This window comes from Corvus cornix, chromosome 6, assembly GCF_000738735.6.
Source record: "Corvus cornix cornix isolate S_Up_H32 chromosome 6, ASM73873v5, whole genome shotgun sequence".
Classification (NCBI taxonomy): Eukaryota; Metazoa; Chordata; class Aves; order Passeriformes; family Corvidae; genus Corvus; species Corvus cornix.
In genome coordinates, this window is record NC_046336.1 from 15845519 (window position 1) to 15989697 (window position 144179).

At 39.8% G+C, this 144179-nt stretch overlaps 3 protein-coding genes and 1 long non-coding RNA gene across 10 annotated transcripts in view; all 4 read left to right on the forward strand.

The window, feature by feature from the left end:
• The first annotated feature begins 6980 nt into the window (after positions 1-6980).
• EXOC6 (exocyst complex component 6) lies at positions 6981-93403 on the forward strand. Of its 7 annotated transcripts, none has more exons than XM_039553662.1 (24): positions 6984-7149; positions 27367-27538; positions 28815-28862; positions 28976-29066; positions 29979-30024; positions 37173-37377; positions 38467-38622; positions 39286-39354; positions 41339-41422; positions 41516-41562; positions 41945-42065; positions 43952-44023; positions 44614-44711; positions 45652-45757; positions 47633-47739; positions 48771-48882; positions 49630-49764; positions 52935-53114; positions 56159-56188; positions 61767-61908; positions 69139-69212; positions 91266-91378; positions 91801-91812; positions 92265-93403. In XM_039553662.1, exons 1-24 carry the CDS (start codon positions 7028-7030, stop codon positions 92395-92397), a joined length of 2475 nt encoding a protein of 824 aa, XP_039409596.1. In that variant the 5' UTR covers positions 6984-7027; the 3' UTR covers positions 92398-93403. The 7 variants fall into 7 exon arrangements, with proteins under 7 accessions (XP_019148790.1, XP_039409596.1, XP_039409595.1 ...); XM_039553661.1 differs by having other exon boundaries at positions 6985-7149; positions 47630-47739; XM_039553664.1 differs by lacking the exon at positions 6984-7149 and adding an exon at positions 9218-9337 and having other exon boundaries at positions 47630-47739.
• A 711-nt stretch (positions 93404-94114) lies between these two features.
• On the forward strand, positions 94115-101610 carry LOC104697915 (cytochrome P450 26C1). The gene is given in 7 exon segments (XM_039554483.1): positions 94115-94306; positions 94382-94606; positions 94736-95011; positions 96645-96800; positions 100380-100886; positions 101164-101245; positions 101248-101610. Coding segments are annotated over 7 exon segments (1716 nt in total). The 3' UTR covers positions 101526-101610.
• A 3516-nt stretch (positions 101611-105126) lies between these two features.
• LOC104697916 (cytochrome P450 26A1) lies at positions 105127-108419 on the forward strand. The gene is given in 8 exon segments (XM_039554490.1): positions 105127-105464; positions 105467-105522; positions 105710-105934; positions 106026-106313; positions 106435-106584; positions 106916-107050; positions 107264-107416; positions 107607-108419. Coding segments are annotated over 8 exon segments (1479 nt in total). The 5' UTR covers positions 105127-105334; the 3' UTR covers positions 107949-108419.
• Positions 108420-136234: 27815 nt separating this feature from the next.
• The window catches only part of LOC104696271, an 18146-nt gene continuing 10201 nt past the window's right edge, over positions 136235-144179 (forward strand). Inside the window, exon 1 of the long non-coding RNA XR_002047803.1 lies at positions 136235-136492. This is a non-coding gene — a long non-coding RNA (uncharacterized LOC104696271). The remainder of the gene's footprint in view (positions 136493-144179) is intronic.

Here is a 144179-nt window from a genome sequence, read left to right on the forward strand (position 1 = left end):
ATGGCCAACATACTTGCCTTCTGGTTTTTTTCCTTCTTAATTTCTTTAAAACTTTTCTTAACCATTCTAATAGATTGCTTCCTAATCTGCCCCTGGTTAGTTACTATGCATTTAAGGACAAGTACTGTAGAAAATCTTACAATAGGAAAGTTTATGTAAAAGATCTACACAACTGGTTGTGAATAACATCTAACCAGTATCCAACCAGAGCAGAACCTACAAGTGTCTATAAGATATGCTGCAGCACCTTTTATTCTCAGAAGCTCCTTGGTACGTGCTTTCTCTCCTATTCTCTTTCCTCCACCATGTGTTCCCAAATTCACTGCATTTGGGCAGTGCCATCACACATCAAGTTATAACTAATTTGATTAGTTGAAGGTATTTGTATTTTTTTCTTTATTTGTACCAGTGGTAGCAATGAAAGGGTTTAAGAAAGCTGAACGATGCCTGCTGGCATTGAGGGCAAAGCATCCTTGGCATGGGCTGGATGGCAGAGGACTCCCAGACTCACCATGTCCCCTTGCTGAGGACTATCCCTGGTGCACTCTACGTAACACAGGCCCCCTGCTCTCCTCACTTTGGTGGGGTGTGGGGACCCCTCCTTGGCTGGCTGTGCTGCTCATGGCTGACTCGCTTGGAGCACCAAGCTGCCCCCGTGCCATGGGCTGCTCTGGAGCATGCTGGTGGGGCTGGCCTAGTGACATTCATGTCCTGGGCTAAGGGTGTGCTGCTGTGTTGGGTCTGCCTGCAGTGATTCAGTTTCAATTTTTAAAGCATGGAGCTCTCCTATCACCTGTAGCAGCCTCCCAGCATGGTGTTAGCCCCCAGGGTGGCTCAGTACCGGTGGCTGTGGAGGTCCTGCTCTCCTGAATGGAAACCAAGCACTGCTTTTTGGATAAAATCCCAGGCATGCCATGGCCAGTGAGCTTCTGAACCAAGAAGAAATATAAAGGTGTGACTTTTTTTGCTCCAAAAAGAATAGCATTTACCATATCTTTAATTCCAAACTGTGCAGCAATTTCACAAGGAGTACTTATCAGTTTCCCAATTTTTTAATTGATCAGACACTGCCCTTACTTTGCCTGTGTGTGTATTTATAGCAGTGTAACACTAAACCAGATTTGCCTTTGTTTTTGTGATTTATGCATTTTTTTTTCTTGAACAGGAAAACATTCATTATCAAATGTTGTGAGAACAATACAGTAACTGGAGGTTATTTTATATGAAAATCTCGTTGATTGTTCCTCCCCTAGAAATCTCTCTTGGCAGCTCACTTCCTGCCAAATGAATCAGCAAAAGTTGCTCATGAAAGTTGTTAATATATAATACAATCACCCAGCACTGCATTTGCTCCTTATCTATAAAGTTCTTTTGTGATCAATGATTCACATCACCTTTTGATTATAGTCTCTGAGCACAAACAGTTTCTTAATATAAATTAATGGCCTTGGAATTTCTAAATAAACATTCCCTTTTGTTTAGCATCATTTCCTATTTTCATACCAAAACAGAGACTTATTGTAATTGTTCAGTTTTCACTGGAAAAAGTGTTTGTGGCCTGGAATGTTCTCAAAAAACAAGCGGTTCCTTTCAAAGCTAACAGTGTTGATTTACAAGGTCTAATGTGCTATGTTAATTGAATATAGCTAGGAAATATTACAAAAAAGCAGCTAGTGTGGTGTGATACTTTAAATAATGATTCTTGTACTCATTTACTGGAAAAGAGATTTTCTCTTGGAGTATAGTACTATTTGGCAGTGTTGTTTGCTTGGATGTTTTTTTTCTTTCACAGTAATGAGACCCAGCTATCTAAGCAGCAGATAGTCAAGGCACTTCCTTTAAATTTCCTGATAGCTGTTAACACTACTAAATTGTTAGGCATGCACTCTTCAGCAAAATGAATACTGAAGATTTCCTCTGGCCACATCTGACTAGTAGGACAATTAAAATACCAACCATCACGTGTTGGTAACCTAATGTTAACTATTCCCTCTTACAAACTGAAGAGAAGCATGAGTGGAGAATGTAGCAGAAGCATAACGCTGACCTGCACAGAACTGGTGCAAAAATCTATCTGATAATATTCCTTTCTAAGGCAGAGTTATTTCACTTAAATCAATTAGGTGGTGTTCTAACTTAAACTGAAATAAGAACCTGAGAGACTGAAAATGCCTGTGGAGATATTTAGTTTAATTAATTGTTAGCTAAAGTGATTCAAGCCTATATTCAAACAAGGTTGTGGGGTTTTTTCCCCCAAAGTATTAAAAGAATATAGGCCATGATAAAAATGATCAAGCTTCTGAGTGGCTTGCTCATAGTAGTTTCAATTAAAGCATTTCAGTTTGCAGTGAGAGTAGACTCAGAGTGGGCACCATGTCTGTCACTCACGGTGGCTCAGCTGACAGAACAACTCATCAAGCTGGGATCACTTGGCCATCACCCATCTGATGTCCATCATGCACTCATCCTAACCTCAAAAGTAATTTTAATTTCTGACTCGTTCATACCCCAAACTAGAACAGGGGCTGTTTTTCTCAAGAAAGTTCTCCTGGCTTACATAAGGAATATAAATTCTGTGGCTATCTAAGACTGGATGCTCTTAAAAGTGCGGAGAAAAAGAAAGCCTTCCCATTCCAGGAAAGTGATGTCCTCTAGAACAGTATCTGTAATAGAGCTCCTCACTGCCTACAAAGAAGCAAAGCCCTCAGGCTCCCAGGGCATGTCCTTGACTCAGGGTTTTGGTCGATGCTTGTTCCTTAAAAGCACTCATAAGCACAGAGAAAATTTTTTTATGCATCAGTGTTTCATTCTGTAGAATGATAAAGATGCTACTTTGTAGGCTATTACCCAATATTATTAAAGTGTCTCCTTCAAATAGGAAATTCAAATGCTGTGCTAAAAAATATGGTTTGTATGTTGCAATGAAAATGAAATAGTACTTGTTCTTCAATGTCACCAAGCATTACATAAACACATATAATGACAGTGACTCTCCTCTCCTTCCCACTGCAGTCAGACAGAAGTGCCTCTGTTCAACCAGTCATTTCGATGCCTTTATTGACTCTTACAAAGATAACATCAGTGCCAGCTGAGGATCTCTCCAGATATTTTTAGGAACTTGTAAGATGTCAGTGAAATGTCAAAAGCAGTTAGTGATGGACTGCCCTCCTAATGGGAAAGATGTGTGCTGTTCTGATAATTTACTATAAAAAAACCCCAGGTGTAAATGTGAAATAGAACATTGTTCATTCAGTATTTGGTGAAGATTGTTATATACACTGTCCAATTCTTAAATACAGTGTAATTAAAACAAAAACCCAATGTATTTATGATTTTGACTACTATTCAGAAAGCACAATTCACTTAAATGCTCTGAATTAAAAAAAGGTAATTTCCCTGCTGATAATGGTAATTCCACCATCTCCTTATGTGCCTGTTTTCCCCAAGTATCATTTGATAGGGTTGTTGCCACCATGCTTCATCTGAGAGGCAGAAGTGGGTCTGGCCATCAGAAAAACAGGCACAAGGGGAATGGAAGCAGCCAGTTCAGTTTCTAGGGAGAATGAGCTAGTTTGCAAGGGTCCAGTTTGGGGATGAGCCCAGGAAAGAAGGCAGTAGCAGAGCAGGAGATGCCAGGGAAATGACTAATGGCATTGTTGTCCTTGTGGAGGGATGTAAAGAGGAGATATCTGGGCAATGACCAATGAAGTAATTTGTTATGGATGGCATTGCATGTGAAAATTATCTATAGTAATTCCATTTGAGGGTGGACATTTTCCCCCTTCTCTCTTTTCCATGAATCATTCAAAATGGATTCCAATCCAACTGGGAAAGAAAATTAAACAGACTCAAGGCTGCTAATCGTGCACTGGCAATTTGAAAAAAAGGAAGTAATCTACACGGGAATTGCATACCCAGTAGGGACTCTATTCTACAGCACATTACACTTTTTGTAATAGTCATGTGGGTAAAATGTATTTTTAAAGTATCAGCACAGGCAGGCAAGATTTAAACCAGCAGTTCTTGGCCCTCTGGTATCCCATTAGGGTTGGGGAAGAATAGGAATTAGGGGAGGAAAGGGAGAAAGGACGTGGTGAAAGTGGGTTTGCTCTAGATAAGCCTCTGCATCCTGTTTCACAATCTTGTTGATAATTTGCCCCAATTTCCCCCCTTGCCCTCTTCTGAGCTGTGAACCGTTTTTACACCTTCAGCAAGAAACAGGTGCTTTGGATCATTTTTTAAAGGAAAAGCTTAGGATGATTGGAAAGATGGCAGCAGCTGTCTTTATAACTTACAGGGCCTGAGGTTTCTGCCTGTCCAAATAATGAAATACTTCCTTCACAGAAATAACGTGAGTTTAACCAGCACAGAAAATATCTTCTCTTTTTCTGCCAGGGACTTCTAGAAGATTAATAACTTCTCAGGCTTCTTGACCTGGTTAAATCTGAACTAGTACAAGTATGATACCTCAGAAATGATAACTTCTACTCTCCTTTTCTGCATGGAGAGTACCATAAATTAAAAAAAAAAACAAAACCAAAACTAACCAAAAAACTTAGCATTGTCTTTGCTGACAATCTATTTAGCTGCAGCCTCCAAGTATGTTATGTATAGTTGTGAAGCAAAGATACACTGTTCTGCCAGAAGCTGATGTCATGTGCCTATACGGAATTTGTGCCTTTGTCTTTTTACAAGAAAAACTTCATTTCCTTGAACAAGGCAGTTCCCTAAAGCCTTTCGAGAGTGGCCCTGAGCCCAGCTGGAAAAAGGAAAAGCTCCTGGGTGACTGAAAGATGTAGATGTTGGGCACATCTAATCAGCACTGGAATTATGGTGGGGAGGAGCAGAATACAGAAGTGGAGAAGGGGAGCCCAGGTTGGACAGACAGCACAGGGTAGAAGCAGGGTCATCTGTGCATAAAGGGCTTTTGGCAGGTGTTAATGTACTGTCCATGGATCAGATACAGATCCATCACTGTACCTTGGATCCTCCTCTGGATGTCATGGTCTTAGACTGGTTCAGTGAGCCTGTAAAACACTGGAGAGCTGAGCAGCCAGGCCTGGTGCATTTGGTCTGATCTTGTACAGAGAACCAAGGTACTTCCTCAATCACTGCCACAACCGAAGAGACTGTAACATCTGCCTATTTCTTGGTAATTCACCTTTGTATTTGTTTGCTTCTTTTTACATTGTTTTGCTTTGTTATTAAACATATTTATTTCCACGCAGCTGTGATACCAACAAGAACATTTGCACAACAGAGTCAGAGTCCTGTTTATTTTGATTGGTTGATTTCCTAAAGCAAGCTACTGTTTAAATTTTTTGGGAAAGGAGGAAGAAGAAAGTTTACCCAAAGCCTCTGTAAGAATTGAACTCACTTAAAATCATATAAATATATTCATAAAAGCATTTTGTATACATAGTCATGCTTCCATCACCGCATTCTATTTTTATTGCCAGCCAGTGTGTGATGGCTGAGTGTAGGTGTCTGTCTGAGGCATCTGTGATTTACCTGCCCAGCCTCTGCTCTGCCACAGTGGCAGTAGATGTACTTTCTTCTATCACACGAATAAGCTTAAGCTTATTGTAATATTTACAGTTTACTTTCCAAGCCTCACCTCATAATTGTTAAATTAATACTGAACCCAGTGACTGTTAAGATTAGAATGAAGAGTTACAATATCCATCCATTCGTCTGCGTTTGTGTGACATCCAGTGGCAGGATAGGTCAATCACAGGCTCCCCTTTCTGGTGAAACGTGTAAAAATTACTCAGAACTCCATGAAGAACATGAAAGCAGGAAATGTATTGCATAGTAATGCTAACAGAGCAATTGCTTAATTTTGGTTCAAAAGTAAACTGGTGATTAAAGCAGCTTGTTCAAGGAAACACATTGCAAATTTGTACGTACCCTTAACTCACTGCAGCCTTTAGTGTTCTTTCCCACTGCTACTGACGTGGACTCATCTCCTCAGTGTTCCCACTGAGCACAGAAAAGTGAATAAACTATATATCACCCTGCTCAAAAATGAGTAATCTCTGTTTCCCTGCATTTGAGTGCACAGCGAGTGTCTGGACTCATCAATTTTGTCAGGAGCAGTACTGAGATTCAGAGCCAAATTTTGATTAAAACTTGTGAAATATTTAAAAACCCAAAATATATTAAGTTTGATTATCCAAATAATATTGAATTAGGCTTCTAAAAAGTTGTTTAAACTGAAAGATCTAAAGTCCAATCTCATGTTTGAATTAACTGTCTGAAATTAAAGTAATTCATGGCAGTTGTGTAAAGTGTTTTCTTTGCCATCGTCATGACAATGATGTGACAGCAGCACTGCTCTCAACATTTGTTTTTCCATTTTCTTCCATGCAGATAATAAATTAGTAACATCTTTTTTATTGCTCACACACATAAAACCCACAGTTATCATAGAGAATTTTTTGCAATTTGTTATAAGTAGCAACTACTAATGCTGAAAACGACAAGAACATGTTTCTGTTTTTCTAATCTGCTTTACAAGATCCATAAACCTTTCATAAATCCAGCTAAGTCCTTGTGTGCAAGCTTTTTATATAGCAAAAGGAAAATAGAATTTTTTTAAAGAATAGTTTTAATCTCATAAAACTTAACAGAGAAATTAAGCATTGATGTCTAGCGTCTGAAATTCCTTTAAAGTTATGTTTTCAAAATTATTAAATTTCAGGTTTACTATTTATTAATGACAAGCTATTTCAAGGATGTAAAAATATTATTTTGGCAGTAAATTTGTTGTTAAGATAAATATATTGGACACACACACAAAAAAGACTGTGCAGGCCTGGGTACTGCATACGAGGCACATGTTACCAGTAGACAGGAAAACAGCAGCTGTGCACCATTCTTGGACACAAAGTCCTCAGGAGTCACGAGGTTAGCACAGGATCTTTTTTTTTTATGCCTGGTTTTGCTGACTACAGAGTCACTTAGTCAACTATAATAATCAGAATAAAAGTCCTCTCCTAACGTTAGATTAGTTTTATGCTACTCTATGGAAAGGAAAAGCAAGTCAAATCTGTCAGAATTGTATCTAGAAGAAAATAAAGATCAAATATACGAAAATGCCCTTGCTGAGATCCAGTCCTTTGAGCTGCCTCTTGGAACCACCCTAAGGTATGCTTCTTTTTGATAATACTATACTCTTCATGATGGATGTGTTCCATTCTATAGCTGTTCTTTCAGCCAGCACAATATATTAGAAACTTTGTTTTCCTGACCCTGAAGCCTACAGGAAAGTTGAGTTTAATTTCAACGTGATTGGCCCTAAGTGAAAAAATACAAACCAAGGTCACCTACTCTGCTCTTTCTTTTCACCAGGAAAAAGCGATCTGTTACTGATGGCTGGCTGTAGATTTATGAAAAAAGAAAGTGCTCTTAAAAGTGAAAACAAAGGGAAATTTTGTCTTTTTTGTAGCAGTGTTTTTAGTTTGAAGTTTACAGCTATAATTTTAAAGAATTAACTGCTTATTATTCTTAAATTTTTAATAAAGGTAACTTTTATTTTAATCACCAAAGACACAACTACTTAAGGTTTTACCGTTGATATTCAAAAATATCTGAACATTTAATTTTTTTTTCATTTGCAGCTTATGGAAACTATCTAATGGTAAAAGTGTAACTGAGAAAGTTCCTCTGCATATTCATCCTTAAAAAAAGGAATACATAAAAGATTATTTTGTAATCTGTCTAGGTATATTGTCAGTATTTGCAGAAGAGTTTTAAAAATAGCCTGCCTGGCACTGTAGGCGTCAGGTTGCAGTAACGATCAGGCTAAAAAAAGAAAATTAAATTTACCCTGAAAAATGTGTCAATCTATAACTTCAGTATTTTGGTGGTGGGAAAAAAAGGAATGTGGGAAGATCGTTACTGCATTTGAGTGATTTCTTGAAGGAAATACAAGTGGTAGGATTTTTACTTTTTTTTTTTTTTGCATCATGCACTTTGTAAGCACTCATCTACATTTAGAGTAGTCCTTGTTGATTTAGTAGGCATCATTAATAAATTTATCTGAATCAGTGCTGAATATAATAAAGGCACAAGCACAGACAAGATGTGCACCGTCTTCGGTGCCATTTATTAACTCGTGTACAGGTGTAGTTGCACCAGAGCAGGAGAGATGATGAGCTTGATAACAGTAACTGGAAGGGTGTCAGATGCAATTGTAGACCTTGATGCATTCACACTTGTCAAATGCTGTCAGTTCCTTATGGGAAAAAGTAGCTACACATCACCCTGAAGTTTTACATATCTAGCCTATTTCTTTACACGAGCTTCCCACTTGTGTGCAGAGAACTTTGCCCAGAAAGCAGGTGCATCCTGTCTCCTGAGCATGCAAAACCCAAGGATTAGTTAATCCCTGGCCACAGGCCACAAAGTGTAAAATTTAAATAGAAAATAGGTTATTCCTCCTTCATTGACACATGAAGCTTTGCTGTACAAAGCACTAGGAAACAGTATGTCAGTTTCTACTGAAACACAGCAAGCCACTGCACGTAAAGGTGCACTTTTTTTTTGTTTTGGCTTGGCTTTGTTCATTTTTTAATCCGATCCCCAAGTTTCTATCACGTAAAGAATGGAAGGACTGAAGTCAGTGACATAACCTGAATTCAGAAACCCCCGCGGCGCCGCCGCCTCAGGGGTCGGTGCCTTCCTGCATGGACGGGCACGGGCCGCGTGTGCGGGAGTGGTCAAATCAAAACAAACCAAATAAATAATAATAATAATAATAAAGCAAAAGCACGCCATGAAACAAACCAGAACTAGCTCAGTGGGAAAGGCCGTGTTGAAGCCTATAAACCTTCAAGGCGTCTGTGTAGCGCCTCTGTGCACTGGGGAGGGCAGCCGGTCCGTCCGGGAGAGGGGCCGCATTTTGCGCGCCCCTCGTTTGTCACAGCGCGCTGAGCGGGTCGCAGCGGCTGGCGCCGGGCAGACGCAGCTGCCCGCGGTCTCTATCAGACACCAGTGCCCGGAGATGCCATGGGGACGGAGGGGCTTTGCTGGGCGCCCCTGGCGTCCCCGGCGCAGCCCTTCCCCTGACAAGGGCCGCGGGGCACTGGCGAACTGGTGCGAACCTGCGCCTCTTCACCTGCCCCGCTCCCTCCTCCCCGCCGCCCCGCGCGCACGGGAAGCCCTCCCCGGCCGCTCCCGCCCAGCTCCGTGGCCGCTCCTCCCTCGGCGCCTCCCGCAGCGCCGCGGCCGCGGGATCCCTCCCATCCAAGATGGCGGAGAGTCTCCCCGAGCATGATCGCATCCTGCAGGAGATCGAGAGCACCGACACGGCCTGCGTGGGACCCACCCTGAGGTGCGGGGCGTGGGGGCCGCTGCGCCGACAGCGGGCGAAGCTCCTGCGCCCTGCCCGCCCGCCGGCCCGGGGAGCCGCGGCCCAGCCCGGCCGCGCTTTCTGACAGCTGCTCCCCAGGGACGGCGCGGGGCCGCCCGCAGCGCCGCCGGCGGGAGCGGCCGCGCCGGGCGCGGAGGGGACGAGCAGCCCCCGGTGCTGCTCCGCGGGGGCCCGACCGCCGCCCCCCGCCCCGGGCGCTGCGGGGCGGAGGGAAGGGGCCGGTGCGGCGCGGGCAGGGAGCGGGGCTGTCACGCCGTGCCGGGGCGCTGACAGGCAATGGGGGCCGAGCGGAGACGGCGGCCGTGCCCCGGCTCCAGGCTGGCCGCTCCCTGGTGTTGTCTACCGGGGAAGCAGCCGGGCACGGCCCGGCTCCGGCGGGCTGGAGTGCGGCCTCGGGACGTGCCCGGCCCTGGGCCCGATGCGGGTGGCCGGGCTTGGGGCACTCGCCGTAACCCAGTGCCGGCCTTTGCTGCCCCGCACTTGGACAAGAGTCAGCTCCCTGGGTGTGCCGGTAGCCCCGGTTCTGTGCTGAGAACGGGGCCGAAACCGTATCGTGGGTGGGTGTTGCAGCGCTCCACTATGCAACCCCTAATGATGAGGTCTGAAATCTACTACCCTGGTCAGTTTCCTTGGAAATGTGGCTGTGTTTAGAGCATTTCTGCTGTGCCATGACTTCAGTGGTTTGGTTTTCTGTCTTCTTCCTCCAATTCCACATACTGCCAAATGGCCTAGCCTGCTTGTTGAAGAAAAGGTTTTGCATAACCTCTCCTGTTAGAGGCGAACGTCGAAGTGCCTTTCACTTAGAGCTGGGGAGATAAGGGCAGGGCCTGTGGTGAGTGAATTGGGTTATAGAGGAAACAGGGGGAAAGGGGGCCTTCATCATGGAGCTTTGCTGATGCTTCCCTGATTAAAGATGCTTCCCTGATTAAAGATGTCTGAAAGGAATAAAAAAGCATAGGCACTAGCCAAACAGGGGAGAGACAACTGTGAATTTGAATGTTATCTCTTTGAGAGGATACAGTGAGCCTGTGTGCAGAAAACTGGGAAAGGCAGTTTGTGTAGCAGCATGCTGCAAAGCAGTGAGCATGGTGCTGCTGGCTTTTCCTGGAGTGGGAATGATGCCTCCTAGAGCGTGTGGACAGGGCTGGGAAAGGGTGAACGTGGGGTACATGGGTGAGGAACCCAGTGCTGAGAACTGGTAGAAGAGAAGTTTCTGTTGCATGCCAAATGGGCCATTCTGCACATCATAGCAATTGATTTTGAGGTTGGCTATGTGTGGATCCTCCAAAGCTGTGTGGGAGGTGGCAGTATGGATATTTGTGTGAGGCTGGGGCTAATCAATCCTCTGAGAACCCCCATGGGGAGTGTGGTGGGGTCGTCCAGACATCACACAGGGACTGCTTGCTGCGTTAGTCTGGTCTTGGAGGTCAGCTTGGAGCAAACTGCACTCTGATCTCCCCTCATGTTCCTTAAACACAGCTGCTGTTGGGAATACAGTGTGGAGATGCTGAAGTTTAGCGTCACAAGGAGCCTCGCATGTGACAAGTCTGTGGGCTTAGGCTGAGAGAAGGTAGCTGGGATGCTTTCAGACTTGAGTTGTCCCTGGAGGCAGTTTAACAGTGTTTCACTTTACAAGCCCAGGCAGGTTGAAGCTGATGCCTGCAAAAAACCACACCAAAATATTAGATATAATTGCAGTTTCGCTGCCATTTCCTGTACAGAGCTTATATCAGAGTATTCTGTGGAAAGGACAGAGAATTAGGCTACACAGCAGAAGGTGGCAGGTTTGGGAACCACAGGCGTGGATGGGGAAGGGACTATATGAATCTCTCATTCATATTAAGCATTTAAAATTTGCTAATGTTTTTATAAATTCTAAAACTTAATTTCTTATTTTTTTGCGTGTTCCTGTCCTATCACTGACTTTCCAGTAAGGGAATTTTGCATTGCTGACTTTCAGGATTTTTAGGAAAAAAGTGCATGTTGGTCTGATTTAACCTCTGGTGTTCAATTACAAATAAAAAAAATTGAGGTTAAAGAGTGGTTACTCTTTAGTGTTTTGAAAGAAGTCCAGCAAACACCGCAGAAATATGCTTCTACTCCCTAAGAACACCAGTGTTTAAAACCAAAACTTGAGCTGTCTGCTCAGCTCTGTCTGTTGCAATTTGTGAATTGCTGTGTGAAACTGAAAAGTCTGAAGTCCCACATCTAATTACAAGATCTATTTCAATGAACAGAAGCATGAATGTAAAATGGAGCATTATTTTCTGCCTGAGATCTAGGTTTTACTTGCTAAACAATATAAATCAAAGAAATGAGTTGAGTAATTCTATGTGCAATTGCATAACGCTACAACATGAAGTGATCCATTGATTTCCAGTCACAGAAGCTATTGAAGCCAGTTGTCTCACGTAATGACTGAAATTATGTTAATTTCATTATGTGAAATGGAATATTTTTGTAATCTCTGGTCTGTAATGCTGGGAGAATATTTATAGCATTGCTACATGAAATAAAGTACCAACATACCTACCTAAATAGCAGAACAAAAGAAGGGACTTGAGGTGAGTAGTTCGGATAAGTAGCGTGAGGTAGTATTAAATGCTGAAGATTGTAGGATATGCAGGATCTGACTTATCCTTAATTGTTAATATCAAGACATAAATGTCTTCCTAGTGCATCCATGCTTCACGAAGGATGTGTACTTTTTTCTTGTGGGCCGTATGTAGATTCCATGGAAACACATTTTTGCTCCTGTTTTTCTTCAGTGTTTTGCTTGCTGGTTTGGTATAGCTGTCCCTGCCAGGTGCTGCTTCTTACCTTGCTACAAGAGTGGCAGCACTTGTTCTTATTATAGAAAAAATAATAGCATTTATTGATATATAATGGTTTTGTGTATAATTTACAGGTAAGGAACAACATACAGACTGATCCTGCCGGTGATTTTCTAGTGCTGAGATCTACCCATAAGGGGGAATGTGAAATGCAGGTCCTTTATAGGAGGAATCAACATACAGCTAGTGCAGTTGGGATTATTTACTGTTCAGGAGAGTTAGCTCCTAAAGATGGCTCTGCATCTCAAGAGATGAAGAGATTGTATTGGATGAAATTAATTTTCTTTTTAGATTTTAACTGGGTGAATTTAGTGATTTAAATTTGCTGCTATTTTACTTTCATCTCTAAATTCAGTAACACATGCTGAATCACTATAAATGAGACTTAAGCCAGCATGCCTTTCATTAAATAGGCACACTGTGTATATAGCAAGGCAGGATTAATTTTTTTTTCATCAGACTCTATGAAACTTCTATCAACATCTTTTTGGCTTTAATGGCTAACAAAATGAGATTAATGACAAAACTTGTTAAAGGCTCATCACTCTCACCTTTTTATATAACATGTTAATATAGTATAATTCATGTTTCATACATACTTCTGCACTTCTCTCAGGGAGAGCTATCTCATTTCTAATCTTTAGAAAGGAAATGGAAGACGACAGAAAGAAAGACAATTCCCATAATCCTCCCAACAACAACAAAAAAACCCGAAAGTTATTAACAAAAAACTTAAGACCCTCACTGAAGCCTGTATCTTAACACTTCTTGAATAGTCAGTTGGACATGCTGTGGTAGCTAGTAAGATAAATTCTCTTCAGAAGAAAGTAATTGACCTTATCTGATGGTTAGTTTATGGTTGGTTGAAATAGGTCAAAGTGGAACTCAACAGAGTAGGAGTTGTTCTGCCAGTGCTCTGTATACTATAGATAAGAGGTTTTTTGAGTCTGTAGTAATGTGTAGTATTTCAAAGCTTTTTTAAAAAATAAATGAATTAACTCTTAAACTCTAGCTTGGCAATATATTTCATAAGCATATGGTAGACTTTCTCTAAACACTTCATCTTGTGAGCTTTGCATAACTAAGTTTGCAGTGTTCTGTGATTCCCATGCACAGCCGTCAGTGGAGTACCTCCATGCCCACAATTCATTGACTGAACAAAAATACAGAAGTAAAATTAAATATAAAAACTGTGGGGGATTTGGTAATGGAAATTTTGTAGCTAAGGTGAAGTTGATAAGGAGGTGCTATGTCTATTGATGTATCTATAAGTGGAATGTACTCTGTAGCTTTAACCCACAGTCACAGCTTGGAAAGTGCTCCTCAAAAGTCAGTGTAAAAATGCTTTTAATCAAACTCCCTCTTCCTGAAATCTGTCATCACCAAGTTGTTGCCTGGTAGATGTTAGAGCATCTTCCAGGTTGCTCTAAGTTGTGCTGGCTGTGAAACTTCTTTGCAGAGTTCTTAGAGAGCCTCCTGTGAAGACATTTCACTGGCCTGTTGTCTCTGGCTGCAGCAATCACACCCACAAGCACTGTTCAGTCGATGCATTTCTGTCTGATGCTGCAGTATGCTGCAGTCACCTCCACTGATCTAGGACTGCATTGCACTGGTAAAAGCAGCGCTGAGCTGAGACTGCAAAGCAAAATCATTTCTGTATAGTGCTGGGTTTTTCTCATTTAGGTTAAACAGAGTTTGGAGGTTGGATGTCATAAATGAGTTTGGCTGAAGTGTTAGAACCAATTGATAGCTGTTCATCCTGTACTTCTGTCCTTGAGTTACAGAGAAGCCAAAGGTAAATGCTACACTTTAGTAAGGCATCATTTGAAAAATAAGCAAGACTATTTTGTCCTTTACTGATCAACGTCTCTAAGAAAATTCAGAGTTAGAAATATGGAATGAGAGTCTAATTCTGCTGCTTTTACTGTATTATGGTACACTTTGCAACTGCAGGTGCTTTGCCCGGACTGGGGTCTGTAATTTGTATTTTGGAGATATTCTTGTATGCATTGAGGGGGGCTGTCCAAAGCAAAATGAGCAAAGTGCCTAAATGTTATGTAGCTTCAGTTTTACTGAAAGTCTACATTACAGTTACTAGCAGGCATGATTTAGCTATGTGATTCTGTGTTTTCAGCACAACACTTAGTGAGCAGTAACATAGGCAGTATGAATGAAATCTCAAAACGTGGGAAGATGGTACAGCATTAACACAATTGTAGGCAGGGAAATACTTTTTCTGAGTACTTGCCTATGGTCTATTGGAATTTGTGATGTGGTTATCCAATAACAAAATGTGGTTGCCCTCATTTTTGCCCTGTGGTCCTACTTGTCTGGTAGGATTGTCTAAAGTAATTTTTCTGTGTCTTCATTATTTTGGAGTATGGCCCAGCAATTCGCATTTTTGTCTATAGCTTAGTCTTGTTTTAAATATAGAGTAAGAGTACTCTGAGATCATCAGCCAGTGCTATAAATCAGAATTTTAGTGGTTTGATCACATATTTTGATTTCAAATTGTATTTTTTTCTTTTACAGAATTGTAAGTTACTGCTTTGAAAATTTGTAGTCTCTATTCATGGTCTGTCTTCAAGCCCTTCTCAATTTTCAAGTTAACATGTTTCATTCCTGGTTCCCTTTCAAGAAAAGTTACAAAGTAGCCCAAAAGAACTGGAAATTCCGTGTGTGATAGCTGTGGTCTCTTTTGGATCAGGTGACAGACTGTACTTTCATGTATATTGTTGTGGTTTAACCCCAGCCAGCAGCCAGACCCACCCAGCTGCTCATTCACTCCCCCACCTGCAGCATGGGGGAGAGAATCAGAAGGGTAAAAGCTGGGAAACTTGTCAGTTGAGATAAAGACAGTTTAATAGGGGAAGCAAAGGCTGCGCACACAAGCAAAGCAAGGAATGAATTCACTGCATCCCATGGGCAGACAGGTGTTCAGCCATGTCCAGGACAGCAGGACCTCATCACAAGTAGTGGTTACTTTGGAAGACAAATGACATCAATCCAAATGTCTCCTCCCTTCCTCCTTGTTCCCCCACTTTATGTACTGAGCATGATGCCATCTGCTCTGGAATATCCCTTTGGTCAGTTGGGATCACCTGTCCTGGCTGTGTCTCCCCCCAGCCTCCTGACCAGTGTGGCAGGACTAAAAGGCCTTGGCTCTGTGTAAGCCCTGCTCAGCAATGACAACACATCTCTGTATTATCAGCCCTGTGTGCAACACAAGTCCAAAACACAGCCCCATACCAGCCACTGTGAAGAAAATTAACTCCAACCCAGCCCAAACCAGCACATATATTTATATATCAGTTTACCTGTATTATAATAGCTAACTTCTGTTTTGTATCTGGGTTGTTACGGAGTAAGGGGAATGGCCTGCTCACTGTGAACCAGTGTAGCCTAAAAAACCAGAGGCTTGCTTGTAGTGTCAGTTGCAGATTTTGTTACTTGGTGCAGGATTTGATGGTATTCCAAGTATTTAAGTTGAAAGACAACAGTCAGATAACGCAACTGTCTATGTGATGTATATTGCTATGAAGGAGCAATTTTTTTTTTATTGCTAGTCCATTATATAGAGACAGAAGGTCATAAAGAAGAGTCTTTGTGCTGTGGACTGATTAATCTGGCATTCAGCAGCAGAACTGCAGTTCTGATTTTTCTGTAGCCTGATCACTCAGATTTGCCATTGGTAGCAAAAGTATTTTAGAAAGATTCACTTGCATTGCTGCAAGTTTCAACATATTCTCAAGTTTTTATAAAGCCTGAAACTGCTTGTGGGTAATCATACCTGTACTGCATTTTTTTGTTGTGAAAAAATCTTTAGGTTACATGCTGATTAAGTTTGTCATGAAATATGTGTCTGGAAATCAGGTTATCTTGATCTTTTAAGTGTTCATGCATCAGCTTCTGACTCAATTCTTGCAGTGATTTCCAAATGGGCAACTGCCAAGTGAATCTTTAACCTACCTAGTAACCTGTGTGAATTGTTCTGAAACAGCTCTCTCCAATTTCCCAAGCATTACCAAAGAGCTTGAAATTGTCCCAGTGTTTAGGAAACAAGTTTCAAAATACATTAAAGCTTTTAAAATAGGGAAATCATCTGCTGCATCATCATCAGAATAGTGTACTTAATAGATGTTTAATGCAGTTTGTGACATTGTTTCTCATTTAAATTTAGCCTTCTCTTCATATGAACAGCTTATCCTTGTGCACTCTTACATCAGTTAAATTCAGAAAAGCCAGTTCTTATTCCTGTCATCTCTTCATTGACTTATTCCTCAAGCTGATTTTATTCAGTGTCTGGTGACCCAGATTTTGGACCTGCCCATGTGCATAGGAAGTGCATAATTTTACATCCTTCGCGGGTCACACGGGTGCTTACTTCCTTGCAGATTTTTTTGGAAAGCCAACAGCATAGCCTGTGCTCCAGCTTGCTTTGTGTCTGGCTGAACTATTGCTCCGAGACTTTGCAATTTCCTCAATACAGATATCTACCTGAGGAGCCTTAGAAAAATTCAGTTAAATATAAGTCTGGTTTTGATCAGTAAGTGCTGGTGTGTTTTTAAGTTTTGTCATGTTGCATTTTATGTATTGTACTACTAATATGAGCTCATTCAAGTTGATGAGGATTAATATGTCTTAAATAATTCTTTTAAGATAATGCCAGAAAAGGATTTGAAAATAAGAAGCTATTTTTATGGGTTGTAGTAAGCTATTAAGTACTAACTCATTCAAAAATATAGCTTTGCATCAGCATCAAGTCATCACATGAGATTTTGTCTTGCTGAAGGGCTTTCTATGGCTAGTTATAAAATCTAGGTGGCTATTTTTAGATATTATATATCTTTCTGGCTATTTTCTGATGATGGTTGAAATGACCAAACCTAATCCCTGTCACCACAGACGTTGGTATAACAATGACAGAATGTTCAATTTGGTGTTCAGCTTGATGAAGTATTTTCAACAGTGCATCTCTTCCTCATCTTGTACATGTCTACTATGGAACTATCTGTACTCCTGACAGACTGGGTCCTGTGCAGGAAGGAGTTAATGATCTCTCCTGGAGCCTGGCTGAAACCCTTCCTTTACCTCAACCTTTGCCAGTAATAGCAAACTAGTAGGGAACTTAATCACTGACGGAGGTATTAAAAAGGAAGGAAACAGATTTTAGAGTGCATCAGCCTTGATGGAAAGACGTGGGATTGGATAGAGAGGACCTAAAAGATGCTGGGGATTTTTTTTTTATATATACAGCATGAGAAAAGTGTTCAGTTCTAATACCGTCAGTGGGATTTTCACTGTTTCTCAGGGAAAGTAATTTGCTTGCAAAATTGCAGTGAGTGTAACTTGCAATTCTCCTGTGAATCAGAGTAATACAAAATTAATAATGCATATACTGTCGTTTATGTACCTGGGGGATACTTTTGAGACATTTCAGCTTCAAAGGGAAGTGTTTAAACTTTCAAGTTTTGTGACTTTCACAGTTTGCACTCTTCCTTAGGCATAGAGTGACTTTGAAGGATTTTTACCCCATTTTGTTCATGGAAAGAATGTTTCCTTATAAGTTTTGTTTTGAGTTAATTTTAGCAGAAAAGTAACGTAGTAGATACTGTTTTATACTGTATATTTGTTCTGGTTTGTTTCATACACGAAGGAAGCTGTAAGCAGTTAGCCAGTGTGTGCTACCTTCTCTTGAAATGTGGAGCTCCTCTGCTGTGCTGGAGTGTCACCTTTCCCTAAGAAATGAACAGATTTTCTTGGTTTGTTTATCGAGCAGGACGAGAACTGGAGTAAGTCAGTTGCTTCAACACTTAATTGCTTCCTAACTGAGAGAAACACTGTGAGTTTCAGTTCAACTTCTAAATTGAAAACAGACTTTTTTTTAGAAGTCATGTTTTATTTTCTTCAGTGATCCTGGGAGATATGCAAAGAACATATAGCACAGACTGTTGTTTTACATGAATTAAATACATTTTGATTTTTTATGTGTAGGCTGTGTGAGCTCATAGAGTTAACAAAAACGAATTATATAAAATCACTGTAAAATGCATGATTTGGTTATAGGTTTGCAGAGGAATGTGATGCACCAAAGAATTAAATGGTTTGATCTGTATTGAATAGAATACATTCTTAATCCAATTGGTTTTGAAACTTTTAAATTACTGGATATTTTATTTAATCTGGAACTTCTTAAATGTGTGAAATAATATATTTACATCTGTGTAGCACTGATATTCAAAGCCTATTGAAGTAACTTAAACATTTCTGACATAAAATATTCTGTTTTATTTCATATGTCTTGTGAAGAGACATATGAGATTGTTGAAATGTGAAATTTATTTTGTCTACCAAAACAGCTGGTCTGTTTTTATCTCAAAGATTATGTCTCAAGTGCTCTAGATAAAGTTGACAGATTAGCTAGAGGTTGTAATAGATGCCTAATTATTTCTGGTACATGTGTAATAGAAATCTGATCAAATTTTTTAAAAGAACTCAGAAGCTCACAATTTGGTTTACGGATGAATCCATTTCTCCTAAAATATAACAATTTATGTAACAAACAGTCTATGGAAATATTAAGGGAAGATAAAAATACTGTTACATGGACTTCAATTTTCTACTTTATATTCTATGAAATAACATAGGTTCCAGCTACATCCACTTGTATCCATGTGGGTATATGAAACAGATGGCCAAACTTGGCACTTCATTCTGTGGCAATAGCCAGTACCAAAGCGAGCGAAGCTGCCATTTCCTTTGCTGCCTTTTTATCTACTATTGCAACACAAAATTGGGAAAAAAAGTGGTAGTGCAGCACTTGTTTTTCAGTTTCTTGCTTCATACATCAGTAAGTCGCACAAAGGCTTAGCAGGAAGAGGCATCTCCTTGGTCAGCAGTGTAAAAACAGGAAGGAGGAAGTCTATTGCAAATCTGGGTATACTGATTATCAGTTCGTGTTTTGCTGCAGAGGATGTCCATTAACAGCCATCAGCGTGATCCATTGCTTATCCAGCATGAACAATGACTGCTCTAGTGCTGCTACTACAGAATAAGGACCCTGCTTATAGGAAGTAATGTTAACTAACAAACTGTACTCGGCCCTTTCCTGCTCATAGAAACAGGATACTATTAGTGAGAACAATTCACAGAAATTGCACATCCAGGAAAACCAGGCAAGCAAAGCATAATAGCTAAACTAAGATTAATAAAATCTTTTCTCTGAATAGGCCATAGCTGAGTTTTATGTTGTTCTGGCATGTAATGTGAGCTTTTAAATAGAGTGGTGAGATGTAATTATGAGTAAGAATGGCAGAACTGGAATGTAGGTAGTGTCTGGCATTGAAAGGCTGCTTAGGTTTTAAGAAATGTGCTTATTACCATAACTGCAATTGAATGACCGGAAACACCTGGACATTATTTTATAAAGCTTTTTAGGGTGTATGCAGCCACCTATATGAAATTACTCTGTGGAAAAATCCCTACAAAGTTTGTAGCTTGTGTAAACAGAAAATATCTTTGTATATTGTAGGACAAAGGAAGTTTCTGCAGTGTTTCCTGTGAAATTGCAGCTCAAATGGAGTGTGTGATACAGTATCGTGGTTAGGGATGCCATGGTTATAGTCACAGTGACAGGTCTGTTTTGAGGGCAGAATCTTAATTTGCATTGTCAGTGTTTTGTGCTTGCACTGTTCCCACTGAACTCATCATGCAAATTTGAATTGTGAATATTACTTAATTTTATAATTTTATTTAGTATATCTCTGTGTTACTGTTTCATTTGGGATGTTTTTTCAATGAAAGGAGAAATAGGAAGAGCATCTAGTGGGCCACTTCTTGCAATGTGTGTGTGGGAGCTAGTTGAGGGCATCTCCAGCATCAGGACAAAATTGGCATTGGTAGCAAGATATTAGTAGTAAAAACATTATTTTCCATAAGCACAGTCTCTTCATTTGGTACTTGGTTTATTTGTGTGTGTGTTTTGTTTTAAATATTACTTTGAAACATTAAATAAAAAGTGTATGGTTGGAAGGGGTTTCTTTTGTGCCTGCATTTAATTGATCAAAGTAATTAGTAGTTTTTCTCCCCTGCACAGTGCTTAATTTGAAGCTCTACAAATGAATCTTTTTCTCTTGCTTCCATTGCAGATCAGAAGTTGCATGGTCAGACTTACATTCCATGTCAAACTTGTACAACTGTTGTACAGACACATGTAATTCCTGTCATTGTCACAGTATTCATGGAGTTGTAACTGATCGGCACTTACTGAGTGGTTATCAGTATCCTGAAAGGAATGTGTACATACAGTTCTTAATTGCTTCATATGTCTTGTGTAATCAGGAGATGAAAGACTCTATGGCAATATAGGCACGGCTGGGGAAACCTGCAATTCATCTTAGAAATGGGACAGAACAGGATGGGTTGGCGGAGGTGTGAAAATGGTGAAAGGTGGCAAGTCATTAATAAGGAGTTTCTTTGTCCTGTAAAAAGATTGCTGTTTTTTTCTCTATTTTCTGACATGGTTTTTTGGCTATTTTAAAATACATGATCTGTTTTAAAAGTTTCTGCTGCTGCTAGAGCCTATTATTATAAATGATTACTAGGAGAATTGTTCTCTCAAAAAATTTACAGTAATGCTTCATGAGCTCGAATTTGTCTTTCCTGAATATGGATTGCAATTAAAAAGAGAATCATTGCCTATTTAAAAGAACACACAAAACAATCCCCAAAACCTTCAAGAAACAATATTTTTTAAAAAACTCCAATGGGATTTGTTAAATATTTTTTTTTCTTTATTTAATAGACTGTTCTAGTAATGATTTTTAAGTGACAGAGTTATCACCAACCAGGAATTCATATTATCTTCTGAATCATTATTGTTGTATGAAAGTATGGAGATTTTATTTTTAATAAAATAAACTCTTCAAGTTCATTTTTTTTGCCTGAAGTGTGAGTTCCTGAGCAGTTCTGCTTTTCTCCTTTGAAAAGTTACAACTATTGCTATATATATGAGATCAAATTACTTTAGTTCCCATTCTGATTATTCTTGCAATTATTTTTCCATGCTAAACCAAGAAGATTACAGTAAAAGTTGTATTTAGGTGTCTGGTTATTGTCATTTTCTAGTCTAGAGGCCATAGATGCAGAGATAAACTGGAGATGAGGAGGGGAAAAAGCAAATTTGGGATATTTGTTGAACTTACAAAAAATAATTTTGGGCTCCTCTCCTTTTACACTTAATAGTCTGTATGCATGTCAATTGTCTGCCCTTCCAGTAGTCCAGTCAATGTATTAAATTAATTTTTGGGCTTATACAATTTTTTTTTTTTTTTTTTTTTTTTTTTTGGCTTCTAACTTTTTATTTCCCTCCTCCTTAGTGAAATGCTCATCCTCTTTCAATCCCGCCTACACTCAGGCATTTAAGGACATCTATCCTTAATTGCATGCACAGAAATATTTGTATGAAATGATAGCAGAAATGTATTTTTGAAGTGAGACTGTAACCATTTGTGAAGACATTTATGATGCTCGCTTGGAGTGATAATGTATACGTATGGACTTACCATTATGGAATAGATCAGATGATTTCAGGATAATTGATTTTTAGTATTATTTTTGAAGGGTCGTGTGGAATTCTTGGCATGTTAAGTTTTACAATTTTTGCCTGAATTTTAGTTCTCTGGAGATGAGCCTTTTTGCTTACTTAGCAGTTGGTGGTTTTGTGCATAGGATGGTGCCCTCTGGTGCTTCAATATATTTTTACATTTAAGCACAAAAAGTCATCAATAAGAGCTATTAAATACACGTTTTTCATATTGTGGTTTAGTTTTGAAAGTAAAAGTTTTAGGGAAGTTTTTTTACGGTATAAAGTAAACTTATTTTATTGTTTTAAATTGGAAAATGGTTGCGTATCTGAAAATTCTACTTCATTTTTTCTTGAGACCTGAATTCAAATCTGTTTATGCTTGTCTTTCTCCCTTCAGCTTACCTGGTTAAAAAGATCAAGGTAAAAATATCCCTATTGCAATAAAATGTATCCAGTGAACTGAGACATCTTTTTCCTTTAGGTTAGTCTCTGACTACTCCTAGTTTATTTTTTTTTCCTTTTTCAATTACTTTCTACACTATCTTCTTTTTACCTAGACTGACTTTAATATGACTCATCCAATTGTTGGGATGAGTAAAAAAAAAATGTGTCTCAGTTTATATACAGAGTTCTGGGAATATAGACAAAGAACCTGCTACACATTACCAGGAAAGTTGTTCAGCTCTGCTTGTGCTCTTCATGGGTTCCCTGCTTGCCCTGTCGATTAGGGAGGAACATTCAAGTTAATGTTCTCTCATTCCAGATTGAAAATTAAGGTGATAACGTTGTGCAGTTTTGGGGTTTTTTGGAAGCCAAAATCAAATATAAGCTTCAGTCTCCAACAGCAGTGATTTTCTCCTGTTTTGATCCAGTTTGAAGACTCCTATCAAGGAAAAAACTTTGTCAAAGTTTCATGGTATGAATCAAGCACTAGTAGTCTATAGGTTCCTATAGCTGTGCAGATCAGAGGTTGAAAGCAGTTGTAATAAAAACTGATCATGTCTTTCAGTTTGACACAGTTCAAATTTGTGCTATGTTTCAGACCGTCAGCATCTACTTCAGGGGTCCATAAAGCTGAGGAAGATCCTTGGGGCTCTTCATTCAGAGGTGTATAAATGTAAACAGAACCTGAAAGAACTATATTACACATGTAAAACTTCTTTTGGTATCCTAGGCACATTTTCCCCTTTTTATGACACTTCCTCCTGCTGGATGTGAAGCAATTTACAGTGAGAGAGAGATTTTTAGGGTAGACATAATTGCATGTAATTGTCATCTCCTGAAGGAATGGAGCTAGAAGGGTTACTACTTCCTCACTCGCTTTCCAACAGAAAACACTCTGTGTTGTAAATTCAGTTAATTTTGTATTGTAATTAAAAAAATTATCTCAAGGATGCTTTTAGGATTCCATGTCTCTTCAAGGTACTGCAATATTGGTCACTTGTCTGCCTGATAATTTAGTTCTCAAAAGTGGAGAATTGTTATCCGCATCTCTTGCAGTGTCATTATCTGTTGAAATGTACACTTTCAGATAATTATTCAGAGGTAGCAATTACTTTATTTAGATAGGTGTAGATAATCTTTGAAATAAATATATGTATGGAAAATAAGCTTCAGTATCAGAAATAAACTATGATGTGTGATGTTCCGTAATGGGTAAATCAGATGTGTATTGTCTCAGTTGTGTTTGCAGATTTGAGAAAAAGCCTGATTTCTGTCCATGGCCAGAGATGGCCTGCCTCTCCAGTGTACACTTACTTTTTCACAAAGGCCAGTGCTTTAGGCCAGACTTTGTTCTGAAACCCCTGAAACAGCATGTGTAAAGTGTCTTCAGAGGACAGTGTCCTAAGGGAGTCAGTAAACCCGTTTAATTCATCTTCTTCTCACCTAGACTTAGGGAAAGTTGTGATACAAAGTGTGAATTTCTTCTAAATACTCTGATTTATTTCTGTAAAGGCAAGCAGTTCTTTCTCGGGGTTTTATTCACTTGTGTGCTGGCGAGCGTTGATTTGTTGTTCCCACAAGATGGAGCTGTCTACATATGTAATTAACATGGAATTTATACTACTGGTGCATCTTGGGGAGCTCTGTCAAAATACTGGTTTAAATCATAGGTCACAATTTTATTAGTATCTTTGCAGAAAAGGGTACAATGGCACAAAGGGGCACAAAACAGTAACTATTATTTTAAGGAGGTAGGGTAATCTTGTGATTAAGGCATTGGGAGGTACACAGTATTTCTTTCTTCCCCCCCCCATTTCGAACACTTATTCCGTGTATTATTTTCAATTAAATATTGTGATAATACCCCTGAGATTAAAAACCAGTACTTTCTTATCATTAAATTTAAGCATAAGCAGCCTTGATATTGAGGAAAACCTAATCAATGCTGATTTTTATAACAGTGAAAACTGTATTACCTATGCTATGTTGTATGTACTTGCAGAACTTCTGGCTGTGTTTTCTGGAATTTTTTGATATCATTTTAAGGAGCAATCTTCTGATTGCAAAGGATTGCCTTTTTTCAGTATTTTAACAGCATGTGTGAAAGCGTTGGCACGGATGTGAAATGGATAAAAAGTTATCAAGGCAGCTATTGGATACCTTCAAATCATCAGGCAATAACTAAGTCCAAAAAGACAGTGCATTGCTACCGTCAAAGAAAGTTTAGTGTTACAAACTCAAGTATGCAGTTCCTCTTGCACCATCTTTTTGCAGTCTCATTCTCCTTTTAGATGTATTTTCTTTACTGAGTTTTACTGCTGTTTTCATTTATACTTACATTACACAATTTACAGTTTGAGCACACGGTGATAGATAGAAGTCTCCTGTCTTTGTGATAATGCCTCCTTTCTCACTTCTCTTTGAGAACACTGGAAGGAGACCTAAACTTGAAGGCTTCTTCCACCCTTAAACAGAAAGGCTAAAGAAAGCAGTAATAAAATGAACTTTTGTTTTTGTGTATGGTGTTTTTGTTGGTTTGTTTTTGTTGGTTTTTTTTGGGGGGGTTTTTTTTTGTTTGTTTGTTTGGGTTGGGATTTTTGGGTTGGTTGGTTGGTTGGTTTGTTTTTGGGGTTTTGTTGTTGTTTTGGTTTGGTTTTTGGTTTTTTTTCTGTCTTTTTGCTTTAGCATGCAGTGCAGTATAGGTGGTGAGTCCAGCGCGTTTAGAGGAGGCTCATGCTTTCCAGTTATCTGTGAAGGCACTTTGATACATCTGGTCCTCCTAATCTTTTTTTTCTTCTCCAAGGACTCTGAAGACAGTTGGATGTCCCTCTGTGTCCGCCCTCTAGCTTCCAGCCTCTCTGACCCTTTTCTTAATGGCGCAATATTCATGTAACCAACCTTTGTATTTTGGAGTGCTGCAACATCAGTCATTGAACCTTTTTCTCATCCTTTCCCCATTTCTTTACAGGTGGCAGTGCTAGGCTCCACATGCTTGCCCCTGTGTCTTCTCACACAGAACATTAGGTTGCCTAATGAGGCCTCACTCAGTGCCCACTGTGTCTTGTGCCTTTCCTTCCTCCCAGGCCAGGATGCTGCTTCTCCCGCCAGCCAGCACTGGGTTCTGGGTGTGAGTATTTCCCCCTGGCAGATGCAGGTCACTTGTGACCATTCACCACAGCCCTTTAAAGCTCAGTCATCCTGGGCAGCCTTGAGGGAGCCCTTTCAGGAAGTCTGACAGGAACCTCAAGAGGAGAGACTTACGGGCACACTTTTGCATCTTCCAGCTGTCATTTCAAACTGTGGCAGTGGAAATGGTGAGGGGTGAACCACTTTATGGGTAAACAACCTTGTTTTTCCCCTGGTGCACTTTGGAGGAAAGAACCTGCTTTCAGTACCATAGCCTTATTTTTCTGTCCCCAACAACAAAAGGGGTTGTTCTTGGAATATTTTGTTCAATAGTTTTGCCCTGAGAAAATACCTATAACAAGCAGAACGTAAGGAATTGGCTTTCTTCCTTCAGAATGTAGGAGAGCATATTGCCTTTCTTATGTCTCTTAAGTTCAGTTGCTTCTCTGAATATATTGTATGAGGTTAAAAGAAACTCAAAAAGCATAAGGAATCTTGTTACAAGTCTTTTCAATCTCTTCTGCATCCTTGTCTTCACTGAAAGGTCACGTTCCTGTCAGACACTCAGCTATAGGTTTGTTGTGCTGATGATGAGCCCAGATCTCATCAAAGCCCAGGGGTCTGGTTAGAAAAGGGAATCTTGAAGAATACAGGAAATCACACTTCTCCAAGAAGATTGGGAGGGAAGTACTTTCTGTCTACTCAAGAGTTTTAGAGGCTTTGACTCATGGTTACCTGGTTCTTGAACTTAAGACTGTACTTCTGCAAGCAACACTGAAACCCTTGGAACTTCAGCCTTTTCTTTTCCTCATCTTAACTTTTTAAAATTTCTATTTTTTTACAAACCAGCTTCTCCTTATAAATGTCCGGAGAAAACTTTGTAATTATGAAAGGAAATTAGAGGCTAAAAAAGCAATTTAAAGATTTTTGATCACTTCTATTTTCTAACACTCGTAGTTTGCAGTGCAAACATGTTTGTATGTGTATGACTAAATCATCCTCGTATTGCTGCTCTCATTCTGTGTGAGAAGCTACTTTAAAACTGCCTGTCTTTGCTGTTGTTGATGTATGAAATTATTAAATCAACTTTTTGAACTGTCTGTGCCTTGTCTTTGTTGGGGGACTCCATACCTTTGGTTTTGGTACTGTTCTATGTAAAACCTCCTGCTTCCTCTGACAAAGTCTAAAGCTTTAAATTGCCCTCTGCCTGTTTCACTCATTCTTATGCTGGAGCCTTTTTGCACGCAGATTTCTGTTTCTGATGTTGCTTAGCAAACGGCGTCAGTAATTTCTCCCAAGTCATGTTTCCTCCTGGAGGTTTCAAAGTGAGCTATTAAAGAATTAGTAAAATAAGCCAAAAGACCTGATTCTAGCCCTTCCTGACAGTTAGATCCCATGGAGGAAGCAGCCTTAGGCGTGTGCATGCCACGGTTTTGCCCTGGGAGCCAGTGGGCGTGGGCAGGTGGGGACGGAGCTTTGGGGATTGCCAGGGGTCCGGCTGCTGCCGCACAATGCTCCGGTCATTCCGGCTGGAGTCATCCGACTCTGATTTAGTTGGATAACTCTGCTGGTAGGAATACCGGGAAAGCAAATTTGTATGTTTGCACTTCTTTATATTTAGCAAGGAGTGGAATTTGATGGAAAAGCGATCCATGCTATTTGAGGTGGTTGGAGAAACTGATTCTTTTGTACCCATATTTGAGCATTAGGGCATAAATAACAGACCAGTGAGGCTCAGGTCAACCATGATGTAACTGGTTAAGCACCTGGATTAATGCCATAAGGGCTGGGTTTTGTGCCATCAGTTCTCGGTTTTGTGCCATCTTTTTTTTAATGCTGATTTTGGTGGAGTGGGTCCACCAAAGGATACCACTGACATCAAGTTTGCTCACTTTTATTTTCTTTTTAAGAGAGATAGGTTTCAATAAAGATCATTGCATACATACTATTTTCAACTGGGGATAAAAGTGAACTCTGATTTTCTTATTTGTATTTAATAGGTCTGTATATGATGACCAACCAAATGCACATCAGAAGTTTATGGAAAAACTTGATGCCTGCATACGTAACCATGACAGGGAGATAGAAAAAATGTGCAATTTTCACCATCAGGGCTTTGTGGATGCTATTACAGAACTTCTTAAAGTTAGGGCTGATGCAGAAAAACTGAAGGTAAGGAACAAGTTTTTCAGAGTTTCATATATCATCTTTGAATCTAAAAGAAGGAACTGGACTCTTCTACTGAAGATTAATTTAGTATTTATCACATGCATTCTGATGTTTGCAGCAATTTTTAGAAGTGAATTGGATTTATGATTAAAGCTGTGTTACCTGATACAGTAATTTACATTTACAAAGCTGAATATTTGATTAGATCTCATTCTGATTTTTTTTAATGTATGTTTTCAGAAAATGCTACCAAATTATTTTGCCTTTTTTAAAGACTTTCTCGGAAGGTAAAGGACAACAAATGATAAACACAGTATTTCTGAAATAGGTCTTTTCCTAATCATGCATTTATATGTCAGACCTTAGAAGAATTTAAAGTCCTTATTAGAAAACTAAAAATACCACAATTATACATGAAAAAAATTGTTCTTTACTTTGTAATGAGCAGAAGAGTAGGTGATGTTAGTAGTTTTCATGAGATATGAGAACCAAGATTTACTCACAGATCAGAATGCAGAATAGTGAATTATGAGATCCGTCCCTTTTAGCTCTCCTTACACTTTTGAGAGCAAAATATGCACACCAGACAGAATGAGCATAGTTCATCAGAGGTTATGATTAGAGGACCATTATATAAAGGATATTCAGATAACAAGAGACCAAATACAGCATCAATGAGGTCATTGAGCATCTTTGTTCAGAAATTAATGAGATTTTTAATAAACTAGAATGTGCTTCCTTATTATGATGACCTAATGAGTCACTTACTATGTGGGAAAATCTGAGGTTGAGCTTTGCCTGCACCTGCAGCATTAAAATGTTGCTGTGGTTTGGAGATTTCCACGTTTGATGTTAATCAACCACCCAGTGTTTGCATTCAGCAAAGTATGAATGTTTAATTACCATAAAATGCAATCACCATTTCTTACAGACAATGAATGGCCCATAGAGCTCATTGAGGTTATCAAAAAGGGACCAGTGGTCAATTGGGTCAATGATTTGAATTGTTTGACAGACCTACAGAAACAAGGAAAGTTCAAAAATCCCAAGTAAATTTGAGAAGTTTGCCACAGAATCTGTTAGAAAGAACTGTCATAAGTAATTGAAGTTAACAAAAGCCCTTTGCGATCAAAAGTTCAAGTTCAAGCTGTAGAGTTAATTTGAATTTGCATTTCTTTGTTCTAAGCTTCTCAGGAAGCATGATCTGATTACAAGGGTGAGCAGTCACATCAGGGCAATATATGCATATTTGTCTAACAAAGGTGAAATTATTTTTAAGGTCCAAGTTACTGATACCAACCGAAGGCTTCAGGATGCTGGGAAAGAGGTGAGAGAATGGTGCTTCCTATATGGGCATTATGAATTTTTGTAGCAAAATAAATTTATTTGCATAATTTAAGTGTGATTTTCTTTCCTTTTTTAAAAAAATAAACCTTTAAGGTGATAGCTCAAACAGAGGAAATCATCCGATGTAGAGTTCAACAGCGGAATATTACAACAGTTGTGGAAAAACTACAGTTGTGTCTTCCAGGTGAGTGACCTATAGCTAAATAAGATGGCAAATTAAATAAAGTAAGTCACAATAGCCAAAAGGAAAAGACTTTTATTTTTTCTAAGTTGTGGTCTTGTAACATCCAGTTTAACGAAAAAATTAATAGGTTTTTAAAAAATGTCAAAACGTAGGTTCCATGTCTTTTGTAATATTTGACATAGAGCAATTGCGACACTGTCAGAAGACAGTGAGACATTTAAATGATCCAAACAATGTGGCCACATACAGCTTTGAATGAACTAATATTTTTAATATGTTAAACAATTCATTTTTTTGCTTGAGAGGGTGGGTTTTAGTGTTTGAATACTGGGGAAAATACTAATGATACTCTTTCAACGTTGTACTTTTAGCTCTGTGTCACTACAGGTGTTTTAAAATAAAACGTAAGGACTCTAAATGTTGTTTCAGGAAGGTAATATTGCAGGATTGCACATAAGCTCCCTAAGGGTTTTATCCTGTTTGTCGTATTGGTGTAAAGTAGATTTGAGAGTTTTTCTTTGTGAAGTCTTCTTGTTGACATGTTCTAAGTACAGTAGGTGGTACTGTTGCCTTTTTATGGAGACAGACCATGGACTGGTAATGCAGATAAGGTTGTGGCATGTAGTAAGTGAATGAATATGCTTGATATGTATAGTGCTGACTGTTTTGTTAATATTAATTATTTTTAATTTAAAAGCTGTTAAGAGTTCAGTTATTTTTTTCTTTTTTAGCTGCATTCTAGAATCTTTTTTTGCTAGGTTTATCACATTTATGCTATAGTAGTAATTAAATAAGGTAAATATAGCACATCCTTTTCTGTTTCTAATTTTGTCCTTTACAGTACATATTTTCCTTTTTTATTAACTAAAGCCATAATAAGACTAACAAATTAATCTGCTTGTTTTTATGCAGCGCTGGAAATGTACAGCAAACTAAAAGAACAGATGAGTGTAAAAAGGTGAGTAAACTTATTTCTATCAGAAAAAATGTAACATTTGTAAGTAAGTCGATAGAATAGCACTTACATAGACAAGTAAGTGTTCTAAGTCTGTAGCTTGGCATATGTGTAGTCTTTGTTTCCTACTGGCCTGTATTTCAAGAATATTTGAAAATGTTGTATTAAAGAGCTTCTAGGACCTTAGTGATTGCCATGAAAAATAATGCTTACTTAAATGGGCATGACATGTAATGACGTTATGATTATAAAATATGAAATAAAATTTGCTCTTCTTTATTACTTAAAGCAGTTTAAGAAGCAAAAAAAGTAAGATCCTTAGGGACTAAAGATCTTTCAGAGTACATTAATAGCTGATTAATATATCATCATATATTTAAATCAAACTCATAATGCATTTTACTCCTTATACCTTTCTTTAGACCTATCTGGTTTCTCTATACTTTTGTGTAAATGCAAATATGAGAACGAAGTGCAGATAATGTATTGTGGTTTGGGGTTTTTCCCTCTGTGACAAGTTGACTTGTTAAAAAGAATAAAAAATATAATTAAAAACTAATTTCTAGAATAACAGTTTATAACTAGTACATGACTAGCTGGTCCTTCCTATTGTGTCTCCACTTTTCATCCTCTCAGGGAGCCACTCACTGCTGCTGTAGTCCCAGTATCCCCAGTTCTACCTCCCTTCATGGCAGCTTGGCTGCCCCTGCCCCATGCTTTAGCTGCATCCTGCCCCACTGGGGCTGCTGCCTGCACCTTGCACACCCACCCCAGCAATACCACTGCAGCTATTTTCTTCTTCATGATTTCCATATCATCACTGCCACCGTGATCCCTGCCTGGTTTGCTCAGTCTCTGGTGCTCTGTGCCTGCCCTTTCGGGATTCCTGGCTGCTGACGGTGCCTCTTTGTGCACTTGGCACCACCGCAGGGAGCTCCTGCTGACAAGTCTGTCTGGACAGGACTGGTTCCATTTGGAACTAGCTGTGCATGGTCAGTTGTCTGCAGGGCTGCTATGTAATCCAGATTTTGTCTGGATTTCAGTTTCTGAGTAGCCAGCACCTCCTACCATACTGTTGGACATCTGAAAAACCTCAACAGCAGCCACTGTGTATGAACAATCAGCTCTGAAGCCTGTGTGTAGACATGTCCAAAATGCTTCAGATTAACTGTACACATCAGCTCTATGAACATTGCAGCAAATCTGATGCATCTTTGACAGTGATATACGTGCTACACGATACCTAGGTATGTTTGCTCTCTGGGAGGTCTTTGCAGAAATACAAAAGCTTTAAGAATGACCTTACAGCTATGGTACTGGGGTGTTTCTTATTACAATTAAAACATGCTGTATGTGAAGCAGTGTGGTAGATCTCATCAGCTTGGCTACTATGCAATATTAGCTTTGAACAGGGCACTAGTTGGGCATCTGCTTAGAGCAGCTGGCATGTAGTAGTGGTAGTAGCATGTTATTGCAGCGTTCTTGGAGCGGCTCTGCATAAAGATGTAAATAGTCCCCTTGCTACTTCAGTCAGAGATCAGACTGAAGAGTGTGCTGTCTGAATCACACCACTTCCCTCTGCAAGGTCTTTTGTGGACTATGCTATGTTTAGTGTGCTGAAAATACTGGAAACACTGGGTTCAAGTGTGTATTCTGCCATACTTTTGCTCTGTCAGGCAAGGCAAGCAGTGTTCTAGTTTTTGAATTGCAGGGGAAGTTATAGTTCCTAATGTCATCGTGTAAAGAGCATTTAGGCGAGATAAAATTGCTGATGGTTTTTAGCATTTTGACTCCATATTTGCTAGTGGTTTTGTAGAGTCCACTGATGGTTGATGCGCTTTCTGAGAAACCATCAGCACTCTTCAAATCTTAAACTTATATCTGATAATTTTCCTGTGGAAGTTGTTGCCAGACAGGAAGTCTTGAAAGTCAAAGGACTCCTGAATTGAGGGGTTTGGACATGTTATTGTCATACCATAAAAAGATCTAAAGGAAAGGGGAGATGCTTTGATGTACCATGCCTTGAAATCACATGGAGTGCAGAAGGCTTAGACTCTGCTGCAGGCTACTGCTTCAGCTCAGATAACTCTTTCATTAGCTACGCTACAGTTACTATTTTGCCTGTGACTTACAATTCCCTATAATACAGCCTACAGGTGGCTATCCTATGGAACTTGCAGGTAATTCAAGTGGTAATTTCCTTGTGGCTCAGCAGAGTGCATTTATTCTGGCCTTTATCACTACTAAAAGATTGAGCAACAGCAAGGACATCCATAGTGTCAGTGCAAAGACTTGACAGCTGATGTGTACACATACAAGGGATTTCAAAATTGATCTTCCTAAGTTTTGCTGTGAAGCCTTTTCCTGGAAGAGTCAGAGAGAGTAGCAGTCACAATCCCAGACATAACAAAGCAATGAGGAATGTTTGATTTAGGCAAAGATAATTTCTCATAAACCTTCATTGAGGTTTGTTAATGCAGCAAAGCTTTCACTGCTCTTTTTTAATAAAAAGACACCTTGACTTTCCCTGCTAGTGGCCTTTTAGAATTTATTTTTGTTATTCCATTGTCTTACAGTCTTGCACCATGAATAAAACTCTCAATTCTAATGTTTAAAGGAAGGGAAAACAAAAATATGAATACTCTATATGTTTGGGGGATAGTTGTTACAGAGAAAGATTGGAATTTCATTTCCTTTTTTCCCTGGTAGATCTCTTTTGAGATAATGCAGGATTTTGGGTCCAGAATACATACTGGTTTGTGCAGATGGAATAGAGGTTTATGGAGAAGTCCAAAAAGCCATCTGTTGATAGCAACTTTTGGTCCTTACCAACATGGGTAACATTTGAACTGATGACCTAGAGGTGAAAGGCTCTGTATCCTATTTATCTGTCTCCTGAGCCATGGATAACACAAGTTGACAAGAACTGTAGTAGTGAGAGGAAGTAACTGCAGAATCTGCTCTAAACAGACACAGTTGGCTGGAAAGAGTTACAGAGGGTTTAAAGTCTTAACTGGGGAAGCACAAAGGAGAAGTGTGGTTTTCTTGCTGCTCTCCCAACTGCCTAGTGGGGGCTATGCACTTAGACAATTCGAGCTTCAATTTTAAGTCTGAGATAAGGTCATCACACATTTCATACAGCTCTGTTACCATGGCCTTAGTGTTTGGATTTTGATATGTGTCTTGGGAGAAAGGTCCCAGCTGCTTCAAGTGATTGTGGTCTAACTGGAAACAGAACTGGTGTTCTTGCAAGTCTTTTTCCACAATAAATATTACAAAAAACCCAAACCCATCATAAAATGAAAATAATTAAATAAGTCAATCTGCTAAGGTTGTTGCTGAATCTTCTCAAATCTTCTGTGAGATGGACTGAAGAATGAGTATAGTGTTTCAGAGTGAGTTTTTTGCCCTGAAAGACTTGGATTTGTTTTTTGACCTTGGTATAAGCTTTTTTCCAAACTGTGGGAAGGACAGAGTTGGTTAGATATTTAGGTTACTAAAACTCACTGAGACAGCCATGCAGCCTTTCTCTGCATAAACCTTCCAACCATCCAAATAAACCGTAAGACATAAGGGATGCAAATATGAAAAGTTCATAATTTGTATAATTTGGTTTTACCCACGTGTGTATGGAAATAGAACAGATTGAAACCATGGTGATTTGATTTTGTTTTTCTGCATTGTTTTGGAACCACGTCAGAATGCAGCACTGGCTTTTACCAGCTGCAAATCAATGCTTCCCAGAGGTACCATGGATATGGCAAAAAAACCCATCAAAATTTATATTTGATACTGAACTGTCAGCTGCTTTCTTTATCACCATTCTCAAGTCTTACTATTTCAATGATTTCACTTTTAAAAAAAATTTCCTACCACATCATTATTGACAAAAAAGGTATTCCACAGATCTTGTTTTTTTCCACACAGCAGCTCTTTAATCTGAATTTTGGAAATACTGAGCTTTTGATTGAGTTTATACAAGTTATAGAGTTATTAGTGCCTCTGTCTCAGTTCATGGTCCTTTGGGCAACTGAAAAAATTGGTATACTGGGGAAGTTTAAAAATTAGGTTTAAAGTTGGTAAGGCAACTAGATTAGAAAACAAAAACTTGTGGTAAAAGGATTTCAGTTGCAATTTCAACATGTCACCTTCAGGATCTCTCTGAATATGACTTTTCTGGAGCATTATTGAAAAATTCCAAGGAACTCCCTTTAATGTGTTTGGTAGCAAAGTTTTATGTATTTAGTCAGTGGAAATGTAGTAAGCAGGAATATACAGTATTTCCTTTAAGGGAAGCACTAAAATTGGGGAATACTACTATTTTTTCTTTGTAAACTAAGTTTATTTCCTTAATTAAAATAAAATGAGGATTCTGTCTCTCTTTTTTTTCAGCAGGAAATTTTGGGCTATAACTACATGGTTTTTTACTTAATAAGCTTGTGTGCAAATAACTTATTCTCAGTAAAATTCAGTCTTTGTGTTCATCTTGCTCCTGATCTGTGTAATTTCTTTACTGCTGTAGTTTAACTTGGTGCGGCTTTTTTTAGTAAGTTATGGTATTTCTCTTTACTGACTCCAAACAACACTCTGCTGATGAAAATCTTAAAACCTCTCTTTGACATTTAAAGCATAAATGCATACTTCATGTACACTAAATTAATGGTCATTTTCTTTTAGTTTTGGGTTTTTTGTGTGTTGATGTTTCATATTCTCTACAGACCTGACTCTTCTGTGCCCGGGGCATTTGGCAAAGAATAAGATGATGCAAAACACTAATATTAATCTTTGGAAGCGGGGGGGGGGGGTTGGCTGTTTGTTGTGAGGGGGTTTTTTGTTTACTTTTGTGTTGTATTTTGGTTTCTTCTGTCCTGGTTCTTGATAGTATTAGAAGGTTCCATTTTTATAGTTTGGGTATGTTGGTAAAATCCATCATGCAATTTTCTTGTTCTGGTGTTGAAGTGGATCATTTCTGCACAGTTACATCATATGACCCATGTTGGTGTTTCAAACTTGTGTCTTTAGTTTCAAAAAATTACGAATTTTGCGTTGAGGAGCATATTCTCACAAGATTAGCTCAGAAGAATAGACAGAAGAATACTGTATGTATATGAAAAAATAACTTTGAAGATACTTCTTTAACTCATTTGTAGTCACATGGGCAATCTTCACCTTATGTGATTGATGATATATGATGGGAACGAATAATATTGTCAAAATCTTCAGCATTGAGTTAAATCTATGGAAAGTTTTAAAATCTGAATACGTAAATACATCATTCTAACTAATGATATGCAAAACTTTTCGTTTAAATCCTGACCTGCAGATGACCTTCAAATTAATAAGACTTCAGTGCTTTATCAGAACAGATGTTAAAAGGGCAAGGTCCTGAGCTCCATATATGTATAATTAGTAAGGGACTCTAGAATGGATTTAAAATGGATTATGTTAATTCTGATCTTAGAGCCAGCAGTCAAAAACCTTCCAGATGAACTAACAGTGTTCTGATAAGCTGATCTGTATAATTTAAATAAAAACCTTTTATACCATTTTGATGCTATTATGGTTTTATTCCCCAGAAGTCTCACCATGTGGCGCACTCTTGGCCATTTTCTGTTTAGAAAAACAAAACCCACACACATAAACCCCCCAGACCTTTTCTTATGTGCAACATTCCCGTCACCTTATGTATATTTTATATAAACCAAGTGTATAATAAACAAAAGCTCCTAATTTACACTTGAAACCTCTTTATTTGCAGTCTTCTGAAAGCAGCTCTGTTCTGGAATAAAAGAGAAGATTTTTCCCATCCTCCAGCTATGCTGAGTTGTTAACTTAGAAATGTCTTGATTAAGAAGATTCAAAACACTGTCTTAATTTCAGAATTGAACAAGAAGTCATGACTGTAGCTGTTAGTAATTTGTTATTGCTTGTGTACTGAAGGAAGCCAGAAACTTGAATTACATTTTTTGAAAGTGTTTACTCACTATATTTACAAAGTAATGTCTGGAAACTAAAGAACCATTAAGGACAATTTTCCAGGTTTTCTCATTTGAAGGGATTTTCCTCATATTCAGCTTTTTCCTTCAAAATAATTTCGTAATTTTCCAAAACAGATTATTTGGGACTTTCAGGAGGAAAAAGGAACTAAGATTATGGAAGAAAAGCTGAAAATGGGTTAAGGATATTACTCCATATTTGTGGAAAGAAAGGGTTGGAACTAGCAGCAAATTAACTCCATCTGATCTGAGTGTTTTTGCTTTTCCCATTTAAGACCAAGCCAGAAGGCTTCGGTTTACCTTACTCTGTTCTAACAATCAGACAAACTAAATTCATTTTCCCAAATGCCTCCAGGGCTGAGTAGCTGGTAAGAGTACTACATAAAGGAAAATTATTGTCACATCTACAATTGACTGCTGTCCTGCTCATGTTTAACCTGGTTCCTATACCTCTCTTTAAAATGTGGTTGAGATCACAGGTTTGTTGATTATAGTACTTTGTTGATTCAATGTAGTTGTTTTCTGGGTGGGATAGACTGTATTTTATCAGAAGAGTTAATAGGTTTGTGGTTTACAGCAAAATATGATATACTGCTGGAAAAAAACATTGTTCAGGATAGGTGTATACATGTCTTTTCTGACTAAGGATGGTGGAAAGAAGGTGGGCGTAGATGTGTGTCTGTGTTCACATATACCTGAAGAAGGCAGATACCTGCAGGCATGCTTTTTCAAGATTTTTTTCACTGTTTGGTGCATATACTGCAGTGTTGGGTGATTGGCAGTTTGTGTTTCAGAAAAAAACTCCCAACTTGTAAAAAGCCTAATCAGTTCAATATAGAAGGGAAGATAATGGTTATGACTTTAGTGTCTCCATTCTGCACAGTGCACCATGTGGTCCTGGGACTGTTGATCAGAACAGTTAATACTCTAGGAGCCTACTTAAAATTTTGACTTGGCTGAGCTACTCTGGCACTTCACAGGGGTTTTTTTTTCAAACTTTATATGGATGACCTTTTGATTGTTAATTTTTCTAAAAACAGAGCAAGCTAATTAGATGTGTATTGGTTGCATGTGTGATATTGATGTCTATATTTGATAAATAAATTATTAAGTTTTTATGAGAAGATACATAATTTTATTTTAATATCTTTGTAGATACTATTCTGCTTTGAAAACAATGGAGCAGCTAGAAAATCTATATCTTCCTAGAGTTAGCCAATACCGCTTCTGCCAGATAATGATAGAAAATCTTCCAAAACTGCGTGAAGAAATAAAAGAAATATCCATGTCAGATCTGAAGGATTTCTTAGAGAGTATTCGAAAGCATTCTGACAGAATTGGGGAAACTGCCATGAAGCAGGTAAGCCAGCCTAACAGGATGACTTTGGTCCTGTTGTTTACTGAAAATTTGTTTCATTAGTCTCAAATTATCCCAGAAGGTTTATTCAAAGATTACAGTCATCCCACAGACCTCTGAGTAAAGAAGGAGAGCTGTGAAATGCTAACATGTTGTGTAGTTTTTATCAGTGTCCTAGACAAGAAGTAGTTTCCTCCCTGAGAAAGGAAGGAGAGATGCTGTGTATCTCAGGTTTCAAGAAATGACGAAATACTAGGAGTAGTCAACTCCTGAATAGTCTGTTTCTCAGCAGCTACTGCACCAAAACAAAGAGCAGCCTATCTGGCCAGCTGGCCAGGATGAATTAGACAAAAGAAGTGTTGAGATTAACTGCCTAGTTCTCTCTAAAGTGCTACTCGTACAGAAGACAGAGGTAAGAGCCAGGAGGACACTGAGACAGCTGGGGGCCTTGCCTGCTCCATCACAAAATAATCTGCCACTTCAGAGCACAGGTACTGGGCAAGGTTTAAAGCAGTTAATGCTTTTAGAATTTATTCAGAGAGCAAATGAAGTTTTCTTTTGACTTCTTGTTGACAGAATTCAGGTTGGGTTGCCATTTTGTCATCTAAGGTTCTTGTAAAATGCAGCATCGATTATTATAAATAAAACTGAATTGCAAAGTTGTGGTGTGCTGCCCTCAATAGTAAGGACAATATAGTGCCCTTGACTTCTGCAGCTGACTGCTCACTTAGACATAACTGAAGACAGCAAAAAAATAGCTGGGAACTCAGATACCTGTACTTCATTTAAATATTGATTCTCTGTTTGTGATTTATGGACAGGAAAATTACGGATTGTTTTTTTTCTTTTTTTCTGCCTTTAAAATTGTATTCTGGTAATTAGGGAAAAATTATGCAGGATTCACTATTGGATTCATTTATCATCCCAAATTGATGAAAGGCAAAATCACTGGTGTAGACTGAGGGTGCACACATCTTGCAGTTATACTGATGCATATTCAATTGTACCACCTGTTTTTCATGTCATAGCATATACTCATCAGTGATGAAATTTGAATTACATGCTTCTTAATTGGTTCTACTCTTAAAACAGGCACAGCAGCAGAAAACCTTTAGTACTGCTCTTCAGAAGCAGAATAATGTAAACTATGGTCGGAATATGCATTTAGGTAGAAACAGAATTTTGGAATCCAAGAATGAAATCACATTGAAGCGAACATTTGAAGATGAGGATGAACATGAAGAAGAGGTAACTTTGTACTAAATCAGTTCAACTTATTTAAAGTGAACTTTGTAGGTTTATTGAACAAAGCTCGCAGTACACGGTCTTTAGATGGTTAACGTTAATTAGTAAAACATACAGAACACCTCCAAGGGGTACCAGTCCAGATCAGCATTTTAGGGTGAAAAATTAATGCTAATATTTTAGTTGTATTAATGCTAGCTTTAGCATTATATTTGAGGACATTCATTCAGACAGGACCTGCAGTTACTCTGGAATTCAGTTGCAACTTACATCATCCATTACCTGTCCACTGTTACATGGCCCGCTGGAATATTCTGGTGTTGCTAAATCCAGCACTTTGGTGTTGAGGACCTCAGCTTGGGTTAGAACTCTTTCATCTGTCAAATACTCGGTATTCCTAAATTGAATAAAACAGTGAGTATTTAGACCTTTAAATCTGATGCTCAAAACACAGAGAAAGGAGTGTGGTATTGTAACACAAATAAAATATATTACTGTAATACAAAGGGAGGAGAGATTGGAGCAGTTGTTTTATTGTTTTTGGATAGAAGCCATCCATTTTTGAGTCCTTGTTATGTAGACAAGTTCTGTTGGTAATATATCCCATTTTGCAGATTATATGTTTATTATATTTTATCTACTCTTCTTTTTCCTTTACTTCTTCAGGTTTTAACTGCCCAAGATCTTGTAGACTTTTCTCCAGTCTACAGGTGTTTGCACATCTACTCAGTTTTGGTATGTATTAAGGTGACCTCAAGAAGAGATTTAAATTTTTGAAATTGCATGCTCATTTTCACATTGTTCATACTCTTAATAGTTCCCAAACAGGCAAGTGTGTTGCTTCTAGTGCTAGTAGTTCTGGATGAACCAGCTGAGATGGGTAGACTGTGGATACTCAGGGCATGAGCCCACCTGTTCTTTTGTATGCATAATAAAGGACACTCCACAAGGCATTAACTACCTAGGTGTTTTTAAGTATATATGTAAAATATGCATGTTTGCCTTAATACTGGTATTAGCACTTCTGTAGTTCCCACAAGTATTCCATGTTACCCAAATATTTGGATGAATATTACAAAACATAGGAATATTCAGACTGAATCTTGTGGAAGTCAGAGTAGTAGTGAAAAATAGGAAGCAAAACCTGGAGATTCTGACAGGGTGTGCCCAGGCAGATTAGGCTGGATTCAATGGCAGAGACACAGTAGCCCATTTTAGCTTCTGTGAAAGAGATTCAGTGCACAATCTTAAAAGGATGAACACTTTTTTTGGGAAACACGGTATCAAATTATTTGTTGTTTTCTGATTTTTCTTATGTCTCAGTTACTTTTGAAGTCAGGTTACTTATAGAATATAAGTATTAGTGACACATTGATGATGTAGATGTAAGTATTGCTAATCCTACAGTCTCAGCTGGACCTGGCTTCAAGCATTCAGGCTGGGTTATCATCTTTTTATGGAATCCTTGCAGCAGTGTTACATGAAAGTTTGCGTATTGAAATACTGTTTAAAATGTTATTTCACTGTCAGGACTGGGTAGAGATTTGATGCTGGGCGCTGAAGTCAACAATCTGAAAACTGCACTGAATATTTGGGCTGGAGGTGAATGGTTGATATCTGATCAGTATGTGTTTGTATGAATTGGAGCATACTGTGTATATAGTTCTTCTGCAACTTGGTTTCAAGGGGATTTTTTTTGTTTTTAAGCAAAGTCTCTTTTAGGCTTTCTTAGGTTAGCAGTATTTCTAAATATGACTAAATATTCATTATGAACTAAATATTCATTGTGAACTAAGTACTCATTATGAGCTAAATTTATATCTTATAAAGGAATTAGGTAAGTAGTGCTGTCTTAGTAGTATAAAATGTCTGTAATAATTTGATTTGGAGATTTTTTGGAAGACCAAGTAATGGAATTCTAAATAGCACTGGCCTAATCATGGGCTCATAAAGTGAAAACAAACCTTAAAAATGCTAGGATGCTTTATTATTCTTGCGTACAAGTTACATGTGGTTTAGCAGATAGATGAGTCAATGCAGCACTGATTTCAAATGGACAGAAGGTTTCTACTGAATGGTCATTTTAATGAGATGAGTAGGATGTCACTTGAATTCCTCGTAATATAACCTTTAAGCACAGAAGGTATTGTGTTTTTGAGGATCATGATAGGAAAAAAATCCAAATCCAGACTCATTATAAATCTGAAGAGTATAAGCAAATATTCAATAAATCTCATGTGTGTCTTTCCTGAGGCAAAGGTAATGCAGGAAGTGTTCAGATGTGTCATATATTCACAGAAGCTTTTTTGTAACAACTTTATAATGCAGTTACTTTCTTGGTTAACCTAGACAAATGTTTTAGGAGACAGTGAGTTTCAATTATACAGTAATAGGCAATATGCCTTGTCTATGAATATTAATACACTCTGAAAGTTGTAGTTTAAAAATGGACATACTGTTTAAAATGAATAATATTACTTGACAAAATGTACGCACATGAGCAAAATTTTTGTTTACAGTACAGGCTGCAAGCTTCTCTACAGAAAGAGGTAATTTCTGCGTATTTCACGCAAAACTTTGCGGGTGTCAGTTGGAGGTTTACATGTGGAATAAATGCAAAATATGTGCTTAGTTTAAGAGAATTCTACCGTTAAATTAAGAAGAGCCTTTTTCATACGGAGACAATATTCTTTTTTTGACTACTTACATCTTTTTTTAGGGTGACGGAGAAATATTTGAAAATTACTACAGAAAACAAAGGAGGAAACAAGCAAGATTAGTTTTGCAACCACAGTCAAGCATGGTAATCAGTACTTTTGGTTTTGCCTTGATTTGAGTTGAAGCTAATGCTTAGTGGTATTTTTGTTCCTAAACTTGTTTTCTTTTTCACTGAAAGCATGAAACAGTAGAAGGCTACAGAAGATACTTCAGTCAAATTGTAGGGTAAGTTTTCTTAATGAAAATTTATTTCAGTTTTACTGTGTTGATTCTTAATTCAACCTATCTCCCATTGTCCAAAAACTTTCTTCTGCAAGATTCAGTTTCTGCACAAATCGTGTGGGTGGTTATTGCTGGATCTGAGCAGGAAAGAGCATCCAGATCCTACCAGCACAGTGCCCTACAAGGACCCTCCAACATCCTGGGCTCCAGATGGCATGAAACAAACTTTTCACATTTTTACTTCATTCTGGGTGAAGCACAACAGCAAACCTACTGAAGTGTCACTGCTCCCATGGGGAAGGTTTTGGCTATACTTGGGTGTGAAGGGTAGTATTTGCTCTAATATTAGAAACAACTTAATAATTTAAGTATTATTTTATTTTAGTTTCTTTGTAGTAGAAGACCACATTTTACATGTAACGCAAGGATTGGTAACTAGAACATACACTGATGAACTCTGGAACATGGCCCTTTCCAAGATCATTGCTGTTCTTAGAACACATTCAGTAAGTGAGAAGTCTTACCAGTATTGCAGTTTAAATCCTTTTACTTCAGAGCTCTGTGTATTTAAAGCTGGGATAGCAACAAAGTGAAAAATTACACCTCTCTCATGTTTTCTTTTTCTCGTGATTAAAAATTGCTCAGATTTGGGAGGGAGCCTGCCAAGCTTTTGTTTTGCCCAACAGTATCAGGCTGTGATCCACAGCCATGGGCTATTTGCATAATCCTTCACTGATTTACAACTCACAGGGTCTTCCAAACCTTCTCTTAGTCCAGCAGTTTAGAATATGCAGAGTTAATCTGCTGTTATTATTGCAATCCTTCCTCATTAGTCTCAACTGACCTCTTCATTAGATCAGATTGAATAGTTCAGTGCTGAAAGCACCACCAGGAAATAGTTCCTAATTATCATTCCAAATGCTGTGTTTCCAAAATAAACTCCACCAGCAAAACCCTTGGAGCTCTCTCTTCAATGCTATAGCAGTGTTATGTTTATGTTGAAATAAAGGTATTAGAAAAATTCTGTATCACTCAGGTATTTCGGTGTGTTCAAGTGTGTCTCCTAAAGTTATATTCCTCCCTTAGCTGCAGTGATGCTGCATGCTATTTCTTATTCCTCTATGAAAAACCAATGGAATACACATTGTTCACTCAGACTGACTGATAATAAATTGCTCCAGAGTTTACTATTGGTGTAACTTTTACTATCAGAAAAAATAGAAGAATTTTATCTTTCCCTTTTTAATGTTTGCTAGCAGCATTTCCTTTATGCAGTGTTAATTTTTATTTTTACTAAAATTGATCTTTAATTCAAGGAATATTTTCTATTGCATATATACTCAGCAAAAATGGGGAAAAAGTTGAGATTGCAACCATAGTTAGCATAGGACCTTTATTATCAGTGGTACATGAGATGTTCTCATACGTTTGTACTTCTTTTGAGAGGATTGTGATTAATTAAGAAATATCCATCCAGAATTCTTTAAAGCTAAATACTTTGCTAGTTAATTGTCTCCGTGTAGATATATACACCTATATAAGAATATGATAATTTAAGGGTTGAAGGTAATGTAATCTCTAAAGAACTTTTCCAAGTCTTGTTGTCTACTTGGTCACTATTTCTTCCCAATCTGCATAACTCACATCAAACCCAGTTCTTTCAGAATCTCTCTAACATCATCCTACTGTAGACTAATGTTTAGATAAATAAACCAAACCCTTACTTTTAATAAAATACGCTAAAACCAAAACTTCAAGAAAGGTGAAACAGGTGTATATGGTCTTCAATCAATACTGTATTCTTGTGAAGCTCTAAATTATTTTAATTTTTTTTTTTTTACTTTATCTGGTATTGCAAATAGTGAAGCTGAGTTGTATGACTCTACACCTCTGAAAACCAAATTTCAGTCATCTAGTAAATAACTTAATGTCTTGACCTTTTTATCATCCAATTTAAATTTGAACTTGTTTAGAAAATATTTTATTAAGTTTTACCCATACAGCTGGGAAAAACTGTCTGAGGTGGTACAGCATTAGTTAGACCCATGCTTGGTGGTCAAAAGAATGTCCTGTGGAACCTCTCTGATACTGATTTAGCCAAGTGTGCTTATGTTCCACTAAAATAAATGTAATTTGCTGATTTTCAGTCTCAGTACACCATGCTGGTATTTATTGAATCTCATATTTTAGTTTACTTTTTCTGAACTTCTACACCATTGATAGTTGTATAAAAATTTAACAAATACTTTTGTGTAGCTGGACTAAGTAAAGACAATTGAGTCTAAGTTGTTTTTCACTAGGGCTGGAGAGTTTAACCTGTGATAGTATTCTTTGAAAATATATGTTCCATATTTTAAATCCTTTTAACAAAACCAGAATTTCTCACTTTCAGTCATATTGCAGTGATCCTGACCTTGTTCTGGAACTGAAGAATCTCATTGTAGTATTTGCTGATACTTTGCAGGTACATTCTGTATTATTAATTTAACTGAAATTCCTGTAGTCAGATTTTAACTTTAGATGAGTGCGATGTTTGTGTTTTCGTGAATCATATATACAAATCAAACCCAAATTACACAGTAATATTTTAAAAATGTATTTCTTGCCTTGGGTCTTCATTTTCATTATTATGAACTGAACATATGTGTTCTGGGCTATCCAGCAAGCATTAGTTATTCATATCTGTGCCAAATTAGTTTTGTAATCTGTGTATGCTCTTGTTTTTTAAAAATGCTTCACTTCTCATCTTAAAAAAGAATAGCATTCCAGTTATCCTTAACTCTTTAGCTGAAAGACCAAGTGAACATCATTGGGAAGTATTCTTGCAATTTTTAACAAACAAGGACAAATGGGGTAAATTTCTGAGTGCATAGGATAAATACTTTGGTAAAAATTTAATAAATCAACATGTAGTGGTGGGCTGAAAGTACTATGATCTGTGTTATAGAGGTGACAAGATTGAATAATAAATCTCACCTCAGATTTCTGAAGTGTTGTGATAGGAATTGAGTGTATTGGTTCTTGAACTATCCCCTTTTCATTTTTATCCTTTAGGGCTATGGTTTTCCTGTGAACCGACTCTTTGATCTTTTATTTGAGATAAGAGACCAATACAATGAAACACTTCTTAAAAAGTGGTCTGTATTGTTCAGGTACAGTACATCAAAATAGTTGTGCCTTTTATATTGCATCTATTGTTTTTGTCTGAGTTCAAGTTTTTATGATGTAATTCTGAAAGAATTTGTTAACTCAAGTGTTGTGTATGAATTTCAGGTTGGTTAGGACTAAGATATTCATCACATGTTAACTACAATTAGAAGAGAAGACATCAAGTACTGCTTCTATAGTTAATGGAAAGAAGGAAGGTGTCCAAAGGAACATTATCAGAGAAACATGTAGGAAAGAGACATCTGTTTCTCTTCTTTAGGAACCTAATAATTCTAGGTTATTGCAATAGGGCTTTAGGTTCCTAATTTAGGTTGTCTTAATGTTTACTGTTAGTTGATACACATATCTCATGACAAACTACTGACATTGCCAGTATGTCTTCATGGTTTTTTTAATGAAGGTTGGTTTCCACCAATTCCTTGGGATCATTTAATTGAATAAAATTTAAACCCAGGAATATGTCAGCCTGAGACTGTACTCCAAAGCCTATTTACAGATGGGGTGTGATGTCTCAATGTGCAGAAATCGTTTGCCATAAAATGTTTCATTACAGAAAAACTTAATATTAAATTGACCACTTAAGGTTGTCCAGCTCTCTGGAAAAGTGTAGGTGTCCATAATCAGTAGGTATATTATGGTTTACTCTGGAGTGGATTAGTTGCTCTGAGGTTCCTTTGCTGTATTATGTACGTATTAAAACACTTCTGGGTTCTTGCTCTGTGATTCAACACACTGTAAAAAGTTAATATATATGAAGTATTTCCAAAGTAATTAAAAATACTTGGGATGTGTAAAATTCTTAAAACTTTTTGAAAGTGCACACCTAAGTGTGATAGTAAAATTTATATTTATTTACACATGTTAACACCAGAAAATACTGTAAGTTACGTGTCTAAATTTTTTTTCACTTCACTTATTCACCAGGGATATTTTTGAAGCAGACAACTACAGCCCTATCCCTGTAGCAAATGAAGAGGAATACAGAATTGTTATAAGCAAATTTCCTTTTCAAGATGCAGAACTTGATAAGGTAAGGGAATCTTTTATGTTATTAAAGTTTGTGGAAATCCAGTTGAAGACACTAGGGACAGTAATGATTTTTATAATTAAAAAACAATTAAAATTTGAAAAGCTAGGTCGATTAAGAGGCTAAATCACCTTCTTTGTGTGTAATTATCTAGTCATAAGTAAATATGAAAATGAAAGGTTGACTCATTTGTTCAGATGTTGGAGTGAATAATGAAACCCATTGTTTTGTAAACAAATTAATAATAGAGTTTAATTGAAAAAGTCTTTATGTAATTATAATGCAATCTGTCTTCAGTTAATTTTTGCTGCAACTCACTGGGTTTAATTACTCAGTATATGCTGTTATATTGCAAAAATACATGTAAAATAGAGATTGGTTAGAGACGATGACTTTTGTATTTCACTTTTAAATTTTAATATTTGTGTTTGCATATGTGGGGCAAAATAAACATGAAGGGACTGTGAATAATTCTGCTATACTAGCACAGCAGTAGGATGTCATTTTGTAGCCTCAGCCATTCTTTCACTACAGACTCTTTTCGCAGAAAGGTGATTAACCTGTTCTGCTATTCAAGTATGGTTTTAGAAATACCATGAAGAAGTAAGAGGCTCATGATGGAGTCTGTAGAGGGGCACTAAGTCTAAGAACCTCATGACAGTGGGAGTAACTGCTGTAGGGGGAAGCTGTTCTATACACAATCCACCACTACAGATACCTGCCAAAGTGAAAAGCTATTTTAATTCTATGGTTCAGCAGGGATTTGCCAGGCAAATGTAACAGCTCTATGTCATTAATACAGTGTTGCAATGAAGATGAAAAATTAAAGTTTTTATGCTGATTTTTGAATGAGATTCCAGAGTGCTTTCTGGATGCTTTCTGCCATCAAATTAATTTACTTAGCCTTTGTAATACTAAAATAAGTTGAACAGAATGGAAATCCCGTATAGTGTTGGAAGTATACCATACCCTGGATACTATTTAGCATGGCATATTTTGCTAATAAATAGCAAAAGTTTTCATTTTGTACTGAGTAGTTTTATCTGCTATACATATATGTATGGTTACTACAAAGATTTGGCTGTTGTTGATGGATGCTTTTTTTTTTAAAGACAAAATGAATTATTCATGGATGATACCAGTTGTTGATTATTTTTCTCATGCATTAGTCATAAAGAGAAAAAGATTTTTTTTGTAAATGTCAAAAATTATGTGTTCAATGCAGAAATACCTATTTGGTCTGTGTAGATTAAATTGAATTTATTCACTTTTGTTCTCCCAAATACGGTATCAGCTTTAAAATCAAAGTGTAAGAAGCATCTTATTATTACAAACTTACTACTATTTCCCACATGTTATTCCAAATTCCTGAAAATAATTCAAACTGCTTTGGTTTTGTGAACCATTAAAAAAATAGTCTGAGCATTCTCTAGATACTTTGGGAATCCCAGAAGAGTTGAACTTCTCAAACTTTTTTTTTGGCACTGCTTTCTTTGGGAAAAAAAAAGTTTGTGTTTTTGAACCTCTTATCCCAATTACTTCTATCTTGTTCATTCAGATTAAAAGCAGTTTGAGACCTGTTTTTTAATGTATGTTTGTAAATTGCATTCTGCAGGGGCATCGTGAATTACATAAAATCTCCAAACTTTATTGTAATTTAAAGAAGTGATAAAATTCTATTTTGCTTATAAGCTATTTAAACAGACGTGGAAGTCAGCTCAACACATACAGCTTTGTATTTGATGAAAACCAGAAAAGGTTAAGATAGATTAAAACATTGATAATGTTAAGTGGCTTTCTAATTGTTGTGTTTAGTACCAAGCTCTGTTGGAATCAGTTTCAAGTGTAAGACAGTATTATCTCTTATTTTCACAGCAGTCCTTTCCAAAGAAGCTTCCAATGTCTCAGTCAGTGCCTCAAATTTATATGCAGGTGAAGGAATTTATTTATGCAAGCCTTAAGTTTTCAGAGTCACTTCACCGCAGGTAAGCTCGAACTATCAGGAATGTGGCTGTAAAGTAGCTTGTAACTTTCAGGTCACCTAAAAATACATACTAAAATGAAAATAAACTTTCTTGTGTACTTGCTTGCTATGCTTGTTTCATAATTTACATATGTAATTCTTTATATATGTTTAATCTATGATTCCCAGTGCTGTAGCATATATTTATATGTATGTGGATATATATATACACTATACAATATGTGCATCGGTGAGTGTAGCTTGGTGTGGTAAGCAGTTTAAAACACTGCTGGGGTTTTTTAAACAGTATTGACTGGTTTGAATAATCTAGAGAACTTATTTAACAAGGCATGTAAAGATTGAAAAGTATACTTTGATACTGACCATTTCAGAAGTAATTGTTTAGCATCCCTGATTACTTCCTAGTCTTTCCCTACTCAGTGCTTTGAGTTTCCTTAGCAATGATTTCTTCTGCAAGAAAATGAGCTGTCTGCATGTTCACTCCCTCTCCTATCCCACGGTCTTCTGATGGAAAACATCACACTTCACCCATTTTCTTTCCTCTTCTGGCCTTCAAAAGCTTAGTATTAATTCCATAAAATAAAATTCAGAGATCTGAAATCTGGAAGGCATTTGTGGTCCTTGTCACCCACTTCTGCACTGTTAAAGATGTAAATTACTCCCTTTCACACATTCTTAATTGATACTGTTTATAATTTACACGTACTAATGAGCACATGTTGACCTCCTTAGTAACTCATTAAAACCCACAAATTACCCTTTACAAACTGCAGTGTCAATAAACATGTCTGAAATTTAAAAATAACAGATTTTGCTTCAGTGTTGAACTTCAGTTAATGGATAATTTGGTAAGTGAAAAAGGTGTTCTATCTGCTAGATCACAGAAAGCTTGGAGCAACGGGAATTTAAATGTACATAGAGAATTCTTAGCGTCAAAGGTTCCCTTTGCAGGGAAGAAATTAAAGTTATTAAATATCACTGTCAAAGTATTGTCATGTACAGCATAATTATAAAAATAAACTTTTTTTTCAGTTCAACAGAAATAGATGATATGCTCAGAAAATCTACAAATTTGCTGCTTACAAGAACTCTAAGTAGTTGTTTACAGAACCTAATTAAAAAACCTCATATAGGTTTAACAGAGGTAAGTTTTAAAACATATTCAAAACGATGGGTTTTAAAACAATCCATGCTAAAACTATTTTTCTAAATGTAGATACACAGATATTGACACCACAGTATGAGAAAATCAAGTAATGTTTACTTTAAAATGAAAAATTAAGAGAAGTATAAAAAAGCATCAATATCTGTTACATAAATAAGAGCAATACAGTGTTGGGTCTAGTTGGGCCCAGAGAGGCCTCATGAGAGAGACGTGACAATGAAAGAGTTTTGTGTTTTGTGTGATGAACAGAGAGTTGCAAGAAATAAGCCAAAGACTCTTACATTTTTGTTTATATGCAGAGTATGATTTGTGTGTTCTGTCTAGCAGTTAGTAGCACTAATGTTGAGTTTCTCTTTCTTCCTATAAAAAATAGAGTGGAGTAGGATATAATATATACTTGAATGCATCATTCTGTAGACGATGTTGTGGCTTTTTTAATAGCAGTAAATTAAAAAAATTCAAATGGCACAAATTAGTGATTTTATTTTAGCAATATATTTTCCTTTTTTTAATTCTAAACTATCCGTTGGATTTATTTCTCTGGGTAGGTGTCTGCAGTCTTTATTTTTGAAAGCAAACTTGAAAATTAACAGGAAATAGGTGGTAACCTGAAATACTGAAATGAATTTCTAGTACCATTGTTCCTGGAAGAAGTAACCATTTACAAAATCAAATGACAATGAGTGATATAAAAAGGTTTTTACAAGAATTTTTTGTCCCTTGTAGCTTGTTCAAATCATCATAAACACAACACACTTGGAGCAAGCCTGTAAATACCTTGAGGATTTTATATCTAACATTACAAATATTTCACAATTGACTGTTCACACTGCAAGACTTTATGGACTTTCTACATTTAAGGTATCGTATATCTCATCCATTATATGACTTTGTCTGAAAAGTTATGTAAATGATGAAGCATTTTAAAACAAAAAGGGTGAGAGCAAAGCTGCATGTCTTCTCTTTTTTGTCTCTCAAATTATTCTGAACTCTAAAGCTTGTAAAGTTGTAACACTGAGCAGATAAACAGTGGGTTTTTATGTTATTAGTATGACCTGGAATATGTCAGGATGTGAGAAGCCTCAGTATTGTCTTTCAAATGCATTTTTTAGTAAGTTGTGAAATGACAATCTAAGCTTAACTTCACCAGAAGCTTTTAATAGATTAAGCTCCAGTTTGTGTAACATCTCCCTTTTTTCTGAACGGAATCAAGCAAAACAGCTAGCTTAATCTAAAATGTTTGTATCTATTTGTTTTTATTCTACGGTAGAAATGTTTTCTGATGTATTTTCAAAGGGTGTAAGTGTTAGTATAAAAGAAGTATTAACAACTAGTGCTTCAACTAAAAGTATTCTGTGATATTTTTAGAATTTAAAAAGTAAAACAAAAATAAAATCATCAAGGATTCTACAGCAGCTGCAACTTGAAGTTTAGGTGTTTGGTGTTTTTTTCCGTGCACACTGAAACAAAGGAGAGTGATTTCTTGTATTTATGGGATAAAGAGGATTAATCCTATTGAGAGAGTTCTGTTTTCTGCAATTCATTTTCTCTCTTGATGCAATATGTAGCCTACCCTACTGTAATATACCCTCCGGCATAGATGTTAAAAGGTGGGTGAGGTGGAATAAGATATCATCATTGCAAGACACTTCTTATTTCCAGTTGATTGCTAACAATTCTCCCATTAGCTGTTGCTTGTTTTGCTAAGGATTTAGTGCATGAGGCAAGACAGAAAGGTTGTGGCCTAGCAACTGAACTTGGTTACCACTGCGCTAGCAGCAGTTTTACTAATTTTGGTCTAGGCTGCCTAGTTTGCTTGTTGTGTACCAATAGTGCATGTGTGTCTTGCAATTTGTGTATCTATAGCTATTTTCGTGTAAGGGCAGTTTATTATCTTTTTACCATTCAAAAACACTTAATACAGCCATAGTCTTTGATTTTGTTAAGAGGTGAGATGTTCTTTATCCTTGAGTTTCATTTAATACGTGCATTTTCAAGTTGCATTACTTTTTTTGTAGATTGCTTATGCTGTAAGTTATGTTTAACACTCCTGCCAGCTAAGTTTTGTTGGAGGGATTCACACAATAGTTTGTCTGTGCTTAGTGAGTTTAGCGTGTATGCACTTCGGAAAAATATGGGCTAAACTCTGACAAACATAACGGGTTTTTTGTGTGTGTGGCTTCTCTCCTGTCTACTTGCCTGGAGAACTTGTTAGCACAACGTTCTCAAATTATAGTCGAAAATTCTTTTCTTGTTAATCCCTCTTTTTTTCCCCTCTCCATTGTAATGAAAAACTGCTCACAGTTCCCCAACTGGGCCCTCACAGAGTTTGGTATGTTCTACTGTTATTAAATTCATCTCCTGGTGGCAAATTGTGTCACCTCCATTCTTTCAGAGTGGTCAAAAATCTCCTTTTATTAACAGCATTGATCACGTTTACATTCCATGAGATGAGCTTTTAAGTACATCTACGCTGTAATTTTTTAATGCAAGACAAAACTAGAAGGACTAGTGCTGCCACTGCCACTAAATTATTTTAGCTGTTAAAGGTGATACAACCACTCCATGAATGACTTAGTGTTTAAAAAAAAAAAATCCTAACACAAACAAAAAAAAAATTGAAGCAATTTTGCTAAACCTAGGTGGATATATTTGCAAGTCCCATCATTATGCATTGTTGCAACTGAGGTTTCATTGTTAATTAGAAACTTTAAATATAGACTAGGCTTTAATTGAAACTTCCTTAGTCATGGCCATCTACAAAACTGTGGCTATCTGCATACCCCTTTGACATCGTGAAAGGTTGCCAGATTCTTGCATGTTGGATTTGGAGAGCTGTTCAGTGGAGGCTTTCTCAAGTTGGTTTGGCAGTAAAAATGCTAATTTTAGGGAATCATACTTTGATACATATTTATGGCAGGGCCACATACTTTCTTGCTTACTCCTGAAGTGCCTCTCAGCCTTGGGCCTCATTGAAGACTAAATTTGGCACACTCAATGTAAGGATGCCTTTAAGCTCAGATAAATGTGAATATTTTTATTTTTTCTTTTTGCTTTTCTTATTTACTCTTTTGTCAAATGCCAAGTTTTTTGGATTGCTTTCTTTCAGAGGAAAGTAGTGATGGGAGTTTCATCTGCTTTTTTGTTGCTTCAGTATATCCAGGCTGTTTTTACCCTCTGAAATCCTTAAGCAACTGATCCCTTTGGTTTAAATCAAATGTCTTACTTGAATTATTTCTCAATATCAGGGAAGAAAATTTTATGTTGAGCCCAAATTAGAAAGATACCCAATATCTCTAAACTGCAGACTGGCAAAAGCACAACTTTCCAGCCACACACACAAGCATCTGCCCATGGATCCTGTTGCATCACTGAGATGTCCCCTGTACAAAGGAGACAGAGAGACAGCGTTGTAAACTCAGTTCACAGTAAATGCGGGACCTTGCTGTTCCAAAAAGTAGAATCCAGGGTGTGGGAGAACAAAAGTAGGAGGAAGGAGGGGAGTGCTCTGCATCGTGGTGTATGATGATCAGGATATTTAAAGGAGGATGAAAAATTATGAGTGTTCTTCAGATGTGCAGCTTTAAGACATTAATTATATAAAAATAATATGATTTCTTTACCTCTGTCCATAAAAGACAAAATTATTAGGTTCTTTTATTATTTTCTTTGTAAAAGAAAAATAAACTTTGTGTCAAGGTTGATACATTTGTAAGGCTGAATTAAAGGTGGTTGTTGTGAAGAAAGTAAACAAATTGCTTTGTTTCCAAATTAAAATTAACTTAATTTTTCTGAAAACTTCGATTATTCTGTAGGCATATCATGTTATAAACACTCATAGTATGTATTATGGGAGTATTTAAAAAACCACAGCCTCAGATGTAAGACACATTAAAATACCAATTTAAATAAAATATTTTTTAATCTAAGAAAAAACAAATGATTTCAGTTTTGTTGATGGATATAATCTTATCTGAATTCAGTAATATTTTAGAATACTGACAAGCATTGCACACAATTTTTTTTTTCAGGATGCAAGGCATGCTGCAGAAGGAGAAATATATACAAAACTTAACCAAAAAATAGATGAATTTATTCAGATTGCTGATTATGATTGGACAATGTCTGAATCAGATGGACGAGCCAGTGGATACTTAATGGACCTAATTAACTTTTTAAGAAGCACGTTTCAAGTTTTTACTCATTTACCTGTAAGTGTTCAAAATCAAGTTTAATTTCAAACTATTTGAACATCATTTTATTTTAAAACAGTAAGGTTTTAACAAAAGATGTGGTTTTTGAATTGTGCACATGCTGACAGATGTATTTTTAAGATTTTCTCAGCACAGAAATGCTGTCAAATATGTTTCAGGATGTTGATAAAGCTTACCCATCAGAATACTTAGAAAATACTTTCAAATACTTTAGTCTAAATGTTGTTACCAACAACTAATTTACAAATAGTGTAAGAACTTGTGCAGTTTTCTAAAGCCTTTTTGGTTAACCACCTTGGTTTTGTGTACACATGCATTGGTTCAAACAATGCAGAATTGGTGCAAGTCCTGCATTTGTGCATAAGGTTATGGAGGTCTTGTATTCTCCAAGGTTTTTAGCTAAATATTTTTGATCAGTTATTTGATTCTAGTTAACAGAGCTTTATTGAAATGAATCCATGTTCATATTCAAATATATCCTGTGTCATTTTGTCCCAGGAAAAAGGGTACTGTTGACCTGTCTTATGTATGAATTGTTACATTCTGTTGTCTGATTTCCCCTTGCTTTCAGATGAAAAAGACTATTTCTAGTTATGCTTATCATCATAATGGTTTATAGCTTTATAGGTCTGGAGTAACTTCAGTAAGTAATTCAAGCTACATCTGCTTTTTTATCAGCTTGTCCTTGATTGTTACAGTCACACTGATGTCTCACCTGCAGTGCTTATAAAGAATAAGTCCTCAATGCATAGGACGTTTCAAGGCTTCAGACTGGAAGTAAAAGATAATTCTTTATGTGCACAGCAAGATGTTGAAGTTGCTGGCATAGCAGGCTTATCTCATCTTCCAGGTTTTGCACAAAGAGACTGTGATTCTTCAGTCTCCTGTTCTTTTAACTGACTCAAAGACAAAGCCCTCTCAAAATGTATCATGTGATATTGATGTGAATGTGTCATGTGAGGCATATGCTTCTGTGCCAAATAAGTGGAGCATTTTTTGATAAAGAATAGCAAGTCTGTTAGATAGTGTAATTCACTGTAACTTAGTATACAAAGCAGTGTGAGCAAACGGCGCTGCTCCTCATATGCATATGGCAGTTAAGGGACGTGAAATTTGTAGAGCAGGGTGTACAGAAGTCTGTCGTGAATGTATGTTGCTAAAAAGGTGCTCAGAAATGAGCCACAGACAAAACGAAGTAATCTGTTAAGAGGAATGCAAAGAAGCAGCTGTGGCATTAGGACTTAGGGAGTGTGGAAGGAATAGAATTACGTGCCTGGGGGTACAAGTCAGCCTTTGGAGAAAGCCAGTTTCTGTGGAGAGGTTATTCTGTAATTTCAAACTCTGGTCAGGTAACAGGCAGGATGTAGAATTGTGTGGACAAGCAGTCTGCTCTGGCAAGAGGTTTCTTGTAATTTTTACTTACCCTGCATCTTTCTCCCTATCCTGTCTTGGCCAATTGTAGAAACAGTTGTGTGAATGTTGTGTGTGAGCTGTGGAGTTTCTATGAAAATGTGTACACAGTTTCACTATGTTAGATTTGTACTAGTAAGTTACTTTCTTTAAGAGAGAATTTATAGTAAAAGTATTTTCTAAGATTAGCCCAGAACTAGGTTCTATAACTCACTAAAATAGTAAGTGCTTCAGAGTGATAAACTAAGCTAGATTTTCACATGCTATAATTAAGGTTTGGAATAGTTTTAGAATTAGTTTTCATTAGTTAATTATTCCATTAATGTCACAGTGTCATTTCCATAATAATTTTTGCATGGCTGGCAGAAACATTCCACTGCTCAAAATAGTTTATCAGAACCTTTTCTATAATTAGAAATCAAAGAACAACAGTCCTAGAACACTGGCCATAGTTCTAGTAAGAAAAAGAGTGGGACAAGTAGAGAGGTCTCTTCTCTTCTACCTTAGCATACCCAATTGTGTTAGAGGGCATTGGGCTAGGGCTGGGGACACTAGCTGGCCACACTAGTTCTTTGTTGTTACACTCCAGGATCACTGACTTTCTCTTTGGTATTGTTTCAAACTCTAGTCTGCCTGTAGAAGTGTTATAATATGTTCTTTAACAATTTTTTTTTGTTGCAGTCATTGGGTTCCTGTCATGAGAATCTTGTTTTATTTTTGCTGTATGTATAAGCTGTGTAAATGCACAGGGATGTGTCTCCCTTTGTGCTTTCATGTGAGGCTGTACTGATGTATTTCTGTACCAATGTAGACTAACTTTTCAAAAATGCATCTGATGTTGTATATCTGTTTCATGCAATTTGTATTACTTTTATTGGAGTATGAGAGCTCTAAATCAGGTAGACCATGATCTCAACTGTACAGAATCTGCACACAAAGTGATGCAAGTTAGTTGGGGTCTGATATCTCTGTTGAGTCATTGGAAATGTCTTGTGTCTCCAAAGCTTCTTTTCTCTCTCAAGTTCTGCATCTTAATTTTCCTCCCTGTTTGTTTACTGTACTTAAGAAGCAATTTTGGAGAAGAAAACAGCTTTCTTCCACCCTACAGTTATATTGCCATAAGTTTTATGTTAAAATTTATTAATGAGTCGTGTTATATTTAGATTCTTACTATCCTGAGTCATTCTAAGTCTTGCTTGAACAAAGTATGTTAATAACATACAGATAGCCTCTGTAAGCAGTAATGGTAAACATGGCATTTGTTTTTTAACCTAAGAGTTTTGGAGAATACTCTTTGTAATGAAAAGTTTTTGGAAAGGCATTTCAATAGACATTCTCTCATTTGAAGTTTGCTACTTTGATATTTTGGCATATGGTTCCTTATTACAGAAAAACATATTATTGCCAGATTAGTATTATTTAAGTTATAATCTCTTTGTAACACCTCAACAAAATACTGTATAAGTTCAGAGGTTTTAAAAAAAATATTATTATGTAGCTATAATTGCTCTTTTTGTAAGCTTTTCCTTATCTTTTATTGCTACCAATTTTTTATTCTTTTTTTTTTTTTTTGAAGTTGACAGTACATCTTAATTTTTTTGTTTTGATTGCCTTACTGGTTTCCTTCTCAGAATAACAACAATGACCATGCAGCTATGTCGGTAAGTAGATGCAAGATGAAGAAAAAGCATGTGAGCAGAAAAACTATGAACTGCCTGCAGGCTTATTGCTTCGATTTTTAATCATTTAATAAAAAGAGCCTTTCTGTTTTGCTGATAACTTGCTGTGTACCTTGTGTGGATGCATGCAGGGATCAGGTTAATGACTAACATTGGGCTTTCATACACTGGCACAGACAGCAGGAGTCCTAAAAACCTTGCAGAAGGTTGATGGGATGTGCCTTGCATCCCAAATGAGCTAATTTAGAGGAGACTGAGACCTCTTGAAAGAGAGGTCAGGTATCAAAATACATGAGACATGCATACAGAATGAGGGTAGAGTGATATAGCTGAATAAGGAATCAGTGAAAGTTCCATCGTTCCTCTGCTCCATTTGTGTGGGGTCAAGGGAATGTGTGTGCTGGTGTTCTTTATTTGCTTTTCTAAAAAATTTTTTAAGAAGCTGATGAATTGCGTTTAAGAATTCTCCCATCCCCTGATTATTTTCAGGTTGTAATTTTTTTTTTGTATAAGGAGTTTATTTTGATTTGGCATAAGCGTTGCTGTGATAATGAAAGTGATGAGGTTAATATTACAAAATTATTAAAATCTGTAGAATGAATCTAGCAGTGGGCTCCCGAGTTGTTTGAAGCCTAGAGCACATGAGTTACAAGTGGAGGTGTAGGGAGATGGAGTATTTACTCTGTTGAAGAGAAAGCTGAGGAGAGATCTAGGGGCAGCCTACAACATCTTGAAGAACAAATAAACAGATGGAGCCAAACTTCTTGGTAGGACTGACGAATTCAGACGTGTCTGTGGTCACAGGTAGAAGCTTGGGAGATGGAGTTTTGATATTAGGGGAGAAGTGTGCTCGGAGACAGTAATGCAGTCTTGAAGGAGATTGCACAAAGAGGCTGCTGAATTCCCATCCTCAGTTATTTTGAAGGCTCTGCAGGAAAAAGGTCAATAGACCTGAAGTAGTGTTGGCAATAGTGCTCCAAGTAGAAGGCTGGACTAGATGACAACGGTGGTTCATTCCAATCAACACTTCCATCATTTGAATACTCAGCATTGTGGTGACCTGTCAAGCTAATAGGTGTCATGAGCTCTGTGTTTTGTGTAGAAATTCTTCCTGGTAATGTTATATAGGTCTCAGACTGCTGATTATGTCATAATCGAGGACTAGCAGAATTTCAGCAATGTAGAGCACAGAAGCTATGTGGCTTTTGGAAGTCATGCAGTTTTTAATGGTTCTGTTTTCTGAATTCACAAGAATTTAATCTTTTGAGATTATGTTTACATCCCATTTTAAGTTCATCTTGCAGTTTGAAGTGCCACTAGATCCTTTGAATCAAAAAGCGAATTAAAATTTCATTATACAGCCATTAATCTCATTAAATAAATTGGATGATCATTTTTTTTATTAAGCAACTACCTTTTTTAGTTTTATTTTGATGAATTAAGGAAAAGCATTACCTTGTATTTCCAGATCAGTTAACTTGAAATTGTCGTGGGACTATATGTAAGTGGCTTTAATCTAAGTTTAGAATTAGCTGAAATTTTATTCTAGATATGTGCCTTGTCAATACAAAGTTGGAAAAGAGTGGCCATTGAAAAGAGACAGTTGCAAATTAACTTTCAATTAGGTATTTTTAATTGTTTCAGTAGCATTTGGAGCAGAGACAGGAAGTAAAATTGATTCTTAAAAATTCCATTCATGTTTTTAGTATACTTGTATTCCATCAGTAGTTCAAAAGTTGGAGTTTTTAACCCTGAGTGATGAAATTTGTATGTTTAATTTATTTGCATTTTCAGAAATAATAACATTGTTATTTCATATTGTTAAATTAATTCTTCATCTTAACATCTTAGATTCAACGGATAAGTTTTGTTATTTTCTTTTTATGCTGAGGATAGCAGTTTGTGTTATTTTATTGTTTCCATGATTGGCAGCAAAAGCCTAATTTCACAGCTTGCAGTGAGGGTGAAGGGGTGGTGGTTTTCTGCAGCTATATTCAAAAACTGTCAATCAACAGCCTCCACAGGCTACTTAGAGAATGGGTTTTCTTACTGACTTCTCCAACTGCTGCTTCATGCTGTCTTTGATTGGCACAGCCTGGCAGGGAGGATGGATGAATCTGTCACTGGCTGGTTAATTGTGTTGCTGGTCTCAGCCTGACATCAGGTCTTTGACTCCTAAGTGGCTCAATACAAAACAAATTAGCAGATTGTAGTCATATTTCTCATTCTGTATGCTTTGACTTTGTTGAATGCAGTCCATAAATCATATTGACTGACACCATAGTGAATGATGAAAGCTGCTTTTGAGACAGCTAGCATGGGTTTTAGAAAGCAGCACCGCGAAGGTGCCGTGGAAGGATGCATATGGCTAACCCTTTGGGAATTTCCTAGGAGCCAAATGTCTCTTTACTACAATTGTTCTTAGGAGAAAAGCTTTTGGGTCCTGTAAAAAAGGATTTAATATGTCAGCAGATTCTCTTTACAAGCTCCTTTGAAATATAAGAAGTTTGTCTAAGGGTTTTCTCTTTTTACAAACTTGTATTTCAGCAAAATGTGAAGGCTGGGTGAAAAAGTAGTTGCCTTTAACACTGTTAGCAGGTGTTTTTGCGTATAGAATAGGGTCCTTGTTTCCTAAACTTTACACTGATTGAGTAGAAGAATAGGTTTTGTAGATAGGAGCGATTAGCATAGGCACAGCAGAGACAATAGTAGTGTCTCCAAATGGGAGGCAACTGGGGTGGATGTGAGAAGCCTGCTGAATTTCTGCATGCTATTGAATATAGGTATTTAATTGCTAGATAACCATGGCCACCCCCACCCTCTTAAAAAATAATAATAGTAATTTAAAAAAGCAAAACAACTGACTGAGAAATAACAAACATCAAGACTGTTTTAAAATGAACTGACATTTGTTCAAGTCTGAAAAAGAAATGTTATTGCTATGTTCATGAACCTTTATTTCCTCTTCAAAATGCTTTATGGAAAAATGGCAAGGAATTGATTATGTGGTACACGTTGGAAATTCGGAGATGAATTTTTAAATAGATCCTATTTTTCAAACACAAATGTTAATTTTATTCTTTTCTGGGTATGATACATTCAATGTATTTTGAAGTGGGAAGCACTGAATTTTGAAGAGGGATAACAGTATAGTTCATGTTTCTCTTAGTTAAAATTCAGCATATTGATAGATATGCGTAGCTTTATTTTTTCTCTAAATTTGAGACTATTGAGTGATTTTTCTTAAGTATCAACTGTGTATAGTAAACTTGTAGTATTTGTTGATGTGTCATTTGAACAATAAGCCTGTAGTTCAAGTTACATAGTTGGAAATAGTTTATATGTTAGGATGCTTACATTTTGAATTTAAAATTTAAAATCAACGTTAAATGTACATGTATTGATACTTATTTAAAGTCCAAGTGGCTTTAGCCATGTCATTTCTGTATTGTAACCATTATCTTGTGCTCCAGTACTATTGATATTTGCCCGATTGTAACAATTAACTACACGTGCTTGTTAGAAATATAAAATTCTGTCATTTATTGAAGATAACAGATGAGTACACATTATTTCCATATGAAATAAACTGAATGTTAAAATTTTTCGTGACAACCTATTAATCTGGTTGAACTTTTATTACATTATAGTGGCAGCATAAATAGGACATGGAGCTGATTTGATGGAGCAGTACATTAAACAGAGATGCACTAGTTGTTCCATTAAATCAAAACGACATTTCCATTAAGTATTTCAGACATACTACACTGTAATTACATGAACTGTGGCCCATTGAGTCCCTTTCTCACCTCTCTTTTCCTTCTTTTTTTGCCTATTCTTTTTTTCTTCTTTTTGCCCCATTCATGTTGATATTGTTCTGCTTGGGGAATATAGCTGCATGTCTCCCAGTATAATTGCTGTTTGGTTTGGGAGACTTTTAAGCATGCTGTTCTTGCATTGTTTCTTACATTCTTTGTTGTCAGTTCATCTATTTTGCTCAAAAATGTTATTTGCTCTTCTGAGATTTTCAATTAAGAAGCTGACATGTCATTTTAGATAAAAAGCTCCTAACAGTTCAAGGTGTCCTAATGCTAAAAAAGAATTAGCAACAGCCATTTAATGTTTCAGTGTGAACATGAGGAGAGTTGAAGGCTTTCCATTGTATTCTCTACATTTTAATTACCTTTTAACAAATAACACATTTTTAAAGCACAAAATATTTGGGGCAAGATTTGCTTTCTGTTAGGAAAATTTTCTGTACATGGAAATTCAGTAATGTTAGTAAGTTGACTTTTTAAGGACAAGATCTGGCTCTTCAGGTGCTGGAGCAGAACTTTCCAAACTTTTTGGGACGGCGAACTGTTGTCCATTGTAATTGCTCATTACTTCTATGTGTTTCTGGAAGTCAGCAATGAATCGATCAACCTGGCTTTGCAGAAAACAGCTGGGGAACCATTGCTTCAGAGAAACAGGTGACATCACTGTACTGATGGATAGGAGTAAAACAATAGTGGTGTGTGCTCCAATAGCTCTGTTATTATGATTTATTTTGTGTAAACGTGTTGTTACGTTTGTTTCAATATCATTCAACATACACATCAGTTGAAAAGAGTGGTTTCAGTACATTAAACTGCAGAGATTATCATATAGTTGCATTTGACACCCAAGATCACTCTGTTCTAAAAGATGGCAGTGCTGTGAATAGAATGGTGCCATCTGGTTTGGTGTCTGGTCTCAAGTGGTTTTCTTAACTATAAGTAGGAATTTGGTTTTTTCAATTTTTCCGTACTAAATTTTAAGTAATTTATTCAGGTTAATGTCTGAGTTTGTGTTTTGTTTTTTGATCTCATGTTGGAAAAAGTGTCTCATTTACGTGTAGATGATAAAGAACAATATTGCTAGCTAGACTGTGATTGGGAAATTATTTCTATTTTGTACAGCAGAGGGCTACATTTCATTTTGTAAGTAGTTGATCACTGACAGCACTGATTTATTAAGCACCTGAAAAGATGATGGATAATCATGAATTTTTAAAATAATTTAGCAACAAGCTTTGAGATGGAATCTGAGTAATTAAACTACCAGTAATTAGCACGAGCTCTTACGAGAAATGCCCCAACCAATTGCAATCATTTTGGTTTAAATAAATTTGGGGGTTTTGTAATTTACTGTTGTTAAAATTATGCTGCATGTTGATTTTCATTACATTCTTGCTTTCATTCTGTTTGGGTTAAAAATATTTAAATACATCCACAAAGCTGTTCATATGCTTCAGCAACTTTAATTGTCATTGTTTTGGGAATGGCCTTGTATTCATGAAGACTGCTGGATATCTGGAAGAAATATCAATAATTGCTTTAAAATATATTTAACGTAGTTCTCTGATCTAATAGAAACAAATATAATAGCTCAAATAAATAACAGAAGTGTGATCTCTCTCCTTCTAATCTAAGTTTTGTATCATTAAGACTTAGAGTGTGTATTAAAATCAAATCAGATGAGCAGTTCTTTAGTGATGTATCATTGTTTCTATCGTAAAACTTGTTGCTTTTTCTACTAGGGAAAAGTGGCCCAGACAGCTTGCATGTCAGCCTGCCAGCATCTTTCAATGTCCCTAATGCAGATGCTACTGGACAGTGAATTAAAACAAATAAGCATGGGAGCAATTCAGCAGTTTAATTTAGATGTGATACAGTGTGAATGTAAGTATATATTCCTATCTGTATTGGTCTTAACATTGAAGAAAGTTATTTAATGTAAGCTATACAGTGATCTTTTTCCATAATCTACTAAAACTTTGTCTTTTATTAAAAAAATAATATTACAGTACATCTTCTTGTAAAAATTATTTATGAGTAAGTATATTGGCATTCCTCGGAAATTTTTTTTGAAACTTTTCTTTTAACTAAAATACCTGAATTGAAACATACATTGTTGTTACTCCTAATGGGATCATAATCACTGTATCCAGTAAAGACTTAGTTTAGTACAAAATTGCCCCAAACTACTGCATAAATATTATGTTTTGATGGTTAAGAGCAAAGGTCAAATGTCTGTGAAATTTTAGTGTTCCCTCTTGAGTTCATCTATTATGATACAAATTTTAAATGTGCTGTTACATAGGGTTTCCTCACTCCTAGAACAGCTACTGCCTTACTATGCAGAATAATAGTACACATTTACTAAACATCAGATGTTGTTTTACTGTCACTGTTTAAAATATGGCATCAGAATTATTTTATAAACTGGTTAAATCCAGCACTGAAGGCAGGATTAATTACCTCATACAAAAAAGATTAAAAAGTTGTAAAAACAGAAATTATGTGGTATTCATAATACTGACACCATAATCATTCATCTTAACAAGCTGAATGAATGCAACCACTAAACCATCATCTGCCTTCTGAACAAATAGTGTAACAGTGAAGAAAGCTTCCATTACAGTATTATTCTAATATTTAAAATACCAGCTGTGAACAACACAGTACTTCACTACTCTCTGTAGATGAACCAATGCCCTGTTTCACCCTGGGATTTCTAGCAGTACAGGGGATAAAATGCTTGTCTTGCAGGTGACTTTCACATTATGAACAGTATGTTCACAGCAAAGAAGGGAGAAGTTCCAATGTGTCCAGCTGTCATCTGATCTTTGGGTTTTTTCAGACCATTTTCTTCTCAGGCAAAGGCTGATATGTGCCCTGATTAGTGCTATCCTAATTTCTTACTGCCATTCTGTCTGCCATCTTTGGTTGATGCACAGCAGAAACTTTAATCAGTGAAGAAATCTTAGCAGAGTTTTATTTGATCTAAAATGATAACATTTCATTATTTTAGAGTTAAAATATAACTGTAAGACAACATGGTTTTTATATGTAGCTGTTATTCTGAGTATATGGTGTGGACAGGACATATCAAAACTTGGGCCAAAAAAAAGAAAGTTTCAGAAAGCTAGTAACTTAAAAACTGAAAAATGCATCTTTTCCACCACTCTGTAATTTCTAGCATGGGCCTTACAAGTGCTAATAGAATGAACTTTACTTCTTCCTTTCTGCAAGGCTTTTAAAGCATGTTAGAAAAAAAGAATTGGTTTTTCACAGAAACCCTTTGAATAGTTTAAATGCAATTATGGAAGCTTGTCAGAATAGTGTGTTGCAACAAATGACATTTTGCAGTCTGTGGAATAAAGGAGTGACACAAGATTTTGCTCGGACTGCTTTGATGATGTGGTTTCATTCATAAGGTCCATCACAGGCACATTCCAGGCCTCACTGTGATGCCCATGATTTATGTTCTTGCTCATCACCCTCCCCCAGCTTTATTCTTTGATTCTTTGGGATTAATGGACACGACAGTGACATTTCAATTAGTGCTTAGAGTGTGCGAATAATTCACAACTGTTGCGAGTTTTCTACTGTATTGTATTAATGGGTTTGACATTTTACTTACAATGGAGTATACTCAGATGAATTTTGAACTAAGAATTTAGATGAGATGTAGAAAGTTATTAATATCTGAAGGTAAACTTTTAAAAATTCTTGCCAGTATCCTAGAATTTTTTTTCTGATCTTTAATTTTATTCTTTCTGATGTGTACTGGAGAGATCTAAATAAAATCAGGAAAATGTGATAACTTATTAGCTTTTTTCTTTTCTGTTAAAAAGCAATCAACAGTCCAAAGAACAATCCAGCAATCTGTTAGTCTGTAAGTGCTCTTCTTAGTGGCAAAGGATAGGTAGAGTGATAAGTGGACTTCCAAGAAAGGAAGGTGGAAGGGAAGGAAGTGATCTGGTGGTGAATTGTGATTTTCATTATCCTGCACTAAATTTTCATGCAGTGTAGTACCTATAGTAGCTAACTTCAAAAAGCAGCGCAGAAAATCTGGAAATATCTGATATTTTTGCTCAACAATAATACTAATAGCATCAGATGGTCTTGTCTCATGATTTGTAAGGAAAAAAAGATCATCATCATCTTGTTCTTCTTCTAGCAAGTTTTTTGTTTCCTTCCAAAGGTTCCAAACTCTTTCAGTATGATTTCAGTTTGTCCTGTTCTAATGAAAGTACTTCTCCACTTCCTCTGCGAATTCTATAACCTAGAGCAGTGTTTTACCCCTGTATTTTGTACCATTCTTTCTCAGTGGTTATTTTCCACTAGGTTGACTGAGATTCTTTCAGCACTGTTCAAAAAATAGAATGTACTAAGTCCCATTGAATAAAATCCAAAGATTAGTCTTTTGCTTGCACATTACATTTCGGTTCCCCCAGAAAGGAAACGGGTTGCGAAGGGGAGGTATTTTCTTGAAGTGAAATTCAAATGTGGGTTATTGTATCTCACTTTACAAGAAGAAAGGTGTACATAATAAAAATGAGCTTTTCAGAGACACCATCCAGATCTATTTAGCTTACATCAGCTTCTTATTAAAGAGTTAGAAGTTGTCAGAAGTTGTAATTGTTGGAAGAGCAAAATGTTTTAATGTATGTGTTTTAACACAGATGAATGGTGAGGCAGGATTAGTTAGCAGAATGAAATATGGGTGAATGGGCATCCTTCTTCACCCAGATGTGAAAGGGTGAAAAAGTTTTGGGTCTTGCCTGTAATCGAGCAAGGGTTAGTAGAGAGTTAGTGCAAAGCAGGGTGCTCTGTATTTTCCTGATCAGCCCCATGTATGGCTTCCTGACAGTCCCTCCTTCCACCCACTGTGTGGAGAGCTGCAGTATCCAAGAGCAAGTGACATCTTGAGCAAAGTGTTCTCTGCTGAGCACACACAAAAGTAATCTCCAGGTGGGCATGCCAGAAGCTGAGGAACTCAGATCCTGTTTTTCCTTGGAAAGACACGATATTCTTCTCTGGAGCCCCCTCAGTTTACCTGCCTTCTCTCCCATCTGGGCAGTCAGGTTAACTTCGCTCGCTGGCGGCCATCCTTCATGTGCCGGTCACGTATGGCAGCACGGGCGGGAGAGGAAGCAGCGAGGTCTTGCTGGCACTGGGGGCTGCTGCCTGGCCAGCTGGCAGCTCCCTCAGCAAGGCTCCCTCCAGGCGTGTTTGAACAGCTGGAGCATCCAACAGGGCTGCAAAGTGGCTGAGGCAGCTGAGATAGTCACCTGATTCTCTGCTCTTCCTTTAAAAATACTTCTGAAGCTTTGCTGTCCTGCCTATGAATCAGTGCTATGAGACTGGCGTAAAACTGTCCTAGTTTAGCTTTTGATTCAAAGTCTGGACTCTGGTTTTTAATTTCTTCCACTGAACAGCAAAACTGTTTGTCAAGAATTAGGTACTGAATTCCCAGACCAACAGAGAGGCACAACCAGATGATGTCTAAAAGATGGGATTTTGAGAAAATAAAAGGAAGAGACCTGTTAATAAATCTAGAATTGCAGAGAAAATCAGTGCAATTTGCAGTTAAAGATGTCTTAAATTCCATTTAGCAGATACGGCCTTTATCTTATGATCTCCATTAATACTTACGTATATATATGTCAATTCTCATATATCCTGTATACAAAATGTAATTACAAGATCAAAGCAAAATATTCAAAAGAAAATGGACTGAAGTAATCTTTGCAACATTTCTAGTCACCATTATAATGTGTGTGTTACCTCCCAGCCTGTTTTTGTATTACTACATATTTGTTTCGTTCGATCCTACCTTCTTTATATTCCTAAACTGCCTCTTACAGGAAGTATGTTGAGATTCTACATATTGAGGATGCATGCTGTGCCAAAGTTATTGTTCTATATGCACAGTAGCAGCAAAGCAGAGGAAGAGATGATGTTAACAAAAACCTTGTGAATACCAGATCACATAGTGTGTATTTTCAACGAATTTTTCCTAAACATTTAAGATTCTGATTCAAGCTGCCAAACAGCCACTTGTGTGTCCCTAAAAGTGACAGTTTAATGGTGATCTTTGCACTTCATTCTCCTGTGTTATAAAATTCTGGAATGCTTTTATGCACATTATGCCAAACAACCAACCATCCCCCTACCCCTCCAAATCCTCTCTAAGTCTAGAATGATTGTAGGGGGTGAATATTTTAGAAGATGTATATATGACAGTGTCTCATTACTATCTGGAAAAGGGCCCTTAGGACAAAGACATTAAGAATGTTAATCCTGTTCTTGTAATATCTTCCTAATACGCTGTGCAGTAGAAAATATTTAATTAGCTTTGTAAAATTGTTAGCAAAACTTAAAAGCCCTGCACTGAGGGTAGAGGGGGAACTGTCTGACTGTTATCATAAGTAGATTATCTTTTTGCCCTTTGAACTCATGAAATTAAAATAATGAAACAAATTCTATTGTAGTCACCTGTCAGAGTGATCCAAATGTGAGAATAAATGCTTGTGCTATAATGAGTGTCCCTAATGTTGTACATGCGTTCATAATATAAAATTGTAGTTTAAGAGAACAAAGCTGATAAAACAACTAAGTTTGGTACATTGTGTGCTTCTTGTTCCATAGCTGCAATGCTAGTAGGTATTACGTAGAGAAACAATTTTTTTCTGCATTATTTAATGCATTAGGATAAATTCCAAACTATCTTACCCTGATGAGCACAGAAAAGAGGCAAATATTTGCCCCATGGCATGGAAGAGTATTCTGGTGTAGGAATATATCTCCCAAAGTATACAGTGCCAAAAGCTGAAAAGACTTTCTTAAGGTCACACTTTTCAGTTATATTTACTTTTTAGTTCTGTAGCCCTTTTTTTGTCATTGATCTTCTTTCTCCCAGTGCTAACTACAGTTGTGGAGTGGCTGGAGGAGTTGAGATTCTGGTGGGGGAAGCTGGTCTCAGTGTACTGTGTATGAGCAGAAAGTTAGGATCAGATCAGGTGATCTGATGGGCCTTACTTTCCTGGTTTAAGGGGTGTAGAAAAGACCCCTTCTGACCATCATGCATATCCTCCTTATTAATGTGCTGCCAGAGCTCACAACTCATGTATCTCTTCTTATCTGTTTACTGTGTAGCTTTGCTTAGAATTCCATGCTGGAGTGTGGTGTTCCGTTTTAAACGCTGTGTTTGGCTGACCACAGAGCCCAGCTTCACTGTCTGTAAGAAAGGTGTTCTTAGTGGCCATGAAATGCCTGCAGAAGACAGCAATGTAGACACATAAGCCTTTAGCCTGGGTTGTTCAGAGGGGTGCCCAGAGTTCCTAGGCTTAGGCATATTTGTACGGTGATTGTACAGGCTGTTTTCTCTTTGCTGCTTTTAAAGAGTTTAATTTTAGAAAACTCTGCCTATGAAATACTGAGTGTAAGGTATGTTTTTTCTACTGTTTTTTAGCTTTTTTTTTTTTAAAGGCATGTTTGTGGTCAATTAGAATTCCCTGAAAACACCTCTAGAAAGTTGGTGTTACTTATACAGTAGGAAGACCAGACAATTTAAAATTCACACTTGAATACAGTAATCAGTGAGCATTTGCCAATGTTACCAATACTTGTCTGTGACATTATAGTGGTCTCTCTAAGGCATTTGATTGCTATTTTTTATTTCTGTAGTTGATAAAGAATGAAGTTGTATTGCAGTTCAATTCATTCTCCTGTTACATGACTTTTGCACTAGTGTAATACAAGTAATAAATTCTGCTTCTACTGGTAAAGCTGCTACTCTAATACTATATCCATCTATTACTAAGCTATTCTTAAATATTCTGAGATGGTCTTAGTAGTTCCTTGTACCATTTAAGTGAGAGTCTTTTTTTTAAATTGTGTTCCGTATAGTCATTTTTAGACTTGTGGAATAGTCTATCTGAATTCATTAGTCTGCTTTAAGTTGAAACCATACATTCAGAACTAAATGTTCGAGGCCATTTTTCTACCATTGTGTTAGCTCAGACACCAGTGGTTTTCTGGATTTTACCTCCACATAATCTACATTTTCTAACTAGCCATTTAAAAAAATATATTAAGGATTTCATATTACTTCTAAATGTTAGTATTAGGAACAGTGGAGTTTAGCACTGGATGCATATGTTCTGTTTCCTCTGCCATTGAATGACCTGTTTCTCAAACTTGGAAAAAAATATTACCTTTCATTGCCTCAGATGATGCTTCTCTAAAACTATTGCAGTAGTATCTACTTTGTTTTGTTAAGAGCTCTACCTGAAGGGCGTAAGAAAAATACTCTTAATTTCTTTTGAAATAAATATCTAACTTAATTTCTTTTGAAATATCTAACCTGAGTGGGGATGTGAGGCAGTGGGTATTTGTTATTAACTTGTGACTGGGATAATAACAACAAAAAGTGTATTTATTTTTAAGTTGAACAACTATTGATTGCTTCCTGATTTAGATAAATAGCTGACTTTCTTTCACTAGCGTGTTACCATTTTTTGTATTATGATTATATTTTTGCCTGCCAATTCTGACAGCCAATTTTGGGTTCAAAATGAGCAGAAGGTCATTACTGATAAGCAGGCTGAAAAGCATAAGCAGGAATTTCAGCTCTGCTCTGACAATGGCACATGGGGCTTTCTGCCTGTTGTCTGCACATGAAACTAACTCCCACCTTAGTGTTTGTCCTCTAATGCTGTTTGGCTGGAGGTTGAGGTTTTTATAGCATGGATGCTGTAACAAAGGCAGATGTTTGAAAATACATTGACAGCCATGAAATTGGTATTATTTTGAAATTCTTCAGTAATCATGCACCTCAGGCTAAAAAATATCTTGTTTTCTGTGGTCATAATGTTACTACTGGGTTAGAATTTTAAGCAAAATTTCTCGTAATACTCCTAAAAGTATTATTCTTTAGGGTTATTGGAAGAACTGTCAAAAGGTTGTTTGTTGGTTTGTTTGGTTTTAATCACTGTGAGTTATTAGTTCAAACTATTCCTATGAAACTATGCTACCTAGCATTTACATTGCATAGAGCTTCATTTTTCTGTTAGATTAAAAAAAAATCTACATCCGTAATATTTAACCTTTTTTTTGCAGTGTTTGCTAGTTCTGAGCCTGTGCCAGGATTCCAGGGAGACACCCTGCAGTTAGCTTTCATCGACCTCAGACAAGTAAGACACTAGTTGGTGTTTTTTATCCTACTAATTTCCCCTTCTGACCAATGCTGAAGTTATTAAATTCAAGAACCTTTCATGTTTTTGCATTCCCATGTAATTAGTTGTGAAAAGCAGTTATTTGAAGTGTTATTAGTGGCACTATTCCCTGTAATTTAGCATAAAACTGTTTCTCCAGTGCGTGGTTAGGGGGCACTGTGCTACTGGTAGTACTCTTACAGGAATATTAGATTGAATTTTGGTCCTGACAATTCTGTGAAGATCCTGTGGGAAGATCCTTTTTGCAAGAGTGTATGTGTTATCCTGGTGTGTGCTGATCTGATTCCATTCTGAGCATTTGCTCCTGTCTGCAAAACTACTCCCTGGGTAGCAGAATCAGGCATCACATTATTTAACATTTCCTTTCCTGAATTTGTTACATAGAATTCTTTTAAACTGTTGGAAAGCAGATTTATTCCAACTGGATGATCTTTATTCTACATAAAATCTAATTTAATTTAATTTAATTTTAAATGCTGTAATGTTGGGAACACTTTCCCACAGATCTTGCCAAAAGGAAGGTTTTTCCAGACTAAAATTTACTAAAATCTTTGTAAATTCAGACACTATAACCACCCATAACAAATGATTTTCAAAGCCTTTTCATGCTTGAAGTTAGCTTTTACAAATGATTTATTATTTCACAAAATTGTAAGTATGCGTACCATTTAAATAGTGAAATGAATCATTAACTGCACAGGGAGGATCTTTAGCCTGCAGATGTTGATGATATTTTTCAGCACCATTATGAGCCTATCAAAGTCATTAGAAAATAAGAGAAAGTAGAAAGAATTCCATACCAAATTATCTATATAGTAAGAATATTCTTGCTTTTAATAGTTTAGTAGGTTTTTCACAGCAAGATTATTAAAGGGTATTTCAGAAGGGAAAGTTCTTGAGGCAAAAGTATTCACATTTCTCCTGATAGTTAGAAAGGACTTCATTCAACTGTCTTTTTAAATGAAAAAGTTAAAAGGAGGGTTCTCTGTTACGTTCTCGCAGTAACATAACAATGAACACTATCAACAGTGGGATAAGTGTGTACTGTGTGAGAAGGATACAGGATTATGGCTACAAGACTTGTTCATGCCACAAGTCTTGCCTTGACTAGCAGCCTTCCTCTTTTGGATTCTTTTTTACTCTCTTTTTATTGTCAGTGTTAAAAGGACTAAACATCTTTCAATTTGTACTTAGATCATTTCAGTTTAAGGGAAAGGATGTTGAGATTTTGGCACCATTTCTGTCCTCCACCTAAGTGGTATAAATCCTTGCAGAACCTATGTTTGTTTCAAGGGAAAACAATTTTTCCAGCTATGCGGGAGGGCATACTTACTGCAGGAAATAAAGATTCTTGTATATTTTAAGCACTAGCTGGGGAATATGTCACTTCAATAGGTATTATGTTGTTTATGATAGCTCTTAGTTTATGTTAGCAACTTATATTTAGAATTCTCTCAAGCACTATATAGAGGAGAGAATTTAGTTGATTTAAGATACTTTATAAACAGGAGAAGTTTGGGCAACTCTCTACTGGGTTGCAACTGGAGCTTGCAGATGTAGAAGAGTTCTAGTATATGTGATTTGGTTTGGTTTTTACTATATTTTTGTGTGCATCACCAAAAGGTATTGCAGGCACACATCAGAAAGTCCTACCATTTAGTAAGGCTTTTCAGTGCTTTCTCTCTTCTCCTTATTTGTGATCCATTTCTGTCTTAATAGGGTAGATGACAGTTCTTTTCAAGAATACTTAGAAAGGCAACAGAGCCTTTTTCAAAAAGTTCTTATAAAAGGTCATGCTTCTGTTTTTTAGTTTGAATTTGATACTTCTTCATGAATTGCAGGATATGAAAGATAAGGAAGTAGGTCCAGTGGTCAGGTTTTACCTGCCCACCCGGACTGTGCCCTGAGGTCAAACTCCTGATATTGGCTGTTTGGTACAGAGGAGCTGATGACAGGTAGGGGCTGATACAAGGGGGAAAGCTTGAACCGTATCAAAGCTAAAAGGCAGGAGATTTGGGACTCAGTGAGAGACTGTAGCTAAAAGATGGATCAGCAGGATTGCCCTCTTCTTAAAAAGCAGCTGACCTGCAAGGGAAAAGACTTTATCGTCCTGCCAATCACATGGTTGCTAATGGAAGCCAGTTATCTCAACAACAGCTTACTCACTCTGTGCTGTACTAGTGCAGTGTGTAAGATTAATGAGGATTGGGCAGTAGGATATTATAGCACATTTTACTAATGAAGTAAAGTCACAGGGAGCCAACGTGGAAGACAGAGAGAAGAGCTACACTTGGATAATTACCATGTAGGGAGGAGCAGCTTTGAAAAGATTTGCCATAGGTATTTTCAACCTAACAGTTCTTGATCCTCTGTCTTTCCCTGAAGACAATGTGTAGGGAGCCTGTTGTCCCCAGCAAGCCCACTTTCCTTCTTCCTTCCACAGACATGGAAGAGCAAACAGAAACAGAAACAGCTGGCATGAGAAAGAGTTGTGTCTAAGAAGACAATAGTAATTAGTAGCAGGAAGCTCTAAGAGGACAGAAATCACAAAAGGGCAAGCACTTACCAGTGTGCCCTTTGAGCCACCTCTTTCTCTTTATACTGTTCTCCACTTAGGCTTTTTTCATACTTAATATGCTCCTTACAGATCTTTGTAATCTGAAGAAACCCTAGTCAATAAAGATTTTTGTGCTGTTTCCATAACCACAGCATCTCAGCATCTTACCCAGGTGACTTGGTGTGGTTGGCTAATCACACATGGTGAATCACATGGATCATCTAGAAACTTGCAGCTCCAGCTATTTTAGCAGGTAGAAAATTTGGGGCAGATTCATGGTTCTGTGCAGCTGCAGTAATTGTGTCATGCCTTATGCCACTTTTCTTAGCGTATGACCTGAGGTCACACCTATGTGCACCCTTTGACCCCACTTAAAGCCACTGAGGGGCCATCTCAGCCAGGCAGTTATCAAAGTAGCATGTGCTGCGTTACAGAGATGTCTCTGGCATCTTGTGAAGATGACCCAGCTCTCCTGCAATTTGCATTGCTCTCTGACAATCATTTCTTGCTACTGTCTGTACAGGGAGCCTGGGTTAATAGTGCAGTGGCCCAAAGTGAGGGGGAATAAACTTTGGGGATTTTGCTACCAATTCAGATCTTAGGTCAATCGGAATTAACCTTCAAAAGTGAACAGGTCTTAGTTTGTTCTACTTGAATCGCCTCTGAAGAGGAAGCACAGCCTCTGATATGAATTAGTTTTTCCTGGTTATGATCTGTTCATTAGTGCCTAAAGACTAGGGTTACAGTTCTGGAATGTGAGGCAGTTTCTTGGATGTTCTGTACACCTAAGTACTGTGAGGAAAAGACATTAATATTATAATTTGTGTGTTATTCTTTGGAGAGCCAGTGTAGTATGTAGTGGACAAAAAAAATAACCTTGTGTTAGGCTCAGTAGTTGCTGTCCTAGGCCAAATGTCCTGATTCTTAACCAAGTGGGTGCCAACAAATACCTACTCTTGAAATCAAATTATTTCCTGCAGAGATATAACCTAAGCTGCCAACATAGCTTGACTTTGTTTCACTTTGGACTTCAAAGGTTATTCCTGATGTTTCTCTCCACCGTCAGCACTGCTTATGGGCTTCTTCCTCTACTGTCTCGTCTCAAACAAGCTAGCTTGATGATTGTGGAATTTCCTTGTTTTGCTGGGGTGAGGAGAACTGTGTCTCATCTGTGTTCTTTTGGCACTTAAGTACATGTGGTTAACACCCTCCAGCTGCTGTTAGTGTTGGTCCTGCAATGGGCAGCAGTCTCAAGTGGAAATAATCTATTGGTAACTCCAGAGTTAAGCAACCATAGTAGCAGTATCTTCACCCACGTGACAAACACAGAGTTTACAGTCTGATAGTGGTGTCCCTCAGATGGTAGACCAGGGGCTGTGATCAACAATGTCCATAAGCTCTGCTTAAGCATGGGGGGAAATTTTAGATGATTTTCAGCAGTTTCTGTTTGCATTTTCTCAATGTTAGAGATAAATTGGACATAAAGTCATAACACAATCAATATGATTAATATACAGAGTAATATATCATAGAAATCTTAGAAGATACATTTTTGTCAGATTTTGTTTATGATGTGTGTAAATGAGCATGTGTCACTTCTATGAACTCAAATTATTGATAGTCCACAACATGTATTCCATCTGCAAATTGATACCTGATATTTAAAAGTATAATACATTATCTTCTAATTTGGAATCATTGATAGTTTATTGGGTTGCTTGTCCATTTATTTTGTGATGTGTTTTCTGGTGAGAAGTATTGCTAACCTTCTGACCTGCAGTGTTCCATGCAACAAATGTAAATTTATTTGAAAGAGGAAATTGTTACTGCTACTTAATATAGCCCTCCTCTGTCTTCCCATTCATTAATGAGACATAGCATTGTCCTTCTGATAAACTAAAAAGAAACTCATAGTAGGTAGGAACTGTGTAACAGACCACTGGGCTTCAGTCCCAGGCGCAGGATTTTCTGCCACTAAAGGCAGGGTGACAGTTCAGTCTTCCTCACTGTTATGTTCTCAGTGTTTAATTTGAATTAATTTCCTGTGGTAGTAACTGCGTTTCAGCTCTGGCTTGTCTCCGATTCCCAAAGGTGCAGCCTGCCAAAGCTCTTGTCATCTGTATTCCCTGTGGAAAATGCTCTCGAGCTCTTCAGTAAACCTCAGGGAAGTTGCAGCCTATTGCCAGACCGGTTCACCATAACTCTTGGAGGTTGAGAGCTCTGAAGGTGTGCTCTGGCTTCCTTTACAGGCTGCCAGCCCACAGAGTGCCTAGGCTTTTAAATTAGGGGGGTACACTCACCCCAACCTCTGTGCCAAAAGAGTTTTGAACTGAAAAAACATCAGGATTTTTCAAGAGGGAGAAATCTTCAACAGTATGTTTAGGAGTAAGTTTTAAAAGCTTCAGAGTTTGAAGATAAAAAGTAAGACTTCTTTTCATAAGGCAACAGTTTGAATTTTTAATTAGAAAGTAGTATAGAACATTTCATCTTTTGCTTCCTGAGGGAAATGGTTGCTGAGACTTTCATCTTCACAGAAGCTCTTTCACAATGCTTACCGATCCCTTTTCCCCTGTTTTGCACTCCCCAGCTTCTCTGAAGAAGCAGAGGAGCATGTTACATCTGTAACATGAAGCCCAGCCTCAGGGTGCTATGTAATGGGATTTGTGCTTCTCTAGTTTTCAGTGCAATGCTGCTTATTTAGCTAAAGAAAGGAGCTCAGGTTTCAGACAGCAACAAAACAGGAGTTGCATCTCCCTGGATTTCAGATCCTCACTTTGCTGGAGGAGGAAGGCAATTCTTCCTGGACTTTCCCTTCTCCATAAATTAACTTGGCAGTAAGGCAGGAGGGCTTGAGACACACTGTGATCAGAACAGGCACATGTCAAGTTTCAATATCTCATGTACTTGCACCATACAATGGTAGCATGCATATGCATCTCTGGGTTTAAAATGACACAGTTATTTGAGTATGACTGCAAGCAAAATACATGTTACCTGGCTTGCTGGGAAGACACAATATTTCTTCAGAGTACTATATTCTTCCAAGTAGACAGGAATTCTTCACATAAATGTGGCAACTTGTTTGTAAGCACTTATATTCCCTAATGGAATCTCTTACTTTTGATTTCTCCTTCTCAGCTAGGTTCTGCAAAGCCTTTAGTAAATCACAGTAGGCTCAGATCACAAGCTGTGTGTATAGATATTTGTGAGGAAGATCTCAATCAGTGCTCTGTACACAGAAGCAAACCGGCTCATTACTGGGATGGGGTTTATACCTGCCAGATGGTAAGAATTAGGAAGCTTTGGTAACAAATGCACAGAAATTAACAGCAGGGGGTCAAAAACAATCGTGGCTTTGGATTCACCATCTTGATAAGGATTTGCAGAATCAAAGCAGAATGGCAAGTCAGTCATTTCCTGGTAGTAAGTATTCCTACCCTGTTACTGCCAGAAACTAAAAGCACACATGCCGGGTATTAGGTGTCTGTATATTCTTTGGGACATTAAATCATTCATCAAATTCAGTGCAAAACAGATTGTATCCAGTTCATCTAAATGTCCCTTTTTCGGCAGAGAAGTGTAAATACCATGCTGATCATGTACCAGCTTTTTCTGTAGATCCTGGTGTACTAACAGTGAGGGGGAATACCTGAAAACAGGTTTGAAAACCTCGGTGTACAGATGCTGTTACTTCAGTAGCTCTATCAATACCTCACTTAACTAAAATGATATACATATGGCCATTTAACTAAAAGATACCCTATTCCATCTATGGCAAAAACCTTACCAATTTCTCCAGAGGAAAGTATAGTATATTTTGAACAAAAGGTTGTGAGGTGTAACGGTGTAATGCTTAAGCAGAATGCCATCTCTTAATCGACTGTAAAGAATGCCATAGGTACCTGAACCATGGAAGTTATAAAAAAATAATAAAATTTTCTTATTGTTTCTTTAAGCTAGTTAATTTAAGGGATGCAATTCTCTCAGTTGTCCTCTTACCTGACAAGATACACACGAGAACTAAATGAGCTGACAAGAAATCTGTACTGTGTATTTAGGAAATGACAGAACTTGTGAAGCATTGACTCAGCTTGACTTAGAGACCTGCAGATAACAATCTTTGAATAAGAACATAAGAACAAGAACATTAGGGCATTTTTTGTTGTTAGCCGAATTTATAATTTTGGGAACTAAGGCAGGAAATCGCATTTATTGGTCTCATTTGCCATGTGCAGGTGAAACGCTTGACTTAGAACTGTGCAGGGGAGTTTTATCTTCTAAATGCTACAATCATAGAAATCACTAAAAGTTTCACTGGAGAGGTTGATCAAAGCAGATATTAAGGAAAAAAAAAAGTTGGCAAATGCTGCTGTCAAGACTATTTAGGTGGACATCTCTGAATCCCTATCTGACTACTAACTGTCACATTTAATCAGCTTTAAGCTCTTCTTGGTCATCATTACTTTTGCAAGACACAGTTAAGAAATAGTTAATCATTTAATTCAAAACCTACAGAGCTGTTGTTATGATGAAAACTTCATATCTCTGGAAAACCTTCCCATTCAAGAAAATTCATCCCATAGTTACAGAGGAAATTCCTATAAGACTGGGACCTAAATGGAACTAAATTGTGTCCTTGGTAGTTGAAGTGAAATCCCAAGAATACTCTGCACATAATGTTAGAACCCAATTCCATTTGCTTGGGCATGACACTAAATTTCTTTTATAACTGGCATGCTGTGGAACACTTACGAAGCAGCCATTTCCAAAGACATTATGAGAGACGGCACAAAATAAACTTTATCTGGAGGTTTTATTCTTTTGCAGAAGGACCTGTTGGTAGGAAAGTGTGAGAAGGTTCACTTCTAGATAATTTCTCAATTAACAAATACCTTCTTTTGAGTCACTGATATGCATTCCATTTGGTGGAAGTTACTCAATGAAACGAAGATTCTCTCTAGTTATTTTTCTGCTAGCAGTTTTGCTCCCATCCAGTCCTTGCCTTTGTCATGTAAGAAATTATGTACATGCAAAGAAGAAAGATTTGGGTGCAGAACTTCACAAGGTTTGTGAATACATTATATCAAGCTGTTGTCTTCCTGCTGACATCCAGTTGCTGCAGGATCTCCACCATTGTGTCTGGGCTCTTCTGTAGCCCTGAGCTGATGGATTGAATTCAGTTTTGGAGCCCCCATCTCCCCAGTACTTCCTCTGAATTCTGTGAGCAATATGTGGTTCCTATGAGTAATGAATAAGGATTGTTAGTTGAGCAACACAAGAGAAGAAAATTACTGGTTTCCTTCAAGTTCCATGTTGTTTGTATTCTGTTAACATTTCTAAGTCCTAGTCTCCTATCAGGGAGCCATGGAACTGGTAGCTGCACTAGTGTATTAAGTAATTTCTGCACCAAAATCACTTACATTCTCCAGCCTTAGATAAACAGGTAGTGTCGCTGGTATGTAGTATGTACTGAGCAGCACTACTAACCCTTTAACCCTACAGATTTGCCTGCAGTATTTTTTCAGTTGCATCAATCAACATATTTAGGTTCCATTCCTTTTCTAAATTATCTGTCAATCACATGCAGCAGACAGAATACCCCATTTTTTCCCCTTTTGCTAGTTTCTTCTGTGAAAAGGAAAGTCCATCTTATCTTTAAAAGTCACTGTAGGGCAAATGTAAAATCCAGCTTATCATACATGTTAACATTTATGGCTCTCATAACCTGGATGTGTCAGGTTTGGAGCAATTTATCCTCCTACAAATTGTGCTATTTTAAAGAATATTGAAATAACAAAGTTTGCATGGATGATTCACATATACATTGTGTCCTCCCTGCAGAGGACTTTCTCTAGAGCATTAGTAGCAAAGGAACAGTGCAACTTAAAAGACCCCACAATTACGAAAAGTGTGAATAATAATAATAAAGAATAATAAAGAGTGAATAATAGCAGAAATGAAAAAAAGAGAAAAAAGTCAAAATATGAGTAAATGGAAGCACTTGATGATGGGGAGAAAAGAAGAACATAAAAATACAGGATGAGGGGGAAAAAATATTGAAAGTCAGTTTGTGTCTGTAAATATACTTTATTGTTCTTACCCTTTTCTTTTTGTGTTTATCATTTTCCATGGTTTATGGTGAGACCATTAAGAGCATTTCTTTTTTAAACAGTAGAAATTTGAAGAGATGTTTTTATCCAAAGAAAAGAAAGGACTTTCAGTACACAGTTAATGGTATATAAAATCCATGAAACCATCAGGTTGCCTCATTCCCAAGGAGAACTCAAGCTTTCCCGGTTTCAGTAGTGTGCCTCCAGGAAATCGTCCAGGAGGACACATAATTAGCCCACACTCTTCCAGAGTGCACAGTGTAACATGATGCAGTTAAACCAGAAGACAGTTTGCATCTTTTGACCCTGTGTCAAATGTGTCAGTTGAGTAGCTTACCTGAGATCTGTAAGACAGCGTAGGCCATCAGATGTTTTCCCATAGAAAGGAACATGCAGTAGGACACACACACACATAAACACAATTTTGAAACCTGACTTATTTTCAAAGTAACAGAAAAAGTGGCCTTTGTAAGTGGCACAACTCAGTGCTTTCAGATTCTTTCGTTTTGCCAGTCTGAAGTTTAAATAAAAATGTTTGCCCTTGCTTAGGATGTATGAGAAGGACATTGAAAGTGGCTCTTTCACTTTAGGCACTATCAAGATATTGAGTCCTCCGGAAGGGTGAATTTGATACTATCATTCCAATGCACGTCCAGATGATAGTTCTGGGAATGGTAAAATGTTTAGTATAGTGTCTACTTCTTGCATTTATTGCCATGCAGAATAGTCCAAAAAGTTTACAGTGAAACAGAATAATGTTGAATAACTCCTAGACAGAAATGCCATGGTAAGTGTGTGCGGTGGGGTGGTGGTGGTTTGCGTGTGTCAGGGTGTGGTGTGTGTAGGGGGAACTTGTGTAAGTGGTAGAAAAGGCACAAGCTGAAAACTCAAATGACAGTGTAAAACGGCCCTCATAGCTTAATTAAATAAAACAAATAATGTGATTTAAACTTCTTTGAGTTAAAATTACTTTAATAAGGGTGTTAATTACTAGAGGATTAACACTGCTTACATGTGATAATAGATCTGGTCAGTCAATAAAGGGTGAGAATAATGTTCATTTAAGAAGCAAAAGAATCTAGCACAGGATTACTCACTAGAAAGGGATAACATTTCAAAGTGGCAAGTAAAATCAGGGGAAGATGTTTTCAAATTGCAGGAGGCATTAGAGGCTGAATCTTGCCATCATTAGTCAGCAAAAGTTCCATGTGTACTGGGATCTGTTGGAGCTAAAATATGAAGAGTAATTATTGCAAATGACATATAACAGAATTTGGAATTACTCAATTTTCCAGGGAAATCATAAGAAGTAATTTTTCAGATAAAACATTTAAAGAAAATACTGTCTATAGAAGTGAGGAGAAAAGGTGTAATCTAAAGGGAAAAGACCAGCTTCCAAGGAGAGTAATTTCTTGAAGATGTATTTCTTAGAAAAGAAATTGTATTGGATTATTGCCTTTAAGCAAAAAGGAGTTTTTCCTAATATGTTTGCAAACAAGAGCCAGAGGAGAAAGATCTTTTGCAAAAACCGTATAAAAAAAGGAAATTCTGAGATATCCAGGTTGCAACTTGCTGGGCTTGGAAGCCTTTGTTAAACCAAGTTATCTAGACAACAGGTTAACAAAACAAAGCCAGGATTTTATATGAGCTGTAGTATTTGCTAAAATATTTTTAGAGTCATTTGATAGATACAGATTGATACAGATTAGATATATATATATATATAGATATTAGATATAAATATGGAAGTAAATGTCTTCTTGTAGCTGAAGAGGAAGGTGAAGGTTGTCCAAGAAAGAATATGAAAGTTTTTTCCTAGTGATTTTGGCTTTCCTTTTAACTTGTCTCTATTTACATTCCTGAGCTACTGATTGTGGAATTCCTTGTCCAGTGGTTCTCAGGTCTAGAATAGCTTTCCCTAAGGGATGTAACTTCATCTGCTATAAAGGGTGGTTATGCAGCCGTTCTCTGAGTGCACTACTTTGGAAGAAATAACTATCTGTTTACAGTAAACTTACAATGGCCACATCTGTAAGTGTCTGTGCTTTATGGATTGCACTGGATTTTTGTTTCTGGATGCGAACAAACTTATGCTGGTCTGTGGCCTGTTATGTCTTGAATTTCAGTGGCTTTTCACATATTCTAACTCAGCACCCAAGATCAGCTGAGATACTTTATTGAGCACTTGCTGTATCTGGTTCCTGCAGAAGCTTTTCAGAGAGACACCTTGTATATGAAATTCTAAGTGTTTTGATGGCCACCTAAGAGAAGAATCTGGTGCACTGTGGCCATAATTTTTTTATTTTAGATGTGCAGCTTTTGACAAATGCACAGATCCTAAAAGAAACCAAGCCAAAAAAAAGTTTTAAATTTAAAAATAATTACTCTGTTGTGTTGAAACAAACTATTTCCCCTTACCTGCTGTAGAACCTCAGGTTATCTCAGTGGAAATGATGTGATTCATAGTACACACTACAGATCATGGACTTCTGTGGAGACCAATTGCTGCAGATTCAAGAGGTGGTCATAAACCTTACAGACCTGATGTATATCCTCCTGTTGAGTCAATCTGTGTAGCAATCTAATTTCAGCACATTTCATAGATGTAATTTTCTCAGGTGTTTTTGTTCAAGTCAGAATATGACAAGAAAAGATTGGAAAGTTAGGAGAGGGAAATGCTCCATTCACTGAATCCCTAGTTCTCAGCAGTGCCTGGGCTGGCAGCATCCTGGGTCTGTTCTTGAGCTGCAACTTCACACAAAGAGCTGAAGTCTTTGCCTCCTCTGTAAGCACGAAGCTGATGCCATGGAGCTGTGCCATGCTCACTTGTCTTCCCATAGGCATCAGTTTGCATTTGTGTGCCAGGGCTGCGTATCTAAAACTCCTTCCTTCAATCCTAGAAGTAACCGGACTGAAATTTAAACTTGGAGTTGTAATTATACTTGGACAGACCACTGCAGGTGATTAGTTCTAGGGTACAGCAACCTGACTGTCTAGATTAGATGTGTGTGTATACAAGGACAGTTTGGGGTAGTTAAAACCAGCATTTGTCAGATAATGACTTCTTGTGATATGGTATGTATATATAAACTTGTAAGACTGCAGGCATCTGGAGTTACTCTTACGGGTAGTGCTAAATATTAAGTGTGACAGATGGGACAAGAGTGTTCAATTTCAGAACACAGTATGGAAGTTGAAGTGAATATGTTTTGTGTTTGAATTTTATTCTAGTTACACCAAATGAGATTATTTTAAATTAGACCCACCTCTAAACCAGAGAAAGTGGTTAAAATTTAACTTCAGATTTTGAACTTCTTGAAGATGTTTTTATAGTGAATCATCTCGGATGGATTTTTACAGGAAGGATTGAGACAAATGATACCGTTTTAATCCCTGAGAAACGTATTTTCGGATGCTGTGCCTCATCATGTGCTATTTATGGCATTATTTCATAGATGAGTGAATAGTTTAAAGCAAACCTGTGTAAGTTTAGTGCAAGTAAAAAAGAAGTGCCTATAGAAAATAAAAAACTAAATAAACTAAACTGTAAAATTCCTTTTTGGTAGATGTCAATATTAAGTACTACTGGCAAACCTGTGTTTAAAAAAACAATCACAAGCTGAGTGAAAATGCCAGCTGAGATTTAACTGTGCTATATTAAATGTTTCGTAATTTTAACAGTTGAAATTGTGTTTTCAAAGTGTCTCATTCAGGTGAGAGGCAGATGGGCCATTTTGAGGGGCTGCACTTGTCACCCCTGCATGCTGTTTGAGCGAGTACACCTCTGCGTCAGGAGCTCAAAACCAGAAAAAATGGTGAATGACCTGACCATTGCATAATCCACAGTTTTTAATCCACACGAATTTTGCCATCGACATAGTTTTATGCTTTGTCTAAAGGGACTTTGTGTACGGACTAACACGCTTGACAGGAGCAATTTGGCCCGAGCCCGTGCCCTCTGGAGCCTGACTGTCTGCCAGGCTCCTGCTTTTCAAACTCTTCCCTGTTTCTAGACTCAAAAGACGGTTCTTTTGCTACTAGTCCAGTTTATTCTTTAATGATGAAGAACAACACACTTCATAATAAACATTTTCACTGTAATTAAACAAATCTTCTTTGAAGAGGTATTACTTGTTGCTATACTGTGTATTTCATAGGACCTAGCTATTTATATTTGTCTCAGAAACTACTTTTCTGTGTCTTCAGATGTTACATCTTGGGCTGCTTGAAGTTTTAATGGGATTTGTAAAAATTATACATTGTGAGTGTTTTTCTGGTTATGGTAACAGCAAAAAGCTTGTTCATGTGACTTCAACAGCAAGTGTTTTATTTTTTAGGCAGGCCTAAGTTCATTTGAAGTGCCAAAGGAAAAAAAAAATTATTTTGACATGTTCATGAATGTAACAAGACCAGACATCTCTCAAAGTATACCACAAGGTCCAGATTTTAGGAAAGAATTCTGCCCTTTGCAAGGATTTTTTTTCTTAAAAAAGATATATGAATACAAGTAACTTCTGTTTTTTTCTTAGCGTAGCAACAAATCCCAATGGTTCACCTGTCATTACATTATACATTGTGCATATATGAATGTGTTGAAGATTGTATCCCAACATTCAAGAATAGTGACAGATACAATTTCACTTATAAATTCGAAACAGATGGTAACATTTAAATACAAAATTGTTTCATTCTTGTGAACATTTCAATGTCCTAAATTTAGAAACAATTTCTAAATGCATGGTTCTTAAAAGAAGAAGGTGCGTTTTAATGCAGTGGCTTAAAAACTGAAAGACACTGCCTTTCTAACACAGACTATCCTTCCTTTGAAAATCCAGGGCTCAGTTTTCAAAGCATTGTCTAGGAATTTAGCCTGCGACCCCCATTGACACTAATGGGAATTGCATAGCTAAGTCCCCATAACATCACTTTGAACATCCATTTGTCGTACCAATTCAGAAAAAGGGTAGCATAAACTACAGGGAGACATTCACAGATCAAGAGATCGATGTACACTTTGAAATACAAGACCAATGTGCGTTATTCCAGTTATGTGATCAATAGGGGGGATTTTAAAATTCACAAAATTAATCACCAGGTCTAAATAAAATATTTTGGCAAGTGGCAGGCAGACTTTCTAACCAGGCTAACAAGATGTTTATCAGCAGTAATGAACACCTACTGATTAAGGGATAATTGTGTTTGGTTGGTAGGGTGTTATTCTACACTTAGCAAGCTCGGTCTTTTTTTCTTTCAAGCTGGACTTAGGTATCTATATTTTAAGTAGTTCTGTTGTTCCTTTGCAACCAAGAAATGTTCAGAGTAAACAAGGCTTGTCCTTGTCCAGTCCTGATTCTTATCCTGGTCCTTTATGTTGTTTTTTTTCCAATTTAGTAAGTGCTTTCATGGTGTGCATGCTTTAATTAACAGGAGCATAACTTGGTGAATAATGATGGTATTATCTTCATGGTCATGCATACAGTTTTTGTTGGAAATAAGTGTATACCTGTGTAACATATATTCATGTATACTTGTGAATGAAACCTAAGCAAAGATTTTAAAAGTGGTGTTGTTGTTGTGTAGCTGTGTAGCTGTGTTACTGCAGTGCCTATGAGTCCCGGTCATGGACCACGGCCCCATTATGCTGGGCAGAATATAAATAAGTGTTTTAACAAAAGAAAGACAGTGCTGCCTCAGAGTTCCCAAAGCAATGAGATTATAGCTCCACTGAAAGGTTAACGTTATGTCAGAGATTATGAAACAGCAACGATTCTGGTTGACAGGCTTCCTTTTGGGTTGTGAAACCCATTTGTCCTTCTGAATACAAGGTAGGGTGGATTGGTACAGTGTGAGCTCCTAGGAGTAGGAAATGTTGAGGACTGGAACATTTGTGAGTGGCTTTTGTGAGTTTACTGTGTTTAAAATAAAAAAGTCCCCTTCATGTTTGGTGCTTTTTAGCTCCAAACCCCAATAAAAGTAGTAATAATTGAAATATCAATGTGTTTGCTATTTCTTTATCTTAGTGACTTAAATGATACATAGCTAGCAACAGTCTTTTATTTTGTAGGTCAAAAGCCACGCATCCTCAAGGAAAAAATTGTAATGTTACTTGTGTATTCTTTCCTAAGAAAAGGTCGGGTGTAGCTTGCAGTTGTATATGCTTGGCACTGTTCATTTCCCAGAAGAGTTCACTGTATTCTAGGCTTTGGGGTTTTTTTAATTAAAGAGGTCAAAATCCATTATATCAAAATTTCAAAGAATTTACCAATTAGCTGTAGTCTGTGATGCCCAGCAGGTGGCTTTTATACTATTAAAGGGAGATTGTTTCCATCTCTGATCAAAGCAAAAGCAAAACAAAAGAAAATATAGAATATTTTGCTGTACACAGTGCAAACCACATGCAGTGTAAATTATGTGAAAACTGTACGTGAGAGACTGTTCAGTCATCCCACTTCAAGAAAAAGTTCTATGTATTTTCACGCTGGTCCTCACGAGGATTTTAATGGTAATGTCTAAGTCTGTTTAGATTACTGATTAGCTGCGAAGGTTAGACAGCTTGCTATTTCCTAAAATGAGGACTTTAGCATTTTTCTTATTTAAAAGTAAAAGTGAAAACGCACAATTAAGTAGATAATGAATTTAGTACGAGTGAAATTAGAAAAAGCTGAGTGTGCTGGAATGTTTCAAGATGCAAAAAAATTCCAATTTGCACTTTTCAATGAATCTAAACTTCCCCGATTTTTGCCTACTTAAAAGAATGTTTGTGACCTTTTGACCCTTTTGTTATCCCTTACTCAGAAAGGCCTTTATTCTGTAAGACTTAGGTATAAAAAAATAAAAAGAGTGTTAATGGCATAACAGTCGTTTCTGATCACCCTGTGCAAGATGTTTATGCAAAGTGTCAATAGAAGCAATTGGCCTAACAGTGTGACAACCTGCTTTGCTTGGAAATGGGCTAATCTCCTGTTTGGGTTATCCAGAGGTCAGGTAAGGATTTCTTTTTTCACACTCCCCGTAGCGCATGGGTACATAACCTGCAAACACTACAGGGCAGAAATCAGAAGCAATTGAGCCCAAGGATGCCACAAAGCATTTTTATTTAATCCTGACCCGTTTGCTTTTCCTGATTTTTTTTCCCCTCTGCCTTCTTTTAGTTTTTCCCTTCCTGGTCCCATCCCAGAGAGTCTGCTTGAGCGTATAACACATAATGAAGACAGGGACTCTACCAATTTCATTATCTGCTGCTTCACTGTGTTGGTTTTTTTCTTTCTTTTTTTTTTTTTTTTTTTTCCAAACAGGCATCATCCCACTCTTTTTTGAAGTTCACGTGGAAACCTACTTTAAATCTCAGTTTTTGAGGGCTGCCCCTGTTGCCCTGTCACAGCAGGCTGGAACTCAATAAGAGCTCAGGCAAGCGTATCGGGCCGGGCAATGGGCCTTGGCGGGCTGCACGCTGTGAACTCCTGCCTCACTGAATCAGCTTCTGTGTGTTTTTATAACTGCCTTTTTTTTCCCTGTTAATTATGCCCCAAGGCTGTGGAAAGACAGCATTTATCTGTTTCAACAGACTAAGCAGCAAGTGTTCTGACATGTTTATCAGGCAAATTGTACCTGACAAAAGGTAATTACACATGCAATCAAGTCCAGAAGTAACTGGGTGATTAGGGGTTAATAAACTATTTAGCATAAGAAATATTCAGCTTGTGAGCAAGGGGAGTGGGCCAGAACTGACATAACTGACAGTGATATGTTAAAGAATTACTTTTCTTTGGATGGAATATTTGACTTTACTGAAAGGTAAGAAGGATATTAAGCGTACAACTCCTCAGTTTTATCTCCAGCTCCTGAATCACTGGTGCCTTTTGTACAACCAAAGGTCTTTGCTGGTGCTCGTGCTACTTTAGAAGAGATAATTGCACCATTCCAACTTGCACTTAGCTACCTTGATAATTTACAATTAGGATTTTTGTAGTATAACCAGCACAGTTGCTCTTGTCTAATGGACACTGCCCCCATTTCCATCTGCAAAGCTCGTGTCTCCTCCTTCTGTTGCTGTGTTCACTCTGTGCATAGCAAGTTCCCAAAGTTGCGTTCTCTTCCAAGATTATTCCTGACAGTTGCCCAAAAGTAAAAAGGCAAGGGCATCTGTATGATATCTGAGGATGTGACAAGAGGCTCAAATGGCATTGAAAGGGCCGGATGGTCGATTCCAGCAGTTCCCAGTGCACAAAATTCTCACATAATTACAAGATGGCCTAAATACAGGACTATGGCTGAGCTGCTCTGAACTTTAGGTAATACAATGCAAAGCTCTAGTGAGCAATGATGAACAGTAATTTCTAACCAAACACAGCCATGTCACCTAGATACTGGGAAAACACTTTAACTTTGAGGAATGGGTACAAGTACCCTATTTGAAATCAGAATTCTGTCTCTAAAATTTTAAGATCTTTTCCCCTCATAGCATCAATATTGTAATGTTTTGTGTTAACTGATCCTGTTAGCTAGCAAGGTCTTACAGTAGGAGCTCTTTTAACCAAAACATAATTTGGTATCTTTTAAAATAAAAGTCTTCTAATTAAAAATAGCAGTGTTATCTGTATAATGTCAGAATGTCCTATAAACTCTTACATAAGTACATATAAACACCTTTTCCAAGTGGTGTTTATTTTTATAGAGAGACCTAATGTTAGACATAAAAGGCATTTAGAAAATACCTGCACATGAAGGGAAAATTACGAAATCATAGCTCTGTAGGGCATAATTCAAAATAAAAGTGCAGAACAGCAACCAGAGGCTTTAGTTACCTATAACGTTAGAAGTATATATGTGACTAATAATGTAATGGTTTGGGAAAGCAACGCTGTTGCACATACAATAAAAGAAACATGCTGCCCTCTGGTCATCAGCCCTGATGGTTCCAAGATGTTGGATAAAGGCTCCCCTTCTATCACACCTTTAGAAAAGGCAAAATCATTTAAATAAGGTGGAAGTGTATACTGTATCTTGTAAATGTAAGTAAGTGGACAATATATAGGATGTTCTATGTGGTGTACTGGAAAGGCTAAAGCTTGTTATTTTTTTTTTTGTTTCCTTGTTCTTTTTTTGTTGTTGTTTTTTTTTGTAATGACTCAGACACTTCTCTGCAAATTGTTCCTACTCAGAAAGGAATAATTGCTCTTTGCTCCTAGGGAAGCATATTCTGCTTCATTATAAAATACTCAGGTATAGTATTGTCTGTCTGAGCTTATTCTTATTTTTCATGCTTGTTATGGGATAAAGAGCACAGCAGTACCATTGTTCTTGGGTAGCAGAGTATGTATATTTAGTTTATTTGGTGCTTCACAGTGTTTTGGCTGCATAAGCTGGTTCTGACTGAACACCCCTGGGTGGCTCCTTAGGTAGGGCTGAGGAGCTTTCTAACAGCCCAAATGGGCTGCACTGCCTCCAGACTCCGAGTAGAGGGTGACTGCCTTTCTGTCTGAAGTTTTTTCCATACATGTTAACTTTGGAAAGATGCATGTGCAGAATAAACATTTTTCCTATTGTAATTTCAAGGCAAGAAATCACATTCTAACCTCGAAGGAGTTGCAGCCGGTAGCACCAGTATGATGTTATACACTCTGTGGCCTTTGAGCCTGGGAAATACTTATTGCTAGGACCTACTCTTTGCCTGTATTTATCTTTTGACAGTGTATGCCAGTATGGACCACTCCTTGCTAGAAAATACACCTCATTTTCAGTTATTGTCTCAGTAATAGTTAAAGCTTTAATAGATGAAGTAGTAGTAGGGAAATGTTGCTTTAACTTGGCCTTTAATAATTCTGATCTTAGGTGCTGCAGTAAAAACTACTGTCACAGAACCAGGAAATTGTCCTGTGCTTCATGTATATCATGTGCCTGTGGCCAAGACAGTCCTACTTTTTCTATATCAGGGAGAGGAATTAAAATGCTTAATTTAAATAGGGCACACATTTGTGTAGCAAAAGATGGCATAAATCAGAAAGGAACAGGGCAGCAGAAATTGAAACAGATTGGTGAGTCAACACCTCTGCATTGTTGCTGCAGGAGTGAAGGTGAATTTGGCGTTGTGTTGTGCTCAAGTGAAGCTTTGCATGAGTGGATTGAAGTTATTTCCCACCACCCATGTGGTGGTCCTGGGGCCAGTGAGTCATTTCTGCTAGACCGTCCTCCCTGCCACTGACTGCTCACCAACCTGCTCCCCTCACAAAGTGCCTGCATGGGCTGTACATCCGCCAAGCCTGGGTGCCAGGGCAGATGCAGGTGATAGGAATGGCCAGGAAACAGATCCCAAGAGCTGCACACCAGGCAGCTCCTGCCCACCCACAGCATGCAGTATGTGCTGTCAAAGCCCACTGCACACAGCAATATGCCACAGTGCAGAACTGCAGCTGTGATGGGGTCAAAATGCACAATGCGTAATTGTTCACAGCAGCAGTCTGGTCTCCAGCAGTGTCTGCAGCTCCCTGCCACATTTAATCCAGAGCCTAGCACATGATTGTCACACTGCAGCCCCTGAACAGATGCATAGAAGGAGGGAAGGGGGCTGTGACTGAGTGGCATGTGTCATTTGATTGCATGTCTGAGCCTTTGAGCTACCTGCCACATGTCATGACAGCTGCTTGAACTTAAGAGATTTATTAGCATGAGGTTGGTTGCGTGCAGCCCTTTGACCAAGCATGGAGCAGGGAAGAAGCTCTGGGTACATCCCCCTTGCAAATAGTGTCTCTTGAGGTGTTCATTCTTTAGAGCCAGGACTGTCTTGGAGTACACAGAATATGCTTCATGTTTTGTGTGACTTTTTTTTACCTCATGTTGAAAAACAACAGACTTCATGGTCTGTTTAGAGCCCTACATGCTTGCCTGTGTTTGGCCAGGTGACAAATGAGGTGTAATCTTCCAGCCGTCACTGTGACTGAGATTTCCCAGAGCCATGGCACCATCAGACAGTTGAGTCAACCACTGAAAGCATGGTATGGAACTCACTCATGCAGTATTGTCAGGGAAGTTTCTCTGAACTTGTCAGCACTGTAATTGTGTCAGTCATCAATGGCTTTGGGCCACATGTTGCTTACAGGATACCTTTCGATACCTTTGGCCCATATGAGCTTCAGGGTTGTTTAGGATTTACCCAGAATCCTTAATTTCAGTGTTACAGTAGGGATAAGAAATGAAATCTTTCACCTCTGACTCACTGCATGCAACTGCAGGAGCATTGGTCCATCATTAGGGACCATGTCCCATGTGGAGCACATGACAAGTAGCACTGTAAGTAGCAGAAAGTTATCAATGACCAGATTATATAGTTTGGGTTCCTGTCAGCTTTATCCTCACAGCTTGTCTTGTGCATCTGCCTGTCCTATCTTTCTACTCTTTTAGTTGGGCTTTAAAATGCCTCTATGAGGACTGGGCACTACTAACTGTGTAACACAGGTAATAACAAGTGATAAATAACATGCAGCAGCAACTGAGGCTGTGGGTTTTACAAATGATACTAATTTCTGAGTTACCAAGCCTTCCCAAGTCTGTTTGCTTAGTGACTAAAGGCATGTTCTCTGCAGCTCAGTAAAATTGGTGGTGTCCATCTTGAGAAAGGGCTTTGTGGGAAAGAACTGTTTGAATTTGACCTTTGTAGTTATCACGGATATCTGGTCAGCAAAGAATGAAATAGCCTCCTTGGGTTTTAGATCCTTTCACCCCTGTGAGATAGGGAAATGTAAAATGTAGGTGTCATTGAGGTTTGTAAGGGTCCCTGGAACTCTTTGGGATGACAGAGCAGTAGGTGTGTCAGAGGTCCATTATAATGCCAGGAAATGTTGCTACCTAGTCCTAAAAGACTACACTACAAATAAGGAAGGAGTAATTAATTAGAAAATTATATATTTAAATTAGACACTTTATTTGAAAGTAACATAAGAAAGTGATTTGGAACTGGAAAAATTTGCAAAAAAGAGGCATAGAAATTTGAAGCTGGGAAGACTGGGTGTATGCTTTTATTCTGTAAATAAATTGGTGTTATGATTTTGGGCATGAGCATTAGAGCATTACTGGACAGCTCTGACAGTTTATCAGGCTGAAAAATTTGAGTAAGGCAAGGTTCTCTGAGGTGCAGTCCCTTCTCTTAGTGTAGCCTGAGAAGTCAGAGGAGTGGGCACCTGCTGCAGCTCTGCCTGCAGGAGCAGGGGCTGCTACTGTTGTGCCCCAGCTGTAACAGCTCTGGTCTGGCTTAGCAGAAGTGAACAGAATTTTTAAATGAACAGGGTTCTTCCTTGAATTAGCAAAATGGTGCGACTTGCAGTAGTCTGTTACATTTTTTTCAGTGGTTTTGTTGCACAAAATCCTGTTCCAGCCCATCTTTCCAGCATTACTGATTCAGCTGGTCTCCAGGCAAGCAGGGCTCTAGGTTACACTGAGGACCCAGCTCAGCGGAGCAGCCACAGGCACTGTGCGCTGGGGCAAAGTGTTGTTAATGGTTCCCAATGCTTATTTTAACAGTAGGTTTGGCTAACACAGGACAGCCTGAGAACAAGCCCTTGTTAGCCCTCAGCAGCAGGACAAGGCCAGGCACCAGACGCAGGGGGAAGCAGCTGGGGCGCCCCGCCATTGACGTCAATGGCACTGGGGCCCGCCGGCCTGCAGGTAGCCGTGGGAAAGGCATCCCCGAGCGGGACTGCCTGTGCCCTGGCCCCTGGCAGCCTGGGCAGGGTGCCCAGCGGTGGCTGGCCTGCACCCCGTGATGGTGGAGGGGGAATTAGGCTTTGAGGGCTGTGAGGGTGCTGGCTGCTGAAGGTTCGGCATTGCGTCTGATTGTAAAAGCAGGCTGGTTTTTTGTTGAACAGCAGCTCTGAGATCATGAGTCAAAGGCCTGATTTGAAACTGCAGCCAGGCATGGGACTGTGCTTGGAGACTTTCTGTTCCTCCATTGAAGTGTTTGGGTTTGTTTGGGCCAGAAGTGTGCCCGGGGCTTGGTGCTGAGTTTCAGAGATCAGTCACAATGGAGAGTGCGGCAGGAGGTGTTTAATTCACTTAGTTGAGACTACCTGAGCCTCTGGTTTTAATTACTGTGAGGAGCAGCAGACTCGAGCATCCCTGTCTTGCTCCCCACGGTAAAGCAAGTTCCCGAACACCAAAGCGTGAATCCATTAGCATCCCCTCCTGGGGCTGAACCTGCACAGCCACCTCCCTGCACACGGAGGGAAGTGAGAGTGGTTAAAGAAAGAAATGGGCAGGTGAATGGGGGCTGTTGGCTGGGCTCGGCGAGGGGCTGCGCCCGGCCTCTCTCTGCAGAGCCGCCCCGCGCTCCCTCACCCGCCTCTTCCTCCGCAGCTCCTGGACCTCTTCATGGTGTGGGACTGGTCCACCTACCTGGCTGACTACGGGCAGGCCACCTCCAAGTACCTGCGGGTCAACCCCAGCACGGCCCTCACGCTCCTGGAGAAGTAAGTGCCGGGGCCGGAGCTGCAGGCGCGGGGATGCAAAGCAGCGCCGGAGCCGGAGCTGGAGCCGGAGCCGGAGCCGCCCTGCCAGGAGCGGCGGCGGCCGGAGCCCGCAGCGGGTCGGTGTCCCGGGGCCGAGAGCCGCGCGGGATGGCGGCGGGGCCGGGGCCGCGGGAGCAGCCAGCGGCTGCCCGAATCGCCGCTCTGGGGAAAGGGAACGCTGAGATTTGGCCGTGGTGAAGCCGGGGCGAGCATTTCGGCCGGCCTGACGGGCGGGCTGGGAGGGCAGGGTGAGCAGGGCGCGTTACCGGCAGTCCGGTACCAACCTGCTTGTAAAAGCCGCATCGAAACACGTTGCCGTTTAAAGACGCTTTCTAACAGTGTTTTCTCTCCTCTCCTGCCTGCGATGAAAATGTCTTTTGCAGAGTTCACAGAGGGTACGTATCGCCTGTATTGTTACAAAATATTGTTTCTGCAACTTACTTAATTTCCCGAATTTCGTTTTTAAATCCTTTGGTACGGGAAATCGGAGATATAGATGCCCGTTATTGATGGTGAACAAAACTCACCCATTTGCCGAGTCTGAATTTGCCATGGAAGCAGATGATACTAACGGGTTTTCTGACTTGCTTCTCTCCTAAGGCAATTGGTAGGATCAGGGGTCCTGCTGAAGGGGTATTTGCTTAATACTTACAGGTTATTTGTGAAGTAATACTTGTTAAAATGAGTTCTGCACTGCAGAAGTTTAATTTAAGAACACATAGTGAACAGGTTCTTATTAGCAGAAAGATCAAAAGAGGAACAGTAGTAAACCGATTTAAATAGTCGGATTTTTCCTTTTCAAATTATGTTTCTAATATGTTTGTCATTTGCTTTTTTATTTCTCTAGAATGAAAGACTCCAGCAAAAAGAACAACATTTTTGCTCAGTTCAGGAAGAATGACCGTGACAAGCAGAAGCTAATAGAGACTGTAGTAAAGCAACTTAGGAGTTTAGTGAATGGTATGTCCCAGCATACATAGGCCTCTTAAATTGACAGTATCTCATCACACCAAGAGGTGTTTCTTAGCCACTATTTCTAGTAAGCAAATAGTGATACCAGTTATGACTTTTGTTTGACTGAGAAAAGCAAAAATGCAGTAGATGGATTGTACATGGAGACTTCAACAAAAAATTCTTTGTACGTATTTTTAATGGATCGACTACTATTTTGTATATTGTAAACAAATGGTGAAAAATGAGATTGTACAATAAAAACCAGCGCAATCATATTGTACATGGAACAGCTGAACTGTAAATATGTTATTTAAATATCTGCAGATATGGTGTCCAAAATTTTGCTCTGAGTAGGAATTATTTGAGAAATGATCCCTTAGTTGCTGTTTTCTGGTTGAATCCTAATTTAATGTTTTTAAGCATTGAGATACTTGTGTTTCAGATGCCACCTCTTGTTTTCCTGCATTAAATGTATATTAGCCTTAAAGTGATTGGACATAATTTTGTATTCCAGGTTTTGTAGTCTGGAGGTATGAAAAAGTCTTCTGATTTTTAGTACGTTTGAAAACTACCTGAGAACTAGACTTGATACCTATTTAGCATTAGGACTTAGAGGCTTTGTTCTCCAAAAGGGTATAATCTTGAGGTTGTGAATGTAAAGAACCATTTGAGTTCTTTATAATGTGACGTTTTGTTTTGTTTCGTTTTGGTTTTGTTCCTCAGGGTTACTATTTCTGACTGTACTTTTGTAAGATCTTGGGTTCTTTATCCCAGGTTGCAGTAAGGAATAGGTTTGCCGCTGTTGGTTTTGTGCCGCATCTGTTTGTTAGTTTGCGCTTTCTCGCGCCAGCCCCATCCCAGCGATTAGCATTTTGTCCCACTACCAGTCTCTTTGCACTGTCCCCTCCTGGCTATTTTAGGCACTAAGAGAATGTTTAACAAATACAAACCAAATGGAACGTGTGAAAATAATGTACATTTTCGCTGTATTTTTAAGTTATTGACGGTCTAAATACAGTAATATAAACCTCACCCGTACTCCTGTTTAATTTCACACACCGAAACACACCTCGGAGCCGGTTTCGCGGGACCTGTGCAGGTCCCAACTCATTGGTGATTTACCCCCGGGGAAGGCGGCCGGGGCTCCGCGGGGCCCCGACGGCGGGGTGCGGGCCAGGAGCACTGCAGGATCGCCTCGCCTGCCGCTGCAGGCCGGAAAGCCGGGGGCGGTGGGGCCTGCGGAGCGGGGCTGGGGCGCTCCCTGGTCGGGGGAGCCCGGCACGGAACTCGCTACCTGGGCAGGCTGGCCCGAGGGTGCGCCGGGAACTCCCGGCGGGGCGGAGAGGGTACCGCGCTCCCAAAGGCGGCCGTCCCGCCTACGGCTGGTCGCCCCGAGGGGCTGGGCGGGGGCGGGAGCGGGGCCCGGGCCCCCAGCCCCGGGGGCTGCCCCACCGCGGCCCTGAGCCCCTCGGCTGGTGGCCCCGGCCCTCCCGCGCCAATTACCGCACTTGGCCGCGCTGCTTAAATATGCAGCGGATACGTCATCTCCGAAGGTGGATCGGGCGTAAGTGGCCAATATCTATATAAATGTGGCCGAGGGGCGAACCGGCAGCAGGAGGCGAGCGGGGCTGGGCGGGCAGCAGCCGGCAGGGCCCGTCGCGCAGCGCCCGGAGCCGAGTCGCGGGGCGCCGGCCCCCCGCGCCTGACAGCCGCCGCCCGCCCCGTCCCCGCCGCCGGAGGAGGATGCCGGCCGGGCTCTCCTGGCCAGAGGCGGCGGCGCTGGCGCTGCTGGCCCCGGCTCTGCTGGTCGCCCTGTCCCGGCACCTGTGGGCGCTGCGCTGGAGCCTCAGCCGGGACCGCTCCAGCGCCCTGCCCCTGCCCAAGGGCTCCATGGGCTGGCCCTTCTTCGGGGAGACTCTGCACTGGCTGCTCCAGGTAAGGCGCCGGGGGACGGGGCGGGGTGGGAAGGGGCTGGCAGAAGCCACGGGCTGACCCGCAACTCGTCCCCAGGGCTCCCGCTTCCACAGCTCCCGGCGGGAGATGTACGGAAACGTTTTCAAGACCCACCTCCTGGGCCGGCCGGTGGTGCGGGTGACAGGCGCTGAGAACATCCGCAAGATCCTGCTGGGCGAGCACACGATGGTCAGCACACAGTGGCCCCAAAGCACCCAGATCATCCTGGGCTCCCATACTCTGCTCAGCTCCATTGGTGACCTGCACCGCCAGCGCCGCAAGGTGAGCCTCGTGGCCACCCCAACAGGGCACACAGCCCAGGTGGCACCTCGGGCCCAGGCCTGGGCCTCGGTGGCATGTGTGCTCCCACTGCTTTAACTACCTGCCTCTCTTCCCCCCTTCTCCTCTTAGATCCTGGCCAGAGTCTTCAGCCGTGCCGCCCTGGAGAGCTACCTGCCACGGATCCAGAAGGTTGTGAGCTGGGAGCTGCGGGGCTGGTGCATGGAGCCAGGCTCTATTGCAGTTTATTCCTCCACTAAAACCTTAACTTTCCGCATTGCAGCTCGGATTCTGCTGGGGCTCCACCTGGAGGAAAAGCAGTTCAAGGATCTGGCCAAAACTTTTGAACAGCTGGTGGAGAACCTCTTCTCCCTGCCCCTCAACATACCCTTCAGTGGGCTGCGCAAGGTACTGCCACCTGCACTGCTCCCTCTGCCCGGGGGCAGGGCCTGGGCCCTGGCAGCACAGACCCCCCCTGTCCCTAGGCCCACCAAGGGGCACTTCTGATGGACCAGGACATCTGCAATGTCCCATTCTAGGTCTCAGAGCTTGGTGTCTTACCTACCCCAGCCGTTTCCCCTTCTCTCTGCACTTCTCAGCTGCTCCCAGTTGGCTTTCAGCACCTCTGGGCGCTGGCTCCAGCTCATTGTACAGCATGGGGCTCCTCTTCTCCCTCATCCCGTATGTTGCCTCTGGTGAGTCCATCATGTCTGGGCCTGTCCCATCTCATCCCACCTGGACTCATGTCAGCCCATGGCAGAGGGGTCTGTGGGCATAAGCACAAAGACAGATGGGCACAAAACACCTCAGGTTAGCATCCCTGTGCAAGTCAGGCAGGCTGAGGACTTAAGACCCTCTTACAGGTTCTCAGTCCCTTGTAGTCCAGCAGTACAGAGACGACCCGGGGAGAGGGACAGTCTTCTCTGCCTCTTCCAACCTGCAGTTTCTTCCCTGCTGCTCTGCCCCTCTTTGTCTGCCTCTCCACACTCCTGCTCCAGTTGTAGGTCCTGTGTACCATTCTTCCTCTCACATTCTTTCCTCCTCTGGCTTTGTGTTGTCCACCCTTACCACAGCTTAAGTCTCCTGTTCATTTTAGCCAGGTCTTCCCTCATCTCTTTTCCACTGTGAGCTCTGCCCCATTGGATCACCTTACCCAGCCAGTCCCAGCTCTCCCCCAGCCTCCCTGCTACTCTTCATCAAAGCTCTTGTTTCCCCTGTCCAGTTTCCCTTTGCAGGTTGTTACCAGTGTGAGCTGTCACCCCTCCTTCCCTATCCCTCCCTACTCTCTCTCAGGTCAGACAAAGCCTGTCTGGCCCCAGACCAACATCTTCAACTTGCCTTTAGGTCTCCTTGTCTTTCTCCTCGCTCCCTGCTGTGTTAACTTTGTCCAAGCCTTCCCACCTCAAATCTAAGCCTCTGTTATCTTCTTCCCAACATCTGGTCATGGCCATTTTTTAATTTCAAACTTGTGGTCTTTCTGACTTTTGCAAGAGACATTTTTATAGAGAGTCGTACACTCTGTGACTCTGCAAAGAGATTGCTGATCGCTTGACTTGCTGAGATCTTAAGTGAATGTTTTGCTGCACTGGAGTGCAGCACACCTGAAGATGAGCTGGCTGTGATTAATGTGTCTTTATCCACTATACCCTTGTAAAACCATTTGTGCCTTGCTGTCTGAAGTCAGTTTTATTAAGTTACTTTTTCTTGTCCCTTGGGATAAGCTTCTTTTGGACCTGACACAACTGTGGGTTTGCTCAGTGCAGATGACCTGAACATGGTAGCGTGGATTTACTGCTGTCTTTTCCTCCCAGAGAGTTTCTTGGGAGTCTTTGCATTTGATTCACAACAGCAAGGCAACAGAATGTGCAACATTTCCCCCCAAACTGCTGCCTCTTACAAGGCTCTGGGGCTGGGCAACAGATTAAACAGTTCTTGCTGTTACAGGTCCTGGGATTAAGGATTGCTACACTTGGGTTTCCCTGGTCTCTCTAGAGAGGGGGCAGGTCCTAAGGTTCTCCTCAGCTGTGTCTGCCTCTCGCAGGGAATCAAAGCACGGGACACACTACATAAGTTTATGGAGAAAGCTATACAGGAGAAACTGCAGAGAAACAACCCAGAAGACCACAGCGATGCTCTGGATTTCATAATGAACAGTGCCAAGGAGCATGGCAAAGAACTCACCATGCAGGAGCTAAAGGTAAGGAGAACCTCTGCCTTGCAGTGCCCCTCCTGACTTGATGGCTGTTTGAGAGGCATGGGCTGAGGGCCAGGAGGAGGCTCGTATGGGGACCCACCACCACCTGCTGGCTCCTGCCCTTCTCTTACTCACATGAGGACACCAGCTCCTGCACAGGCGAGGGAGCCTGCACTTGGCACACTCTTGTGGTCATGTGTCTCTTAAAGGGACCCCTTTAAAAGGGAATAAATGCCCCTTCTACCTTTCCTCTTCATGGGTACCACCTTCAGCCTGATGTAGGATACTGGTAGGGTTATGTGGCTGCATTAAGGCTCTGCACGTCTGTGCAGTCAGTAACCTCCAGGACACTCTCTTGGAAATACTTAGAGCTACTTGTGTGCTCCTCAAACACAGCCCAGCACCCAGCCTAGGGCAGGGTGTAGATCATGTCACTGGAGTGCTCAGGGCTGTGAGTCCAGAAATCTCTGAGATCATAAATCAGAATGGGTCCAGGGATGGAACGATGGATTCCAGGTCATTCCCTATCACCTCCTCATTAATCAGATCATGTAGCTTGTGGATTGCCATGGTGGAATATGATGTATGACAGTGACTTAGGGATGAACCCAGTAGTCCTTACTGAACCAAAACCACCAAGGGAATGTGAAGAGTATTTTGCCAAAGATCTTGGGAAAAAATTGTCATTAGTACTGCATCATTCATAGTTCCAGCTCACTTGGTATCAGTGAATGATAGATGACATTGCATTTATATAACAAGTTTTGAAGCAGTTTTGCATGGATACAGCAGCTGGATATGGTTTTAAAGTATCTTAACATAGTTTAAAGGTAGTTTTACTGTTCATTTAAGCATTTCAGGAAAACTATCCAAAGACTAATGTTTTATAAATATTTTGTAAAAATGCAATCTCTAAATCTAAAATATTTGAAAAACTTTGAGCAACTAGTAGATATAATTAGAGTCAGTATATATTCCTAAACAAATTTTATTATAATTATTTATTATTTATTTTAACAGTGTGTTACTATAATGTAATTTTTACAAATAATTGACAGATTCAAAATGTGATTAAGATTAATTAATCTCTGTTAGTATTCACATGAATATTGCTCAAGAATAATTTCACCATCTCTCACCATGTCCCTAGCTCTGACCACAAATAGAATAAGGGGATTTTAAATGTAACATGGACTGTGTGACATCACAGCAACCTTGGGCCAGCTGATTCAAATTATAATACACTCATATGCTGTACCTTTCTGTACCTTCATGGTTAGAAAATCTCTGTATTTAACAAAATTACTTGAAAACTGAACTGCCTATGCTTGCAATTATGGGAATATTCTCCACTCTAATAAAACCATAGCAGAGCTCTCATTTAATGAAATGGTGTAATTGGATAAAAAGTCCAAATCTGTCTCAGAATTTTGGATATATCTGTCTTTGAGAGACCTTCCAGACACTGTCACACACTAGTTACTAATCTGCTTTTTGTTCAAATGGTCTGGAAAGACAGTTTTCCCAGAAATTTTCCTAAATACACTGTGATTTGTACTGCTGCCATGAACTTACCAGGACCCTTGAAATGTAAAGGTCATTAAAAAGATACTGCTTTGCCAAAAATACTGTTTTAAAATATTTAAAACCTTGAAAAGAGTAAAAAAACCCATCCTGCATAATGCTGTATAATATATGTGTATATATGTATATTATATACATATATTATAAATATGCATATATATGTATATTATATATGTATAATATATAATAACACTGGCTGGATGTAATGCTGCCTGTTCTGCCTCCCAGGACAGGGAGCTGGGCTGTAGCACAGGGACAGTACTGGTGAAGCTTGGGAATATCCTGTGTTCCAGTTACTGTTTCTGTTGGCCTTGTAGAAACAGGGAGGGAAAGTTGTGACAGCAGCTGTGACACAACTTCTGCAGCAGCACTGTCAGAGGTTGATGCAAAGAGCATAAGGGCTGTTATTTCAAACCTAAGAGCTTGCCCTAAATTCCTTGCATGCTATTGAAATGTCTTGGGGTTTAATTGCATGTGGTGGAATGGAGAGGTTTCTTTTCATCTGGATCTGCTACCTTGTGAATGTAAAAATTCCTGCTAATGCCTGCAGGAGGTGTGATAGGGGTTGACAGGAATCTGTTGTTCCAGGGGTCTTATTTCAGCTGAAAGATGCCCTTGAGAGCTGCACTTTGGCAAAAGCATCTAGTCCAGTCGATATATGGCACTAGGGATGGTAGCAAAGAGCCATCTTTGTTACAGTATCCTTAAATTTATCAGACTTGAATTCAAGACTTCTATTCAAGACCTTCAGTCTTCAAGTGTTTTTCTCGGTGTTTGTGGCTTCACCTCTCTAGAATCGATTGTATCAGAACAATTTAAAGTCCAGACCCAGTCATGTGAAAGGACTCTGTGTCCCTGGGGGATTTTGGTCCTCTTTGCCCCTGGGCTGGGGCAATTAGTGCTCTGTAGTACCAGTCAGGTCCCAACCCTCCCAGGGGTGCAGCTCCTGGTACTCCTCCCTTTGACTTCTCCCTGGCTTTTGTCTCTCAGCCTCTGGCCTCAGCACTCCCAGCCTTGTGCTGTGGAGCCACTGGCACCTTCAGATGGTGCTGTAGGTTTGAGCATTACATTTGCTGTCAGAGATGTGACAGGCCATGAACCAGCTCTGGGCAACCCTTAACTTTTGGAAAACCATTTGGAAAAGTTGATCAGAGGGTACTGTAAACAGCCCACAGAAACCTGGCATGTGCTGTGCCGTATAGACCCTGCAGACAGTTCCACAGAGGCTGGGAGGCTGCAAAGGGACCCCTGAATTTGGATAAGGCACATACTACAGATTTGAGTGTGCTGTGGTCCATGTATCTGGGCTGGTTAACTTCCTGACTGGTTGTGGATACATCTGCTTGTGGGAACACTGCTGTGCTTCAGATCGTACAGCTTGAAAAGCGAAGCAAGTCCTTTGCCTGATGTGTGCTCCCTGCTGGCTACAGCACTTCCCAGGCTGACCTGCTCTAGCAGAGAGGCCTTCATGCTTGAATCCCCTCCCAGATAAGATAAATCATAACTGGAGATGGATCAAATGCAACCCATTTTAGCTGCCAGCACATTTTTTGTGCATAAATTTGTGCATAAGATTTTTGTGCATAAACACAGCCATATCCACTGCCTGGGCAGAAAAGTAAAAGCTGGAAGCAAAGGGGAATTGGCAGATGAAGATAAAAAGCATAATGCTTGAAATGGACTTCACTCAACGTGCTATAATTCACGTTAAAATGCTGCTCTAAAACAGGTAAATATTTTGAGGAAAGCTCGGAAGAGCGGGATTGGAGGTGATGTGTACTCATCCCAGCTGTGGTTCTGCATCAGTCACTTGGCAAGTGGTTGTCCAGTTCATACAGAAATGCTTTAGTCCCTGCCAACCCAGGATGGGTGCAGGTTTGGGGAGAGCAGAGTGGGGGCCCTCTGCACAGTAGCAAAACCTGCAAAAGGTGAGAACAGTCTGAAACACAATCACTTTAAAATGTTATTCAAACTTGTCATTTTTCATTCCTCTCCCAGGAATCAGCAATTGAGCTCATATTTGCTGCTTTTTTCACCACGGCTAGTGCTAGCACCTCTCTGATCCTCCTGCTACTGAAGCACCCCTCAGTGATTGAAAAAATAAGGCAGGAGCTGATGTCCCATGAGTTGTACCATCAATGTGAGTGCTGCCCTGCAGGATCCTGCCTGGACACCCTGACTGTCCAGAGCAGGGACAGAGAGAAACCACTTTTCCACTCCATGGCCAAAGATGTTCACAAGGACCAGAGCCAGCCCCCAGCCCCATTGGAGGAAGATTCCCTCCAGCCCAGTGCCCTGATGGAGCCCACTGTCCCCCAGAGCAACCCCTGCACTGGCCCCCAGCTCCCGGTGCCAAAAGGGCAAAGCTGTCACTGCACCTCAGACATCAGCCTGGAGAAGCTGAGCCGCCTGCGCTACCTGGACTGTGTGATTAAGGAGGTGCTGCGGGTGCTGCCCCCAGTCTCCGGAGGCTACAGGACGGCACTGCAGACTTTTGAGCTCGATGTAAGTAAGTGCCTTGCACTCTGGCAGGCTGCTCGAGAGCTGCTGCCTGCAGTTGTGTGCAAGCACCCTGTGTCCAGCACAGTGGTGGGACTTGGCAGTGTACCTTAAGGGGAAGTGTCACCCAGCAACCTCTGTGGGTCCCAGCTGGGCTGGGGAGAAAAGGAACTGCAGAGCAGGTGGGGCAGTGCAGTGGGGCTGTCCCCAGGTACCCTCTGCTCACCCTCCAGCAGCACAGGTGTGTAACAGTCCTCTCCTCCCTCTTCTCTCCCCTCCCCAGGGCTACCAGATCCCCAAAGGCTGGAGCGTCATGTACAGCATCCGTGACACGCATGAGACAGCTGCTGTCTACCAGACCCCCCCAGCAGCTTTGACCCAGACCGCTTCGGTGCCAGCCGGCCAGAGGCTGCAGGCCGCTTCCACTACATTCCCTTTGGCGGCGGGGCACGGAGCTGCATCGGGAAGGAGCTGGCACAGGCCATCCTCAAGCTGCTGGCCATTGAGCTGGTCAGCACGGCCCGCTGGGAGCTGGCCACCCCTGGCTACCCCACCATGCAGACCGTGCCCATCGTGCACCCTGTCGATGATGGGCTGCAGCTCTACTTCCACCCCTTGCAGCCCCTCCATGGCCATGAGGCCTGAGCCAGGGGTATGCTGCTCCCCTCAGCCCTGGAGCCGATGCCCCTCCACAGCTGCTGGGAGCAGGTCTCTGCTGCCCCAGGCTGAGTGTGCTACTGGGTCACTGCAGAACAAACCCCAGAGGTCTTTCTATTTTTCCCCTCCTGGTGTACAGGCTGGTAGGGTGTGCAGCATCCTGGAGTAGGGTGTCCTGCAGAGTCCCACTCCTGAGCACTGGGGTGAACCTCAGCCCCAGGCTGGGGGCAAAACCCACTGAAGCTGCTGGCAGGGTGCATATACCATGGGGGCTCAGTCAGGCCCTGCCCCATACAGGCCCCCAGCTACCAGGGATGGGGAGCAAAACTTCCAGACCCACAGCTAGGGCTCCCAGGGTTATCTCCTGTAGGTGTGTTATAGGAGAGGCAGGACAAGCCTCCTGCACATTGTAGCTTTTTAGATGCAAAAAGAGGGAAGGTGGGGGGGCTCTGCAGGAAAATACAACCCAGAGCTGCCCAATCTACGGCATCAACTCTAGCTAGAATAATAGGGTGTAAAGTGGTTTTTATTGTAAATATTTAATCTCATTCATGCACTTCCTATTAGAGCTGGCACAAACGTAACTCTCATTCACTCACTAGTAGTAGCTGTGCATGTTGTGCTTGAGCACTGTGCTGCTGCTTGGGGTCTGCCATGAAGCCCCCTCTGGGGTTCCCCCAGGATATGCTCCCCAGCCACCGCCTGCTCATGGGATTGGACAGAAGCAGGGGAGGGGGCTTTGGGGAGCAAATGTCTAGAAAGCAGACGTTTATGAATATGTCTGATTTGTGGTAGAAAGTCACTTGTTCCTGATGATGCTGTTCACATTGTGGAGGGGATATTTGCAAGGTGACACAGGCCCTGTGGTAACTGGCTGGCTGGCCAGACTGACTGTGTCACCTCTGTCAGCCCAGCTCTGCCAGGCAAAGTGTCAGGACAGCAACTCCATGGGTCCATCCAGGGGGTGGTACCTGAGGCTAAATTTGGATGCTGAGGGCACCCTTTTAGGTGGCTTTTGAGTACTCCCACGGGGTATTTCTCTCCCATGAAAATAAAATGAAGTGAGTCCTGTTGTTTGTGTACTGAGAACAGAGCGGGGCCCAGGTCCTTGATCCACAACAATGTGTTTTCTTTCAGCTTTATTTCTACTCCCCACTGTCATGCATCCTGTGTGAATGCAGTGGGAAAATAATCCTCCTTGTCCCTACAGAGCATGCGATGCCTGGTGGTTTCGTGTGCTCTGTGTGAAGAACCAGCTTGACCTGTAAGGGCCAAAACATGGCAAAAAGACGGTGTCCCTTTGGAAAGGCTCTGGGGAGCTCTCCAGTCTCCTGAAACTCTGTCATCATCCTGCTTCAGTGTTACAGATGACCTTGCCCTGGCCAATCCCCCTTGCCTGTCCGTGTTGGGGCACTGCAGCGGGGCGTGTGCTGGCGTTAGCTGTCAGAGGGCTGTGCAGTGACCACCACGCTACTTCGGGCAGAAACCTAGCTCCCAAATGTGACAGGTCAAATCTGGAAGAGGTTGAACTGCAGGGCTGAGATTAAGTGCTATTGGCAAGTCGACTCTGTAGTGAACCAGAGCCTCTGGCCCTCCTGACCTTGTCCTGAAAGGTGAGTCTTTTTGCCTATCAGAGGTGAAATCAGTAGATGGTGGCTGCAAGTGGCAATGACTAACTTTAATTAGCAGGAGCTACTGGCTGGCTGAGACCGCAGGCGATTCAGGGTCTCACTGCGGGCAGGGCTTGGGCAGGGCTGGGTCTACAGCGTCCAGCACCCGGTGCAGGAAGGTCGGGGCTCCTCCAGCAGTGCACTTAAAAATTGCCCTGACTGCTAACGAGCCCGCTGAAAAATGTAACATGAATCTAGTTAAAAAAAAAAAATTAAAAAAAAAAGAAAAAAAGAAACGGATAAACTGATTTTGTTTTCAGATAAACACGAGCATTTACAAATGAAGTGTAATAATTGTTGCTTGTAATCAAAGTTTGTTCATATTAGGCTGTTAATTTCTTGACCCCCTTCCAAGATGTTTTTAATTATCCCTTTCACTCTTTACCATTTGATTTCTTTTCAAGCCGATGGCTGGGGAATACACAGCTGGGGAGATAATAAAGCCTTCCTGTGGCAATTATCGGTGCTCAGGCCACCGTATCTCGTTATTTTGATAGACAGTGAACTTGGCGCGGTTGCCGGCCGGGTTCACGCAGATGTCACGGTCCGTGCTGTAGGTCACAAGCAGGTCAGCGCCCGGCAAGAGGAGAGCGCCGGGTCAGGGCGCGGCCGCCGCTCCCGGCCAGCACCGGCCGGGCCCGCCGCGAACCCCGAGGGGCTACCGCCTCCGGGGCCTGGAGAGTACCCTCCGGGGGGGGTTCCCTCCTGGGCAAGGGGCTGCGGAGGCGGGCAGCCCCGCTTCGGCAAGGCATCGTAAGAGGAGGGCGGGTCTCGTGTGATGCGTTGATTGTTAGAAAAATAATAATTAAAAGTGACATCTCTCTCCCCTACACAGACACGCACACACAAAACTTCCAGCGTTTATTGAGCTTGTCTGGGAACAAGAAAGCAAAAGTAACAGGGAGGGAAGAGATAAAAACCGTAAAGAAAAAAAGTGTATTGGCAGCAGCTGTGGCCGGCGGAGAGCTCCACGGCCCCGCAGCCGCCGTCCGCGCCGGGCGCCCCTTCCCCAGCGGCCGGCGGCTCCTCCGCCGGTACCCAGCAGCAGCCCCATCCAGCGCAGCCCTCCCGCAGCCCCGCTCCCACCGCGCTCCTCCTGCCCGGAGCCGCCGCTGACGCCCGGAGCGCAGCGCCGGTGCCCGCCCGCCGGTGCCAGCACGGAGCCCCTCTGCGCCGCGGCTGCAGGCGAGGTGCCCCGCCGTGCCAAGCGCCTCTTCCCGACCCGCGGCAGCCCCGACGGGATGCCGAAGAGCCTCAGGAGAGGGCAGGCAGTGGATCCCGGGGAGAGAATCTGGGCACGGCGGGTCTGGTGTTTCCTTTCCGCGCTCACCTCCTTTTCCCTCGGTGACCTGCGCTTGAACCTGCATCGGGAGGCTAAGACGGACTGCTGCCGGGGGCTCCTTCCTCCGTGCCCGGCAGAAATACAAGCCGTGCCTTTCGAGGTGAACCAGGGGACAGCGGAGGCTCCTCCGCCAACACGCCAGCACAGCTGCAGCTCTGCTCAGGGGGTCTCCGGGCAGCCCCAGCACGGGGGACCGTCCGCTCTGGCCGCCTCACGGTTCCGGCCCGGCGTCTCCCGGGTCCGGCCGCTACCTCGCCGTTCCCAGCCGACGACGGCGGCGGGCGGGCGAAGGAACTCCGCAGAGCGCATCGGCGCCGGGCGGTAGCGCCGCGGGGTAGGTGTCGCCGGGCCGCCGGGTGCCGGCGCGGGAATTTCTCGGGGCGACCGCTGGTCTCTAACGAGCATCGGCGATAAATCCGAGGAGAGGAGGCGGTGGCGGCCGACCACCGGCTGTCAGCTGTCGGCGGCGTCCCGCAGCCCACTCGCCGAGCGCGGTGCAGGGTCAGCGAGCCCGGGGCTTCTGCCGCCGCCCCTGACAGCACCTTTCCTTCCCCGGCAGCGGTCTGTGGTGGACAGGATGCACTACGCAAAGCAAATAGTTAAAGATTTCGGGGGGAGGAGTCAGGCCGCAATCCGCAATTAAGGATGAACTTTGGGTGAACTAATTTATCGGACCAAGGTAGGGGTGGGCAGCAACCTGGGAAGGGTATAAAAGGCGGCCCGCGGCGAGCCCGGCCCGCGTACTCAGAGCTCCCGGGGGGCCGGGCGGGAGTCGCTCCCCAGTCATGGGCTTCTCCGCCCTAGTCGCCAGCGCCCTGTGCACCTTCCTACTGCCCCTGCTACTCTTTCTGGCTGCCGTCAAGCTCTGGGACCTGTACTGCGTGAGCAGCCGCGACCCCAGCTGCCCGCTCCCGCTGCCCCGGGCACCATGGGGCTCCCCTTCTTCGGGGAGACGCTGCAGCTGGTGCTGCAGGTAAGGCGAGGCGATGGCGCGGGGAGCGGAAGAGGCGCGCCCCGGCTGCTCCTCTGGCTGCAGGGGAGGGAGATGAGCGGCAACTTTGACAGACTCCCGTGCCCAGGTGGAAAGGCTTTCCCTGCCTCTTCCTCTTATCCTTTCTAAAATTTCCTTTATCATTTCCCCCCTCTCATCCCCTGTCCAGAGGCGGAAATTCCTGCAGATGAAGCGCAGAAAATACGGCTTCATCTACAAGACTCACCTCTTCGGGCGGCCCACGGTACGAGTGATGGGTGCCGAGAACGTGCGGCACATCCTGCTGGGCGAGCACCGGCTCGTCTCCGTGCAGTGGCCCGCCTCGGTGCGGACCATCCTGGGCTCGGGTTGCCTCTCCAACCTCCACAATGGGCAGCACAAGCACCGCAAAAAGGTACGGCCCGACGGTGGGCGGGGAGCGGGCGCGGTCGCCCCGGGCTCGGCGGCTGAGCCTCTGTCCCATTCCTCCTCGTCCCCCTGAGCAGGTGATCATGCGTGCCTTCTCCCGGGACGCCCTGCAGCACTACGTGCCCGTCATCCAGGAGGAGGTGAGCGCCTGCCTGGAGCGGTGGCTGGGCGCCGCCGGGCCCTGCCTGCTCGTGTACCCGGAGGTGAAGCGCCTCATGTTTCGCATTGCCATGAGAATCCTGCTGGGCTTCCAGCCCCGCCAGGCCAGCCCCGACGGCGAGCAGCAGCTGGTGGAGGCCTTCGAGGAGATGATCCGCAACCTCTTCTCCCTGCCCATCGATGTGCCGTTCAGTGGGCTCTACCGGGTAAGGCTCACGGCGGGCCAGGAGGAGAGAGGTGACCCTGCGGCCAGGGCAGGGGGGAATCGGGGGGAAGGGATGGCAGTACAGCCTGAGACTCACACTGCTCTCTCTGCTGCTTGGTCAGGGCTTGCGGGCACGCAACATCATCCACGCCAAGATCGAGGAGAACATCCGTGCCAAGATGGCCCGCAAGGAGCCTGAGGGCGGCTACAAGGATGCACTGCAGCTGCTGATGGAACACACACAGGGTAATGGGGAGCAGCTCAACATGCAGGTAAGGCTCCCCAGGACTGGATTCATCCCTTTCCCCCAGCCCCTCTGAGAGCATTACACTTGTGGGGACAAATGGAGAGAGCAGGAGGTGCTCCCTCTCCCCACAAAATAAACCAGCTTGTTCTGAGTACTAGGGTACAGAGGCTGCATTCAGGCTGTTGGTTGGGGAGACATGTCCATAGGGAGCATAAGCACCTCCAACCACCCCCATTCTGGCCCCTGGGTGTCTGCTCCAGTTTGGGAACAATGTACAGCATTGCAGTGGTAGAGTGGGCCTGGTAGAGATACTGCGTTCAAGGCCTGGTTTATTCCTCTTCTATCCTTTGTGTAAGGAGCTGAAGGAGTCTGCCACAGAGCTGCTGTTTGGGGGCCATGAGACCACTGCTAGTGCTGCCACATCGCTGATTGCCTTCCTAGGGCTCCACCATGAAGTCCTGCAGAAAGTGAGGAAAGAACTGCAGGTGAAGGTGTGTCTTCCTCAGAGCCATTTCACAGGAGGGGGTAGTGGGAAGAAGGTACCTCCAGGACAGGTATCCCAGACAGGGCTCCCTTTGACCCAGGTGGTGCCCTCCTTTTAGGGGTGACAGGAAAATACCACTTGGTGAGGGGCAGCTGTTTTGCAGTGCCAGGAACTCTGGCTGGCTGCTTCATGAATGTCATGGCAGCATTTTCCTTTCTAGGGGTTACTGTGCAGTTCCAGCCATGAGAAGCAGCTGGACATGGAGGTCTTGGAGCAGCTGAAGTACACGGGCTGTGTCATCAAAGAGACTCTCAGGCTGAGCCCGCCTGTTCCTGGAGGATTTCGAATTGCACTCAAGACCCTTGAGCTAAATGTAAGCAAGGTTTGGGCACAATTCCTCAGAGCAGCTGTGAAGTATTTTGTGGCCATGTAGCCTGTCTGCCTTAGAGTGACGTGCAGGAAGCCAGGAGGGGAGGTGGGGTGCACTGATGTGTCCTGTGCTGTCACTTCACATTATTTAACACAGCAAGGTGTTCCACATCTCCTTTCTCTTCTTCTTATAGGGTTACCAGATCCCTAAAGGTTGGAATGTTATTTACAGTATCTGTGATACACATGATGTGGCAGATCTCTTTACCAACAAGGAGGAATTTAACCCAGATCGCTTCATGTCTCCATCTCCAGAGGATTCCTCTAGGTTCAGTTTCATTCCTTTTGGTGGGGGCTTGAGGAGCTGCGTGGGCAAAGAGTTTGCAAAAGTCCTCCTAAAAATATTTACAGTGGAGTTGGCTCGGAGCTGTGACTGGCAGCTGCTGAATGGACCTCCTACAATGAAAACGGGCCCCATAGTGTACCCTGTGGACAATCTGCCTACCAAATTCATAGGTTTCAGTGGCCAAATCTGAGAGCTCAACACTCGCCTCTGACTGAATTTCTATATAGCATTGAATATGTACATAGTAACTTTTTATAGTAACAAAGGCCTTTAAATATTTAAAACTTGTAAATGTACAATAGTAATTTATGTCTTCTAAATATTTCAAGAGGCTATGATATTTTTTTCCCCCAAGCACTACAATTATGGGTCTCTGATTCATAATTAGATAATGTTATTTCTATAGAAATAAGTTTTCCCCTATTTAAAAATATCATTGAAAGGTGGCTAGCTAAGCATTTGAAGACATTTCGGGATGGTGTGTGTATTAAGAAATATTCAAAAAGCATTCAAAACAATGGTAACTAGCTACTTATCCAAATTACCTGAAATGGTTATTGTTTGAGAATGTTTTCAGTATTATTTGTGTCTAGATCGTGTTTCATGTGTGAATTTTAAGTTTGATAATAAAGTTTATTTTTGATGATCCTCTGTATGAAAATCTGAGTGTATGCTAAAGAGTAACTTAATGAATGTGGCTCTAGGGTTTGGATGTAAGGTCAGATCTGCTTTTGTAAATGAGGTATTTACTATTTCTGTTTTCCTAACTCTCCCCTCCTTCACAGGTGGTTGCTTGTGACTAGTTAGTTATAAGTTTTGGCTTGTAAGTGCAAGAACAGTGCAAAACCACATGCTCTCTGAAAACTGCATGGAGTCATGGCAAATGCTACAGGTCTCCTTATCAAGCACATCATTTTGAGCCACAGTAGAAAAGAAGGAAAAGGAAAGAAAAATAATGTCACATAAGTCTTTCTCTGGAGCTGGTTGAGGAAAAAATTCCGTAAATGTCCTCTCCTCCCATATTACTGCTGACCTGTGTGAACAGACCACTGAATCTTGTTCTGTGTTGAGCCTGCTGGCTATGAATCTTTACTTATGAAGGTGTCTCTTATCAGCTGGTAGAGCAAATAAAATCTGCTTATTTCTTCTTGAAATGCAACAGTTCTGACTAGGTCAGAGATAGAGCATGCATTTGGTTTAAGAACTTCTTTCCTGGAATTCAGCAAAGTGAAAACTAAAAGGCAGGCACTAATGTGAATTGATTAACAGAGAATCAACTGTTGAGATGCAATTCCCCAGGCGTGTGTAAGCAGGGCAGATAAAATGCCCTAGGCATGACCCCTATTTTGGCTTAACCATAAGGAGTTTTGTGCCCACCCCCACTTACTACACCTATTAGTCTTCCCTCAAAAGTCAAACAACATGGGCTGGCTCTATAAACATCTACAAAGTAAACCAATGTAATTCAGTGTCACAAACACTTATAGCACCATATAGAATAATTAAATTTTTTGTTTTCTTCTGGAAAACAGTCCCTTTTTCATTATGTTCTCCCAAGATCAAAATTAAGGACAGAGTGAAGTTGCCCAAAATAGCTGCAGGTCCTTAATAGCATCTGTGATGTTTGGATTTTCTTTTTTTTAAGAGGTGTTTCTGTAACACATTTGATGTGTTTTCAGCTAGCATTTTAAACACGGAAGCTTCTAACACATGGCCTTAGCTGCAACCTACATATGAGCATAACTATCAAGAATTTTTCATATTCAATTTTTCGTAGCCTTAAAATACAAAATATATTCTTTCTAGATTGCACCTGAGTCTTCTAGGCAATGTTTAAAATCTTAAATATTTTTTACTGTGCAAACCTGTTGTACCATTATGTTCCTCAGGGACTTGATGAATAACCTCAGTTTAAAACCCCTTTATTACCAATATAGTAGTGGAAAATTGCAAACCTTGATCCTAATTTGGAGGTGATCTAGAGCCTGGAGAACTGCAAGGCTCGTGTCTTGGTATCCTTTACTAACATGTTCTTCTGTAACATTACAACATTGTCCAAATCCAAATAGATGCTGATATTCTTTAAATGTTTTGTTTGGTTTTAATTAAAGTCTTTTATATGTGGGAACTTTCTGAATGGTCTTCACATTATTTTAGTTTATATTTTAATTTTGTAAAGAATGGGAACCTAAGTGCTGTCTGGAGAATACAAACACTTTCACAGTGTAAGTCTAAGGTCATACATGCAAGTCTTTAATTTTTGGTTTTGAGTCAAGTTTGCACGGCTTTTATGTTTGAAGAAGAAGAAAAAAAATCATATACTTGATTTTGTCTGGACATCTTGGGGGCACATCCTCAGCTGTTGTAAATCATGACAACATAACCTATGTTAGGTACTGCCCCTGTAATAATTTATCTCTGTAGTTAAGTGGTCTGTCACTGCTGTGCAATTTAGGCATCTTGGCACTAGCTCTAAACAAGCTATCTCGAGAAATGGTAGCAGCGTAGCTACAGTAAAACAGAGCTCAGTGTGGGTTAATTGCTAGAATATTTGCCCAACTTCTTGAGCAGGTTTTACAACCCCTGCTAATCTCCTGTATGCAGCTGTATTTTGACAGCTTAGATGCTGGCTGCAGACCAGTTTCAGGTGAGCTCTGGTATGAGTGTAGCTTTGCCTGCTCAGCAGAGGCTGGGGTGGGCACATGCTGAGACAGTAGTTGCTGTTTAGGTGCTGCCTGTCTGCTGCACCCTGAGCTCCCATCCCTCTTGTTATGCTGGGTCCAGGAACTGATTTTGTTGAAAAATTACCCGTCAAAAAACTAATTGCTTTTTGGGCAGACCAGGTCCTCATTCCAGCTCCCCACATGAGCATAGTTTGTGCTGGGGTGCTGCACCGAGACAGGAGGCAGGGTTATTTCATATTCCTTCTCTTGGTTAACCTGTTATTTAGAAGAAAAATATTTGACCAGGTCTCCCTTGGAAAAATCACACACAATTTAGAAGTTGGTCTGCTTTGGTCCTGGAGTAGAAAGCTATGACTTATATGTAGCATGCTGGTTCTTCCCTGAGGGTAAGGTGAGTTAATAGAACCCACACTCCTCCTAAAACCATGTGAGTAATAGCTCCTGCCAGCCAGTAGCATCTCTGGAGCTTAGACTTTCTGAACTATCTATTCAGTGCTATTCTTAAAAACACACAGTTATATCTATTCTTGAATTAAAAGGACATTAAAGAATTACATTGGTGTAAGTTGACATTGAGGAATGCTGCTTGATAAATCAATACCTGATTGAAAGGTATGAGTATTTCCAGATAAGGTCAGAACAGGTAAAAGTGAATTTTGGTAATGGTTATATTAATAAAAAGAAGTGCTGAAGACTCATTGGAAATGTTTAAAAATAACTTGATCAGGTTTATTTCTTTTGTCCTCGTGAAACAAAGACATGTTACTTGCATGTTGCTTTCAGCAGTTGAGCTGGGAAAGATTTTCTTTTGTTTTGGTTCACAGAAGCAGCTATTCAAGGGACAGTATAATTTGAAGTCTTGTATGCTTAAGGCTTTGAACTTACTTTTCTGATATTTTATTTTATTTTATTACTTTTATTACAGCAGTCTTTTCCTGGACCTTGCAAGATGAGAGGCTGACAAAAAGGTTTTCCTTCTTTCTGCCCCATTTCAATCCATGGTATGTTTTCTTATTTTATTCTGTTCAGTGATTTAGAATAACCTTTGAAGAGGTAGCAAGAAAAATACTTAATAATATGTAAAATACTTTGTCTTTGACTTTCAAGTGGTACTTTCCTGAGTGTAATAGGAAGTTTTTAAAAGTGCTTTTACAAACCTGCATCTAGCCATCTTTGAGAAAAGAACACTGCTGTGTCTTGTTAATTCTACAGCTCTGCAGAGGTTTTCAGGATGGAAGCTGATAAAATAATATGCCCCAGTCTTTTAAGAACTAGTGTGCATAAAATTAGAACTCTGGATCCAGCTCTCTTTTTTTTTTTTTTTTTTAAATCATTGGAATTGATTGTATGAGGTATAAATTCTGAAAATTTGCTATCTATCTCAAAGGGAGCTGCACTGCTTAGACTGCCTGAAAACCCAACTACTTTTGATATAGTCTTAAACACAGATTAAATAGCCCATGTGTAAGCAACCCATCGCTGAATTTCTTGACCTTAAAATTATTGCATGTCATCTTTCCTAGAACAGTCTAACAGGACCCTATGCAAAACTAGTGGATCTTTTACAAGGCCACGCAGGAGATTTGCATTAACCAAACTTCAATCTACTACCTTTGGCAAAGTTTTAAAAATTATAAAATGCAGACACAAATCTTGTGTTTGAGATACACTGCTGGTATGTTTCAGGCCCAAATTAGTGAATTTATTTATGGCTTAAAGGTACTATGTTACATGGAGTTGTCCTCTATTATAACAAAAAAAGAGTGGGGTGGGTTTGGATAGCATTTGTTAATTGAGATAGTTTTGTTTGCCAGGTGGTTTGTATTGTAAATTCTCTGTCAAGTTATACATCCAGCATGCAATGCAAAACATATACAGATTAGCAGCAAAAATTCAAAAAGTTTATTAGTTGCAACCATTAGAGTGATAGATTAGGAGAAAGGAAATGTAACTGGCAGCAAGTTTAGAGAAGACTCATTATTAGACTGTCTTGCTTCACTTGTTTAATAATGTCTTACGAAAAATGTTATATGAGAAGTTCAATGAATAATGCAGCCTTCATTAAGTTATGTAAATGAATGTAGCTTCGTGGGTGGGTTGGAAATAAAATATTTAACAAATCTGTTTACATCCAAAGAGTAAAAGCCCCAGAAACAGCTTTTAAAGAATCTGAGATTTAAATATTTAAGAGGTGACAGACAAGAGAACTTTCGTAGTAGGACAAAATAGTGCTGTTTTGATAGGTGTTTACAGCTTCCCTCTCAGTTGCAACATAGGCAGGGCAATATATTAAGTATTCTCAGTTAATTAAAGTGGTATTTGTCCCTTTATCAGCAGTCCCAACGTTGCAATTTCACTTGTATCTGTTAGTGCCCCGGAGACATGCAGAACTTTTGTGATTTGCAAGGCTGGAAGGATCATTTTAGCAAAAGTGACTTATGATGTACTTGTTTGCCAGGTCATTTTGTTCACAAATACACAATCATTCATATGTTGGTAGATGTCAATGCTTTTCTTTCCCCCAGTTTATGACCATTTAGGAAAGCCTGTAAGTCCATGGGCTAAGATTACACTGCTGTACATGATAACTGTCACAACATGAGAAAATTATAAACCCAGGACTAAATCAGGCATAGACAACATGTTCTCCTACCACACCCACAAATGCCAACCTTTTTTATGCTTCTCCCAAAGCAAATCCTTGGACTTGGGCCTCACAGCTTATGCAGAAGGTCAAAGATTGTTGGAGGCTGTTTTCCAGCAAAGGGGGGAATAAATTCCAGAGCTGAGGGCCCCTCACAGGACCTGTCTAGAGATAAAAGTAACCAAAATGCAGTCAGTACCATTCACACTCTTGAGTAGGAGGCAGGCCAGTAACTTTCTGAGGTGGTGGGAAACTGAAAAGATCGGTGTCAATACAGAGATGTGGGTCCTGAGCAGTGCTCTAGGTACAGCTTAAGGAGGAGATGCACAAAGGCACACATCTACCAAGACTTGTTAAGTCATCTTTGTTAATGCTGCTTTAAATGAAATAGCTTCCTCCAGCAATTGCTATTTTGAGGGGAAAAGGAACAACTTAGGTTTGGGATTTTTTTTCTGCTTGAGCTGTATGGGATGAATATTAGTCTAGTGTATCTGTATCTCAGAAATATATTGCTTTTGAAAAATATCAGCAGGACAAAGATATTTTCAAGATTGAATCTGAATTTTCAGTAGAATGATAGGAGATCTTGGTTTCCTTGGCTTGCTGGCTTAATTGACTTAAAGAAGCAAGAGGCTGTGTGTGCTTCACCTAATAGCCTTTATTTTATACCTGAGTGAACTAACTGCCTGTATGCTATGGGAAAGAGAGGAAGGGACTGCATATTGCCCTGATAGCAGTAGCAGTGCCTGTCTACATCAATAAAGTTGGGGTTTTTTCCTCTCTTACTTGCAATCTACATGATATACCTACTCATCAAACACGCTGCTTCTCTCCAAAGCTTCCCTCGGAAGCCTAGGAGCCACAGAACAATCGGAAACTGCTCCCTGACCTGGCAGTAGCCTCCTCTTTGGTGAATTGTCCTTAACTTTGACAAGAATGGAAGGAGATAGGGTGGGAACAAAGGGGAACCAGCAGTGAGACAAACAGCCCCACTGCTCCAGCACCACACTGCAGCCCTGGCTGCCTAACACACAGGTGATTTTCACCCTGGTGTCATCCTCCTTGTCCCGCTGTCTCTGGCTCTTGGTGTCATTATATTAAATATATATTATTGATGTTAATGATGCTGCCTACAGCACTGCAGCAAGCTAGCATATGCATTATAAATCTAGCAGTTAAAGAGAAAAATTCATTAATCGTGCTTGAAGTGATAGCATGTCATAACCTTTCTGCTCATTGTATGAAATGAAATGGCTCAGATTTGTGACATTTCTGAGGGGACTTTTCCTCTAACTGGGACTAAGAGCATGTTGGTGCCTGAAATTCACTAATTGTCAGTCAGCGTTTCTAGAAAAAAATCACAAATTTCAACCACAAGGACATGCACAGCAAAGTACATTTTACAGAGACCAGTTACTTGCCTGCAAAGTAGAACCATCCATTTTTTTTGGAATTGTCTTATTGTTATCCACTTTTGCATACTGCTAGTAATTTTTTTTGTAATCAACTCTTTGCAGATGTACTTATTATCAAAGTATTTAGCAGGAGAGAAGGGAGACAGGCTGAGCACGCTGATGTGGAAAACCAAGAATCCTTAAGCAGTCAAAGGTACTTGTTTATTTTGGTGGCTCCTTGGTGATTGTCCTTTTCACCTTTTATTAACCTGCAAATGGATTAGTCCTTGTAAACCAAAGAGAAGAGACCAGTGCACAACCCACTGCCCCAGAGATAAGGTCACAAAGAGGGGACGTGTCCTGAGTACAACCTCAGAGAAGAAATAGAAGCCTGAAGGCATTTACACTAGGCTGCCATTGCGCTTTACTAGCCCTACTGTGATTTACCGTATCAGTTCAACTGCTGACACCTTTATGTCCCTCCCTCCTATCCCAGCAGGCCACAGAGACACAGTCCATGATAGATGCTGGTGAACTTTTCCTCTGATCACCTTCTGAAGAACTTTCCCATAATCTATTGTTTTCTATCACAGTGGAAAACAAAACAAGGGTTTTTTTTGACTTTCAGTTACCAGCTATTTTGCCCTAACTTTAAAGCAATGTACTGAATTTATTACATCAGTGTGAAAGAAGTTTTAAACTCTTGTCTCTTTATCCTACTCCCTGAACTTAACATGGTCCAGAGTAAATCAACGTAATTGCTGTTAGACCTACATTGTTGCAGGAATGTTTTATATTCCATGTTGTCAGTTATTTAGAACAGTTAATTGAAATTGCAAACATAAAGAGAGGAAAGCTACAGTTAAGAAATTAACTTTTTTTTTGTGCTTGTGGCTACTTATGTGAATTATATTAAGAACGAACACTAACTTTAATGTACATCCAAAAGTGTCTGGAATATCTGAAAGGAAAAATACATTTGTGGATTCAATGCAAGTATTTCCTTTAATTGACAGGTAAAAATATAAGAACCCATTCTGGATTGAGAGAAGCAATTGACCTTTCATTCTCCTTTGCAGCTCCAAAATATTTACCGAAATGTTGCATTTTCTTCTAAATAAATGCATGCCACAGGCTACACCTGGTTTTGTCTCATCAAAATTCAGCACCAGTATTACAGCTTGAGGGGGAAAAGAAAGTCACAGCGGTATTACCAAGGGGTATATTGAGGAGGGTGCACTTGGAAGAGAGGGAAACTGTGCCACAAACTCTCCTGAGAGCATTCTTCCTCTGAGTGTGCCCTCAGGTGACTTCCTTGCTCCTGCAGCCTGCAGAAAGGCTGAGCACAAGCACATACAGAAGCATCAGTACCTGTGTAACAGGGAGTTAAGGAGTGGCTGGATTGAGAAGGAGATACCAGGGAAGGCTAAGTCAGAGCTTGTCAATAATGTTCTGATTGCAGCACCAATCAGCTTCATCCTTTTAGCAGAGAATTATGTTTGAGGATGTCTACCATAAAATGCTCCCGAATATGTTTTTCCAATCTTGTGCAAGGCTCTCTGTTCTCTCTGGATTATGAGTGTTGCAGACTCAAAGTTGGGTTTTTTGAATTATTTTGATAATTGCTTCTTATAATTAACATTGTTGTAGAGGGAGATTTGACCCAATGTCTTTTAACAAATTAAGTATTTGTCTTGCTACTTTTTTCTTCATATACTGAACTTTGTGCTCAATAAACCTAACTTCTGGGCTCTGTTCTATCAGCATGGCTGGCTGTGGTTTTGGAGCAGTTGTTTTCAGCACAAGTGACACAAATACAATTGAGATGTTATAAACCAATCTTGTATTCCTGAATTCCTTAAAACTGATTGCTTTATCTGGCAGCATGAAGTCTGGAGTCAGGTTAGACATAGAAATATTTACTCACACTATACGTGGGCAAATGTTTATAGCTATACATCTAGCTATATAAAGTCAGGCAGAAATATGAAAAATGATTTTTAACTTCTTATTACCTACACTAGGCAAAGAAACACAGATGCACTGTGGACTTGAAGCTTAACCTGTCACCTCTAAAGCACAGTGTGCGTCCCATCTGGCTTCTGCTCCTTGTTTGCTTGCTTTTTCTGAAGGTTGGAGGAAGGATGAGAATTTTAGCAGCAGCTTCTTGATCAGACACACTGTCCTTGCAGCCACAGCAGAAAAGGAGCAGGAGTGTAGTCAGGCCACCAGCTTGTGACAAGGACAGTATAGGTGCCTTCGTGCCTGCTCAGCTTGTTCAGATGGAGGGGACATAAGTATGCTAAGAAAACAGCAAGTGGGGGGCACAGAAACCCAGCCCTCTCCTGCTGGTTCTACCCAACACTTTTGCACTTTGCAGCTCCTGCAGGCTGAGCTGGCGCAGGCTCCAGGGTCACCTCCCTGTCAGCTTCCTCTTTCCCATCTTCCTTTGATCTTCTGCATGTCTCTGATCCCTTATATCTGCTGCTGCACTGTGGCTTCCCTTCCCTCCTGCAAGTTACTCAGAGTAAATGCAGTTCATGTCCCCTCATGCTCCCTCCATCTCTCTCCCCTGTACCAGGTTTCCCTTTTTCCTCATCTCCCTTAGCAGTGCTCACGGTGGCCCTGTCTCCCTAACTCTGCCGGTAGTCTCCCATCATTCCCATCTGAATTGCCCTCCTCAGTCTCCTACCCCTAGCGAAGGCAGACTCTCCAGTCTTTATTTGTCTGGGAAATGGCTCATTTAACTGGGACAGGGAGGATGGGCAGGGATGAGAAAGAGCCATTGTTATGCTGAAAGCAGTTAATGGGTGCCACCAGACACTTGTGCGATCTACAGACCGTAGCAGAAGTCCCTTAAGCTGTGCTGGTGCTGCCCAGGCCGCCAGGGTTTCCCACTTCTCCCTTCTCAGTTTTCAAATTTTCCTCGTGTTGACACTGGTCTGGCATCATTCCTTGGCATTTTCTAACGAATTTGATGGGGTAGTCAAAACACACCATACTGCAGAGGGAGAAACACCCTCGGGTTGCGAAAAGGCCTTACGATATGCCTGTCATCAAAGACCTGAGGCTTTGGCTTTGGAGAGCTGGCAGCCCCTCTCCTGGAAGGGAAGGACTGGTGGATGGAGCTGCAGACAGGGCTCCCTCTGGCTCTGCTTGGAGCCATCTGGGCTTTGGCCGGCTTTGTGGAGCGAGGGTGGGATTTTGTGGCCCAGGCCCTTACTTTCTCCTAAGCATTTAAACATGCCATTAGAAAAAAACCAACCCAGAATTTTCCAGGAGAAAACCTTTTTTTACTGGTAGATGCTTGGCTTTCAGCAGATGTGTAGGTCAGCTTCATGGTCTGAGTGTCCTTATTTTATTAAGGAAGTCTTCCTTTGTGTTCTTCTATAAATTAGGCTTAACTCATGATTAGACTGAAGCTTTTATGGTTATTAGGCAAAACCCCTGACAATATAAAAGCCTAAATAACTCAGGCTTTTACACCAAAAATTAGTCATTGTCATAGCTCTTCCACTTTTTGTGGGGCTGCCTGTTCAAGTCAATGTGAATTTTGGCTCAGTTTCTCAGTTCTGCTGTCTGGGGACTTGAAAGTTACTTAAATTTTCACCCTTTCCCATTTTTTATCTCTTTCTGCCTCACCCTCTCTCTGGATCACAAGTGCTGACTTTAATGCTCAACATGAGCAGAAAGTCTCTCAGAGTTTTCCTGTGACCAAAAAAAGTGAAAGATGAGAAAGATTTTGCTGGTCAGAAATTGACTGTTACTGATTCATTGAAACAAATCCAAGTGGCTGTTGGGATGTCTGTAATGAATCACTAGTGACCTCTGAGGGGAAGATAATTTGTCAGAGATTGACTACAGGTACATCTCCTAGACTGGTACAGAAGATGGCTATGTCCATATTCCCTGACAGGTACAGGGAAGGCACTTGAAATAAGTCTTATATGAAACAGAGTGGCTGGCATATGGTGTCATTCCCCTTCCAGTCACATCCAGCTCAACTCAGCAGTGGCTGGTGCAGTTATCATTGTCCTTTAATGGTCTATGAAAATGAACTTTTGATCCCAGTCCTGTTTTAAGTAAACAGATGACCCCATCAAGCAACACCATCCCATTTGGGAGCTCAGCAGAGGCTAAAGCTAGCAGTAAAAGATCTGCCATTTACAGACACTGCTAGTGAGCTGTGAACTTTCGTCCAGGGGTGATGGTGGTGAAAGGACACAGGAGGAAGTAGGAGGAGTGACGCTCAGGCCTTACGAATTTATGGCCAGGTTTTTTTAACTCTAGTTCCTTCTGTCAGAAGAAATGTTGGCAATGAAGGATATTATCCATGAATAAACTCGTGAGGAAGAAAAGGATAGTAACCCCTCCTGCCTCTCCTAGAGGTTGCCTGTGTAGTGGCAGGAGAGAGTTCACATCTGGTTCAACTGTCCCTGGACTGCAGTGGCAGTCCAACACCCTGCTGCTTTTAGCCGGAGTGATGCTGAAGGATGGCGGTCAGCACACGTGCAAACCCTGGCCCTGTGGAGCTGAACGGGCTGATAAAGTGACTGAGTGCCTCTGGCAGAACCTGTGTGCAGACTGCAGTCTTTCCCGTTTCAGTGCTAGAAACCAAAACTCTATTGCAACATGGTGTACTTAAAGGCTGCCACAGGCCACTTTAAATTTGATCTTTAAAGTGTTTTTTATGAATGAGAAAATTCACTGTCTATAAATATTTTTTTCAGATTATTACAATCTTTTTTGTTAAGCCAAATTCATTAGTTTAAACTTAAGGACTGCATTACACCATGAAGCTGGATAACCTTTTTTTTTTTGTTGGGGGAAGGGAGCTGCACGGCCTTTCACCTTCCAGCTTTACAAGCAAAGCCAAACTTCTGGGTAATCACTGCAAAATGCTTTTTCCCTCCCCCTCTTCCAGTGATGGCTGCAAACAAAGGTCTTTAGGGCTGGCTACTCCAGACTTCAGGACTTTTAAAGGTCTTTACTTGACTGGAGATCAAAGGTTTCTCCTTAAAGAGTTTATCATTCAGACAACTGCAGTTAGCATTTCAAACTGGGTTTACAAGTCAAATAATTTAGCAATTTCTTCTAACCATGTGGTCTTATGCAGAGGCTGCTGGATGCCAATTATAGCACCACTATGACATGGAGTGCAGCACTAGCTATTGACAAATGTGTGTACCCTTTTCACAATTCTTTACTGCAGAAAAAAAGAGATTTCCACATATTCTGAGTAGGTCCCAGACTGCTCAGCTGGGGTTTGAGTTCCCTTCCTGGGATTGTGGATTCCTTCTTTGTCACCTTGAGTATGGCTCTTCAGCTCTCTGTGCCCTGGCAGAAAATGTTTTTCTCCTTGGAAAGCATAGAGCTATGATGGTGGATGGTGGGCATTATTATTGCTGTATAATGCAGCAACATGACTAAAACGAGGTCTTAAACATTGTTCAAATGTCCCTGACCATTAACCCTTCTCCTTTCAATGTTGCTATCAGACTGTCCTGACACTAGGAAGAAGAGATTGGTGTGTACAGGCTAAGCCAGTGACCAAAACGCTGTTGTCTGCAAATCTGTACCAACAGCTCTATCATATTAGCTGCTTGAATCCAGAGCTCTGTTTATTTTCTGTGCTAGGTTATCATCAGTTATGTTCTTGTAGGTTCCCTTGCTGTGCTAATCACTTTAAGCACTTTCCAAAAGTGCATTGAACAATGACACTAGCACCCAGCTTGGATTCATACAGCTTTTCCTCTCAACAGGCAAAGAAATGGAGCCATGGAATTGTTTTGGGGGTGGCGAAACTTATGGTGAAACTTTTGTTTCTGTTAGTCCTTTACACACATCATCACAAAAACCCATGTGTTTACACGTGTTGTACTTTAATTTGAATGTAAAATTATGGTAGCAATATCAGCTGCCTATTAAATTGTCAGAAGAGTTATACATGGGATTGATTCATTGAAGGGAAGGTGCCTAGGCTTACACAAACAATCAGCCTGTTGTAAGCAGAGCTGTGCAAGAAGTATTATATATCCCATATATGCACCTGGAGGGAGGTTTTGCTCTGCCTGCTAACTATGGAGGCACAGGGTGTGGCTTTGCCTGGCAATTCCAGAACAGAAGCATTTTATGGTAGCAGAAAGTGAAAAAGACAGTGGGTCAGACAAAAGGCTGAATGGTTTCTCAGAGCTCCTGTGCAACCAGTAGTATGCACAGCATTTAGGCAACATTATTACTAGTATTTTATCTGGCTAACTGTTTTCAATTCAAAGTGCATGGAAAGGTAAGGAAAAATGTCAGCATGTTATGGGCAATTTGTGGTATGTATTTTTTCCAGATGGACATTCCATCTTGTACATGCCAATTATGATGTAGGCTGATCCATTCACAATTATGGGTGACTGAGCACTCAATAGAAGAATTGCATGTTGTTATTAAACAAATGGTGTGTTCTACTTGCACCTGTATCTGAAAAGCTGGATAACTTTTAATTTAGGATGTATTAGGTGTATATTGGATACAAATACCTCCTGTAGTTTTACATGACAATGGTATCCACTTGGCATCCTGATAATTTAACAGTGTTAAATTCTTAGGAAGCATTTTTGATCATCAGATCCTTTCCCTCACAGAGAGGGTGGTTATTTTCTACATTATTGAAATTGTATAGCTTTCATTCCCCAGGCTGACAGTTTCTACAAGAGGCCAAAGTTATTCATACAAACACGTTGCAGAGGAACACAGAGGGTGTTGCATCCTTTTCCTGACCAGCTTCTGAATGTTAGCCTGTCCTTGCCCAGTGTCTACACCATGCAGAAGGCTTTTGCAGACCAAATTGAAGATAATAATGATAGTGGTATGACATCAAGATAGAATTGTCTAGTACAGGGACCATTCAATGGTAAGTACAAAAGCAAGGCATAATTCAGAAGACAACCTTATTTGAGTTGATAGTAAAATTCCACTTGAATTTGAAAAATCAGGCTGTATCTAGCCAAAACATCTTGTAGGACTTCCCCAGCCGCCCAATCTTTATGCAGGAGCCCTATAAAGAGACCATTCTTATTTATTTTTTTACTGTTTAAAATTTTATCATGGCATCTAGGAATCTGTAGCATGAACTATGAGTCTAAAAGAGCATTTTCCGGCACATCTTTGTTCTCAATAATGTAGAAGTCTTGAGGGCCCTAGATGCATTAATTTCTTACTAGATGTGCTCAGGGTGTCACCCAAAAGAGAGGAAATAGCAATGATGTTTCCCTTTCATGTAACTGCCTACTAATGGAAGTTGCCATCCAAGACATAGGAAATATGAGTCATACCTTGGCTGGGTGACACACTTCACCCCCTTGCTGCGAAAACACTCCTAACCACAGAGCCTCCAGCAGCATGGTGGAGTGCTCTGTTCCAGGGCAGAAATTTGACCTTACCTGGAATTGTGCCAGACCATGATTATAAATATTCACTGGTCTGGTCAGGAAGCAGGATGCTATCACAGGAGTTGGAGTGCTTCTCTGAAAGTGAGGGGCTTGGCTGTACCTTTAATGACATTGTGCATCTTTTGAAGAAAGCTTGATTAGGCTGAGGATGAGTTTGATGTCAGTTTGGCTACCATGTTGGTAAGATGGCTACACAAGTGTGCAATTGGTGTGTTCAGCTCTGCTTTACACAGTGCCACCTGCAACCTTAGCTCTGTATAACCCAAACTTTCTAATGATGAGTGTGCTTGATTTTTGAGAGAAGAATACTTCAAAAGATGAAAGTTAAGCTCCTAGGAACCCTCATTCCAAAGGCTCAAGTTTTACCCTCCATGATTTAGTTGTTGTTTCTTGGGATGACAGTGTAGGCCAGTCCACTGGGGAGCATATTGCCCATTGTAGTCCTGGGAATAGTGGTTAAAACTGACAGGAGTGAGGCAAGAAACAGCAACACTGACTTAGTGCAGAAATGCTCAGATTTCCTAATGGACTATCACCTTTTCTGTGCCTGAATGTGAACATTGTCCACTTTATTATCTCTGTCTGGAAAGAGGAATTGAATAAAAGATAGTCATAGACCTGAACCTTTCTGAGTGATTTATCAAGTAGTAGGAGAATTCTGAATATGAGGGTTAAATCTGGAAAACAGCTGTGTTATGAACTGAATCAATGCAAAATACAAATTCCTTGTTCTCTCATACCCTATTTGGTTTGTTCATTTTATTTCAATGTAGTAAATGGGGATCCAGTTTTGCATTCCTTACTCAAATGCACAATTAATGTAAAAGAATCCCCTTGTCTGAAAACAAGTTGTGAAAGGTCTGAGTTAAAACAGCAGGACCAGGCAGTAAGTCATACACTGCAGAATAATAACTTCTTAACATAATATCATCATGTGCCACAAAAACTAGAAACTAAAATATTCACACTGACCATAAAAATATCTTTCTACACTTCACCACATCCTAAGGTATGTTTTCTTTTGGAAGTAATGTATAATATATTCCTACCATTACTATTGCTTGGTGAAGTGGTTCTTGCAAAGTTTAATATCTGCTGATGCAAGGTGGGGGGAGGAAGTGGAGGGAGAAAGAGCTTGTTTCTAAATTTTAATTTTGAGAGAAACTATATAAATATGTCAATATCTTACAGATATTATTTTACAGATAGCTTTATTTTGGCAACAATGTGGTAATTTTTAGATCAGAGCTAGTAATTTTTATCAAAAGAAATGTATGTTATCATAGCGCTGCTCTAGAAAAGACCTTCTTTGACACTGCTGTTGCAGGTAATTGGTATCTAGTCACAAAACCCATTCTCAAACTCGGTCGTAAAAACAGGTATGTTACTTGCTTCCACTATTCTTGAGGGAAAACTCTCCTTCAATGTCCCTTTTCTAATAGTTAAAACCTTCAAAATCCAGAAAAAAATTGCTCAGAGCTAGATTATATTTATTCTTGCACTAATTTGGTTTTAAAATTAATAAAGGTTTTTCCATTTTGAGTATAGAGAACCATTCTAGCAGACTTCATTCTATTTCACCACACAAACCTTTTCATTCTCTTCTCCAGGGTCCTGTCAGTACAGCAAGTTTTCTCTTTGGTCATTCAGTTGTGAACAAAGATGAATTTAAAATATGGGCTAATGTGAACAGTATTCCAGATGAGGCTCGAACAACACCTTCTCCAGTGTTATGAATATTTGCCTATTTCCACTGGAAGTGCCTCACCTCATATATTCCAGGATCACTTTTGGCTTTTCACAGCCATATCATGTTGGCAACTCAGTCTTTCCATGATCAGGTAATACCTCCTGACCTTTTATTTTTCCTTCAGTGGTTTCCAGCTGATGAGAATTATTAGTCTCATCTTAGTCTAATTTTAATTCTTGCTATTAGTTGCTAAATGTTCCCTTTATACATTACTTTTCATGCCACTAGCACACTCCTGAGCGCCATTCTCTTTTGGACACCCTCTTGACTTCTTGCTGTCTTATGAAATGAGATGGTCACAAAACTGATCACTGAGAAATTACAGTAGTAATTTCTCACCTAACCACTTCTGACCAAATATTACTACTTTTAGAACCTCCCCCCTAGCAAAATCCTCATCCACCTAATAGCTCTCAGTTCCTACCTTCTCTACCTTAACTAGCAACACTTAAGAAGCACAGCACCATGTGCTCCACTGCAGGCTTTTTCTGTGCTCAGAAATTCTGTTATTTCTTCAAAACAAAACACCATTAAATGCCTCATCTAGTCTGATATATTTGCTATGAATTCTCACTGGTAGAACTGAGCTTCGTATGTCACTTCTGTACAACAGCCTACGAAATAATCCTTAACTTGTCAGGAAAAATTCAAGAAGTATGCATTTCAAATATGAAGATGGTATTGTTAACAGCTGCAGCTTTGTGATACATCAGTGCAATATTCAATAGCTAATTCCTCCCATAACAGTGGGGATAGAATGCAGAAGTAGAATAATACTTTTTAAATGCTTCTCTGATTTGATTTTTTTGTCTGTTTCTCCACTGAGAATCAAAATGATTAAATTCTTTCAAAGCTGATGAAAAACATTTTTGTTACTACAGTTGTGCAAATAATCGTATTTATTTATTAATTGATTAAATCTTTAGAATACAGACCTGGCATAGTTGATCTGTCCTAACAGAAAAACATGATTCAAGAAATATTAATATTCTCCTAATTACATAGAGATGACATTTATACTAATGCCTTCATGTATAAACAAATGCCTTGAATTCTGTATAACTTTATGACTTTACATTTTTTTGAGACCTAGGTCTTTGTAAAGCACAATGGAATTGAGAAAGAAAAAGAGGAATTTTCTGTTTCTTGTATGCACAACTTCAAACAGATATAGTTACCTATATAAAGCTATTTATATACTATTGGAAAAAAGATAGAAATAAAAGTAGAGAGGCTTCGAAAAGTTTTCATGCTTGGACTCTCTTGTAAAATACCTTTTGTAATTTGTATATTAGCCATTCTTTTAATAGTGAAAAAGATTTATAATTCTTCAGATATAGGTTCCCAGTTCTTGTTTGTTCCTATATATTTTTAATCAATGATTTATCATTAATAATTTTTTGGAACAGGGAATAAGGAGGTGGTTTGGACTCATATTTGGTCAGATGACAAATACATATAGTGAGGCACCAAAATCTTTTCTTTACGAAAAGGAAAGAGCTCATGATAAATAGGCTTTTTCTCCTCCCCAAAAAACAAACCAACCAACCAACCAAATAAAAAAACCAAACCACAAAAAACCCCAAACAAACAAACAAAAGCACCCAACTACACATTTATAACTTCTGAAATCCAGCTAAAAATGATAAGAAGGTAAACATTTTTGCAGATGACTTCAGACTCAGACACCTGGTTTTGAACCACAGAACCACCTGTGCAGTGTTAAACATGAGAGGAAGGAAGTACATCACACAAGGTAAAAAGTACAGGGTGAGGCAATGTGATGTATCCCTTAGGTCAAACAAGAGGCTGTTTGTAAATGACCCTTCTGAGGCAGGGTATGACTTCCCAAGACTGGAGCTCTCTACAAAGGGATGCATAAATAGCAGTTGTTCACAGCAAGGGTTATACTATATGGCTATTAGAGTGAATAGAAGCAACTCACTTCTTGCCAATGACAGGAAATAAGGTCAAGCAAAGATAACAGGTCTTTGAATTAGAGGTTTTCAAAATATTAGTCTTACGCCTTTACTATGGAGTGAATGAGTGGTTCTCTTTAAAATGTCCTGCTTCTGAAACTCAGGGACATTTGAAACCAAGCGTACGAAACAGCAATCATGAGGTTTTATACCTCCCTGACCCAGCCTCACTTACTGCAGGAGGCAGTATATTTAATAACGTGGTCCCTCTGAATGCAAATAATTTAAAAAGGCAGCGGAGGGATTTTGGGATGTTTTGTTCAATCTGGATGTTCTCTGCAAAAAGAAAGGAGAAGAAATCATGTAGTATGTCAGTGCTGTAATAGCACTGTTAAACATCTGACTTGCTTGAGAAAATAAATGTTTGAATAACAGCATCTTGTTTACTATTAATCCTTAATACCTGTATGTGCTGCAGAAATAGTTATCTTTTTCCATAATTCCTTAATCAATTAACTACATAATCAATTTCCAGAGTGACCAAAGCCTCAGCTTTCTTCTTAGGCATTTGATAAAGGAAAATTGATCTTTTCCTGTTACCTGTTGCTGAAAGTGAATCATAAATCATCATCCAAAACCAATCATTATCATGTTTCACAATGCAAGCATTTAATATCAAAATTTGTTAGGGAAATAGTTTTCCAATGATTTCTAGAAGCTTAGTCTGAGCTACTGTCCTCTTATCTCTTCAAATCTTACCAGGTATTTTTTCCTGTAAGTCATTTAAAAATGTAAAGCAACTGGATCTGAGATAGAGATATGAAATTAAATCACAGACACAAAGTTATGATAATTTAAACTCTTATGTACACATATCATGTTCAGCAATCAAACAATAAGTGAATCTATGTAAAATTGTTCCATAACGGGATGAGTTCAGTAGAGTGGGTTCAAAATTAGTGAAGGTTCCAGCAACAGTGAGGATATGGACAAAAGATGACAGAATTTTTTTTTTGTAGCACCTCTAGTAAAATAGTACATTGTATTAATTTTGTGTTGATATTTTGTAGTCAAAAACAGAAATTAAAAAATAATCAAACACCAAATTACTTCTTACACGTATATAGCTGGAACAGCTTTTGTCTTTACTGTGTACATGTTTCCTACGTTTAGCAGGTGTGAAATTTGATTTTGTACATATGTTGTTCTTTCAATAAAACACAAATCTGCTTACTGCTAGCTAAGTAATTTCTGAAAAATTAGTAAATTAATGTAGCATAAACAGATAGACCCCATATTTTGTTCTAATTTGTGTACACATTTGTGTTTCAAGTCAAATTGATAAGGAACAATGGATAAGGCAATTTATTTTAAAATAATAGTCTTCTCTGTTATTCTTGCAAGAAAGGGTAAAAACTCTTGATGGTCGCTAATGTGTTAGCTGGGCTAAAAAAAAAAGGTTAAACATCCTTTCTTATTATCCCTTAATCATGGGCAATTTCATTGATGCAAGGGTTTCATACCTTTCATAGGGATGCCAAAATGACCCATCTAAGTATATCAGCTGCAAGGCAAGGGAAGAAAACAAACTTCACACATTTGAATTCCTTTTGTAATGCTGCAGCTCCTCCTTTAAAATGACAGAAAGCATATTTGCACTAGGGGTTTGCATTTAAGTGAAAAATCTTTCTCCTTTTATATTGTATGCTTTGTTCAGTAATAAAATGCCAGTGATGTTAATTAGATAGATTAAGATTGTTAAATGAGCAAAGTATTTGTTTCTGGTAAAAATGTGCTGTTTAGGCAGAAGAAACATGAAACATTAGAATATATTTATTAAAAATAATGATTATAGGTACATTTTGTTCCTACATTATATTCTTCAGTTTACAGAGTGATCTACAATCAATAATGAGATCTGCAGTAAGGAAAAATGCTAGAAATTATTGTATTTCAGCTACATTTCAAAGACTGCTCTTTTGAAACCATAATAAGACAATGTTATGTAGTTAAAAATGTTTTCTTCATTACCATAAATCTCTTTAAATGGTGGGAAACAAGAGAAGGTTGTAGCCCTCATCAGCTATATCACATCAAAAATCTAATTAAAATCTGAATATTCAGCAGGCAAGTTATGTTAAGGTATAATCAGGAATAGTGGTCAGCTTTTCCCAAGGCACGTGCATCCAAACATGCAGTAGCAACCAGGATTGGTCACATTGCCTCTGCTACTCATCCGTATCTCCTGACAGAAATCTCCTTGCCTCCAATTCCTTTCGGCCTGATTGAGGAAGAGGTAGAGGGAAAGAAAGAAACTTCTTTTTGCAAATCAACCCCTGGCTTCTTGTTAGAAATAAGGTTTATTCTCTCTTTTTTTCCCCCCATTCTATTTTCACTTATTTTGAAGAAAGGATTTATTGTGTTTTCCTTTAAACAATATGCAGAGTAGGATTAGTTTGACAATATATTCTAGTTCTTTGTGTTTATGTGTATATATGCAAGATTGTCTCTCTCACATTGGTTTTTTTTCTATTCTTCATTAATTTTAATGATTGTGTATTTCTACCATAAATTCTGAGCTCCCTGAGTGGTGCTGATCTCTGAGTGGCATTTGGTTTTCTTTCTTCCTTGTGTCTTTAACTTTTATTTAAAAACATTTAAGAAATGGTGCCACGTGTCCTTGTATTTGTCCCCTTGAGTTATTCCTTACTTGCCATTTTGTCCAAAGTTCACTGACTCTGCTCAGTCTGTTATTCATTCATTATTCCACAAAGGGTGGCATTTTTCCAGGGTTTGAATAATTTTTTTAGTGACTGTTTAAAATGAAATATTTTATATGCTCTTGAGAGGTTTGCAGCTCCTCCACATTTGCCATCTGTACCTGGAGATGTATTAATTGAGTGAGCAGGCTGTGTTTCTGGGTGATGACTACACAGACCTCAATCATCCTTTTGCAATTTTCATTCCCAAATTAAGAAGTTTCCTGAGTAGCACTATTCGACATGTATACTGAGATTGGTCTCTCCTGTGTAGAGCCACCACGAATGTAATACCTGAGTACTGCAGTCCCAATGCATTTTCTGTACGTTTTTCTTAGTGAGGAAAGTGTCATTATTCCTGTTTCACATATAGCTCAGCATGCTTCAGTTTATGACTGCCTGCATATGTCAACACAGATTTTCAACTCCTCAACTCATGTCCTAACTGCTGGAGTTCTTGTATGGTTACTGTGCTTTGTGTGTGGTTTCTAACTCAACCTTTTAAAGGAAAACTCCTAAGAACACAGGATCCTACATAGTCTGAAATACCTTAGTTTTTGGATGAAAAATGATTATGCATCATTTTACAAATTTGATTACAAACTTGGGTCCTTCTGCTTTGTCATATTTTCTGTCTATACAGGTCCATGGCTTTTTTTTCCTCTGGCTTTACATGTATGGACTTTCTCTGTCTATTGTAGCAACATTCAAAAACATTAATATTGTATCTGAGGTGCCTGCTGAGCATTTCCGACACTTAGCCTGGGAGGGGCACACATGTTAGTAATGATATCTCCAGCTGCTGCTAAATAAATCATAATGCCATCTTAAAAACATTGACAAAATAGAACCAGATTCCATATTGAAAGCTGGCCAATCTTTCATATGAATGTCTTTCGCAGAAATTCCTGGGCACCTGTTATAAGACTTACTCTTCACTTTTAATTAAAAGATATCCAGAAGTATTTTTATTAAATACCTAAGCACATATGGTCATCTCTTTTTATCTTTTGTTTCTTTTCCATACAGTGTAAAATCATCTGCCAAGCATTGTACTCTGTGCAAAGTTTGTGGTTTGAGGGTCATGTTGAAATGGGGAACCAGGAAGATAAAAAAATGGGTGTACAGCTATGAAACTATGTTTGTATATCCAGTACAGAAAATGCAGGTACTTCTCTTTTATTTGTCTTGTGCTGCTCTCTAGAAATGGAAACATAATAATAGAATAATTTCCTGCTGGAGAAGCACGAGTATGTTAGAGAATAAGTATTACCCATGTTTTAATAATAAGGAATGAAAACATACACGGGATAGGATTTTTAAATAACTCAATGGTACTTCCATATTTTTTGCATATAGGTACCCAAATGAAATAAAATTCATCAACATTGAAGGTTGCTTTGTTATTTTTCTGGTTTTCTATTCTATGGTGAATGGTTAGGCTTCTGCCTTACTGCGTAGGTTTTTCTTGTAATGTTCTCTGCACTTTGTCATCTTTTATTCTGTATTACCTGATTTTTGTTTTCCCTGAAGCAAGCTGCACAGTTACAGAATTTACCACCAGCCTGGAGCATTCAGATTTACTGGTAACTCTTAATAGAAAGTCTCCATGTTCCTTTAGTGCTTTGCTTTCACGGGGGCTAAGAAATCCTTTTTAATAGTCTCTTTCAGAAATATGACTTCGAGGCAATTTCCCCCTGTGTATCTGAAAGCTCTGCAGAACACAATCTGCTTTCAACACAGGTCTTCAGGCAGTCATGTCTTTTAATCCTGCTATGAGTTGTCCTTTTGAAACAGTATTTTCCTATTGTTTTAGCCTAATACCATAACATAAGAGTAATGGTTGTTGTCATAAGATGAAATAAATGAGACTCTTAGATGCAGACAGTGGAGAGAAGCATACATAGGCCAAGGAATGTACTTAAACCATTGGCTGTTCTGCACAGTGGGGTGTGCTCAGAGGAAACCAACGCTGTTAGTATTAACCCACCATTTTCAGTGCATAACGTTCCTGTCATGATGAAGTTCTGTGTCAGGCAAGAGCTATTAAGAGCAAACTTAACAACAGGAACTGGTGGAAGTTTACTTGTATATGTTCTGATAGAAGTCACCAGTGACTAGTATGTACATTAGTTTGGAATGATTTCAACACCATGTGTGTATACAAACGAAAAATACCACAAAGAATCTTACATTGGGGTAGTGTACCACGTATCTGTTAATTTAAGCTTTGTAGAAAACATTGCCAAATCAGGAGGCCCTACATGCCTTTTGCTTAACTTGCTGCATATATTGCCTAACACCTTTAAGAAACTGTTAAAACACTGCTAATGCAAAGAGAATCCCTGACATTGTGTGCCAAGTTCAATGTTAGCATGGTTTACAGTCTATTTCCATGCCCACAGGGCTAGAAATTCTGCCCAAGGCTATAGGAAGGGTGTAATCTAGTTTGGAGTGACTTAATATGAGGAAGGATGTGATATAAGTACTGGATACTAGAAAGTAATAAAGTATTTTAGATTAAAGGTAGAACTTACAGGTTTTTATTTTCCAGTTTGAATGCATGCAACGGAATGACAAGAAGTCAGGGTTTTTTTGCTAGTTTTTCTTAAGTTTGTTCCCTTAATCTTGTTCTTTAAGCCATTATGCTTTGTTAATATCGCATAGGTAACCATCTATATTTTAGGAGCATATTCTGTTCATTAGTCTCTTTTCTTTCAGTGAAGTATTCAATAGCCAGCAGTTTAATTGTAAGCTCACTTAAAATACATTGATAGTGTAAAATAAAATAAATCTAGAGCTTAATCTAATGGATAAACCACTGAGACTATTAAAACTGTTCCATACAATAAATAAAAAAGGGGAGTAAAAAGAGTCTGGGAAATTGTCATACACAAACTACGCAAAACATCTCATCTGCTTTCTGGCATTAACCCAGCTGAGACCTAGCTACCATGTAAAAAACAGATTAAACTAACATCCATCAAGGTGAAAGATAATTATTGCTTGTGTCAGACAACACCTGTTTTTGCAGCATTCCTCAACTGAGTTAAACTAGAGACATGTTGAAGTTTTCCACTGAATTTTACATTTGACAGTTGCCTGAAGCAATTGTGTCTGTGAAACACCTTCACCTCTTCCTTTGTTTACTTTTTGGATAGACTAAAAATGTTAAAACACTAAACAGAAAGTTTCAGAAATTAAGCAGCAAATTCAGCAGCAAAATATGTAAAGTTTTCGATGGACATTTATTGAAAAGTGTTACAATAGTCAGTCTTTTGTGAGGTCTGCATACAGATCTGTTGAAAACATTCATTTGGTAATGAGTTCTGCTTACATTACTCAAGTGATTACATTACTTCCACTTGCTTCAGTGGAAGTTTGCAAAAGTTCAAGTAGCAGTTCCTAGGTAATGCCGTAATGTACTCCTGCTACCTTTAAGCAACACTGCATAGGTTGTAAGGCAAGATGTTCATCCAACTGCATAACATAATCTGTATTTCAGGCACTAATTTCACAACAAAGTTCTTCTTCAGTTGTGCCAAGACAGCTTAGAATCCATGGATCAAAGTGGATTCTGTTACATGAAAAGCAATGATACCTATGAGCAGTATAGCTTTCACAGGTCAGTTCACAGAAGGATTTGGAGGGGTTTTTTCTGGGTTTTTTTTCCTTTTTGAGAGATGTAGGATAAAGTTTGATTTTGTGACAATCTTTTGAAATAGACCTCTTAAAATAGAACTTATTTTTCCACTATGTAGAAAAAAACCATTGAAAACTCTGTGTCATCAACTACTCTATAAGGTACAATCTAATTTGATCAGGTTAAATACTAAATACTGAGGTCCAATTCAGGGTTTAGGTCAGATAAGGTGTTCTCATCAATTAAAGAAGGGTTTGGGTGATATCTGATAGAAAGGCCAGGTGGATGATTATGCTAAACAGTAACCCCTAAATTAATTTGATTGGAGTATGAATACGAAAGGTGAAAGTAATGGAGCACAAATCATGCCATTAAAAGCAAACCCGCCAGCACACTGTAAACTATGATAAACTGTGTTCAAAAGGTAAAGAAAACCCCTCTGCAAAAAATGTGCTTCCCAAGAGAGAAACACAGAAGTCCATAGAAGAGAATGAGCTGAGGTCACAGATGTGATGTTTATTGGGGCAATAGATCCAGAGGCAGCACAGCATGGCTCATTGCAAAAGGAGGCAGCAGTTAACAGTGTTTGGTACTAGCTGCTTTTAATGACAGCTTCTGAAGATTGCACACAGATTTGAAAACAAACATGGTAAGATAGAGAAATGTGAAACAGATAAAATGTATAAGCCAAAGGCCCTAAAAGAAAAGCTACTGCTACAAATAAGTTGGGGTAGGCAGTTGTACCAGTACAGATAAAAGATGCAAGATCATCTTGTGTGAAATCTTTGCCAAATGATCAGGCAGAGAAACTATTTGCGCTACCTCATCTATTCTTAAGAGTTCTATCTGAGAGCACATCAGAGCAGTATGGTCACAGCAAGGGCAGGGCTGATACCACAAATAGAGGTTTTGAAGAGACTCCAGTGGTACCTTTTCCATTGAAAATTCATTTGCAGGGCAGACCCTGGCCTACAGAATATGTCCTTAAGAGAGTAACCATACTCCTGAGAGAATTAAGAAAGTGGAAAACAGAACAAAATCAGTAAAGGAGACCACAAATTGGCTAAAGTCAATGATCATCTCACCAGAAACTTAGTGACCCGTAAAGATCCCTGAGTTTTTATCAAGATTGTTATGCAAGAGCAGTGTTAGGTAGTGACAGAGGAAGGACAGTTAGTGACAAAAAAGTATGAATATTAAATAAAAAGGATGCTCTGCAAAAATCATGGTCTTGCAGTGGATGTCAGGATGACCAAGAAAATATTTCATAATACTTTAGCAACATCACCCCATTAATTTTCTAACACTTCAGAAGAACAATGGATGAACAGAGACCCAAATGTAACTTGACAGTACAGTAACAAGAGGCAGGAGCTAAGAGTATGCAAACAGTAGGATTGTGTCTGTGGAAAGTGTTTTAGAGATGGTGCCTCTATAGAGGGTGAGGTCAGTGGAGAAAGCTGTCAATTATTTGAGCTGGAAATCTACATTGCTGTGAACTGTATTAACAATACAGCTGGTACTGATTACATAAAAGCACCACAGGAAATACCAGAAACAGTAGATTTACTTCAGTTTAAATGTATGAAAAATACATCTTTGTAGTTGTAGTGGTAACTGTGGATGGTTTTAGTGCATTTCTTTACGTCTCTCTTAATGTATTGATCCTGTACTTTAGAATGATTGACTTAGAGCATGATTCACTTACATCAAACCTAACTGAATAAAAGGTGTAATTGGTGATTAGAGAAGTGCAATGAGATCAGTGGGAGGAACCAAATAATTAGCTTCCACACAATATTTTTCAGAGTTTTGCATTTCAGACAAATCTGAGCACAGACCTAACACACATTCTTTCAAATCCTAGCCATAAAAATATCGTTATGGTTATAAAACATAATAGTCTTTGCCCTGGAGTTTGTAGACTTGAACTATTTCAGTGCCAAGACTGTATTTCTACCTGTGTTAACATTTTAACTTCTACTACTGTCTGAAATAGTTCAAAACTGGTAGAGAAGAAATAAATGCCCAGGGCAACATACAGTCTGAAGAACAAATCATTGGGATTAGCTGCCAAAGAGATGATCACAGCTGGAGTCTGGTCCAAGGAACTGGTCTACAGACCACATGCACCAGCTGAGTTCCATGTAATAAACCCTCACCCATTTGTCTGCACAACACCACATGCTCAAATTAGTACCAGTGTTGACCATGGTGCTATATTTAACTTACAGATTTTTCCTCATCTGTGACCTCTAGATGCCTACACAGGTAAAACCTTTGAAACTCTCACCCACTCATATCAGCTTCTAACATGTCTTTTTTTTCTGGTGTTCACAAATTCAGTTCTTCCCCATGAATTTCTGCTCAGCAGGATAGCTAAAATATTGTTTTCCTAGACTGTTATTTTATTCACCTGTCTCACAATCGTTCTCTCCACAGTCTAAGTCAGCAGAAGTGATTCTTCTTTTAGGAGTTTCATAGTTTATATAATCTTCTCATTCAGCATCTAAAGGTTGACTCCTATTTTTAACCTGTTAATGACGCCAGTGTCTATTTTCCACTTGTTACATTTTCAAAAGAGCACTGGAGTGCTCTCATCGATATATTTGGCAGAAGCTCCATTGAGAACTTCTAAAGAAATGCAACCTATTTATCTTCATTGCCCTTAGATACAATGCCTACAAAAAAATTGCCAACAACAGACTGCTGGGGTCCTGAGACGCCTGCTCCTCAAGCTGATGAGTATTGTTCTGGTGTTCTTTTGTAAAGCTCTGTTATAATTTGTGCTCTTTTATTTAGTGGTATAGCTCTTTGGGGCATGGACTCAGGAACTCTTTCTGCTTTGCGTTTATTATGCCTCATTGCTAGGGCCTGCAGAGTTGCCTGTAGAAGAACAATTAATAACACTAGTACAAAACTTGTACACACAACAGTCCATAAATGGAAATATTAACTTCTGCGTGATCTACTGGCTATCTTGAATTGCCTTGCTACCCAACTTTCTTCAGCATCAAGCAGGGAGATTCTGTTTGATTAAAGATGTCATGTCTAAACAGACTTTTTAAAAGCCTGTGGCATTCGCTGCATAGTTCCAAGCACTGTACTCTGCACTCATTAGCTACTTTGCTTCTGCTTAGTTCAGAATTAATAAAATCGGTCCCATCCAATTTCAGTGGCACTGTTTGCTTCTAACTTTCTCCCTCCAAATCTCTTAAAAATGCATGAATCAATGCAGCAGTCTGACAAACCATTTTAGGAGCTGATTTGATTGATGCTTCTGTAATAGGTTGCCAGTACAAGTCCTACAACAAATTAGAAAGAAATGGGAGAGCAGGGGCACTCGCAGGGTCTACAGAGCAAGGGTCAACTTCCTAAGTCTCACAGAGGATTCAGTACTTGGGTGGGGGAATGGGTTTGATATACTGTTCTGAACTTCCCAGAAGAAAGGCATGGGGATCTGAGGGATTAAACACATATTGGTCATCCACACCTGTCATTGTGAAGGTAACAGCAGCCTCAGGGGTGCTGGCAACAAAATCTTTCCTATCTGTTATCATTCCAGACACCAGAGCTAACTTTCTCTCTGGGTCACAAAATGGATGCCAGCAGCCACTCCCCCAGTTCAGAGAGGGGCAGGAAGCAGCACAATCACTCCCCTATATTCGAGATGAAAAGAAATTCTCCTTTTTGCATGCCAAAATGCTTGACTGGAAAGCTATGCCCAGCAAGGCTCACTTAGCAGAGCCTCTGGCAGCAGCTTGAAAACCGTGGGGTAAATCTGTGATGGTGCAATTGCAGGGTGTGCATACTGCACCTGGGGTCCAGGCTTGGGAGGGTTTGTGGTTCTTGGCAGGGAATGCTTGGGGTGTTCAACAATTGGGCAGGGCAATGGAGAAACTCAACTTTATCTCTTGGAAAGTTCAGAAGTTTAATTCATAGAGCATCTGGGGGGTCAATTTAGATACTTCATGGAGAATATATAGAATTGATCAAGTGATGATTTAGGTGATTATTTTTCTGATCTCTGGTAAGAATATAATTAGTGGTGTGTACAAAATGTTATTGCTTTAGATCACATCCCTGTCTGGAATTTCAGCTCAGTGTTGCCTTTCATCAGTGACTCACTGCCAGCTACTTCATATATTTTAGGAGCGCAGGCGTGTTCTGAAAAAGAAAATAAGTAAATAATGATTAAGAGGATCCTCAGCCATCACCCTGGTTAGGAGGGAGGGCTGGTTTCAAGGCGCAGGTGGCACAATCTTTTCCAGGTGACTCTGCTCAGGCCTCTCCAGCGCCGGGCTCGGGGCGTGCAGGGGCGGCCGGAGCGGGTCCCGGGGCTGGCGGTCCCGTCCCGTCCCCGCTGACGGGCTCGTTTCGGCGCTGCCTTCCCCCCGCTGCTGCTCAGCCGGTGCCCCGCGGGCCGGCCCTTGCCAAAGCCCGGCGGGTTTGGAGCCTTTGCGAGTGCCGTGAGAGGATGCCGGGACCGTGACTCGCAGGTACATCAGGGCATCCCTGCGTTTGGCTGCTTGGGACGAAGCGGGGCCGCAGTCGGCTTTGGGAGACAGCTGAGGCTCTTCCTCATGGTTATCTGCATCTGTGTAACCTGCTGATTGCCTGGCCAGGAGCGGAGCGGGACTGCGGAGGGTAACGCGTGGGGGATTTACGGGGAAAGGGAAGCCCCCGGCGGGGCCACGCGCCGGAGCCGGGAACGGGAACGCCCGGCTGGGGCTGCGCCTTCCCCGCCGTCCGGGTGGGACCCGCCGCGCCTGCCCGCCCCGGCAGAGCCAGCCCGGCTTCCCCACCCTTCTCTCACTTTCTCCCCCCCCTTTTTTTTTTTTTAATATGCAGCGAGATAGGTATTTCCTTTCCTCATTCCTGCTGAATGCTCAGCTCTTGCGTGAATAGAAAAAAAAGAGCAGATATCTTGGACCTAAGGCTTGCCCGCAAATGCAGTGGAAGGGCTAGAAACAGAGCTGTACAAGCAGGCTTTGGACTTAAATGGTAAATTTGGAAGACTTAGTTAGAAAAGAAAGTTAGTAATGCAAACTGTCATGAAATTGCTTCAGAATTTTCTAAATCTTGAATGTCTCTTCCTGTCATAGTTCAGCTGAATAAAAACATACAACTGTATTAGTGAGCTGCAACAGAGAGGTGATATTAACTGTAAGATGGTTAGTGATTGCTACAGCTGCTCTTTGTAAGTAATCTCTGGGCTGCTTTTCCTCATTCTTTTGGATGGAAGTAATGAGTGACTCCAGCCTTACAGGGCTTTGTGTAGTATGATTATTTTCACAGGGAATTTATACAGGACTGAACAGTTGCAGGAATTTATCACTCTTCTTTGGATATTGTAAGGCTCACTTGAACCCTATGTAGTACGTAGTAAGCATTTCTTATGCGGTCAGAAATCTTTGTCATTCATATGCACCAGTGTGTTATGAAACTGCTTGTGAACTTGAAGTACAGAAAATCTTGCAGGGTCTTAATAATTTTAAAAGCCTCAAAATATTTTCCAGGTTTTGTTGGTTGATAGGTCTAAAACTGATAAAGCATGAATTGAGACTGCTGTAGAATTTCTAATAACATTAAGAAGGGATGGTAGTAGTCACAAGCATGCAGGCCAAGATTTAGGAGGAGCATCAGCATAGGAATCTTAAATGCACTGTATTTTCCCAGTTTTTAAAAGGCTTTTGCTGGAATGTATCAGGAATGAAGGTAACAAGCCTTTTCCTTTTGGAAAAAGTATCTCTGCTTCTCCATAATAAAAAGAAACAGCCTAAACATTAAAATGAAATAGCAGTGCAAGGAGCCAAGTGAACTCATGTGTGCAGAGTTTGTTTTTTTTTTTTTTTTTTAACTAACTTTATCTGTGAACTCCCAACCCTGGAGCCTATTTCAAATAAGATAGGAAGCTTCAGTCTTGTCACAAATGCAGCTACAACTTGTCCTGGGGAAGCCTTCGTAATGGGGTCAGGTAAAGTTCAATGAACTACCAAACCAGCACTATTTCAGAAATGCTAAGGTGCTCTTTCCACTGATCGCTCCACTCTCTCTGCCTGTTATTAAACTGGTAGTTTTTACAACATCAATAAAGAACTTTCCTACCCAATTGCCCCAGACAAAGGCCTGAAAGCTAGGTTTAAACTATGAAAACTTTGTGTTAGGTTCATTTAGATTGTTTTGCTGTGTCAAATACTCACTTGAGTTCAAAAGTTCAGATGAACCATGAACTTTGTCATTTCACAGCAGGCAGTTCCACAAATATAATCCAAAAGTGAAAAAACATGGTATGTTTAAGGTGCATTTGTTGTTCTGTGTGGAATATACTTGGAGTTCCACATTTGCAAAGTTCTGCTCGACTTAAAAAAGCCTTTTAACTATTTAAAAGACAAAAAACCCTAAACACAATTAAGCCAAATAATTCCTTGATCCCTGACCTTTTAGGCTTTCAAACCAACACATATTCAGTGACTAATCATTACTGCATGAACTAAACCCAGCTAATCTTCTTAATAAATTGTGAAGTCTTGTATGTCTCATGGTTTCAGTGATGGCTTTTCTCCCTGTCTGGAACATTGCAGAATATCAAAACAAATGGGTCATGGCTTTATGTATTTGTTTAAAGTTTGAATCTATGTCATCTCATGATATAGTCTTGAGTTGAGAAGGTTTTACAAGCCTATGTGAAGTATAAGACTGGTAGGAATTAAAAATCAGTCAATGCAATTTTCACCTACTTCCTAGAGTATAAAAATGTGTGGACAAAACCAGTTTGTGCAAAACTATTTTCTAAATGTGGAAACTTACCAGAAACTGAAGAGCCTCTAATAAATTCAGCTTCTTTTCCATGAAAAGGAATTCCTTATGCATACTCTCTTCTTCCTCCTAGTAGGTCTGGAGTCTCAATCTATCAGGAAGAAGCAACTTTTTTTTTTTTCCCCAGACTTCAATTTGGAATAATAAGTAACTTTAGGCTGTTGTCCCTGACAGTTCATAAGTTGTAATTCAAGGCTCTCCATCTGTAAAAAACAAACGAGAAACCTCCAAACCCAATAGGACATTATCTGAAATACATTTTTCAGTATCACATATATTTTCTGATTTTTACATTACAATAATTTTGAATTTTTGCACTGTTATGGATGCTGTGTAAGACCTGAGACCTCATATGGGAGGGTTATAATTTGATTATAACACTCTAGGAACTTCTCATTTAAGAAAAGCAAAATAATTACAGATTCTTGATAAAACTTAGTCTCTGTATGATGCACATTCTTTTGGCAGAGGGAGTAACTTAATTGCTTGAAATAATTCATTAGTATCCTTGCATTACTGAGCAAAGAACAGATATGAACATAGAGAAGAAATTAGCAATTGTGAACAGCAAAGAGAGTGAGGAAATGTCACATTTAGTGGACATCTGCAAGAGTTCACCAGCTGTGCTGCTAAGCCCATACTTGCAGCTGAGATTGTGATTGAGCTTGTGATGCAAGCTGTGATTACTACTAGGATCACTACCCTATCTCCTTCCTCTTTCTGCAGGTTTGTGTCTGCTAAATGGAAAAAATACACATTGTAAGAGAGTGCATTGCATATCTTGTCTGATAGTTGCAAATGTTGGTTGTCTTGGGCAGTTCTACTGCAGCATCTTGACCAAGGGCACCAGTTCTGGGGATTGGTGACACTTAACTCGTGGGCTAACTCTGCTGCAGCAGGCATAAGCTCTCTTCCTGCTTGCAGGCTGTCATGGAAAAAGCCAGGGAAACAAAAGTAGAATTTCCAGAATACAAGCCAGAATACAAGCCACATATTTCTGTGGCAATAGCTTCCTGCTAGTGCTGGCAGGAAGCTTTATGTAATGCATCAGTGGTTTTCAGCATGAGCCACAAACCTACTCGGAAGTTTTGATTATAACCTAATTTATATATATGCATGTAAGTCTTTCCTCAGTCCCCTTATGCTGGGTAAAAATCACAGAGCAGTACAACAAGCTTTCAAGATTTTAGATCTAGGTGAGGAAGACCATCTTCTGAGAGCTCTCCTGCCCTGTCTTCCAGCATTTCCGGAGGTGGGTTGGTGGTAGGGAAGTCGCCTCATCACATCTGGGCAGCCTTCTATAACATGGTCAGCAAGTGACCTCAGAAACTGTGATACAGACTGGCTTCAGAGATGGCTTTACACCAACCGAGCCTTCTGTCATTTCTGTGAGAGCTCTGTCTAGAGGAGGTACAACATATGGATGGCCTTCCTAAACTGCTGTATAACTTGTGAGCTGAGGAGAATTTCAGGGGGGATGGTGGTTATTTGGTTGGTTGGTTTGCTTTTCCAAGGTGCAGTTTAGACCAGAGTCCTGTGTAAGTTTCCAGCTGAAGATAGAATCAACTAAAGATGAGGTGGCCCTTCACTGATTACAGTTGTTGGGGCTGGTATAGCAGCTGAAAGGCTAGGAAGGATAGGCTACTTTTCTTCTATTCTGAATATGGCCAGTGATTTTAAACACAGTTTTCTTTTTCCATTTAGGAACATGAGTTTTACTGAAAAATATTCTCCTGAAACCAGGCTGCAACACTAATAATGTTAATGCAACACTATACTGTTCATTGTATCATTTCTTTTAGTCAACTTTAGTGAGGTAATGGAACAGTATTTATCTACTTACAGATATCTCTTGCACAAATAGATGTTCAGGATCTAATTCGTTGTGGTGGGTTCTAACAGGTGAGAGCTAAATAGGTCTCCTGCTTTCATCATCACTTCTTCTAAATGTGTAGTAATTGCAATACAGTTCACTTAATGTATTTTAGAATTAGACTGAGGAAATCAAAATCCTAAAAAAAGTGCAACTCACTTTTTTTATTAGATGTTTCTTCCTCTAGGTCATCTCAGTTCTGTGTGGGTATGAATAGCAAAAAAAATGATAGTCACTGAGATTAATTACTAAAGCTATGTGAAAAAGGTCAGACTCGTCTAGTACCATTCATAAATTAGACTGCATTCATCTCATATTGTTTTGACTGAAGTAGAATAATAGTGGTGATAAATGCAGTACATTTTTCTATTCAGACTGCTCTTAATTGGAGAGATCAGATTATTTAGTGAATGGAAATAAGTCCAGGATGGGAGAAAGGCAGGCATAAGAATTGTATTGCTCATTAAAGCTTAAATTACTTGGTTTTCTAGTTAATTATAATTTGTTGTTTGTTTTTACAAATATGACATTTACTAAGATTTGCTATGAATTGTAATTGTGTCAATAACTTCATTTAGGTTACTCATGATCAGCACACAAAGAAAGCATGTTGCCTGCTTTGAGAATGCTGAAATTCTGGGGTTTGTTGATTTAAGCACCTAATATGGTGTCAGTTTTTATCAAGATTCTGGAGACTTTAAATGTTGACTTGAAAACCTGAAATAAAAAGCTGGTTTCAGATACTAACCTCTTACTGGTCCTTTTGCACATATTTAGGAAAGAGAATTTTCAGTGGTATTTTATCCTTTTGGCTCTGCTTGCAAGTTAAGTAATACTGAAAAACCATTAAGGTGATTTCAGAAACGTTCTGTTTAAACTTAACATAAAAACATTTAAAATATTTTTGGATGACAATGGTGGAAAATTTGTACATTTTTTCCCAGAGTGGTTGAACAATTACTAATTCAGTGGTTCCTGGTCTTATCTATACAATGCAGTAGGCGCTTTGAACTTCTTTTTCAAATAGTGCCCTTTAAGACTAAATATTAGTGTTACCTTTTTACTTCATAAATGCATGGTTACTTTGGTTAATTACTAGATTTACTGGTCTTCTGGGGGCTGACATGGAGTTTAAAGTGAAGTCACTTAAATTAAGAGCTGAACAACAGAATCTGAGGCTGGCGCTGACAGTACAGAGACCTGGCCTGTGCACTAGTGTATGTCTTTACCGTGTTAACAGAAATCACATCAAAGGTGTGGGAACCTGATCCTCTGACTGCTCAGAAGTCTGAAGTTAATTTGGTAGTAAGGTGCCTTCCCAGAAGGGAAGAGGGAAGTGGTAAACTGCAGTCCCAACTCTAAGTCAGTATGGTTAAACCTTGCACTAGTTTGGGCAAAGAGACTGCGGCTGCAAGAATTCCAGTTTTATCATTGGTCCGCTGGAGCGGTGAGATATTACTTCTATGACTTGCCCAAGTGTTTGTCTGTAATTGCCTTAACAGGAGTGTTGAAATACACAGCAGCATACTTGTGAATGGCAAAGAAGTAGATTATGAAAAAAACAGGGAATAAATGAGAATGCTAGTTGTAAGAATTCCAACAAGAATTTTGTCTTGGTTTTTGTCTGCACTGGGATTCTCAAGTACTTTGACATCCTGCTAAGGATACTGTCAAGAGAGATCTTTGTTTTGAACTATTTTCACTTTTTCCTGTCAAAGGAGAGTTACTGACAGCAGGCTAGACATACGTTAACATACGTTTCATATCCTCATCATCATCAGATCAGGTACCTGGCAAAGTTGTGCTTAGCAGGTCTAATTTTTTGTATTGTTTGCTGACTGCAAGACTATAGGTTGCCTAAGCCTTTAGGACTGCCTCCTCTCAGACAGTTGCTCAGCTGTTACCCTCTCTTTCCCCATTCTTCTTCAAATTGCTTTTACTATAACTGCTAAAAGCATTTTTTTTAGCTTAGATATTCTCCTGGCTAGATAGAAGTGAGAAACTGTCAGTACCGGCTTCACAGCCCGTAAAAGACTCAGTGCTATTGATAGTTTTCACCACAGTATTTTGGAAAATGTTCTATTGTAGGAAACTTTCAGGGTGCATTTCTGTACCCTGTGGACCTGCCCAAGGCCACACAGTACAGAGACCTCCTTGCTGGTTTGTTTGTCTCCACATTGGTATGCCAGAACTGCCGCTGGCTTGTCCTGGGCCCAAGGATGTTATCCCACTCCAGTAAAAACTCAAGAGGATTCACTACTTCATTGTAATGACAATGCTGGTGAAACATCCACTGCTGCAGTTTCTGACATGGCCAGTTCTTTAAACTCAAGTTCTGCATGTGTTTGTTTTTAATGCTTTGAACAAGCTTTACCAATTTCCACAGGAGCTGTGGAAGTAGTGGACTTTCTGATGGCATGTTTCCAGCTTGAACTGGAGAGTACTGTTCATACATTGCTGCCATAATTTGTTTTGGCTTTGTAAAGTCAGTCCAAGGAAATAAATGTCTTTCTTCAAGCTGTTCACTGTGCAATCTATAGATGGCTGCCTCTCAGGCTATGTCTTTCCCTTGGTTCACAATTTCCTACTGTCACTGACTGACTGTTCAGCCTATGTCAGGGACATCTGAACTTTTTGTAGTTTTTTTGTTTTCTCTGAAATAAAGAGATCTCACCTGGTGAATCTGAAACTTTGTGGACATGCTGGAGATCAGTATCTATTCCAAGGTCAAATGATGCTGTACTTGCTTCTTTTGCAGTTTGGATTCCATGTGCTTCTATAAGGTATTAATTCCTTAAAATTAATCTGTTTTATTAGCTTTCTCTTTTATTCCTTCTCACATGAGCCTCATGTAAATACCACTAGGGAATGAACCTCAGCTGTTCTGTTAATATAGGAAATAAGCTTTTTCAGTAACACTGTATTTTAATGGAATGGCTGTCACAAAAATGCACAGAAAGCACAACTCAGACAAAGTAGAACAGAGGAAATGCCATCTTCTACCCTTACTTTGGGAGATGGTTATCTCCTCACACAGACTTGGAGTGCTTGGAGCAGGCTTGCTTGAATGCAAATGGGATGGAAACTGGGAAACAGGGATGGCTGCTTAGAGAAGTGCAAGAGAGAACAAGGAAAAGGTAGACTCAAGAGCTGAGAAATTGGCCTGAGAAGATGGATTCATCGTATCTATCAGTGGCACTTTCAAACAGTCCACCTTTTAGATGTTCTTGCATCTGTGATCTCTGAAAAATCTCTACTTGCATTCTTTCATCTTACAGCTGCAATATTGGATAAGTGACCTTTTCCAACTCAGACACATTGTTGTCTCTGACCTCCTCAAATCATGGCTTCACCTTTGCTGCTGCCAGATGCCTGACTGCTTTCCACCTCCCCTGTCTCTGCACCTCCAGAAGTGTCCTTCATTCCTAGCTGAGTCTTTCCTGTTGATGTGTCGCAGAGCTGCTTTTCTCCCCACTTGCCTCTCAGATCATTAT

Coding starts and splice junctions, on each gene's coding strand:
- EXOC6 (XM_039553661.1), top strand. CDS start 7,028: ATGGAAAGGAAAAGCAAGTCAAATCTGTCAGAATTGTATCTAGAAGAA. Junction 41,423..41,515: donor TGCAACCACAGTCAAGCATG/GTAATCAGTACT, acceptor TTTCACTGAAAG/CATGAAACAGTAGAAGGCTA. Junction 49,765..52,934: donor ATGGACTTTCTACATTTAAG/GTATCGTATATC, acceptor TTTTTTTTTCAG/GATGCAAGGCATGCTGCAGA.